The sequence below is a fragment of the Oncorhynchus clarkii genome, chromosome 16 (genome assembly GCF_045791955.1).
Source record: "Oncorhynchus clarkii lewisi isolate Uvic-CL-2024 chromosome 16, UVic_Ocla_1.0, whole genome shotgun sequence".
Lineage (NCBI taxonomy): Eukaryota > Metazoa > Chordata > Actinopteri > Salmoniformes > Salmonidae > Oncorhynchus > Oncorhynchus clarkii.
In genome coordinates, this window is record NC_092162.1 from 2,527,088 (window position 1) to 2,658,107 (window position 131,020).

General features: G+C 48.9%; 3 protein-coding genes and 1 non-coding gene across 5 annotated transcripts; 3 read left to right on the forward strand and 1 right to left on the reverse strand.

Moving 5' to 3' along the window:
* Positions 1-57,693: 57,693 nt before the first annotated feature.
* On the reverse strand, positions 57,694-86,047 carry LOC139367870 (spastin-like). Its single transcript, XM_071106218.1, has 16 exons — positions 85,518-86,047; positions 85,211-85,294; positions 85,017-85,100; positions 83,939-84,099; positions 83,270-83,406; positions 82,259-82,352; positions 75,844-75,918; positions 75,523-75,594; positions 74,094-74,169; positions 73,294-73,385; positions 72,648-72,727; positions 71,211-71,253; positions 70,981-71,060; positions 70,803-70,873; positions 60,703-60,743; positions 57,694-60,494 (listed from the first exon to the last, which is right to left on the reverse strand). Exons 1-16 carry the CDS (start codon positions 85,633-85,635, stop codon positions 60,369-60,371), a joined length of 1,434 nt encoding a protein of 477 aa, XP_070962319.1. The 5' UTR covers positions 85,636-86,047; the 3' UTR covers positions 57,694-60,368.
* A 488-nt stretch (positions 86,048-86,535) lies between these two features.
* LOC139367406 (protein dpy-30 homolog) lies at positions 86,536-90,211 on the forward strand. 2 transcript variants are annotated; one of them, XM_071105608.1, is made up of 4 exons: positions 86,536-86,675; positions 88,058-88,089; positions 88,927-89,066; positions 89,889-90,211. In XM_071105608.1, exons 1-4 carry the CDS (start codon positions 86,666-86,668, stop codon positions 89,959-89,961), a joined length of 255 nt encoding a protein of 84 aa, XP_070961709.1. In that variant the 5' UTR covers positions 86,536-86,665; the 3' UTR covers positions 89,962-90,211. The 2 variants fall into 2 exon arrangements, with proteins under 2 accessions (XP_070961709.1, XP_070961708.1); XM_071105607.1 differs by having other exon boundaries at positions 86,540-86,675; positions 88,924-89,066.
* A 3,907-nt stretch (positions 90,212-94,118) lies between these two features.
* Positions 94,119-94,190, forward strand: trnah-gug (transfer RNA histidin (anticodon GUG)). The gene has a single exon. It is a non-coding gene; the product is annotated as a tRNA-His (tRNA).
* Positions 94,191-94,552: 362 nt separating this feature from the next.
* LOC139367407 (mediator of cell motility 1) lies at positions 94,553-120,473 on the forward strand. Its single transcript, XM_071105610.1, has 9 exons — positions 94,553-95,028; positions 107,554-107,635; positions 107,876-107,944; positions 108,395-108,507; positions 111,000-111,111; positions 115,949-116,091; positions 117,392-117,468; positions 119,259-119,363; positions 119,893-120,473. Exons 1-9 carry the CDS (start codon positions 94,968-94,970, stop codon positions 120,022-120,024), a joined length of 894 nt encoding a protein of 297 aa, XP_070961711.1. The 5' UTR covers positions 94,553-94,967; the 3' UTR covers positions 120,025-120,473.
* Positions 120,474-131,020: the final 10,547 nt, after the last annotated feature.

A 131,020-nucleotide genomic window follows, 5' to 3' on the forward strand; every position in this document is an offset into this window, starting at 1 on the left:
CATTCCAAACCCCTCTAGTTGGAAGACAGGCCATTCCAACCCCCTCCAGTTGGAAGACAGGTCATTCCAACCCCCTCCATTTGGAAGACAGGCCATTCCAACCCCCTCCAGTTGGAAGACAGGCCATTCCAACCCCCTCCAGTTGGAAGACAGGCCATTCCAACCCCCTCCAGTTGGAAGACAGGCCATTCCAACCCCCTCCAGTTGGAAGACAGGCCATTCCAACCCCCTCCAGTTGGAAGACAGGCCATTCCAACCCCCTCCAGTTGGAAGACAGGCCATTCCAACCCCCTCCAGTTGGAAGACAAGCCATTCCAACCCCCTCCAGTTGGAAGACAAGCCATTCCAACCCCCTCCAGTTTGAAGACAAGCCATTCCAACCCCCTCCAGTTTGAAGACAAGCCATTCCAACCCCCTCCAGTTGGAAGACAGGCCATTCCAACCCCCTCCAGTTGGAAGACAGGCCATTCCAACCGCCTCTAGTTGGAAGACAGGCCATTCCAACCCCCTCTAGTTGGAAGACAGGCCATTCCAACCCCCTCTAGTTGGAAGACAGGCCATTCCAACCCCCTCTAGTTGGAAGACAGGCCTTTCCAACCCCCTCTAGTTGGAAGACAGGCCATTCCAACCCCCCCTAGTTGGAAGACAGGCCATTCCAACCCCCTCCAGTTGGAAGACAGGCCATTCCAACCCCCTCCAGTTGGAAGACAGGCCATTCCAACCCCCTCCAGTTGGAAGACAGGCTATTCCAACCCCCTCCAGTTGGAAGACAGGCCATTCCAACCCCCTCCAGTTGGAAGACAGGCCATTCCAACCCCCTCCAGTTGGAAGACAGGCCATTCCAACCCCCTCCAGTTGGAAGACAGGCCATTCCAACCCCCTCCAGTTGGAAGACAGGCCATTCCAACCCCCTCCAGTTGGAAGACAGGCCATTCCAACCCCCTCCAGTTGGAAGACAAGCCATTCCAACCCCCTCCAGTTGGAAGACAGGCCATTCCAACCCCCTCCAGTTGGAAGACAGGCCATTCCAACCCCCTCCAGTTGGAAGACAGGCCATTCCAACCCCCTCCAGTTGGAAGACAAGCCATTCCAACCCCCTCCAGTTGGAAGACAAGCCATTCCAACCCCCTCCAGTTGGAAGACAAGCCAATCCAACCCCCTCCAGTTGGAAGACAAGCCATTCCAACCCCCTCCAGTTGGAAGACAAGCCATTCCAACCCCCTCCAGTTGGAAGACAGGCCATTCCAACCCCCTGTAGTTGGAAGACAGGCCATTCCAACCGCCTCTAGTTGGAAGACAGGCCATTCCAACCCCCTCTAGTTGGAAGACAGGCCATTCCAACCCCCTCTAGTTGGAAGACAGGCCATTCCAACCCCCTCTAGTTGGAAGACAGGCCTTTCCAACCCCCTCTAGTTGGAAGACAGGCCATTCCAACCCCCCCTAGTTGGAAGACAGGCCATTCCAACCCCCTCTAGTTGGAAGACAGGCCATTCCAACCCCCTCCGGATGGAAGACAAGCCATTCCAACCCCCTCCAGTTGGAAGACAAGCCATTCCAACCCCCTCCAGTTGGAAGACAGGCCATTCCAACCCCCTCCAGTTGGAAGACAAGCCATTCCAACCCCCTCCAGTTGGAAGACAAGCCATTCCAACCCCCTCCAGTTTGAAGACAAGCCATTCCAACCCCCTCCAGTTTGAAGACAAGCCATTCCAACCCCCTCCAGTTGGAAGACAGGCCATTCCAACCCCCTCCAGTTGGAAGACAGGCCATTCCAACCGCCTCTAGTTGGAAGACAGGCCATTCCAACCCCCTCTAGTTGGAAGACAGGCCATTCCAACCCCCTCTAGTTGGAAGACAGGCCATTCCAACCCCCTCTAGTTGGAAGACAGGCCTTTCCAACCCCCTCTAGTTGGAAGACAGGCCATTCCAACCCCCCCTAGTTGGAAGACAGGCCATTCCAACCCCCTCCAGTTGGAAGACAGGCCATTCCAACCCCCTCCAGTTGGAAGACAGGCCATTCCAACCCCCTCCAGTTGGAAGACAGGCCATTCCAACCCCCTCCAGTTGGAAGACAGGCCATTCCAACCCCCTCCAGTTGGAAGACAGGCCATTCCAACCCCCTCCAGTTGGAAGACAGGCCATTCCAACCCCCTCCAGTTGGAAGACAAGCCATTCCAACCCCCTCCAGTTGGAAGACAAGCCATTCCAACCCCCTCCAGTTGGAAGATAAGCCAATCCAACCCCCTCCAGTTGGAAGACAAGCCATTCCAACCCCCTCCAGTTGGAAGACAAGCCATTCCAACCCCCTCCAGTTGGAAGACAGGCCATTCCAACCCCCTGTAGTTGGAAGACAGGCCATTCCAACCGCCTCTAGTTGGAAGACAGGCCATTCCAACCCCCTCTAGTTGGAAGACAGGCCATTCCAACCCCCTCTAGTTGGAAGACAGGCCATTCCAACCCCCTCTAGTTGGAAGACAGGCCTTTCCAACCCCCTCTAGTTGGAAGACAGGCCATTCCAACCCCCCCTAGTTGGAAGACAGGCCATTCCAACCCCCTCTAGTTGGAAGACAAGCCATTCCAACCCCCTCCGGATGGAAGACAAGCCATTCCAACCCCCTCCAGTTGGAAGACAAGCCATTCCAACCCCCTCCAGTTGGAAGACAGGCCATTCCAACCCCCTCCAGTTGGAAGACAGGCCATTCCAACCCCCTCCAGTTGGAAGACAGGCCATTCCAACCCCCTCTAGTTGGAAGACAGGCCATTCCAACCCCCTCTAGTTGGAAGACAGGCCATTCCAACCCCCTCCGGTTGGAAGACAGGCCATTCCAACCCCCTGTAGTTGGAAGACAGGCCATTCCAACCCCCTCCAGTTGGAAGACAGGCCATTCCAACGCCCTCCAGTTGGAAGACAGGCCATTCCAACCCCCTCCAGTTGGAAGACAGGCCATTCCAAATCCCTCTAGTTGGAAGACAGGCCATTCCAACCCCCTCTAGTTGGAAGACAGGCCATTCCAACCCCCTCCAGTTGGAAGTTGGAAGACAGGCCATTCCAACCCCCTCTAGTTGGTGGACAGGCCATTCCAACCCCCTCCAGTTGGAAGTTGGAAGACAGGCCATTCCAACCCCCTTTAGTTGGAAGACAGACCATTCCAACCCCCTCTAGTTGGAAGACAGGCCATTCCAACCCCCTCCAGTTGGAAGACAGGCCATTCCAAACCCCTCTAGTTGGAAGACAGGCCATTCCAACCCCCTCCAGTTGGAAGACAGGTCATTCCAACCCCCTCCATTTGGAAGACAGGCCATTCCAACCCCCTCCAGTTGGAAGACAGGCCATTCCAACCCCCTCCAGTTGGAAGACAGGCCATTCCAACCCCCTCCAGTTGGAAGACAGGCCATTCCAACCCCCTCCAGTTGGAAGACAGGCCATTCCAACCCCCTCCAGTTGGAAGACAGGCCATTCCAACCCCCTCCAGTTGGAAGACAGGCCATTTCAACCCCCTCTAGTTGGAAGACAGGCCATTCCAACCCCCTCTAGTTGGAAGACAGGCCATTCCAACCCCCTCTGGTTGGAAGACAAGCCATTCCAACCCCCTCCGGTTGGAAGACAGGCCATTCCAACCCCCTGTAGTTGGAAGACAGGCCATTCCAACCCCCTCCAGTTGGAAGACAGGCCATTCCAACCCCCTCCAGTTGGAAGACAGGCCATTCCAACGCCCTCCAGTTGGAAGACAGGCCATTCCAACCCCCTCCAGTTGGAAGACAGGCCATTCCAAACCCCTCTAGTTGGAAGACAGGCCATTCCAACCCCCTCTAGTTGGAAGACAGGCCATTCCAACCCCCTCCAGTTGGAAGTTGGAAGACAGGCCATTCCAACCCCCTCTAGTTGGAAGACAGACCATTCCAACCCCCTCTTGTTGGAAGACAGACCATTCCAACCCCCTCTAGTTGGAAGACAGGCCATTCCAACCCCCTCCAGTTGGAAGACAGGCCATTCCAAACCCCTCTAGTTGGAAGACAGGCCATTCCAACCCCCTCCAGTTGGAAGACAGGTCATTCCAACCCCCTCCATTTGGAAGACAGGCCATTCCAACCCCCTCCAGTTGGAAGACAGGCCATTCCAACCCCCTCCAGTTGGAAGACAGGCCATTCCAACCCCCTCCAGTTGGAAGACAGGCCATTCCAACCCCCTCCAGTTGGAAGACAGGCCATTCCAACCCCCTCCAGTTGGAAGACAGGCCATTCCAACCCCCTCCAGTTGGAAGACAGGCCATTCCAACCCCCTCCAGTTGGAAGACAAGCCATTCCAACCCCCTCCAGTTGGAAGACAAGCCATTCCAACCCCCTCCAGTTTGAAGACAAGCCATTCCAACCCCCTCCAGTTTGAAGACAAGCCATTCCAACCCCCTCCAGTTGGAAGACAGGCCATTCCAACCCCCTCCAGTTGGAAGACAGGCCATTCCAACCGCCTCTAGTTGGAAGACAGGCCATTCCAACCCCCTCTAGTTGGAAGACAGGCCATTCCAACCCCCTCTAGTTGGAAGACAGGCCATTCCAACCCCCTCTAGTTGGAAGACAGGCCTTTCCAACCCCCTCTAGTTGGAAGACAGGCCATTCCAACCCCCCCTAGTTGGAAGACAGGCCATTCCAACCCCCTCCAGTTGGAAGACAGGCCATTCCAACCCCCTCCAGTTGGAAGACAGGCCATTCCAACCCCCTCCAGTTGGAAGACAGGCCATTCCAACCCCCTCCAGTTGGAAGACAGGCCATTCCAACCCCCTCCAGTTGGAAGACAGGCCATTCCAACCCCCTCCAGTTGGAAGACAGGCCATTCCAACCCCCTCCAGTTGGAAGACAGGCCATTCCAACCCCCTCCAGTTGGAAGACAGGCCATTCCAACCCCCTCCAGTTGGAAGACAGGCCATTCCAACCCCCTCCAGTTGGAAGACAAGCCATTCCAACCCCCTCCAGTTGGAAGACAAGCCATTCCAACCCCCTCCAGTTGGAAGACAAGCCAATCCAACCCCCTCCAGTTGGAAGACAAGCCATTCCAACCCCCTCCAGTTGGAAGACAAGCCATTCCAACCCCCTCCAGTTGGAAGACAGGCCATTCCAACCCCCTGTAGTTGGAAGACAGGCCATTCCAACCGCCTCTAGTTGGAAGACAGGCCATTCCAACCCCCTCTAGTTGGAAGACAGGCCATTCCAACCCCCTCTAGTTGGAAGACAGGCCATTCCAACCCCCTCTAGTTGGAAGACAGGCCTTTCCAACCCCCTCTAGTTGGAAGACAGGCCATTCCAACCCCCCCTAGTTGGAAGACAGGCCATTCCAACCCCCTCTAGTTGGAAGACAGGCCATTCCAACCCCCTCCGGATGGAAGACAAGCCATTCCAACCCCCTCCAGTTGGAAGACAAGCCATTCCAACCCCCTCCAGTTGGAAGACAAGCCATTCCAACCCCCTCCAGTTGGAAGACAAGCCATTCCAACCCCCTCCAGTTGGAAGACAAGCCATTCCAACCCCCTCCAGTTGGAAGACAGGCCATTCCAACCCCCTCCAGTTGGAAGACAGGCCATTCCAACCCCCTCCAGTTGGAAGACAGGCCATTCCAACCCCCTCTAGTTGGAAGACAGGCCATTCCAACCCCCTCTAGTTGGAAGACAGGCCATTCCAACCCCCTCTGGTTGGAAGACAAGCCATTCCAACCCCCTCCGGTTGGAAGACAGGCCATTCCAACCCCCTGTAGTTGGAAGACAGGCCATTCCAACCCCCTCCAGTTGGAAGACAGGCCATTCCAACCCCCTCCAGTTGGAAGACAGGCCATTCCAACCCCCTCCAGTTGGAAGACAGGCCATTCCAAACAACTCTAGTTGGAAGACAGGCCATTCCAACCCCCTCTAGTTGGAAGACAGGCCATTCCAACCCCCTCCAGTTGGAAGACAGGCCATTCCAACCCCCTCCAGTTGGAAGACAGGCCATTCCAACCCCCTCTAGTTGGAAGACAGGCCATTCCAAACCCCTCTAGTTGGAAGACAGGCCATTCTAACCCCCTCCAGTTGGAAGACAGGCCATTCCAAACCCCTCTAGTTGGAAGACAGGCCATTCCAACCCCCTCCAGTTGGAAGACAGGCCATTCCAACCCCCTCCAGTTGGAAGACAGGCCATTCCAACCCCCTCCAGTTGGAAGACAGGCCATTCCAACCCCCTCCAGTTGGAAGACAAGCCATTCCAACCCCCTCCAGTTGGAAGACAGGCCATTCCAACCCCCTCCAGTTGGAAGACAAGCCATTCCAACCCCTGTAGTTGGAAGACAGGCCATTCCAACCCCCTCTAGTTGGAAGACAGGCCATTCCAACCCCCTCTAGTTGGAAGACAGGCCATTCCAACCCCCTCCAGTTGGAAGACAAGCCATTCCAACCCCCTCCAGTTGGAAGACAGGCCATTCCAACCCCCTCCAGTTGGAAGTTGGAAGACAGGCCATTCCAACCCCCTCCAGTTGGAAGACAGGCCATTCCAAACCCCTCTAGTTGGAAGACAGGCCATTCCAACCCCCTCCAGTTGGAAGACAGGCCATTCCAACCCCCTCTAGTTGGAAGACAGGCCATTCCAACCCCCTCCAGTTGGAAGACAGGCCATTCCAACCCCCTCCAGTTGGAAGACAGGCCATTCCAACCCCCTCCAGTTGGAAGACAGGCCATTCCAACCCCCTCCAGTTGGAAGACAAGCCATTCCAACCCCCTCCAGTTGGAAGACAGGCCATTCCAACCCCCTCCAGTTGGAAGACAGGCCATTCCAACCCCATCCAGTTGGAAGACAGGCCATTCCAACCCCCTCCAGTTGGAAGACAAGCCATTCCAACCCCCTCCAGTTGGAAGACAAGCCATTCCAACCCCCTCCAGTTGGAAGACAAGCCATTCCAACCCCCTCCAGTTGGAAGACAGGCCATTCCAACCCCCTCCAGTTGGAAGACAGGCCATTCCAACCACCTCCAGTTGGAAGACAGGCCATTCCAACCACCTCCAGTTGGAAGACAGGCCATTCCAACCCCGTCTAGTTGGAAGACAGGCCATTCCAACCCCCTCTAGTTGGAAGACAGGCCATTCCAACCCCCTCTGGTTGGAAGACAAGCCATTCCAACCCCCTCCGGTTGGAAGACAGGCCATTCCAACCCCCTGTAGTTGGAAGACAGGCCATTCCAACCCCCTCCAGTTGGAAGACAGGCCATTCCAACCCCCTCCAGTTGGAAGACAGGCCATTCCAACCCCCTCCAGTTGGAAGACAGGCCATTCCAAACCCCTCTAGTTGGAAGACAGGCCATTCCAACCCCCTCCAGTTGGAAGACAGGCCATTCCAACCCCCTCTAGTTGGAAGACAGGCCATTCCAACCCCCTCCAGTTGGAAGTTGGAAGACAGGCCATTCCAACCCCCTCTAGTTGGAAGACAGACCATTCCAACCCCCTCTAGTTGGAAGACAGGCCATTCCAACCCCCTCCAGTTGGAAGACAGGCCATTCCAAACCCCTCCAGTTGGAAGACAGGCCATTCCAACCCCCTCCAGTTGGAAGACAAGCCATTCCAACCCCCTCCGGTTGGAAGACAGGCCATTCCAACCCCCTGTAGTTGGAAGACAGGCCATTCCAACCCCCTCCAGTTGGAAGACAGGCCATTCCAACCCCCTCCAGTTGGAAGACAGGCCATTCCAACCCCCTCCAGTTGGAAGACAGGCCATTCCAAACCCCTCTAGTTGGAAGACAGGCCATTCCAACCCCCTCCAGTTGGAAGATAGGCCATTCCAACCCCCTCTAGTTGGAAGACAGGCCATTCCAACCCCCTCCAGTTGGAAGTTGGAAGACAGGCCATTCCAACCCCCTCTAGTTGGAAGACAGACCATTCCAACCCCCTCTAGTTGGAAGACAGGCCATTCCAACCCCCTCCAGTTGGAAGACAGGCCATTCCAAACCCCTCCAGTTGGAAGACAGGCCATTCCAACCCCCTCCAGTTGGAAGACAGGCCATTCCAACCCCCTCCAGTTGGAAGACAGGCTTTTCCAACCCCCTCCAGTTGGAAGACAGGCCATTCCAACCCCCTCCAGTTGGAAGACAGGCCATTCCAACCCCCTCCAGTTGGAAGACAGGCCATTCCAACCCCCTCCAGTTGGAAGACAGGCCATTCCAACCCCCTCCAGTTGGAAGACAGGCCATTCCAACCCCCTCCAGTTGGAAGACAGGCCATTCCAACCCCCTCCAGTTGGAAGACAAGCCATTCCAACCTCCTCCAGTTGGAAGACAAGCCATTCCAACCCCCTCCAGTTGGAAGACAAGCCATTCCAACCCCCTCCAGTTGGAAGACAGGCCATTCCAACCCCCTCCAGTTGGAAGACAAGCCATTCCAACCCCCTCCAGTTGGAAGACAAGCCATTCCAACCCCCTCCAGTTGGAAGACAAGCCATTCCAACCCCCTCCAGTTGGAAGACAGGCCATTCCAACCCCCTCCAGTTGGAAGACAGGCCATTCCAACCCCCTCCAGTTGGAAGACAGGCCATTTCAACCCCCTCTAGTTGGAAGACAGGCCATTCCAACCCCCTCTAGTTGGAAGACAGGCCATTCCAACCCCCTCTGGTTGGAAGACAAGCCATTCCAACCCCCTCCGGTTGGAAGACAGGCCATTCCAACCCCCTGTAGTTGGAAGACAGGCCATTCCAACCCCCTCCAGTTGGAAGACAGGCCATTCCAACCCCCTCCAGTTGGAAGACAGGCCATTCCAACGCCCTCCAGTTGGAAGACAGGCCATTCCAACCCCCTCCAGTTGGAAGACAGGCCATTCCAAACCCCTCTAGTTGGAAGACAGGCCATTCCAACCCCCTCTAGTTGGAAGACAGGCCATTCCAACCCCCTCCAGTTGGAAGTTGGAAGACAGGCCATTCCAACCCCCTCTAGTTGGAAGACAGACCATTCCAACCCCCTCTTGTTGGAAGACAGACCATTCCAACCCCCTCTAGTTGGAAGACAGGCCATTCCAACCCCCTCCAGTTGGAAGACAGGCCATTCCAAACCCCTCTAGTTGGAAGACAGGCCATTCCAACCCCCTCCAGTTGGAAGACAGGTCATTCCAACCCCCTCCATTTGGAAGACAGGCCATTCCAACCCCCTCCAGTTGGAAGACAGGCCATTCCAACCCCCTCCAGTTGGAAGACAGGCCATTCCAACCCCCTCCAGTTGGAAGACAGGCCATTCCAACCCCCTCCAGTTGGAAGACAGGCCATTCCAACCCCCTCCAGTTGGAAGACAGGCCATTCCAACCCCCTCCAGTTGGAAGACAGGCCATTCCAACCCCCTCCAGTTGGAAGACAAGCCATTCCAACCCCCTCCAGTTGGAAGACAAGCCATTCCAACCCCCTCCAGTTTGAAGACAAGCCATTCCAACCCCCTCCAGTTTGAAGACAAGCCATTCCAACCCCCTCCAGTTGGAAGACAGGCCATTCCAACCCCCTCCAGTTGGAAGACAGGCCATTCCAACCGCCTCTAGTTGGAAGACAGGCCATTCCAACCCCCTCTAGTTGGAAGACAGGCCATTCCAACCCCCTCTAGTTGGAAGACAGGCCATTCCAACCCCCTCTAGTTGGAAGACAGGCCTTTCCAACCCCCTCTAGTTGGAAGACAGGCCATTCCAACCCCCCCTAGTTGGAAGACAGGCCATTCCAACCCCCTCCAGTTGGAAGACAGGCCATTCCAACCCCCTCCAGTTGGAAGACAGGCCATTCCAACCCCCTCCAGTTGGAAGACAGGCTATTCCAACCCCCTCCAGTTGGAAGACAGGCCATTCCAACCCCCTCCAGTTGGAAGACAGGCCATTCCAACCCCCTCCAGTTGGAAGACAGGCCATTCCAACCCCCTCCAGTTGGAAGACAGGCCATTCCAACCCCCTCCAGTTGGAAGACAGGCCATTCCAACCCCCTCCAGTTGGAAGACAGGCCATTCCAACCCCCTCCAGTTGGAAGACAAGCCATTCCAACCCCCTCCAGTTGGAAGACAAGCCATTCCAACCCCCTCCAGTTGGAAGACAAGCCAATCCAACCCCCTCCAGTTGGAAGACAAGCCATTCCAACCCCCTCCAGTTGGAAGACAAGCCATTCCAACCCCCTCCAGTTGGAAGACAGGCCATTCCAACCCCCTGTAGTTGGAAGACAGGCCATTCCAACCGCCTCTAGTTGGAAGACAGGCCATTCCAACCCCCTCTAGTTGGAAGACAGGCCATTCCAACCCCCTCTAGTTGGAAGACAGGCCATTCCAACCCCCTCTAGTTGGAAGACAGGCCTTTCCAACCCCCTCTAGTTGGAAGACAGGCCATTCCAACCCCCCCTAGTTGGAAGACAGGCCATTCCAACCCCCTCTAGTTGGAAGACAGGCCATTCCAACCCCCTCCGGATGGAAGACAAGCCATTCCAACCCCCTCCAGTTGGAAGACAAGCCATTCCAACCCCCTCCAGTTGGAAGACAGGCCATTCCAACCCCCTCCAGTTGGAAGACAAGCCATTCCAACCCCCTCCAGTTGGAAGACAAGCCATTCCAACCCCCTCCAGTTTGAAGACAAGCCATTCCAACCCCCTCCAGTTTGAAGACAAGCCATTCCAACCCCCTCCAGTTGGAAGACAGGCCATTCCAACCCCCTCCAGTTGGAAGACAGGCCATTCCAACCGCCTCTAGTTGGAAGACAGGCCATTCCAACCCCCTCTAGTTGGAAGACAGGCCATTCCAACCCCCTCTAGTTGGAAGACAGGCCATTCCAACCCCCTCTAGTTGGAAGACAGGCCTTTCCAACCCCCTCTAGTTGGAAGACAGGCCATTCCAACCCCCCCTAGTTGGAAGACAGGCCATTCCAACCCCCTCCAGTTGGAAGACAGGCCATTCCAACCCCCTCCAGTTGGAAGACAGGCCATTCCAACCCCCTCCAGTTGGAAGACAGGCCATTCCAACCCCCTCCAGTTGGAAGACAGGCCATTCCAACCCCCTCCAGTTGGAAGACAGGCCATTCCAACCCCCTCCAGTTGGAAGACAGGCCATTCCAACCCCCTCCAGTTGGAAGACAAGCCATTCCAACCCCCTCCAGTTGGAAGACAAGCCATTCCAACCCCCTCCAGTTGGAAGATAAGCCAATCCAACCCCCTCCAGTTGGAAGACAAGCCATTCCAACCCCCTCCAGTTGGAAGACAAGCCATTCCAACCCCCTCCAGTTGGAAGACAGGCCATTCCAACCCCCTGTAGTTGGAAGACAGGCCATTCCAACCGCCTCTAGTTGGAAGACAGGCCATTCCAACCCCCTCTAGTTGGAAGACAGGCCATTCCAACCCCCTCTAGTTGGAAGACAGGCCATTCCAACCCCCTCTAGTTGGAAGACAGGCCTTTCCAACCCCCTCTAGTTGGAAGACAGGCCATTCCAACCCCCCCTAGTTGGAAGACAGGCCATTCCAACCCCCTCTAGTTGGAAGACAAGCCATTCCAACCCCCTCCGGATGGAAGACAAGCCATTCCAACCCCCTCCAGTTGGAAGACAAGCCATTCCAACCCCCTCCAGTTGGAAGACAGGCCATTCCAACCCCCTCCAGTTGGAAGACAGGCCATTCCAACCCCCTCCAGTTGGAAGACAGGCCATTCCAACCCCCTCTAGTTGGAAGACAGGCCATTCCAACCCCCTCTAGTTGGAAGACAGGCCATTCCAACCCCCTCCGGTTGGAAGACAGGCCATTCCAACCCCCTGTAGTTGGAAGACAGGCCATTCCAACCCCCTCCAGTTGGAAGACAGGCCATTCCAACGCCCTCCAGTTGGAAGACAGGCCATTCCAACCCCCTCCAGTTGGAAGACAGGCCATTCCAAATCCCTCTAGTTGGAAGACAGGCCATTCCAACCCCCTCTAGTTGGAAGACAGGCCATTCCAACCCCCTCCAGTTGGAAGTTGGAAGACAGGCCATTCCAACCCCCTCTAGTTGGTGGACAGGCCATTCCAACCCCCTCCAGTTGGAAGTTGGAAGACAGGCCATTCCAACCCCCTTTAGTTGGAAGACAGACCATTCCAACCCCCTCTAGTTGGAAGACAGGCCATTCCAACCCCCTCCAGTTGGAAGACAGGCCATTCCAAACCCCTCTAGTTGGAAGACAGGCCATTCCAACCCCCTCCAGTTGGAAGACAGGTCATTCCAACCCCCTCCATTTGGAAGACAGGCCATTCCAACCCCCTCCAGTTGGAAGACAGGCCATTCCAACCCCCTCCAGTTGGAAGACAGGCCATTCCAACCCCCTCCAGTTGGAAGACAGGCCATTCCAACCCCCTCCAGTTGGAAGACAGGCCATTCCAACCCCCTCCAGTTGGAAGACAGGCCATTCCAACCCCCTCCAGTTGGAAGACAGGCCATTTCAACCCCCTCTAGTTGGAAGACAGGCCATTCCAACCCCCTCTAGTTGGAAGACAGGCCATTCCAACCCCCTCTGGTTGGAAGACAAGCCATTCCAACCCCCTCCGGTTGGAAGACAGGCCATTCCAACCCCCTGTAGTTGGAAGACAGGCCATTCCAACCCCCTCCAGTTGGAAGACAGGCCATTCCAACCCCCTCCAGTTGGAAGACAGGCCATTCCAACGCCCTCCAGTTGGAAGACAGGCCATTCCAACCCCCTCCAGTTGGAAGACAGGCCATTCCAAACCCCTCTAGTTGGAAGACAGGCCATTCCAACCCCCTCTAGTTGGAAGACAGGCCATTCCAACCCCCTCCAGTTGGAAGTTGGAAGACAGGCCATTCCAACCCCCTCTAGTTGGAAGACAGACCATTCCAACCCCCTCTTGTTGGAAGACAGACCATTCCAACCCCCTCTAGTTGGAAGACAGGCCATTCCAACCCCCTCCAGTTGGAAGACAGGCCATTCCAAACCCCTCTAGTTGGAAGACAGGCCATTCCAACCCCCTCCAGTTGGAAGACAGGTCATTCCAACCCCCTCCATTTGGAAGACAGGCCATTCCAACCCCCTCCAGTTGGAAGACAGGCCATTCCAACCCCCTCCAGTTGGAAGACAGGCCATTCCAACCCCCTCCAGTTGGAAGACAGGCCATTCCAACCCCCTCCAGTTGGAAGACAGGCCATTCCAACCCCCTCCAGTTGGAAGACAGGCCATTCCAACCCCCTCCAGTTGGAAGACAGGCCATTCCAACCCCCTCCAGTTGGAAGACAAGCCATTCCAACCCCCTCCAGTTGGAAGACAAGCCATTCCAACCCCCTCCAGTTTGAAGACAAGCCATTCCAACCCCCTCCAGTTTGAAGACAAGCCATTCCAACCCCCTCCAGTTGGAAGACAGGCCATTCCAACCCCCTCCAGTTGGAAGACAGGCCATTCCAACCGCCTCTAGTTGGAAGACAGGCCATTCCAACCCCCTCTAGTTGGAAGACAGGCCATTCCAACCCCCTCTAGTTGGAAGACAGGCCATTCCAACCCCCTCTAGTTGGAAGACAGGCCTTTCCAACCCCCTCTAGTTGGAAGACAGGCCATTCCAACCCCCCCTAGTTGGAAGACAGGCCATTCCAACCCCCTCCAGTTGGAAGACAGGCCATTCCAACCCCCTCCAGTTGGAAGACAGGCCATTCCAACCCCCTCCAGTTGGAAGACAGGCCATTCCAACCCCCTCCAGTTGGAAGACAGGCCATTCCAACCCCCTCCAGTTGGAAGACAGGCCATTCCAACCCCCTCCAGTTGGAAGACAGGCCATTCCAACCCCCTCCAGTTGGAAGACAGGCCATTCCAACCCCCTCCAGTTGGAAGACAGGCCATTCCAACCCCCTCCAGTTGGAAGACAGGCCATTCCAACCCCCTCCAGTTGGAAGACAAGCCATTCCAACCCCCTCCAGTTGGAAGACAAGCCATTCCAACCCCCTCCAGTTGGAAGACAAGCCAATCCAACCCCCTCCAGTTGGAAGACAAGCCATTCCAACCCCCTCCAGTTGGAAGACAAGCCATTCCAACCCCCTCCAGTTGGAAGACAGGCCATTCCAACCCCCTGTAGTTGGAAGACAGGCCATTCCAACCGCCTCTAGTTGGAAGACAGGCCATTCCAACCCCCTCTAGTTGGAAGACAGGCCATTCCAACCCCCTCTAGTTGGAAGACAGGCCATTCCAACCCCCTCTAGTTGGAAGACAGGCCTTTCCAACCCCCTCTAGTTGGAAGACAGGCCATTCCAACCCCCCCTAGTTGGAAGACAGGCCATTCCAACCCCCTCTAGTTGGAAGACAGGCCATTCCAACCCCCTCCGGATGGAAGACAAGCCATTCCAACCCCCTCCAGTTGGAAGACAAGCCATTCCAACCCCCTCCAGTTGGAAGACAGGCCATTCCAACCCCCTCCAGTTGGAAGACAAGCCATTCCAACCCCCTCCAGTTGGAAGACAAGCCATTCCAACCCCCTCCAGTTTGAAGACAAGCCATTCCAACCCCCTCCAGTTTGAAGACAAGCCATTCCAACCCCCTCCAGTTGGAAGACAGGCCATTCCAACCCCCTCCAGTTGGAAGACAGGCCATTCCAACCGCCTCTAGTTGGAAGACAGGCCATTCCAACCCCCTCTAGTTGGAAGACAGGCCATTCCAACCCCCTCTAGTTGGAAGACAGGCCATTCCAACCCCCTCTAGTTGGAAGACAGGCCTTTCCAACCCCCTCTAGTTGGAAGACAGGCCATTCCAACCCCCCCTAGTTGGAAGACAGGCCATTCCAACCCCCTCCAGTTGGAAGACAGGCCATTCCAACCCCCTCCAGTTGGAAGACAGGCCATTCCAACCCCCTCCAGTTGGAAGACAGGCCATTCCAACCCCCTCCAGTTGGAAGACAGGCCATTCCAACCCCCTCCAGTTGGAAGACAGGCCATTCCAACCCCCTCCAGTTGGAAGACAGGCCATTCCAACCCCCTCCAGTTGGAAGACAAGCCATTCCAACCCCCTCCAGTTGGAAGACAAGCCATTCCAACCCCCTCCAGTTGGAAGATAAGCCAATCCAACCCCCTCCAGTTGGAAGACAAGCCATTCCAACCCCCTCCAGTTGGAAGACAAGCCATTCCAACCCCCTCCAGTTGGAAGACAGGCCATTCCAACCCCCTGTAGTTGGAAGACAGGCCATTCCAACCGCCTCTAGTTGGAAGACAGGCCATTCCAACCCCCTCTAGTTGGAAGACAGGCCATTCCAACCCCCTCTAGTTGGAAGACAGGCCATTCCAACCCCCTCTAGTTGGAAGACAGGCCTTTCCAACCCCCTCTAGTTGGAAGACAGGCCATTCCAACCCCCCCTAGTTGGAAGACAGGCCATTCCAACCCCCTCTAGTTGGAAGACAAGCCATTCCAACCCCCTCCGGATGGAAGACAAGCCATTCCAACCCCCTCCAGTTGGAAGACAAGCCATTCCAACCCCCTCCAGTTGGAAGACAGGCCATTCCAACCCCCTCCAGTTGGAAGACAGGCCATTCCAACCCCCTCCAGTTGGAAGACAGGCCATTCCAACCCCCTCTAGTTGGAAGACAGGCCATTCCAACCCCCTCTAGTTGGAAGACAGGCCATTCCAACCCCCTCCGGTTGGAAGACAGGCCATTCCAACCCCCTGTAGTTGGAAGACAGGCCATTCCAACCCCCTCCAGTTGGAAGACAGGCCATTCCAACGCCCTCCAGTTGGAAGACAGGCCATTCCAACCCCCTCCAGTTGGAAGACAGGCCATTCCAAATCCCTCTAGTTGGAAGACAGGCCATTCCAACCCCCTCTAGTTGGAAGACAGGCCATTCCAACCCCCTCCAGTTGGAAGTTGGAAGACAGGCCATTCCAACCCCCTCTAGTTGGTGGACAGGCCATTCCAACCCCCTCCAGTTGGAAGTTGGAAGACAGGCCATTCCAACCCCCTTTAGTTGGAAGACAGACCATTCCAACCCCCTCTAGTTGGAAGACAGGCCATTCCAACCCCCTCCAGTTGGAAGACAGGCCATTCCAAACCCCTCTAGTTGGAAGACAGGCCATTCCAACCCCCTCCAGTTGGAAGACAGGTCATTCCAACCCCCTCCATTTGGAAGACAGGCCATTCCAACCCCCTCCAGTTGGAAGACAGGCCATTCCAACCCCCTCCAGTTGGAAGACAGGCCATTCCAACCCCCTCCAGTTGGAAGACAGGCCATTCCAACCCCCTCCAGTTGGAAGACAGGCCATTCCAACCCCCTCCAGTTGGAAGACAGGCCATTCCAACCCCCTCCAGTTGGAAGACAGGCCATTCCAACCCCCTCCAGTTGGAAGACAAGCCATTCCAACCCCCTCCAGTTGGAAGACAAGCCATTCCAACCCCCTCCAGTTGGAAGACAAGCCATTCCAACCCCCTCCAGTTGGAAGACACGCCATTCCAACCCCCTCCAGTTGGAAGACAGGCCATTCCAACCCCCTCCAGTTGGAAGACAGGCCATTCCAACCGCCTCTAGTTGGAAGACAGGCCATTCCAACCCCCTCTAGTTGGAAGACAGGCCATTCCAACCCCCTCTAGTTGGAAGACAGGCCATTCCAACCCCCTCAAATTGGAAGACAGGCCTTTCCAACCCCCTCTAGTTGGAAGACAGGCCATTCCAACCCCCCCTAGTTGGAAGACAGGCCATTCCAACCCCCTCCAGTTGGAAGACAGGCCATTCCAAACCCCTCCAGTTGGAAGACAGGCCATTCCAACCCCCTCCAGTTGGAAGACAGGCCATTCCAACCCCCTCCAGTTGGAAGACAGGCCATTCCAACCCCCTCCAGTTGGAAGACAGGCCATTCCAACCCCCTCCAGTTGGAAGACAGGCCATTCCAACCCCCTCCAGTTGGAAGACAGGCCATTCCAACCCCCTCCAGTTGGAAGATAAGCCATTCCAACCCCCTCCAGTTGGAAGACAGGCCATTCCAACCCCCTCCAGTTGGAAGATAAGCCATTCCAACCCCCTCCAGTTGGAAGACAAGCCATTCCAACCCCCTCCAGTTGGAAGACAAGCCAATCCAACCCCCTCCAGTTGGAAGACAAGCCATTCCAACCCCCTCCAGTTGGAAGACAAGCCATTCCAACCCCCTCCAGTTGGAAGACAGGCCATTCCAACCCCCTGTAGTTGGAAGACAGGCCATTCCAACCGCCTCTAGTTGGAAGACAGGCCATTCCAACCCCCTCTAGTTGGAAGACAGGCCATTCCAACCCCCTCCAGTTGGAAGTTGGAAGACAGGCCATTCCAACCCCCTCTAGTTGGAAGACAGACCATTCCAACCCCCTCTTGTTGGAAGACAGACCATTCCAACCCCCTCTAGTTGGAAGACAGGCCATTCCAACCCCCTCCAGTTGGAAGACAGGCCATTCCAACCCCCTCCAGTTGGAAGACAGGTCATTCCAACCCCCTCCATTTGGAAGACAGGCCATTCCAACCCCCTCCAGTTGGAAGACAGGCCACTCCAACCCCCTCCAGTTGGAAGACAGGCCATTCCAACCCCCTCCAGTTGGAAGACAGGCCATTCCAACCCCCTCCAGTTGGAAGACAGGCCATTCCAACCCCCTCTAGTTGGAAGACAGGCCATTCCAACCCCCTCTAGTTGGAAGACAGGCCATTCCAACCCCCTCTAGTTGGAAGACAGGCCTTTCCAACCCCCTCTAGTTGGAAGACAGGCCATTCCAACCCCCCCTAGTTGGAAGACAGGCCATTCCAACCCCCTCTAGTTGGAAGACAGGCCTTTCCAACCCCCTCCAGTTGGAAGACAGGCCATTCCAACCCCCTCTAGTTGGAAGACAGGCCATTCCAACCCCCTCCGGTTGGAAGACAGGCCATTCCAACCCCCTGTAGTTGGAAGACAGGCCATTCCAACCCCCTCCAGTTGGAAGACAGGCCATTCCAACGCCCTCCAGTTGGAAGACAGGCCATTCCAACCCCCTCCAGTTGGAAGACAGGCCATTCCAAACCCCTCTAGTTGGAAGACAGGCCATTCCAACCCCCTCTAGTTGGAGGACAGGCCATTCCAACCCCCTCCAGTTGGAAGTTGGAAGACAGGCCATTCCAACCCCCTTTAGTTGGAAGACAGACCATTCCAACCCCCTCTAGTTGGAAGACAGGCCATTCCAACCCCCTCCAGTTGGAAGACAGGCCATTCCAAACCCCTCTAGTTGGAAGACAGGCCATTCCAACCCCCTCCATTTGGAAGACAGGCCATTCCAACCCCCTCCAGTTGGAAGACAGGCCATTCCAACCCCCTCCAGTTGGAAGACAGGCCATTCCAACCCCCTCCAGTTGGAAGACAGGCCATTCCAACCCCCTCCAGTTGGAAGACAGGCCATTCCAACCCCCTCCAGTTGGAAGACAGGCCATTCCAACCCCCTCCAGTTGGAAGACAGGCCATTCCAACCCCCTCCAGTTGGAAGACAAGCCATTCCAACCCCCTCCAGTTGGAAGACAAGCCATTCCAACCCCCTCCAGTTGGAAGACAAGCCATTCCAACCCCCTCCAGTTGGAAGACAAGCCATTCCAACCCCCTCCAGTTGGAAGACAGGCCATTCCAACCCCCTCCAGTTGGAAGACAGGCCATTCCAACCGCCTCTAGTTGGAAGACAGGCCATTCCAACCCCCTCTAGTTGGAAGACAGGCCATTCCAACCCCCTCTAGTTGGAAGACAGGCCATTCCAACCCCCTCAAATTGGAAGACAGGCCTTTCCAACCCCCTCTAGTTGGAAGACAGGCCATTCCAACCCCCCCTAGTTGGAAGACAGGCCATTCCAACCCCCTCCAGTTGGAAGACAGGCCATTCCAAACCCCTCCAGTTGGAAGACAGGCCATTCCAACCCCCTCCAGTTGGAAGACAGGCCATTCCAACCCCCTCCAGTTGGAAGACAGGCCATTCCAACCCCCTCCAGTTGGAAGACAGGCCATTCCAACCCCCTCCAGTTGGAAGACAGGCCATTCCAACCCCCTCCAGTTGGAAGATAAGCCATTCCAACCCCCTCCAGTTGGAAGACAGGCCATTCCAACCCCCTCCAGTTGGAAGATAAGCCATTCCAACCCCCTCCAGTTGGAAGACAAGCCATTCCAACCCCCTCCAGTTGGAAGACAAGCCAATCCAACCCCCTCCAGTTGGAAGACAAGCCATTCCAACCCCCTCCAGTTGGAAGACAAGCCATTCCAACCCCCTCCAGTTGGAAGACAGGCCATTCCAACCCCCTGTAGTTGGAAGACAGGCCATTCCAACCGCCTCTAGTTGGAAGACAGGCCATTCCAACCCCCTCTAGTTGGAAGACAGGCCATTCCAACCCCCTCCAGTTGGAAGTTGGAAGACAGGCCATTCCAACCCCCTCTAGTTGGAAGACAGACCATTCCAACCCCCTCTTGTTGGAAGACAGACCATTCCAACCCCCTCTAGTTGGAAGACAGGCCATTCCAACCCCCTCCAGTTGGAAGACAGGCCATTCCAACCCCCTCCAGTTGGAAGACAGGTCATTCCAACCCCCTCCATTTGGAAGACAGGCCATTCCAACCCCCTCCAGTTGGAAGACAGGCCACTCCAACCCCCTCCAGTTGGAAGACAGGCCATTCCAACCCCCTCCAGTTGGAAGACAGGCCATTCCAACCCCCTCCAGTTGGAAGACAGGCCATTCCAAAGTTGGAAGACAGGCCATTCCAACCCCCTCTAGTTGGAAGACAGGGCATTCCATTCCAACCCCCTCTAGTTGGAAGACAGGCCATTCCAACCCCCTCTAGTTGGAAGACAGGAAGTTGGAAGACAGGCCATTCCAACCCCCTCTAGTTGGAAGACAGGCCATTCCAACCCCCTCCAACCCCCTCCAGTTGGAAGACAGGCCTCTAGTTGGAAGACAGGCCTTTCCAACCCCCTCTAGTTGGAAGACAGGCCATTCCAACCCCCCCTAGTTGGAAGACAGGCCATTCCAACCCCCTCCAGTTGGAAGACAGGCCATTCCAACCCCCTCCAGTTGGAAGACAGGCCATTCCAACCCCCTCCAGTTGGAAGACAGGCCATTCCAACCCCCTCCAGTTGGAAGACAGGCCATTCCAACCCCCTCCAGTTGGAAGACAGGCCATTCCAACCCCCTCCAGTTGGAAGACAGGCCATTCCAACCCCCTCCAGTTGGAAGACAGGCCATTCCAACCCCCTCCAGTTGGAAGACAGGCCATTCCAACCCCCTCCAGTTGGAAGACAGGCCATTCCAACCCCCTCCAGTTGGAAGACAAGCCATTCCAACCCCCTCCAGTTGGAAGACAAGCCATTCCAACCCCCTCCAGTTGGAAGACAAGCCAATCCAACCCCCTCCAGTTGGAAGACAAGCCATTCCAACCCCCTCCAGTTGGAAGACAAGCCATTCCAACCCCCTCCAGTTGGAAGACAGGCCATTCCAACCCCCTGTAGTTGGAAGACAGGCCATTCCAACCGCCTCTAGTTGGAAGACAGGCCATTCCAACCCCCTCTAGCTGGAAGACAGGCCATTCCAACCCCCTCTAGTTGGAAGACAGGCCATTCCAACCCCCTCTAGTTGGAAGACAGGCCTTTCCAACCCCCTCTAGTTGGAAGACAGGCCATTCCAACCCCCCCCTAGTTGGAAGACAGGCCATTCCAACCCCTCTCTAGTTGGAAGACAGGCCATTCCAACCCCCTCCGGATGGAAGACAAGCCATTCCAACCCCCTCCAGTTGGAAGACAAGCCATTCCAACCCCCTCCAGTTGGAAGACAGGCCATTCCAACCCCCTCCAGTTGGAAGACAGGCCATTCCAACCCCCTCCAGTTGGAAGACAGGCCATTCCAACCCCCTCTAGTTGGAAGACAGGCCATTCCAACCCCCTCTAGTTGGAAGACAGGCCATTCCAACCCCCTCCGGTTGGAAGACAGGCCATTCCAACCCCCTGTAGTTGGAAGACAGGCCATTCCAACCCCCTCCAGTTGGAAGACAGGCCATTCCAACGCCCTCCAGTTGGAAGACAGGCCATTCCAACCCCCTCCAGTTGGAAGACAGGCCATTCCAAACCCCTCTAGTTGGAAGACAGGCCATTCCAACCCCCTCTAGTTGGAAGACAGGCCATTCCAACCCCCTCCAGTTGGAAGTTGGAAGACAGGCCATTCCAACCCCCTCCAGTTGGAAGACAGGCCATTCCAACCCCCTCTAGTTGGAGGACAGGCCATTCCAACCCCCTCCAGTTGGAAGTTGGAAGACAGGCCATTCCAACCCCCTTTAGTTGGAAGACAGACCATTCCAACCCCCTCTAGTTGGAAGACAGGCCATTCCAACCCCCTCCAGTTGGAAGACAGGCCATTCCAAACCCCTCTAGTTGGAAGACAGGCCATTCCAACCCCCTCCAGTTGGAAGACAGGTCATTCCAACCCCCTCCATTTGGAAGACAGGCCATTCCAACCCCCTCCAGTTGGAAGACAGGCCATTCCAACCCCCTCCAGTTGGAAGACAGGCCATTCCAACCCCCTCCAGTTGGAAGACAGGCCATTCCAACCCCCTCCAGTTGGAAGACAGGCCATTCCAACCCCCTCCAGTTGGAAGACAGGCCATTCCAACCCCCTCCAGTTGGAAGACAGGCCATTCCAACCCCCTCCAGTTGGAAGACAAGCCATTCCAACCCCCTCCAGTTGGAAGACAAGCCATTCCAACCCCCTCCAGTTGGAAGACAAGCCATTCCAACCCCCTCCAGTTGGAAGACAGGCCATTCCAACCCCCTCCAGTTGGAAGACAGGCCATTCCAACCCCCTCCAGTTGGAAGACAGGCCATTCCAACCGCCTCTAGTTGGAAGACAGGCCATTCCAACCCCCTCTAGTTGGAAGACAGGCCATTCCAACCGCCTCTAGTTGGAAGACAGGCCATTCCAACCCCCTCAAATTGGAAGACAGGCCTTTCCAACCCCCTCTAGTTGGAAGACAGGCCATTCCAACCCCCCCTAGTTGGAAGACAGGCCATTCCAACCCCCTCCAGTTGGAAGACAGGCCATTCCAACCCCCTCCAGTTGGAAGACAGGCCATTCCAACCCCCTCCAGTTGGAAGACAGGCCATTCCAACCCCCTCCAGTTGGAAGACAGGCCATTCCAACCCCCTCCAGTTGGAAGACAGGCCATTCCAACCCCCTCCAGTTGGAAGACAGGCCATTCCAACCCCCTCCAGTTGGAAGACAGGCCATTCCAACCCCCTCCAGTTGGAAGACAGGCCATTCCAACCCCCTCCAGTTGGAAGATAAGCCATTCCAACCCCCTCCAGTTGGAAGACAAGCCATTCCAACCCCCTCCAGTTGGAAGACAAGCCAATCCAACCCCCTCCAGTTGGAAGACAAGCCATTCCAACCCCCTCCAGTTGGAAGACAAGCCATTCCAACCCCCTCCAGTTGGAAGACAAGCCATTCCAACCCCCTCCAGTTGGAAGACAGGCCATTCCAACCCCCTGTAGTTGGAAGACAGGCCATTCCAACCGCCTCTAGTTGGAAGACAGGCCATTCCAACCCCCTCTAGTTGGAAGACAGGCCATTCCAACCCCCTCCAGTTGGAAGTTGGAAGACAGGCCATTCCAACCCCCTCTAGTTGGAAGACAGACCATTCCAACCCCCTCTTGTTGGAAGACAGACCATTCCAACCCCCTCTAGTTGGAAGACAGGCCATTCCAACCCCCTCCAGTTGGAAGACAGGCCATTCCAAACCCCTCTAGTTGGAAGACAGGCCATTCCAACCCCCTCCAGTTGGAAGACAGGTCATTCCAACCCCCTCCATTTGGAAGACAGGCCATTCCAACCCCCTCCAGTTGGAAGACAGGCCATTCCAACCCCCTCCAGTTGGAAGACAGGCCATTCCAACCCCCTCCAGTTGGAAGACAGGCCATTCCAACCCCCTCCAGTTGGAAGACAGGCCATTCCAACCCCCTCCAGTTGGAAGACAAGCCATTCCAACCCCCTCCAGTTGGAAGACAGGCCATTCCAACCCCCTCCAGTTGGAAGACAGGCCATTCCAACCGCCTCTAGTTGGAAGACAGGCCATTCCAACCCCCTCTAGTTGGAAGACAGGCCAATCCAACCCCCTCCAGTTGGAAGACAAGCCATTCCAACCCCCTCCAGTTGGAAGACAAGCCATTCCAACCCCCTCCAGTTGGAAGACAGGCCATTCCAACCCCCTGTAGTTGGAAGACAGGCCATTCCAACCGCCTCTAGTTGGAAGACAGGCCATTCCAACCCCCTCTAGTTGGAAGACAGGCCATTCCAACCCCCTCCAGTTGGAAGTTGGAAGACAGGCCATTCCAACCCCCTCTAGTTGGAAGACAGACCATTCCAACCCCCTCTTGTTGGAAGACAGACCATTCCAACCCCCTCTAGTTGGAAGACAGGCCATTCCAACCCCCTCCAGTTGGAAGACAGGCCATTCCAAACCCCTCTAGTTGGAAGACAGGCCATTCCAATCCCCTCCAGTTGGAAGACAGGTCATTCCAACCCCCTCCATTTGGAAGACAGGCCATTCCAACCCCCTCCAGTTGGAAGACAGGCCATTCCAACCCCCTCCAGTTGGAAGACAGGCCATTCCAACCCCCTCCAGTTGGAAGACAGGCCATTCCAACCCCCTCCAGTTGGAAGACAGGCCATTCCAACCCCCTCCAGTTGGAAGACAGGCCATTCCAACCCCCTCCAGTTGGAAGACAAGCCATTCCAACCCCCTCCAGTTGGAAGACAAGCCATTCCAACCCCCTCCAGTTTGAAGACAAGCCATTCCAACCCCCTCCAGTTTGAAGACAGGCCATTCCAACCCCCTCCAGTTGGAAGACAGGCCATTCCAACCGCCTCTAGTTGGAAGACAGGCCATTCCAACCCCCTCTAGTTGGAAGACAGGCCATTCCAACCCCCTCTAGTTGGAAGACAGGCCATTCCAACCCCCTCTAGTTGGAAGACAGGCCTTTCCAACCCCCTCTAGTTGGAAGACAGGCCATTCCAACCCCCCCTAGTTGGAAGACAGGCCATTCCAACCCCCTCCAGTTGGAAGACAGGCCATTCCGACCCCCTCCAGTTGGAAGACAGGCCATTCCGACCCCCTCCAGTTGGAAGACAGGCCATTCCAACCCCCTCCAGTTGGAAGACAGGCCATTCCAACCCCCTCCAGTTGGAAGACAGGCCATTCCAACCCCCTCCAGTTGGAAGACAGGCCATTCCAACCCCCTCCAGTTGGAAGACAGGCCATTCCAACCCCCTCCAGTTGGAAGACAGGCCATTCCAACCCCCTCCAGTTGGAAGACAAGCCATTCCAACCCCCTCCAGTTGGAAGACAAGCCAATCCAACCCCCTCCAGTTGGAAGACAAGCCATTCCAACCCCCTCCAGTTGGAAGACAAGCCATTCCAACCCCCTCCAGTTGGAAGACAGGCCATTCCAACCCCCTGTAGTTGGAAGACAGGCCATTCCAACCGCCTCTAGTTGGAAGACAGGCCATTCCAACCCCCTCTAGTTGGAAGACAGGCCATTCCAACCCCCTCTAGTTGGAAGACAGGCCATTCCAACCCCCTGTAGTTGGAAGACAGGCCATTCCAACCGCCTCTAGTTGGAAGACAGGCCATTCCAACCCCCTCTAGTTGGAAGACAGGCCATTCCAACCCCCCCTAGTTGGAAGACAGGCCATTCCAACCCCCTCTAGTTGGAAGACAGGCCATTCCAACCCCCCCCGGATGGAAGACAAGCCATTCCAACCCCCTCCAGTTGGAAGACAAGCCATTCCAACCCCCTCCAGTTGGAAGACAGGCCATTCCAACCCCCTCCAGTTGGAAGACAGGCCATTCCAACCCCCTCCAGTTGGAAGACAGGCCATTCCAACCCCCTCTAGTTGGAAGACAGGCCATTCCAACCCCCTCTAGTTGGAAGACAGGCCATTCCAACCCCCTCTGGTTGGAAGACAGGCCATTCCAACCCCCTCCGGTTGGAAGACAGGCCATTCCAACCCCCTGTAGTTGGAAGACAGGCCATTCCAACCCCCTCCAGTTGGAAGACAAGCCATTCCAACCCCCTCCAGTTGGAAGACAGGCCATTCCAACGCCCTCCAGTTGGAAGACAGGCCATTCCAACCCCCTCCAGTTGGAAGACAAGCCATTCCAACCCCCTCCAGTTGGAAGACAAGCCATTCCAACCCCCTCCAGTTGGAAGACAAGCCATTCCAACCCCCTCCAGTTTGAAGACAGGCCATTCCAACCCCCTCCAGTTGGAAGACAGGCCATTCCAACCGCCTCTAGTTGGAAGACAGGCCATTCCAACCCCCTCTAGTTGGAAGACAGGCCATTCCAACCCCCTCTAGTTGGAAGACAGGCCATTCCAACCCCCTCTAGTTGGAAGACAGGCCTTTCCAACCCCCTCTAGTTGGAAGACAGGCCATTCCAACCCCCCCTAGTTGGAAGACAGGCCATTCCAACCCCCTCCAGTTGGAAGACAGGCCATTCCAACCCCCTCCAGTTGGAAGACAGGCCATTCCAACCCCCTCCAGTTGGAAGACAGGCCATTCCAACCCCCTCCAGTTGGAAGACAGGCCATTCCAACCCCCTCCAGTTGGAAGACAGGCCATTCCAACCCCCTCCAGTTGGAAGACAAGCCATTCCAACCCCCTCCAGTTGGAAGACAAGCCAATCCAACCCCCACCAGTTGGAAGACAAGCCATTCCAACCCCCTCCAGTTGGAAGACAAGCCATTCCAACCCCCTCCAGTTGGAAGACAGGCCATTCCAACCCCCTGTAGTTGGAAGACAGGCCATTCCAACCGCCTCTAGTTGGAAGACAGGCCATTAAAACCCCCTCTAGTTGGAAGACAGGCCATTCCAACCCCCCCTAGTTGGAAGACAGGCCATTCCAACCCCCTCTAGTTGGAAGACAGGCCATTCCAACCCCCTCCGGATGGAAGACAAGCCATTCCAACCCCCTCCAGTTGGAAGACAAGCCATTCCAACCCCCTCCAGTTGGAAGACAGGCCATTCCAACCCCCTCCAGTTGGAAGACAGGCCATTCCAACCCCCTCCAGTTGGAAGACAGGCCATTCCAACCCCCTCTAGTTGGAAGACAGGCCATTCCAACCCCCTCTAGTTGGAAGACAGGCCATTCCAACCCCCTCCGGTTGGAAGACAGGCCATTCCAACCCCCTGTAGTTGGAAGACAGGCCATTCCAACCCCCTCCAGTTGGAAGACAAGCCATTCCAACCCCCTCCAGTTGGAAGACAGGCCATTCCAACGCCCTCCAGTTGGAAGACAAGCCATTCCAACCCCCTCCAGTTGGAAGACAAGCCATTCCAACCCCCTCCAGTTGGAAGACAGGCCATTCCAACCCCCTGTAGTTGGAAGACAGGCCATTCCAACCGCCTCTAGTTGGAAGACAGGCCATTCCAACCCCCTCTAGTTGGAAGACAGGCCATTCCAACCCCCTCTAGTTGGAAGACAGGCCATTCCAACCCCCTCTAGTTGGAAGACAGGCCTTTCCAACCCCCTCTAGTTGGAAGACAGGCCATTCCAACCCCCCCTAGTTGGAAGACAGGCCATTCCAACCCCCTCCAGTTGGAAGACAGGCCATTCCAACCCCCTCCGGATGGAAGACAAGCCATTCCAACCCCCTCCAGTTGGAAGACAAGCCATTCCAACCCCCTCCAGTTGGAAGACAGGCCATTCCAACCCCCTCCAGTTGGAAGACAGGCCATTCCAACCCCCTCCAGTTGGAAGACAGGCCATTCCAACCCCCTCTAGTTGGAAGACAGGCCATTCCAACCCCCTCTAGTTGGAAGACAGGCCATTCCAACCCCCTCTAGTTGGAAGACAGGCCATTCCAACCCCCTCTAGTTGGAAGACAGGCCATTCCAACCCCCTCCAGTTGGAAGACAAGCCATTCCAACCCCCTCCAGTTGGAAGACAAGCCATTCCAACCCCCTCTAGTTGGAAGACAGGCCATTCCAACCCCCTCTGGTTGGAAGACAGGCCATTCCAACCCCCTCCGGTTGGAAGACAGGCCATTCCAACCCCCTGTAGTTGGAAGACAGGCCATTCCAACCCCCTCCAGTTGGAAGACAAGCCATTCCAACCCCCTCCAGTTGGAAGACAGGCCATTCCAACGCCCTCCAGTTGGAAGACAGGCCATTCCAACCCCCTCCAGTTGGAAGACAAGCCATTCCAACCCCCTCCAGTTGGAAGACAAGCCATTCCAACCCCCTCCAGTTTGAAGACAAGCCATTCCAACCCCCTCCAGTTTGAAGACAGGCCATTCCAACCCCCTCCAGTTGGAAGACAGGCCATTCCAACCGCCTCTAGTTGGAAGACAGGCCATTCCAACCCCCTCTAGTTGGAAGACAGGCCATTCCAACCCCCTCTAGTTGGAAGACAGGCCATTCCAACCCCCTCTAGTTGGAAGACAGGCCTTTCCAACCCCCTCTAGTTGGAAGACAGGCCATTCCAACCCCCCCTAGTTGGAAGACAGGCCATTCCAACCCCCTCCAGTTGGAAGACAGGCCATTCCAACCCCCTCCAGTTGGAAGACAGGCCATTCCAACCCCCTCCAGTTGGAAGACAGGCCATTCCAACCCCCTCCAGTTGGAAGACAGGCCATTCCAACCCCCTCCAGTTGGAAGACAGGCCATTCCAACCCCCTCCAGTTGGAAGACAGGCCATTCCAACCCCCTCCAGTTGGAAGACAGGCCATTCCAACCCCCTCCAGTTGGAAGACAAGCCATTCCAACCCCCTCCAGTTGGAAGACAAGCCAATCCAACCCCCTCCAGTTGGAAGACAAGCCATTCCAACCCCCTCCAGTTGGAAGACAAGCCATTCCAACCCCCTCCAGTTGGAAGACAGGCCATTCCAACCCCCTGTAGTTGGAAGACAGGCCATTCCAACCGCCTCTAGTTGGAAGACAGGCCATTCCAACCCCCTCTAGTTGGAAGACAGGCCATTCCAACCCCCCCTAGTTGGAAGACAGGCCATTCCAACCCCCTCTAGTTGGAAGACAGGCCATTCCAACCCCCTCCGGATGGAAGACAAGCCATTCCAACCCCCTCCAGTTGGAAGACAGGCCATTCCAACCCCCTCCAGTTGGAAGACAGGCCATTCCAACCCCCTCCAGTTGGAAGACAGGCCATTCCAACCCCCTCCAGTTGGAAGACAGGCCATTCCAACCCCCTCCAGTTGGAAGACAGGCCATTCCAACCCCCTCCAGTTGGAAGACAGGCCATTCCAACCCCCTCCAGTTGGAAGACAGGCCATTCCAACCCCCTCCAGTTGGAAGACAAGCCATTCCAACCCCCTCCAGTTGGAAGACAAGCCAATCCAACCCCCTCCAGTTGGAAGACAAGCCATTCCAACCCCCTCCAGTTGGAAGACAAGCCATTCCAACCCCCTCCAGTTGGAAGACAGGCCATTCCAACCCCCTGTAGTTGGAAGACAGGCCATTCCAACCGCCTCTAGTTGGAAGACAGGCCATTCCAACCCCCTCTAGTTGGAAGACAGGCCATTCCAACCCCCCCTAGTTGGAAGACAGGCCATTCCAACCCCCTCTAGTTGGAAGACAGGCCATTCCAACCCCCTCCGGATGGAAGACAAGCCATTCCAACCCCCTCCAGTTGGAAGACAAGCCATTCCAACCCCCTCCAGTTGGAAGACAGGCCATTCCAACCCCCTCCAGTTGGAAGACAGGCCATTCCAACCCCCTCCAGTTGGAAGACAGGCCATTCCAACCCCCTCTAGTTGGAAGACAGGCCATTCCAACCCCCTCTAGTTGGAAGACAGGCCATTCCAACCCCCTCCGGTTGGAAGACAGGCCATTCCAACCCCCTGTAGTTGGAAGACAGGCCATTCCAACCCCCTCCAGTTGGAAGACAAGCCATTCCAACCCCCTCCAGTTGGAAGACAGGCCATTCCAACGCCCTCCAGTTGGAAGACAAGCCATTCCAACCCCCTCCAGTTGGAAGACAAGCCATTCCAACCCCCTCCAGTTGGAAGACAGGCCATTCCAACCCCCTGTAGTTGGAAGACAGGCCATTCCAACCGCCTCTAGTTGGAAGACAGGCCATTCCAACCCCCTCTAGTTGGAAGACAGGCCATTCCAACCCCCTCTAGTTGGAAGACAGGCCATTCCAACCCCCTCTAGTTGGAAGACAGGCCTTTCCAACCCCCTCTAGTTGGAAGACAGGCCATTCCAACCCCCCCTAGTTGGAAGACAGGCCATTCCAACCCCCTCTAGTTGGAAGACAGGCCATTCCAACCCCCTCCGGATGGAAGACAAGCCATTCCAACCCCCTCCAGTTGGAAGACAAGCCATTCCAACCCCCTCCAGTTGGAAGACAGGCCATTCCAACCCCCTCCAGTTGGAAGACAGGCCATTCCAACCCCCTCCAGTTGGAAGACAGGCCATTCCAACCCCCTCTAGTTGGAAGACAGGCCATTCCAACCCCCTCTAGTTGGAAGACAGGCCATTCCAACCCCCTCCGGTTGGAAGACAGGCCATTCCAACCCCCTGTAGTTGGAAGACAGGCCATTCCAACCCCCTCCAGTTGGAAGACAGGCCATTCCAACGCCCTCCAGTTGGAAGACAGGCCATTCCAACCCCCTCCAGTTGGAAGACAGGCCATTCCAAACCCCTCTAGTTGGAAGACAGGCCATTCCAGCCCCCTCTAGTTGGAAGACAGGCCATTCCAACCCCCTCCAGTTGGAAGTTGGAAGACAGGCCATTCCAACCCCCTCCAGTTGGAAGACAGGCCATTCCAACCCCCTGTAGTTGGAGGACAGGCCATTCCAACCCCCTCCAGTTGGAAGTTGGAAGACAGGCCATTCCAACCCCCTTTAGTTGGAAGACAGACCATTCCAACCCCCTCTAGTTGGAAGACAGGCCATTCCAACCCCCTCCAGTTGGAAGACAGGCCATTCCAAACCCCTCTAGTTGGAAGACAGGCCATTCCAACCCCCTCCAGTTGGAAGACAGGTCATTCCAACCCCCTCTAGTTGGAAGACAGGCCATTCCAACCCCCTCCAGTTGGAAGACAGGCCATTCCAACCCCCTCCAGTTGGAAGACAGGCCATTCCAACCCCCTCCAGTTGGAAGACAGGCCATTCCAACCCCCTCCAGTTGGAAGACAGGCCATTCCAACCCCCTCCAGTTGGAAGACAGGCCATTCCAACCCCCTCCAGTTGGAAGACAGGCCATTCCAACCCCCTCCAGTTGGAAGACAAGCCATTCCAACCCCCTCCAGTTGGAAGACAAGCCATTCCAACCCCCTCCAGTTGGAAGACAAGCCATTCCAACCCCCTCCAGTTGGAAGACAAGCCATTCCAACCCCCTCCAGTTGGAAGACAGGCCATTCCAACCCCCTCCAGTTGGAAGACAGGCCATTCCAACCGCCTCTAGTTGGAAGACAGGCCATTCCAACCCCCTCTAGTTGGAAGACAGGCCATTCCAACCCCCTCTAGTAGGAAGACAGGCCATTCCAACCCCCTCAAATTGGAAGACAGGCCTTTCCAACCCCCTCTAGTTGGAAGACAGGCCATTCCAACCCCCCCTAGTTGGAAGACAGGCCATTCCAACCCCCTCCAGTTGGAAGACAGGCCATTCCAACCCCCTCCAGTTGGAAGACAGGCCATTCCAACCCCCTCCAGTTGGAAGACAGGCCATTCCAACCCCCTCCAGTTGGAAGACAGGCCATTCCAACCCCCTCCAGTTGGAAGACAGGCCATTCCAACCCCCTCCAGTTGGAAGACAGGCCATTCCAACCCCCTCCAGTTGGAAGACAGGCCATTCCAACCCCCTCTAGTTGGAAGACAGGCCATTCCAACCCCCTCTAGTTGGAAGACAGGCCATTCCAACCCCCTCTAGTTGGAAGACAGGCCTTTCCAACCCTCTCTAGTTGGAAGACAGGCCATTCCAACCCCCCCTAGTTGGAAGACAGGCCATTCCAACCCCCTCTAGTTGGAAGACAGGCCATTCCAACCCCCTCCGGATGGAAGACAAGCCATTCCAACCCCCTCCAGTTGGAAGACAAGCCATTCCAACCCCCTCCAGTTGGAAGACAGGCCATTCCAACCCCCTCCAGTTGGAAGACAGGCCATTCCAACCCCCTCCAGTTGGAAGACAGGCCATTCCAACCCCCTCCAGTTGGAAGACAGGCCATTCCAACCCCCTCTAGTTGGAAGACAGGCCATTCCAACCCCCTCTAGTTGGAAGACAGGCCATTCCAACCCCCTCTAGTTGGAAGACAGGCCATTCCAACCCCCTCTGGTTGGAAGACAAGCCATTCCAACCCCCTCCGGTTGGAAGACAGGCCATTCCAACCCCCTGTAGTTGGAAGACAGGCCATTCCAACCCCCTCCAGTTGGAAGACAGGCCATTCCAACGCCCTCCAGTTGGAAGACAGGCCATTCCAACCCCCTCCAGTTGGAAGACAGGCCATTCCAACCCCCTCCAGTTGGAAGACAGGCCATTCCAACCCCCTCCAGTTGGAAGACAAGCCATTCCAACCCCCTCCAGTTGGAAGACAAGCCATTCCAACCCCCTCCAGTTGGAAGACAAGCCATTCCAACCCCCTCCAGTTGGAAGACAAGCCATTCCAACCCCCTCCAGTTGGAAGACAGGCCATTCCAACCCCCTCCAGTTGGAAGACAGGCCATTCCAACCGCCTCTAGTTGGAAGACAGGCCATTCCAACCCCCTCTAGTTGGAAGACAGGCCATTCCAACCCCCTCTAGTTGGAAGACAGGCCATTCCAACCCCCTCAAATTGGAAGACAGGCCTTTCCAACCCCCTCTAGTTGGAAGACAGGCCATTCCAACCCCCCCTAGTTGGAAGACAGGCCATTCCAACCCCCTCTAGTTGGAAGACAGGCCATTCCAACCCCCTCCGGATGGAAGACACGCCATTCCAACCCCCTCCAGTTGGAAGACAGGCCATTCCAACCCCCTCCAGTTGGAAGACAGGCCATTCCAACCCCCTCCAGTTGGAAGACAGGCCATTCCAACCCCCTCTAGTTGGAAGACAGGCCATTCCAACCCCCTCTAGTTGGAAGACAGGCCATTCCAACCCCCTCTAGTTGGAAGACAGGCCATTCCAACCCCCTCTGGTTGGAAGACAGGCCATTCCAACCCCCTCCGGTTGGAAGACAGGCCATTCCAACCCCCTGTAGTTGGAAGACAGGCCATTCCAACCCCCTCCAGTTGGAAGACAGGCCATTCCAACGCCCTCCAGTTGGAAGACAGGCCATTCCAACCCCCTCCAGTTGGAAGACAGGCCATTCCAAACCCCTCTAGTTGGAAGACAGGCCATTCCAACCCCCTCTAGTTGGAAGACAGGCCATTCCAACCCCCTCCAGTTGGAAGTTGGAAGACAGGCCATTCCAACCCCCTCTAGTTGGAGGACAGGCCATTCCAACCCCCTCCAGTTGGAAGTTGGAAGACAGGCCATTCCAACCCCCTCTAGTTGGAAGACAGACCATTCCAACCCCCTCTAGTTGGAAGACAGGCCATTCCAACCCCCTCCAGTTGGAAGACAGGCCATTCCAAACCCCTCTAGTTGGAAGACAGGCCATTCCAACCCCCTCCATTTGGAAGACAGGCCATTCCAACCCCCTCCAGTTGGAAGACAGGCCATTCCAACCCCCTCCAGTTGGAAGACAGGCCATTCCAACCCCCTCCAGTTGGAAGACAGGCCATTCCAACCCCCTCCAGTTGGAAGACAGGCCATTCCAACCCCCTCCAGTTGGAAGACAAGCCATTCCAACCCCCTCCAGTTGGAAGACAAGCCATTCCAACCCCCTCCAGTTGGAAGACAAGCCAATCCAACCCCCTCCAGTTGGAAGACAAGCCATTCCAACCCCCTCCAGTTGGAAGACAAGCCATTCCAACCCCCTCCAGTTGGAAGACAGGCCATTCCAACCCCCTGTAGTTGGAAGACAGGCCATTCCAACCGCCTCTAGTTGGAAGACAGGCCATTCCAACCCCCTCTAGTTGGAAGACAGGCCATTCCAACCCCCTCCGGATGGAAGACAAGCCATTCCAACCCCCTCCAGTTGGAAGACAAGCCATTCCAACCCCCTCCAGTTGGAAGACAGGCCATTCCAACCCCCTCCAGTTGGAAGACAGGCCATTCCAACCCCCTCCAGTTGGAAGACAGGCCATTCCAACCCCCTCCAGTTGGAAGAAAGGCCATTCCAACCCCCTCTAGTTGGAAGACAGGCCATTCCAACCCCCTCTAGTTGGAAGACAGGCCATTCCAACCCCCTCTAGTTGGAAGACAGGCCATTCCAACCCCCTCTGGTTGGAAGACAAGCCATTCCAACCCCCTCCGGTTGGAAGACAGGCCATTCCAACCCCCTGTAGTTGGAAGACAGGCCATTCCAACCCCCTCCAGTTGGAAGACAGGCCATTCCAACGCCCTCCAGTTGGAAGACAGGCCATTCCAACCCCCTCCAGTTGGAAGACAGGCCATTCCAACCCCCTCCAGTTGGAAGACAGGCCATTCCAACCCCCTCCAGTTGGAAGACAAGCCATTCCAACCCCCTCCAGTTGGAAGACAAGCCATTCCAACCCCCTCCAGTTGGAAGACAAGCCATTCCAACCCCCTCCAGTTGGAAGACAAGCCATTCCAACCCCCTCCAGTTGGAAGACAGGCCATTCCAACCCCCTCCAGTTGGAAGACAGGCCATTCCAACCGCCTCTAGTTGGAAGACAGGCCATTCCAACCCCCTCTAGTTGGAAGACAGGCCATTCCAACCCCCTCTAGTTGGAAGACAGGCCATTCCAACCCCCTCAAATTGGAAGACAGGCCTTTCCAACCCCCTCTAGTTGGAAGACAGGCCATTCCAACCCCCCCAAGTTGGAAGACAGGCCATTCCAACCCCCTCTAGTTGGAAGACAGGCCATTCCAACCCCCTCCCGATGGAAGACAAGCCATTCCAACCCCCTCCAGTTGGAAGACAGGCCATTCCAACCCCCTCCAGTTGGAAGACAGGCCATTCCAACCCCCTCCAGTTGGAAGACAGGCCATTCCAACCCCCTCTAGTTGGAAGACAGGCCATTCCAACCCCCTCCAGTTGGAAGACAGGCCATTCCAACCGCCTCTAGTTGGAAGACAGGCCATTCCAACCCCCTCTAGTTGGAAGACAGGCCATTCCAACCCCCTCTAGTTGGAAGACAGGCCATTCCAACCCCCTCAAATTGGAAGACAGGCCTTTCCAACCCCCTCTAGTTGGAAGACAGGCCATTCCAACCCCCCCTAGTTGGAAGACAGGCCATTCCAACCCCCTCTAGTTGGAAGACAGGCCATTCCAACCCCCTCCGGATGGAAGACAAGCCATTCCAACCCCCTCCAGTTGGAAGACAGGCCATTCCAACCCCCTCCAGTTGGAAGACAGGCCATTCCAACCCCCTCCAGTTGGAAGACAGGCCATTCCAACCCCCTCTAGTTGGAAGACAGGCCATTCCAACCCCCTCTAGTTGGAAGACAGGCCATTCCAACCCCCTCTAGTTGGAAGACAGGCCATTCCAACCCCCTCTGGTTGGAAGACAGGCCATTCCAACCCCCTCCGGTTGGAAGACAGGCCATTCCAACCCCCTGTAGTTGGAAGACAGGCCATTCCAACCCCCTCCAGTTGGAAGACAGGCCATTCCAACGCCCTCCAGTTGGAAGACAGGCCATTCCAACCCCCTCCAGTTGGAAGACAGGCCATTCCAAACCCCTCTAGTTGGAAGACAGGCCATTCCAACCCCCTCTAGTTGGAAGACAGGCCATTCCAACCCCCTCCAGTTGGAAGTTGGAAGACAGGCCATTCCAACCCCCTCTAGTTGGAGGACAGGCCATTCCAACCCCCTCCAGTTGGAAGTTGGAAGACAGGCCATTCCAACCCCCTCTAGTTGGAAGACAGACCATTCCAACCCCCTCTAGTTGGAAGACAGGCCATTCCAACCCCCTCCAGTTGGAAGACAGGCCATTCCAAACCCCTCTAGTTGGAAGACAGGCCATTCCAACCCCCTCCATTTGGAAGACAGGCCATTCCAACCCCCTCCAGTTGGAAGACAGGCCATTCCAACCCCCTCCAGTTGGAAGACAGGCCATTCCAACCCCCTCCAGTTGGAAGACAGGCCATTCCAACCCCCTCCAGTTGGAAGACAGGCCATTCCAACCCCCTCTAGTTGGAAGACAGGCCATTCCAACCCCCTCTAGTTGGAAGACAGGCCATTCCAACCCCCTCTAGTTGGAAGACAGGCCATTCCAACCCCCTCTAGTTGGAAGACAGGCCATTCCAACCCCCTCCGGATGGAAGACAAGCCATTCCAACCCCCTCCAGTTGGAAGACAGGCCATTCCAACCCCCTCCAGTTGGAAGACAGGCCATTCCAACCCCCTCCAGTTGGAAGACAGGCCATTCCAACCCCCTCTAGTTGGAAGACAGGCCATTCCAACCCCCTCTAGTTGGAAGACAGGCCATTCCAACCCCCTCTAGTTGGAAGACAGGCCATTCCAACCCCCTCTGGTTGGAAGACAGGCCATTCCAACCCCCTCCGGTTGGAAGACAGGCCATTCCAACCCCCTGTAGTTGGAAGACAGGCCATTCCAACCCCCTCCAGTTGGAAGTTGGAAGACAGGCCATTCCAACCCCCTCTAGTTGGAGGACAGGCCATTCCAACCCCCTCCAGTTGGAAGTTGGAAGACAGGCCATTCCAACCCCCTCTAGTTGGAAGACAGACCATTCCAACCCCCTCTAGTTGGAAGACAGGCCATTCCAACCCCCTCCAGTTGGAAGACAGGCCATTCCAAACCCCTCTAGTTGGAAGACAGGCCATTCCAACCCCCTCCATTTGGAAGACAGGCCATTCCAACCCCCTCCAGTTGGAAGACAGGCCATTCCAACCCCCTCCAGTTGGAAGACAGGCCATTCCAACCCCCTCCAGTTGGAAGACAGGCCATTCCAACCCCCTCCAGTTGGAAGACAGGCCATTCCAACCCCCTCCAGTTGGAAGACAAGCCATTCCAACCCCCTCCAGTTGGAAGACAAGCCATTCCAACCCCCTCCAGTTGGAAGACAAGCCAATCCAACCCCCTCCAGTTGGAAGACAAGCCATTCCAACCCCCTCCAGTTGGAAGACAAGCCATTCCAACCCCCTCCAGTTGGAAGACAGGCCATTCCAACCCCCTGTAGTTGGAAGACAGGCCATTCCAACCGCCTCTAGTTGGAAGACAGGCCATTCCAACCCCCTCTAGTTGGAAGACAGGCCATTCCAACCCCCTCCGGATGGAAGACAAGCCATTCCAACCCCCTCCAGTTGGAAGACAAGCCATTCCAACCCCCTCCAGTTGGAAGACAGGCCATTCCAACCCCCTCCAGTTGGAAGACAGGCCATTCCAACCCCCTCCAGTTGGAAGACAGGCCATTCCAACCCCCTCCAGTTGGAAGACAGGCCATTCCAACCCCCTCTAGTTGGAAGACAGGCCATTCCAACCCCCTCTAGTTGGAAGACAGGCCATTCCAACCCCCTCTAGTTGGAAGACAGGCCATTCCAACCCCCTCTGGTTGGAAGACAAGCCATTCCAACCCCCTCCGGTTGGAAGACAGGCCATTCCAACCCCCTGTAGTTGGAAGACAGGCCATTCCAACCCCCTCCAGTTGGAAGACAGGCCATTCCAACGCCCTCCAGTTGGAAGACAGGCCATTCCAACCCCCTCCAGTTGGAAGACAGGCCATTCCAACCCCCTCCAGTTGGAAGACAGGCCATTCCAACCCCCTCCAGTTGGAAGACAAGCCATTCCAACCCCCTCCAGTTGGAAGACAAGCCATTCCAACCCCCTCCAGTTGGAAGACAAGCCATTCCAACCCCCTCCAGTTGGAAGACAAGCCATTCCAACCCCCTCCAGTTGGAAGACAGGCCATTCCAACCCCCTCCAGTTGGAAGACAGGCCATTCCAACCGCCTCTAGTTGGAAGACAGGCCATTCCAACCCCCTCTAGTTGGAAGACAGGCCATTCCAACCCCCTCTAGTTGGAAGACAGGCCATTCCAACCCCCTCAAATTGGAAGACAGGCCTTTCCAACCCCCTCTAGTTGGAAGACAGGCCATTCCAACCCCCCCTAGTTGGAAGACAGGCCATTCCAACCCCCTCTAGTTGGAAGACAGGCCATTCCAACCCCCTCCGGATGGAAGACAAGCCATTCCAACCCCCTCCAGTTGGAAGACAGGCCATTCCAACCCCCTCCAGTTGGAAGACAGGCCATTCCAACCCCCTCCAGTTGGAAGACAGGCCATTCCAACCCCCTCTAGTTGGAAGACAGGCCATTCCAACCCCCTCCAGTTGGAAGACAGGCCATTCCAACCGCCTCTAGATGGAAGACAGGCCATTCCAACCCCCTCTAGTTGGAAGACAGGCCATTCCAACCCCCTCTAGTTGGAAGACAGGCCATTCCAACCCCCTCAAATTGGAAGACAGGCCTTTCCAACCCCCTCTAGTTGGAAGACAGGCCATTCCAACCCCCCCTAGTTGGAAGACAGGCCATTCCAACCCCCTCTAGTTGGAAGACAGGCCATTCCAACCCCCTCCGGATGGAAGACAAGCCATTCCAACCCCCTCCAGTTGGAAGACAGGCCATTCCAACCCCCTCCAGTTGGAAGACAGGCCATTCCAACCCCCTCCAGTTGGAAGACAGGCCATTCCAACCCCCTCTAGTTGGAAGACAGGCCATTCCAACCCCCTCTAGTTGGAAGACAGGCCATTCCAACCCCCTCTAGTTGGAAGACAGGCCATTCCAACCCCCTCTGGTTGGAAGACAGGCCATTCCAACCGCCTCCGGTTGGAAGACAGGCCATTCCAACCCCCTGTAGTTGGAAGACAGGCCATTCCAACCCCCTCCAGTTGGAAGACAGGCCATTCCAACGCCCTCCAGTTGGAAGACAGGCCATTCCAACCCCCTCCAGTTGGAAGACAGGCCATTCCAAACCCCTCTAGTTGGAAGACAGGCCATTCCAACCCCCTCTAGTTGGAAGACAGGCCATTCCAACCCCCTCCAGTTGGAAGTTGGAAGACAGGCCATTCCAACCCCCTCTAGTTGGAGGACAGGCCATTCCAACCCCCTCCAGTTGGAAGTTGGAAGACAGGCCATTCCAACCCCCTCTAGTTGGAAGACAGACCATTCCAACCCCCTCTAGTTGGAAGACAGGCCATTCCAACCCCCTCCAGTTGGAAGACAGGCCATTCCAAACCCCTCTAGTTGGAAGACAGGCCATTCCAACCCCCTCCATTTGGAAGACAGGCCATTCCAACCCCCTCCAGTTGGAAGACAGGCCATTCCAACCCCCTCCAGTTGGAAGACAGGCCATTCCAACCCCCTCCAGTTGGAAGACAGGCCATTCCAACCCCCTCCAGTTGGAAGACAGGCCATTCCAACCCCCTCTAGTTGGAAGACAGGCCATTCCAACCCCCTCTAGTTGGAAGACAGGCCATTCCAACCCCCTCTAGTTGGAAGACAGGCCATTCCAACCCCCTCTGGTTGGAAGACAGGCCATTCCAACCCCCTCCGGTTGGAAGACAGGCCATTCCAACCCCCTGTAGTTGGAAGACAGGCCATTCCAACCCCCTGTAGTTGGAAGACAGGCCATTCCAACCCCCTCCAGTTGGAAGACAGGCCATTCCAACGCCCTCCAGTTGGAAGACAGGCCATTCCAACCCCCTCCAGTTGGAAGACAGGCCATTCCAAACCCCTCTAGTTGGAAGACAGGCCATTCCAACCCCCTCTAGTTGGAAGACAGGCCATTCCAACCCCCTCCAGTTGGAAGTTGGAAGACAGGCCATTCCAACCCCCTCTAGTTGGAGGACAGGCCATTCCAACCCCCTCCAGTTGGAAGTTGGAAGACAGGCCATTCCAACCCCCTCTAGTTGGAAGACAGACCATTCCAACCCCCTCTAGTTGGAAGACAGGCCATTCCAACCCCCTCCAGTTGGAAGACAGGCCATTCCAAACCCCTCTAGTTGGAAGACAGGCCATTCCAACCCCCTCCATTTGGAAGACAGGCCATTCCAACCCCCTCCAGTTGGAAGACAGGCCATTCCAACCCCCTCCAGTTGGAAGACAGGCCATTCCAACCCCCTCCAGTTGGAAGACAGGCCATTCCAACCCCCTCCAGTTGGAAGACAGGCCATTCCAACCCCCTCCAGTTGAAAGACAGGCCATTCCAACCCCCTCCAGTTGGAAGACAGGCCATTCCAACCCCCTCCAGTTGGAAGACAGGCCATTCCAACCCCCTCCAGTTGGAAGACAGGCCATTCCAACCCCCTCCAGTTGGAAGACAAGCCATTCCAACCCCCTCCAGTTGGAAGACAAGCCATTCCAACCCCCTCCAGTTGGAAGACAAGCCATTCCAACCACCTCCAGTTGGAAGACAAGCCATTCCAACCCCCTCCAGTTGGAAGACAAGCCATTCCAACCCCCTCCAGTTGGAAGACAGGCAATTCCAACCCCCTCCAGTTGGAAGACAGGCCATTCCAACCGCCTCTAGTTGGAAGACAGGCCATTCCAACCCCCTCTAGTTGGAAGACAGGCCATTCCAACCCCCTCTAGTTGGAAGACAGGCCTTTCCAACCCCCTCTAGTTGGAAGACAGGCCATTCCAACCCCCCCTTGTTGGAAGACAGGCCATTCCAACCCCCTCCAGTTGGAAGACAGGCCATTCCAACCCCCTCCAGTTGGAAGACAGGCCATTCCAACCCCCTCCAGTTGGAAGACAGGCCATTCCAACCCCCTCCAGTTGGAAGACAGGCCATTCCAACCCCCTCCAGTTGGAAGACAGGCCATTCCAACCCCCTCCAGTTGGAAGACAAGCCATTCCAACCCCCTCCAGTTGGAAGACAAGCCATTCCAACCCCCTCCAGTTGGAAGACAAGCCAATCCAACCCCCTCCAGTTGGAAGACAAGCCATTCCAACCCCCTCCAGTTGGAAGACAAGCCATTCCAACCCCCTCCAGTTGGAAGACAGGCCATTCCAACCCCCTGTAGTTGGAAGACAGGCCATTCCAACCGCCTCTAGTTGGAAGACAGGCCATTCCAACCCCCTCTAGTTGGAAGACAGGCCATTCCAACCCCCTCTAGTTGGAAGACAGGCCATTCCAACCCCCTCTAGTTGGAAGACAGGCCTTTCCAACCCCCTCTAGTTGGAAGACAGGCCATTCCAACCCCCCCTAGTTGGAAGACAGGCCATTCCAACCCCCTCCGGATGGAAGACAAGCCATTCCAACCCCCTCCGGTTGGAAGAAAGGCCATTCCAACCCCCTCCAGTTGGAAGACAGGCCATTCCAACCCCCTCTAGTTGGAAGACAGGCCTTTCCAACCCCCTCTAGTTGGAAGACAGGCCATTCCAACCCCCCCTAGTTGGAAGACAGGCCATTCCAACCCCCTCCGGATGGAAGACAAGCCATTCCAACCCCCTCCGGTTGGAAGAAAGGCCATTCCAACCCCCTCCAGTTGGAAGACAGGCCATTCCAACCCCCTCCAGTTGGAAGACAAGCCAATCCAACCCCCTCCAGTTGGAAGACAAGCCATTCCAACCCCCTCCAGTTGGAAGACAGGCCATTCCAACCCCCTGTAGTTGGAAGACAGGCCATTCCAACCGCCTCTAGTTGGAAGACAGGCCATTCCAACCCCCTCTAGTTGGAAGACAGGCCATTCCAACCCCCTCTAGTTGGAAGACAGGCCTTTCCAACCCCCTCTAGTTGGAAGACAGGCCTTTCCAACCCCCTCTAGTTGGAAGACAGGCCATTCCAACCCCCCCTAGTTGGAAGACAGGCCATTCCAACCCCCTCCGGATGGAAGACAAGCCATTCCAACCCCCTCCGGTTGGAAGAAAGGCCATTCCAACCCCCTCCAGTTGGAAGACAGGCCATTCCAACCCCCTCCAGTTGGAAGACAGGCCATTCCAACCCCCTCCAGTTGGAAGACAGGCCATTCCAACCCCCTCCAGTTGGAAGACAGGCCATTCCAACCCCCTCCAGTTGGAAGACAGGCCATTCCAACCCCCTCCAGTTGGAAGACAAGCCATTCCAACCCCCTCCAGTTGGAAGACAAGCCATTCCAACCCCCTCCAGTTGGAAGACAAGCCATTCCAACCACCTCCAGTTGGAAGACAAGCCATTCCAACCCCCTCCAGTTGGAAGACAAGCCATTCCAACCCCCTCCAGTTGGAAGACAGGCAATTCCAACCCCCTCCAGTTGGAAGACAGGCCATTCCAACCGCCTCTAGTTGGAAGACAGGCCATTCCAACCCCCTCTAGTTGGAAGACAGGCCATTCCAACCCCCTCTAGTTGGAAGACAGGCCATTCCAACCCCCTCCGGTTGGAAGACAGGCCATTCCAACCCCCTGTAGTTGGAAGACAGGCCATTCCAACCCCCTCCAGTTGGAAGACAGGCCATTCCAACGCCCTCCAGTTGGAAGACAGGCCATTCCAACCCCCTCCAGTTGGAAGACAGGCCATTCCAAACCCCTCTAGTTGGAAGACAGGCCATTCCAACCCCCCCTAGTTGGAAGACAGGCCATTCCAACCCCCTCCGGATGGAAGACAAGCCATTCCAACCCCCTCCGGTTGGAAGAAAGGCCATTCCAACCCCCTCCAGTTGGAAGACAGGCCATTCCAACCCCCTCCAGGTTGAAGACAGGCCATTCCAACCCCCTCCAGTTGGAAGACAGGCCATTCCAACCCCCTCCAGTTGGAAGACAGGCCATTCCAAACCCCTCCAGTTGGAAGACAGGCCATTCCAACCCCCTCCAGTTGGAAGACAAGCCATTCCAACCCCCTCCAGTTGGAAGACAAGCCATTCCAACCCCCTCCAGTTGGAAGACAAGCCATTCCAACCACCTCCAGTTGGAAGACAAGCCATTCCAACCCCCTCCAGTTGGAAGACAAGCCATTCCAACCCCCTCCAGTTGGAAGACAGGCAATTCCAACCCCCTCCAGTTGGAAGACAGGCCATTCCAATCGCCTCTAGTTGGAAGACAGGCCATTCCAACCCCCTCTAGTTGGAAGACAGGCCATTCCAACCCCCTCTAGTTGGAAGACAGGCCATTCCAACCCCCTCCGGTTGGAAGACAGGCCATTCCAACCCCCTGTAGTTGGAAGACAGGCCATTCCAACCCCCTCCAGTTGGAAGACAGGCCATTCCAACGCCCTCCAGTTGGAAGACAGGCCATTCCAACCCCCTCCAGTTGGAAGACAGGCCATTCCAAACCCCTCTAGTTGGAAGACAGGCCATTCCAACCCCCTCTAGTTGGAAGACAGGCCATTCCAACCCCCTCCAGTTGGAAGTTGGAAGACAGGCCATTCCAACCCCCTCCAGTTGGAAGACAGGCCATTCCAACCCCCTCTAGTTGGAGGACAGGCCATTCCAACCCCCTCCAGTTGGAAGTTGGAAGACAGGCCATTCCAACCCCCTTTAGTTGGAAGACAGACCATTCCAACCCCCTCTAGTTGGAAGACAGGCCATTCCAACCCCCTCCAGTTGGAAGACAGGCCATTCCAAACCCCTCTAGTTGGAAGACAGGCCATTCCAACCCCCTCCAGTTGGAAGACAGGTCATTCCAACCCCCTCCATTTGGAAGACAGGCCATTCCAACCCCCTCCAGTTGGAAGACAGGCCATTCCAACCCCCTCCAGTTGGAAGACAGGCCATTCCAACCCCCTCCAGTTGGAAGACAGGCCATTCCAACCCCCTCCAGTTGGAAGACAGGCCATTCCAACCCCCTCCAGTTGGAAGACAGGCCATTCCAACCCCCTCCAGTTGGAAGACAGGCCATTCCAACCCCCTCCAGTTGGAAGACAAGCCATTCCAACCCCCTCCAGTTGGAAGACAAGCCATTCCAACCCCCTCCAGTTGGAAGACAAGCCATTCCAACCCCCTCCAGTTGGAAGACAAGCCATTCCAACCCCCTCCAGTTGGAAGACAGGCCATTCCAACCCCCTCCAGTTGGAAGACAGGCCATTCCAACCGCCTCTAGTTGGAAGACAGGCCATTCCAACCCCCTCTAGTTGGAAGACAGGCCATTCCAACCCCCTCTAGTTGGAAGACAGGCCATTCCAACCCCCTCAAATTGGAAGACAGGCCATTCCAACCCCCTCTAGTTGGAAGACAGGCCATTCCAACCCCCCCTAGTTGGAAGACAGGCCATTCCAACCCCCTCCAGTTGGAAGACAGGCCATTCCAACCCCCTCCAGTTGGAAGACAGGCCATTCCAACCCCCTCCAGTTGGAAGACAGGCCATTCCAACCCCCTCCAGTTGGAAGACAGGCCATTCCAACCCCCTCCAGTTGGAAGACAGGCCATTCCAACCCCCTCCAGTTGGAAGACAGGCCATTCCAACCCCCTCCAGTTGGAAGACAGGCCATTCCAACCCCCTCCAGTTGGAAGACAGGCCATTCCAACCCCCTCTAGTTGGAAGACAGGCCATTCCAACCCCCTCTAGTTGGAAGACAGGCCATTCCAACCCCCTCTAGTTGGAAGACAGGCCTTTCCAACCCTCTCTAGTTGGAAGACAGGCCATTCCAACCCCCCCTAGTTGGAAGACAGGCCATTCCAACCCCCTCTAGTTGGAAGACAGGCCATTCCAACCCCCTCCGGATGGAAGACAAGCCATTCCAACCCCCTCCAGTTGGAAGACAAGCCATTCCAACCCCCTCCAGTTGGAAGACAGGCCATTCCATCCCCCTCCAGTTGGAAGACAGGCCATTCCAACCCCCTCCAGTTGGAAGACAGGCCATTCCAACCCCCTCCAGTTGGAAGACAGGCCATTCCAACCCCCTCTAGTTGGAAGACAGGCCATTCCAACCCCCTCTAGTTGGAAGACAGGCCATTCCAACCCCCTCTAGTTGGAAGACAGGCCATTCCAACCCCCTCTGGTTGGAAGACAAGCCATTCCAACCCCCTCCGGTTGGAAGACAGGCCATTCCAACCCCCTGTAGTTGGAAGACAGGCCATTCCAACCCCCTCCAGTTGGAAGACAGGCCATTCCAACGCCCTCCAGTTGGAAGACAGGCCATTCCAACCCCCTCCAGTTGGAAGACAGGCCATTCCAACCCCCTCCAGTTGGAAGACAGGCCATTCCAACCCCCTCCAGTTGGAAGACAAGCCATTCCAACCCCCTCCAGTTGGAAGACAAGCCATTCCAACCCCCTCCAGTTGGAAGACAAGCCATTCCAACCCCCTCCAGTTGGAAGACAAGCCATTCCAACCCCCTCCAGTTGGAAGACAGGCCATTCCAACCCCCTCCAGTTGGAAGACAGGCCATTCCAACCGCCTCTAGTTGGAAGACAGGCCATTCCAACCCCCTCTAGTTGGAAGACAGGCCATTCCAACCCCCTCTAGTTGGAAGACAGGCCTTTCCAACCCCCTCAAATTGGAAGACAGGCCTTTCCAACCCCCTCTAGTTGGAAGACAGGCCATTCCAACCCCCCCTAGTTGGAAGACAGGCCATTCCAACCCCCTCTAGTTGGAAGACAGGCCATTCCAACCCCCTCCGGATGGAAGACAAGCCATTCCAACCCCCTCCAGTTGGAAGACAGGCCATTCCAACCCCCTCCAGTTGGAAGACAGGCCATTCCAACCCCCTCCAGTTGGAAGACAGGCCATTCCAACCCCCTCCAGTTGGAAGACAGGCCATTCCAACCCCCTCTAGTTGGAAGACAGGCCATTCCAACCCCCTCTAGTTGGAAGACAGGCCATTCCAACCCCCTCTAGTTGGAAGACAGGCCATTCCAACCCCCTCTGGTTGGAAGACAAGCCATTCCAACCCCCTCCGGTTGGAAGACAGGCCATTCCAACCCCCTGTAGTTGGAAGACAGGCCATTCCAACCCCCTCCAGTTGGAAGACAGGCCATTCCAACGCCCTCCAGTTGGAAGACAGGCCATTCCAACCCCCTCCAGTTGGAAGACAGGCCATTCCAAACCCCTCTAGTTGGAAGACAGGCCATTCCAACCCCCTCTAGTTGGAAGACAGGCCATTCCAACCCCCTCCAGTTGGAAGTTGGAAGACAGGCCATTCCAACCCCCTCTAGTTGGAGGACAGGCCATTCCAACCCCCTCCAGTTGGAAGTTGGAAGACAGGCCATTCCAACCCCCTCTAGTTGGAAGACAGACCATTCCAACCCCCTCTAGTTGGAAGACAGGCCATTCCAACCCCCTCCAGTTGGAAGTTGGAAGACAGGCCATTCCAACCCCCTCTAGTTGGAAGACAGACCATTCCAACCCCCTCCAGTTGGAAGACAGGCCATTCCAAACCCCTCTAGTTGGAAGACAGGCCATTCCAACCCCCTCCATTTGGAAGACAGGCCATTCCAACCCCCTCCAGTTGGAAGACAGGCCATTCCAACCCCCTCCAGTTGGAAGACAGGCCATTCCAACCCCCTCCAGTTGGAAGACAGGCCATTCCAACCCCCTCCAGTTGGAAGACAGGCCATTCCAACCCCCTCCAGTTGGAAGACAGGCCATTCCAACCCCCTCCAGTTGGAAGACAGGCCATTCCAACCCCCTCCAGTTGGAAGACAGGCCATTCCAACCCCCTCCAGTTGGAAGACAGGCCATTCCAACCCCCTCCAGTTGGAAGACAGGCCATTCCAACCACCTCCAGTTGGAAGACAGGCCATTCCAACACCCTCCAGTTGGAAGACAAGCCATTCCAACCCCCTCCAGTTGGAAGACAAGCCATTCCAACCCCCTCCAGTTGGAAGACAAGCCATTCCAACCACCTCCAGTTGGAAGACAAGCCATTCCAACCCCCTCCAGTTGGAAGACAAGCCATTCCAACCCCCTCCAGTTGGAAGACAGGCAATTCCAACCCCCTCCAGTTGGAAGACAGGCCATTCCAACCGCCTCTAGTTGGAAGACAGGCCATTCCAACCCCCTCTAGTTGGAAGACAGGCCATTCCAACCCCCTCTAGTTGGAAGACAGGCCTTTCCAACCCCCTCTAGTTGGAAGACAGGCCATTCCAACCCCCCCTTGTTGGAAGACAGGCCATTCCAACCCCCTCCAGTTGGAAGACAGGCCATTCCAACCCCCTCCAGTTGGAAGACAGGCCATTCCAACCCCCTCCAGTTGGAAGACAGGCCATTCCAACCCCCTCCAGTTGGAAGACAGGCCATTCCAACCCCCTCCAGTTGGAAGACAGGCCATTCCAACCCCCTCCAGTTGGAAGACAGGCCATTCCAACCCCCTCCAGTTGGAAGACAAGCCATTCCAACCCCCTCCAGTTGGAAGACAAGCCATTCCAACCCCCTCCAGTTGGAAGACAAGCCAATCCAACCCCCTCCAGTTGGAAGACAAGCCATTCCAACCCCCTCCAGTTGGAAGACAAGCCATTCCAACCCCCTCCAGTTGGAAGACAGGCCATTCCAACCCCCTGTAGTTGGAAGACAGGCCATTCCAACCGCCTCTAGTTGGAAGACAGGCCATTCCAACCCCCTCTAGTTGGAAGACAGGCCATTCCAACCCCCTCTAGTTGGAAGACAGGCCATTCCAACCCCCTCTAGTTGGAAGACAGGCCTTTCCAACCCCCTCTAGTTGGAAGACAGGCCATTCCAACCCCCCCTAGTTGGAAGACAGGCCATTCCAACCCCCTCCGGATGGAAGACAAGCCATTCCAACCCCCTCCGGTTGGAAGAAAGGCCATTCCAACCCCCTCCAGTTGGAAGACAGGCCATTCCAACCCCCTCCAGTTGGAAGACAAGCCAATCCAACCCCCTCCAGTTGGAAGACAAGCCATTCCAACCCCCTCCAGTTGGAAGACAAGCCATTCCAACCCCCTCCAGTTGGAAGACAGGCCATTCCAACCCCCTGTAGTTGGAAGACAGGCCATTCCAACCGCCTCTAGTTGGAAGACAGGCCATTCCAACCCCCTCTAGTTGGAAGACAGGCCATTCCAACCCCCTCTAGTTGGAAGACAGGCCATTCCAACCCCCTCTAGTTGGAAGACAGGCCTTTCCAACCCCCTCTAGTTGGAAGACAGGCCATTCCAACCCCCCCTAGTTGGAAGACAGGCCATTCCAACCCCCTCCGGATGGAAGACAAGCCATTCCAACCCCCTCCGGTTGGAAGAAAGGCCATTCCAACCCCCTCCAGTTGGAAGACAGGCCATTCCAACCCCCTCCAGTTGGAAGACAGGCCATTCCAACCCCCTCCAGTTGGAAGACAGGCCATTCCAACCCCCTCCAGTTGGAAGACAGGCCATTCCAACCCCCTCCAGTTGGAAGACAGGCCATTCCAACCCCCTCCAGTTGGAAGACAAGCCATTCCAACCCCCTCCAGTTGGAAGACAAGCCATTCCAACCCCCTCCAGTTGGAAGACAAGCCATTCCAACCACCTCCAGTTGGAAGACAAGCCATTCCAACCCCCTCCAGTTGGAAGACAAGCCATTCCAACCCCCTCCAGTTGGAAGACAGGCAATTCCAACCCCCTCCAGTTGGAAGACAGGCCATTCCAACCGCCTCTAGTTGGAAGACAGGCCATTCCAACCCCCTCTAGTTGGAAGACAGGCCATTCCAACCCCCTCTAGTTGGAAGACAGGCCTTTCCAACCCCCTCTAGTTGGAAGACAGGCCATTCCAACCCCCCCTTGTTGGAAGACAGGCCATTCCAACCCCCTCCAGTTGGAAGACAGGCCATTCCAACCCCCTCCAGTTGGAAGACAGGCCATTCCAACCCCCTCCAGTTGGAAGACAGGCCATTCCAACCCCCTCCAGTTGGAAGACAGGCCATTCCAACCCCCTCCTCCAGTTGGAAGACAGGCCATTCCAACCCCCTCCAGTTGGAAGACAGGCCATTCCAAACCCCTCTAGTTGGAAGACAGGCCATTCCAACCCCCTCCATTTGGAAGACAGGCCATTCCAACCCCCTCCAGTTGGAAGACAGGCCATTCCAACCCCCTCCAGTTGGAAGACAGGCCATTCCAACCCCCTCCAGTTGGAAGACAGGCCATTCCAACCCCCTCCAGTTGGAAGACAGGCCATTCCAACCCCCTCCAGTTGGAAGACAGGCCATTCCAACCCCCTCCAGTTGGAAGACAGGCCATTCCAACCCCCTCCAGTTGGAAGACAGGCCATTCCAACCCCCTCCAGTTGGAAGACAGGCCATTCCAACCCCCTCCAGTTGGAAGACAGGCCATTCCAACCCCCTCCAGTTGGAAGACAGGCCATTCCAACCCCCTCCAGTTGGAAGACAGGCCATTCCAACCCCCTCCAGTTGGAAGACAGGCCATTCCAACCCCCTCCAGTTGGAAGACAAGCCATTCCAACCCCCTCCAGTTGGAAGACAAGCCATTCCAACCCCCTCCAGTTGGAAGACAAGCCATTCCAACCACCTCCAGTTGGAAGACAAGCCATTCCAACCCCCTCCAGTTGGAAGACAAGCCATTCCAACCCCCTCCAGTTGGAAGACAGGCAATTCCAACCCCCTCCAGTTGGAAGACAGGCCATTCCAACCGCCTCTAGTTGGAAGACAGGCCATTCCAACCCCCTCTAGTTGGAAGACAGGCCATTCCAACCCCCTCTAGTTGGAAGACAGGCCTTTCCAACCCCCTCTAGTTGGAAGACAGGCCATTCCAACCCCCCCTTGTTGGAAGACAGGCCATTCCAACCCCCTCCAGTTGGAAGACAGGCCATTCCAACCCCCTCCAGTTGGAAGACAGGCCATTCCAACCCCCTCCAGTTGGAAGACAGGCCATTCCAACCCCCTCCAGTTGGAAGACAGGCCATTCCAACCCCCTCCAGTTGGAAGACAGGCCATTCCAACCCCCTCCAGTTGGAAGACAAGCCATTCCAACCCCCTCCAGTTGGAAGACAAGCCATTCCAACCCCCTCCAGTTGGAAGACAAGCCAATCCAACCCCCTCCAGTTGGAAGACAAGCCATTCCAACCCCCTCCAGTTGGAAGACAAGCCATTCCAACCCCCTCCAGTTGGAAGACAGGCCATTCCAACCCCCTGTAGTTGGAAGACAGGCCATTCCAACCGCCTCTAGTTGGAAGACAGGCCATTCCAACCCCCTCTAGTTGGAAGACAGGCCATTCCAACCCCCTCTAGTTGGAAGACAGGCCATTCCAACCCCCTCTAGTTGGAAGACAGGCCTTTCCAACCCCCTCTAGTTGGAAGACAGGCCATTCCAACCCCCCCTAGTTGGAAGACAGGCCATTCCAACCCCCTCCGGATGGAAGACAAGCCATTCCAACCCCCTCCGGTTGGAAGAAAGGCCATTCCAACCCCCTCCAGTTGGAAGACAGGCCATTCCAACCCCCTCCAGTTGGAAGACAAGCCAATCCAACCCCCTCCAGTTGGAAGACAAGCCATTCCAACCCCCTCCAGTTGGAAGACACGCCATTCCAACCCCCTCCAGTTGGAAGACAGGCCATTCCAACCCCCTGTAGTTGGAAGACAGGCCATTCCAACCGCCTCTAGTTGGAAGACAGGCCATTCCAACCCCCTCTAGTTGGAAGACAGGCCATTCCAACCCCCTCTAGTTGGAAGACAGGCCATTCCAACCCCCTCTAGTTGGAAGACAGGCCTTTCCAACCCCCTCTAGTTGGAAGACAGGCCATTCCAACCCCCCCTAGTTGGAAGACAGGCCATTCCAACCCCCTCCGGATGGAAGACAAGCCATTCCAACCCCCTCCGGTTGGAAGAAAGGCCATTCCAACCCCCTCCGGTTGGAAGACAGGCCATTCCAACCCCCTCCGGTTGGAAGACAGGCCATTCCAACCCCCTCCGGTTGGAAGACAGGCCATTCCAACCCCCTCCGGTTGGAAGACAGGCCATTCCAAACATCTCCGGTTGGAAGACAGGCCATTCCAACCCTCTCTAGTTGGAAGACAGGCCATTCCAACCCCCTCCGGATGGAAGACAAGCCATTCCAACCCCCTCCGGTTGGAAGAAAGGCCATTCCAACCCCCTCCAGTTGGAAGACAGGCCATTCCATCCCCCTCCAGTTGGAAGACAAGCCAATCCAACCCCCTCCAGTTGGAAGACAAGCCATTCCAACCCCCTCCAGTTGGAAGACAAGCCATTCCAACCCCCTCCAGTTGGAAGACAGGCCATTCCAACCCCCTGTAGTTGGAAGACAGGCCATTCCAACCGCCTCTAGTTGGAAGACAGGCCATTCCAACCCCCTCTAGTTGGAAGACAGGCCATTCCAACCCCCTCTAGTTGGAAGACAGGCCATTCCAACCCCCTCTAGTTGGAAGACAGGCCTTTCCAACCCCCTCTAGTTGGAAGACAGGCCATTCCAACCCCCCCTAGTTGGAAGACAGGCCATTCCAACCCCCTCCGGATGGAAGACAAGCCATTCCAACCCCCTCCGGTTGGAAGAAAGGCCATTCCAACCCCCTCCGGTTGGAAGACAGGCCATTCCAACCCCCTCCGGTTGGAAGACAGGCCATTCCAAACATCTCCGGTTGGAAGACAGGCCATTCCAACCCTCTCTAGTTGGAAGACAAGCCATTCCAACCCCCTCTAGTTGGAAGACAAGCCACTCCAACCCCCTCTAGTTGGAAGACAAGCCACTCCAACCCCCTCCAGTTGGAAGACAAGCCACTCCAACCCCCTGTAGTTGGAAGACAAGCCACTCCAACCCCCTCTAGTTGTAAGACAAGCCACTCCAACCCCCTCTAGTTGGAAGACAAGCCACTCCAACCGCCTCTAGTTGGAAGACAGGCCATTCCAACCCCCTCTAGTTGGAAGACAGGCCATTCCAACCCCCTCTAGTTGGAAGACAGGCCATTCCAACCCCCTCTAGTTGGAAGACAGGCCATTCCAACCCCCTCTAGTTGGAAGACAGGCCTTTCCAACCCCCTCTAGTTGGAAGACAGGCCATTCCAACCACCTCCAGTTGGAAGACAGGCCATTCCAACCCCCTCCGGTTGGAAGACAGGCCATTCCAACCCCCTCCGGTTGGAAGACAGGCCATTCCAAACCCCTCCGGTTGGAAGACAGGCCATTCCAACCCCCTCCGGTTGGAAGACAGGCCATTCCAACCCCCTCCGGTTGGAAGACAGGCCATTCCAAACATCTCCGGTTGGAAGACAGGCCATTCCAACCCTCTCTAGTTGGAAGACAAGCCATTCCAACCCCCTCTAGTTGGAAGACAAGCCACTCCAACCCCCTCTAGTTGGAAGACAAGCCACTCCAACCCCCTCCAGTTGGAAGACAAGCCACTCCAACCCCCTCCAGTTGGAAGACAAGCCACTCCAACCCCCTCTAGTTGTAAGACAAGCCACTCCAACCCCCTCTAGTTGGAAGACAAGCCACTCCAACCCCCTGTAGTTGGAAGACAAGCCATTCCAACCCCCTCTAGTTGGAAGACAGGCCATTCCAAACCCCTCTAGTTGGAAGACAAGCCATTCCAGACCCCTCTAGTTGGAAGACAGGCCATTCCAACCCCCTCTAGTTGGAAGACAAGCCATTCCAACCCCCTCTAGTTGGAAGACAGGCCATTCCAAACCCCTCTAGTTGGAAGACAAGCCATTCCAGACCCCTCTAGTTGGAAGACAGGCCATTCCAACCCCCTCTAGTTGGAAGACAAGCCATTCCAACCCCCTCTAGTTGGAAGACAGGCCATTCCAAACCCCTCTAGTTGGAAGACAAGCCATTCCAGACCCCTCTAGTTGGAAGACAGGCCATTCCAACCCCCTCTAGATGGAAGACAGGCCATTCCAACCCCCTCTAGTTGGAAGACAAGCCATTCCAACCCCCTCTAGTTGGAAGACAGGCCATTCCAAACCCCTCTAGTTGGAAGACAAGCCATTCCAAACCCCTCTAGATGGAAGACAAGCCATTCCAACCCCCTCTGGATGGAAGACAAGCCATTCCAACCCCCTCTAGTTGGAAGACAAGCCATTCCAAACCCCTCTAGATGGAAGACAGGCCATTCCAACCCCCTCTAGTTGGAAGACAGGCCATTCCAAACCCCTCTAGATGGAAGACAGGCCATTCCAACCCCCTCTAGTTGGAAGACAAGCCATTCCAAACCCCTCTAGTTGGAAGACAGGCCATTCCAACCCCCTCTAGTTGGAAGACAAGCCATTCCAAACCCCTCTAGATGGAAGACAAGCCATTCCAACCCCCTCCGGTTGGAAGAAAGGCCATTCCAACCCCCTCCGGTTGGAAGACAGGCCATTCCAACCCCCTCCGGTTGGAAGACAGGCCATTCCAAACCCCTCCGGTTGGAAGACAGGCCATTCCAACCCCCTCCGGTTGGAAGACAGGCCATTCCAACCCCCTCCGGTTGGAAGACAGGCCATTCCAAACATCTCCGGTTGGAAGACAGGCCATTCCAACCCTCTCTAGTTGGAAGACAAGCCATTCCAACCCCCTCTAGTTGGAAGACAAGCCACTCCAACCCCCTCTAGTTGGAAGACAAGCCACTCCAACCCCCTCCAGTTGGAAGACAAGCCACTCCAACCCCCTCCAGTTGGAAGACAAGCCACTCCAACCCCCTCTAGTTGTAAGACAAGCCACTCCAACCCCCTCTAGTTGGAAGACAAGCCACTCCAACCCCCTGTAGTTGGAAGACAAGCCATTCCAACCCCCTCTAGTTGGAAGACAGGCCATTCCAAACCCCTCTAGTTGGAAGACAAGCCATTCCAGACCCCTCTAGTTGGAAGACAGGCCATTCCAACCCCCTCTAGTTGGAAGACAAGCCATTCCAACCCCCTCTAGTTGGAAGACAGGCCATTCCAAACCCCTCTAGTTGGAAGACAAGCCATTCCAGACCCCTCTAGTTGGAAGACAGGCCATTCCAACCCCCTCTAGATGGAAGACAGGCCATTCCAACCCCCTCTAGTTGGAAGACAAGCCATTCCAACCCCCTCTAGTTGGAAGACAGGCCATTCCAAACCCCTCTAGTTGGAAGACAAGCCATTCCAAACCCCTCTAGATGGAAGACAAGCCATTCCAACCCCCTCTGGATGGAAGACAAGCCATTCCAACCCCCTCTAGTTGGAAGACAAGCCATTCCAAACCCCTCTAGATGGAAGACAGGCCATTCCAACCCCCTCTAGTTGGAAGACAGGCCATTCCAAACCCCTCTAGATGGAAGACAGGCCATTCCAACCCCCTCTAGTTGGAAGACAAGCCATTCCAAACCCCTCTAGTTGGAAGACAGGCCATTCCAACCCCCTCTAGTTGGAAGACAAGCCATTCCAAACCCCTCTAGATGGAAGACAAGCCATTCCAGACCCCTCTAGTTGGAAGACAGGCCATTCCAACCCCCTCTAGTTGGAGGACAGGCCATTCCAACCCCCTGCAGTTGGAAGTTGGAAGACAGGCCATTCCAACCCCCTCTAGTTGGAAGACAGACCATTCCAACCCCCTCTAGTTGGAAGACAGGCCATTCCAACCCCCTCCAGTTGGAAGACAGGCCATTCCAAACCCCTCTAGTTGGAAGACAGGCCATTCCAACCCCCTCCATTTGGAAGACAGGCCATTCCAACCCCCTCCATTTGGAAGACAGGCCATTCCAACCCCCTCCAGTTGGAAGACAGGCCATTCCAACCCCCTCCAGTTGGAAGACAGGCCATTCCAACCCCCTCCAGTTGGAAGACAGGCCATTCCAACCCCCTCCAGTTGGAAGACAGGCCATTCCAACCCCCTCCAGTTGGAAGACAGGCCATTCCAACCCCCTCCAGTTGGAAGACAGGCCATTCCAACCCCCTCCAGTTGGAAGACAAGCCATTCCAACCCCCTCCAGTTGGAAGACAAGCCATTCCAACCCCCTCCAGTTGGAAGACAAGCCATTCCAACCCCCTCCAGTTGGAAGACAAGCCATTCCAACCCCCTCCAGTTGGAAGACAAGCCATTCCAACCCCCTCCAGTTGGAAGACAGGCAATTCCAACCCCCTCCAGTTGGAAGACAGGCCATTCCAACCGCCTCTAGTTGGAAGACAGGCCATTCCAACCCCCTCTAGTTGGAAGACAGGCCTTTCCAACCCCCTCTAGTTGGAAGACAGGCCATTCCAACCCCCTCTAGTTGGAAGACAGGCCATTCCAACCCCCTCCAGTTGGAAGACAGGCCATTCCAACCCCCTCCAGTTGGAAGACAGGCCATTCCAACCCCCTCCAGTTGGAAGACAGGCCATTCCAACCCCCTCCAGTTGGAAGACAGGCCATTCCAACCCCCTCCAGTTGGAAGACAGGCCATTCCAACCCCCTCCAGTTGGAAGACAAGCCATTCCAACCCCCTCCAGTTGGAAGACAAGCCATTCCAACCCCCTCCAGTTGGAAGACAAGCCAATCCAACCCCCTCCAGTTGGAAGACAAGCCATTCCAACCCCCTCCAGTTGGAAGACAGGCCATTCCAACCCCCTGTAGTTGGAAGACAGGCCATTCCAACCGCCTCTAGTTGGAAGACAGGCCATTCCAACCCCCTCTAGTTGGAAGACAGGCCATTCCAACCCCCTCTAGTTGGAAGACAGGCCATTCCAACCCCCTCCGGATGGAAGACAAGCCATTCCAACCCCCTCCGGTTGGAAGAAAGGCCATTCCAACCCCCTCCGGTTGGAAGACAGGCCATTCCAACCCCCTCCAGTTGGAAGACAGGCCATTCCAACCCCCTCCGGTTGGAAGACAGGCCATTCCAACCCCCTCCGGTTGGAAGACAGGCCATTCCAACCCCCTCCGGTTGGAAGACAGGCCATTCCAAACATCTCCGGTTGGAAGACAGGCCATTCCAACCCTCTCTAGTTGAAAGACAAGCCATTCCAACCCCCTCTAGTTGGAAGACAAGCCACTCCAACCCCCTCCAGTTGGAAGACAAGCCACTCCAACCCCCTGTAGTTGGAAGACAAGCCACTCCAACCCCCTCTAGTTGTAAGACAAGCCACTCCAACCCCCTCTAGTTGGAAGACAAGCCACTCCAACCCCCTGTAGTTGGAAGACAAGCCATTCCAACCCCCTCTAGTTGGAAGACAGGCCATTCCAAACCCCTCTAGTTGGAAGACAAGCCATTCCAGACCCCTCTAGTTGGAAGACAGGCCATTCCAACCCCCTCTAGTTGGAAGACAAGCCATTCCAACCCCCTCTAGTTGGAAGACAGGCCATTCCAAACCCCTCTAGTTGGAAGACAAGCCATTCCAGACCCCTCTAGTTGGAAGACAGGCCATTCCAACCCCCTCTAGATGGAAGACAGGCCATTCCAACCCCCTCTAGTTGGAAGACAAGCCATTCCAACCCCCTCTAGTTGGAAGACAGGCCATTCCAAACCCCTCTAGTTGGAAGACAAGCCATTCCAAACCCCTCTAGATGGAAGACAAGCCATTCCAACCCCCTCTGGATGGAAGACAAGCCATTCCAACCCCCTCTAGTTGGAAGACAAGCCATTCCAAACCCCTCTAGTTGGAAGACAGGCCATTCCAACCCCCTCTAGTTGGAAGACAGGCCATTCCAAACCCCTCTAGATGGAAGACAGGCCATTCCAGACCCCTCTAGTTGGAAGACAGGCCATTCCAAACCCCTCTAGATGGAAGACAGGCCATTCCAACCCCCTCTAGTTGGAAGACAGGCCATTCCAACCTCCTCTAGATGGAAGACAGGCCATTCCAACCCCCTCTAGTTGGAAGACAAGCCATTCCAAACCCCTCTAGATGGAAGACAAACCATTCCAACCTCCTCCAGTTGCAGTTACAGCAGCTGAGTGACCGGCCAATATAATCATTCTTAGTGAAATCATCCTTTAGTCGACAGGTGTGAAGCCCATCATTCCACGGAGGGCAGCGTGACTCCTCCCTTGTACTTGATTGATCAATTTACAAAATGTTACTTATGAGTTATAAAACACCCAATACACAACATTTTGGGATGATCAGATAGAAATATGTAGACATATTGTTGGAAGACAAGCCATTCACTGAATTTCTATCTGCAACGATAGACAACGTTTCGGGGGAACTGAAGGTTTTTATTTTATTTTTAATTTTACCCCCTTTTCTCCCCAATTTCGTGGTATCCAATTGTTAGTAGTTACTGTCTTGTCTCATAGCTGCAACTCCCGTACGGGCTCGGGAGAGACGAAGGTCAAGAGTCATGCGTCCTCCGAAACACAACCCAACCAAGCCGCACTCCTTAACACAGCGAGCATCCAACCCGGAAGCCAGCCACACCAATGTGTCGGAGGAAACACCGTACACTTGGCAACCAAGTGGCGGGCCGGGCGCGCACTGCGCCCGGCCCGCCACAGGAGTCGTTGGTCCGCGATGAGACAAGGATATCCCTACCGGCCAAACCCTCCCTAACCCGGACGACGCTAGGCCAATTGTGCGTCGCCCCATGGACCTCCCGGTCGCGGGCACGAACCCAGAGTCTCTGGTGGCACAGCTAGCACTGCCTTAGACCACTGCGCCACCCGGAAGGTGTTCAGATTTGAATTGAACTGAAAGGAAACAACTAAAACCAGCAGCCTCTCAGCCCTCCATGGAATGAGTTGGGACACCCCCCAGCCCTCCATGGAATGAGTTGGGACACCCCCCCCAGCCCTCCAAGCCCTCCATGGAATGAGTTGGGACACCCCCCCCCCAGCCCTCCAAGGAATGAGTTGGGACACCACCCCCCCCCCCAGCCCTGCATGGAATGAGTTGGGACACCCCCACAGCCCTCAATGGAATGAGTTGGGACATCCCCCCCCAGCCCTCCATGGAATGAGTTGGGACCCCCCCCCCCCAGCCCTCCATGGAATGAGTTGAGACACCCCCCCAGCCCTCCATGGAATGAGTTGGGACCCCCCCACAGCCCTCCATGGAATGGGTTGGGACACCCCCATCGAATGAGTTGGGACACCCCCCCCCCCCCAGCCCTCCATGGAATGAGTTGGGACACCCCCCCCAGCCCTCCATGGAATGAGTTGGGACACCCCCCCCCCAGCCCTCCATGGAATGAGTTGGGACACCCCAGCCCCCAGCCCTCCATGGAATGAGTTGGGACACCCCAGCCCCCAGCCCTCCATGGAATGAGTTGGGACCCCCCCAGCCCTCCATGGAATGAGTTGAGACACCCCCCCCAGCCCACCATGGAATGAGTTGGGACCCCCCCACAGCCCTCCATGGAATGAGTTGGGACACCCCCCCCAGCCCTCCATGGAATGAGTTGGGACCCCCCCCCAGCCCTCCATGGAATGAGTTGGGACACCCCACAGCCCTCCATGGAATGAGTTGGGACACCCCCCCCCAGCCCTCCATGGAATGAGTTGGGATACCCCCCCCCCCAGCCCTCCATGGAATGAGTTGGGACCCCCCCCCCCCAGCCCTCCATGGAATGAGTTGGGACACCCCACAGCCCTCCATGGAATGAGTTGGGACACCCCCCCCCAGCCCTCCATGGAATGAGTTGGGATACCCCCCCCCCCAGCCCTCCATGGAATGAGTTGGGACCCCCCCCCCCAGCCCTCCATGGAATGAGTTGGGACCCCCCCCCCCCCCCCCAGCCCTCCATGGAATGAGTTGGGACCCCCCCAGCCCTCCATGGAATGAGTTGGGACACCCCCCCCCCAGCCCTCCATGGAATGAGTTGGGACCCCCCCCCCAGCCCTCCATGGAATGAGTTGGGACCCCCCCCCCGGATGAAGTTTGTAAGATGTAGACAGCGAATCAGAGGATGATGGGAATAAAACTAAAACAGATCATCAGTTACTTTACAAAATAAGTTAATCAATCAATCAATCATATCGATCAGAAATCTGGAGCTGTAGGATGCAACTTTATAACACATATGTTTTATTGGGATCCCCGTTAATAGCGACAGCTCGTCTTCCTGGGGTTCGACAAATAACGAAAAATACATGAAAAATGGTAAAGTGTTTTAGTCTGTAAACACATGAACATAGACAGACTTACATGAATACATGAACTCTATGAACTCATGAACTAGATTCCTAGGTCACATAGGGATAGGCCCGTGGTTGAATCTAGTTGATGAGCCTTGGTTTAAAAAGGTGATAGCTCAACAGCCAGATTCAGCGGAGGTGTCGAACTTGCGAAGAATGATTTGTACCAAATACAATACTCTTAGTTTTAGAGATGTTTAGGATTAGTTTATTTTTTTTATTTTATTTTATTTTACCTTTATTTAACTAGGCAAGTCAGTTAAGAACACATTCTTATTTTCAATGACGGCCTAGGAACAGTGGGTTAACTGCCTTGTTCAGGGGCAAAACGACAAATTTGAACCTTGTCAGCTCGGGGGTTTGAACTTGCAACCTTCCGGTTACTAGTCCAACGCTCTAACCACTAGGCTACCCTGCCGACCATCCATTCTAAAACTCTTTGTTTAGAGAGTTGCCGTGGTTTCACTAGCTGTGGTTGCTGACATGTACACTGAATGGACAAAACATTAGGAACGACTGCTCTTTCCATAACAGGGTGATCCCATATTGATGTCACTTGCTAAATCCACTTCAAATCAGATTTTTTTGTTTTTAAATATGTTTTTTAAGCCTTGAGACATGGATTGGGTGTGTGTGCCATTCAGAGGGTGAATGGGCAAGACAGAAGGTTTAATTGTCTTTGAACAGGGTATGGTAGTAGGCCCCAGGTGCACCGGTTTGTGACAACTGCAACGCTGCTGGGTTTTTCACACTCAAAGGTGTTTCCCGTGTGTATCAAGAATGGTCCACCACCCATCCAGCCAACTGGACACAACTGTAGGAAGCATTGGAGTCAACATGGACCAGCTTCTCTGTGGAACGCTTTTGAGACCTTGAGGAGGCAATATGGGAGTAAGGGGTGGGGGGTAATATCCTGTCTTTAAGCAGTAGCTATATACACAGTAGTAGAATTTCAACTCTCAAAGCAGTCAATACAACAATATCAACAAATCAGAACGTAATTCTTGTCTCTATGCAATTTTCTACATTTTTTATCAATCAAATTCTACAGTGGTCTATTCTATTATGCATCTCCATTTCCCTCCCACAAAACTGAAGCAAAACGTTGAAACTGGGAGAGACTGTTTGCTATGGTGGTGTGCACTAATGAACACACCCCTGGTTCCATCACGTCTCAGATGGAACTAACCCAGCTAGCAGATTTGGTTCGTTGGAAGTTAAGGGAACATACGGTTTAGGTTTCACATTGGTTGTGGGAACGAAGCCATATGCTTCCCGAGCATTTTTTTTTTTTTAAACGTTCTGGGAATAGAAGTGAAAACGTTGACTGTTCTGTGTTTAATTTTTAGGTTGCAGGGAGGTTCTGAGAACGTTTTCCTCTGGTTCCTTGATAAAACATTTTTTTTAAAGATTTTTTAAAATGTTATTTTATTTTCACTATTTTTTTTTTTCTTTCTTCTATTTGTTAGTTGTATAACTTTTAAACTGCATTGTTGGGAAAGGACTCGTAAAGAAGCATTCAATGGTAAAGTCTATACTTCCCGGGGGTTTTTTTAATTAGTGCAGTGAAAATGGAAATTATAGGTTATTTTGGAGGTTTCTGAAAAACTTCCTTAAAACGTTCACTGAATATTTCAATAAGACTTTTAATAACACCGCAAGCTTAGGTTAATTGTTTGGAACTCCCAGCACAGATAGGACACATGGAAATGAATTTGCTTAGGTATTATAATCATCCATAACAAGGTTTTTTATTTTTTATTGTGACACAGTGAGATTCAAACTTATAACCTTCTGTTCTTTATCCTCTATCCCATCCACATGAAATGAGTCCACTGCACCACCAGGATGCAGCTGGAATGCCGTGGGTTTTTTAAACTCATACGAAGCTGTTCATTTTTTAGTCTATTTTAAAAACAGACCACTATTTCAAAAGGAAACAAGCACTCATTAAGATCAGCTGTGGCCAATTAGTGGGTTACGGCCAACACACCTGAACACACTTAATTAACAAGATTAGAGGATAGAGAGAACGTTTTGTTGACGCTGAAAACGGTATGTTTTCAAATAAGATTCTTAGAATGTTCTATGAACGTTAAAAGTTGTCTTGTGGTTTTTATGGAACGTTTTAAATGCTCTCAGATTATTATTTGTATTCTTTAAATAGAACCATGAGGCAATCTGAAGGGAACGTTATGTTAAAGTACTGAAAATTCCCACAGAAGAACATTGTTTCTTAACATTCTCTGAACAATTTGAGAACATTCCCAACGTCAAACCAGCTGGAGAACGTTCCCAGAACGTAACCATGTTTGAACGTTTAGGAAACATTTTGGTTAAAGCAATGAAATACCGCAAAAAAAAATGTTTTGTCAAGTTCCTTAAATGTGCTGAGAATGTTCCAAAGCCAAGCGAATCCCTGTACCATTCCCAGAAAGTTGTGAAAAGGTTTTATGGCAAAATAAACATAGAACAACAACCACGCTCCATATGGTTCTCAGAACGTTATGTGCTAGCTGGGAAATGAGTTAGTTCCATGGTTCTAGAAGGCTGTAGTGTCTCCGTAGTCAGTGTTCCATCGTACATATAGGTCCAGGGTTGTGGGACTGACACTGGGCTTAATACGCTTCAGAGAATCCTCAAAGTCCTTGCAGCGGATGTTACGCATCTGTAACAGCATACACAGAAATATATCCTCTATTTCATACACATAAATATATTCTCTATTTCATACACAGAAATATATTCTCTATTTCATACACAGAAATGTATTCTCTATTTCATACACAGAAATGTATTCTCTATTTCAATACACAGAAATGTATTCTTTATTCATGTCAGACAGTCTATTATAGCTTTGAGCTGTTATAACTTACATCACTAGCAGCCATGTTTTTCACTTGCTCTGGTCCCAGTTCTGTGTGAACAGACAAAACAAACATGATCAGGGGCCAGGCATAAAGACACTTAGCGACCTCGTCAAGGCATAAAGACACTTAGCGACCTCGTCAAGGCATAAAGACACTTAGCGACCTCGTCAAGGCATAAAGACACTTAGCGACCTCGTCAAGGCATAAAGACACTTAGCGACCTCGTCAAGGCATAAAGACACTTAGCGACCTCGTCAAGGCATAAAGACACTTAGCGACCTCGTCAAGGCATAAAGACACTTAGCGACCCCGTCAAGGCATAAAGACACTTAGCGACCCCGTCAAGGCATAAAGACACTTAGCGACCCCGTCAAGGCATAAAGACACTTAGCGACCTCGTCAAGGCATAAAGACACTGTAGCGACCTTAACCCAACACTTAGCGACCTCGTCAAGGCATAAAGACATTGTAGTGACCTTAACCCAACACTTAGCGACCTCGTCAAGGCATAAAGACACTTAGCGACCTCGTCAAGGCATAAAGACACTTAGTGTAAGGAAGTGCTATTTCTTATGCAGGTGACCAGCCTACTGCTATTACATTGCTATAACTGAGACAACGTATTTTCACAGTAAAACATGTTAGGTCCCATACAGGATAGCTCCCACACCCACACACACAGCACACACACATTACACACACTAACTGCCGAGGACACACAGATAAGACATACACCCACACATTGGGAGGAAGAGACAGCCTTGACTTGCAGAAACCAGCGCACACACCTAATCTCCTTTCTAGCCGAACATTGTGTGACTGAGGACAGCGCACACACCTAATCTCCTTTTTAGCTGAACATTGTGTGACAAAGAACAAGACTCAGAGGGATGACGGACGGCCCAACAGGGCCAATCCAAGAAGACTACACCTCAGCCTGAACCAACCCGAAGACCCGATCTTCTAGAATCAACCTACTTTCTGTTCTGTATATGAGACATGTGCACTCTGTTATCTGCGCTTCTTTTCTGCTGGTTCCTTAAGAACCGAATGAAATGGCCCGTATACGTTGTACCAGATATCTTTACTCATAATTAAACTGTCACTTGTCATACAATAGACCACCTTGTCTGAATCGATCCTTGACCGGCTCACCCTCCTACATATCCCATTATTAACAGAAACTTGGTAGCAGAGGGATGGTTTACTAACGACCCAGTCCAGAGTGGTTGATGTGGGTGTGAGGGGGCGAGTTGGTGAAAGGACGGTTCCCGGAGGACAGGTGAAAACCATTCGGGGGTGGACAACAATTCTGCTCAACTCGGGAAACTGATCTCTGGTCGACCACAAAATAAGGTAAGCAAAACCTGTTTTATCAAACTTTGCATATTGTCGAATAGTCATACCAAATTACGATCAGTAGTACCGAGTGTGGGTAAGAATTTTTGTGTAAATTTTACATAAATAATGGACTTGAAATTGACAGTGAAGTAAACATATGTGGTAATTAGAATATCCCGATAGTCCGGCATGAGAACGGTCCGGTGGCAGACACCGGTAAGGGATGAGTAGTAGTTAGAATATTCTGATAGTCCGGCATGAGAACGGTCCGGTGGCAGACACCGGTAAGGGATATTTAGTAGTAGACCTAATATTAATAGAATATTCTGATAGTCCGGCTGTGAACGGTCTGGTGGCAGACACCAGTAAGGAATAAATAATATAGTCTAGGATAGATTTTCACCGATAGTCCGGCTAGTGACCGGTCCAGCTGTGTCTGGTAAGGTGGTCTATTATTGAGTATTGATGTGACCAGGATTATATTCTATGTATAAGTGATATTCGTTCGGGCGTCTGAAAAAGGGCGTGATCAGTTTTATCATTAACATCTGAGTATGATTCGATCATTCATCTGCAAAAGATAAATCCAATTAGTGTTTTAGATAGAACCAATAGCCGGTAGTGTCCGGTGAGGTTAAAATCCAATAGCTGGTAGTGTCCGGTGAGGTGTCTACAATAGATTAATGTATGATTAAGATATGTTGGACTGAAAAGTCCGCTTTGTGTTGTGGCCAGAATGAATGTGATAAATGTACTAATGTGTGATGTCATAGAATAAGATGTTCTAATTGAACAATTGTGTTTAAAACTATGTCCATGTAATAATATTTGTGTGTTGACTATAGACTAAATGTAAACGGCGTTTCACAAGTCCCTGATATTATTACCATTATTTAAAATTATTGTGAGCAAAGTATTTCCTAAATTCAAAAAAAAAAAAAAAAAAAATCTATTATCCAAATTGTTAAAACATAGTTTATGTTGATAATCATTTCCTGAATTGGTGGCTCGTGTTTAATCATTAAAACATTATTGTTTAAAATTCTGGATATATGACGGAGAGGCTCTGAGTTAAGACAGAGTACGAGTAATAGTGTCTCCTAAGAATACATCACTGGCACGAGCCAGTGACGGGCTAAGTATATCCAAAGAGTGTACAAAATATTTCTAAAAAAAAACACGTCAAATCAGCACCTAAGACAGGTGGAGGAGAGGTTTGGCATTACACACAAGTTTGGCTCTGTGTATAGGCCGCAATCGCAGGGCCTTGTGGAACGCTGTAATCAAAATCTGAAAGCTAAGATAGCTAAAGTATGTGCAGGAACCAAATTGACCTGGGTGGAAGCCCTGCCCCTGGCACTGATGGCCATGAGGTCCTCACCAGGTGCAGGGACACATCTTTCACCCCATGAAATAATGACAGGTAGAGTAATGCCAGGGCCACCAAGAGAGGGAGGTCATATGCCCCCTCTTGATGTGCACCAGATAGGGATGTCTGACTATGTGAAGAAATTGACGGAATTGTCTGCAGCTCTCTCCAAACAGATACACCGTGTCGCAGAGAGGGAGCTGACTGACGTCCCGGAACAACCAAGGGTAAAAGTTGGGGACTGGGTAAGGATCAAGGTCCACAAGAGAAAGTGGGCTGATCCCAGGTGGACTGGACCGTACGAAGTGAAGGAGGTTACTTCACACTCAGTCCAGGTCAAAGGTAAATTAGGCGCACCTTGGCACCACCTGACACATTGTACACCAGCCCCAACCCCTGCCAGAACTCTGGCTGAAGTAAGAAGTGATTTACTCACATCCAATTCGAATTCAAATTCTGACATCCCTCCCGTCTGATCATGTGGAGGAGACTCCCATCCTCAGATGATAGGGACACTAGAGTAGCACCATGGGCTAGAAGGGCTAGGAGACCATGGGAAAGACCCCATTGTTTGTCCTAATTATAGTCAATGTTGTTTTGACATTGGGAGTAATGATATGGGCAGCCCAGCGTATAATCACTGACCAGGAACAGACTACCCAGCTAAACATCACCAATGCTTCAATATTCTCGGATACGCATGTTCTGTCTAAACGTCAAGTTCAGAATAATGACTTTGAGTGTACTGCAGAATTGATTAGGTCAGCTACTCTGTGTATCCCGCCTAACGCTACTACCACTGTTATACTTACCTGGGGTGTTATTGGAAGCCCAGGTGGCGGTTATGGTACTCATGCAATCAGTTGGTCTAGATCAGTGTGGTACATGACAGAAGGGGGGTATAATAAATGGACGTGGAAGAATTTAGTGGCAGAGACTGGTCCTGACTGGTCTAGCTGGACAGTGCATCAGATGGCACTCCTGTGGCGGAGCAGGTTGACGTTAACTAAAGTTACAACTGGTTTGAAATTGGTAATCAAACACAGGGAAGGTGGTATGACTTATGACCTCCATTGTAACTTTCCTTTGTGGTCTGATCAGCCTCATTGGAAAGCCATTTGGATGGAGAATCTAGGGTAATTTGTAATACTGATATTAAGGTAATTTAATACAAAAATGCAGTGAAATTTACATTATAGTGTCATTATATTTTCTCTGATGAACGTGGTGTGAAAATTTAGCTAGGATAAGTTTTATTTATGGTAGACTCATGTTAAGTATTTGGGACATATTTTGAGCAAACAGGGCAGGGAAGAAATTGAGATATTTGTGTTTGGTTTTAACACCTGTATATAGGGGGTGCCATTTGAATATTTAATTTGTGGTCATGGGTAATACGGTTTGTTTTTATTTTTATTTTTAAGGTAAATTAATTATAGTGGGGTTTAATTAACCTATATAAGGACTTTAGAAAGTGCCACCATAGACATGTTTTTCTAAAAAAAAAAATCCATGAGTTTAGATAAAGCCAAACAGTGAGACATTTAGTTCAAATTTGGAAACATGAGAAAACGAGCTACAGACAGATAAGGGGAAAAGGCAGACAGAAGAGCCCTCCCCTGCACTGCAGAGACCTTGAAGGTTGGAGAGCAGAGAGGATAAGTTTTAAAAGGGAGCCAGGACGAGCAAAGATAACAGAATGTGTAGATAACAGTTACTGAGTGGAGACAAAAGGGAGAATTGGACATGTGGAAAATGAAAGGGGCGCTCCTACATGATAATGTCAGAACAGAAGGATAATATACTAATCTTACCTAAGTCATTATTTAGAGTAGGTAAGGTTGTTACCTGGGCAGAGCCAGGTATCAAAAGGGGGATGGGTAAATTGTGGTCTAGGATAGGATGGGGCCTATTGGATAAGAAACTAAATATATAATCAGATAAAACATATGAGAAACTGTTTGTTAACCAAGCCTGTATGTCCAGGATTTTATGCATTACAGGTGAACTACAGGTGAAGTCACTCAATCCAGTCCCAGAGGCTTGTTGGGGGGACCATACAAGGACTCCTGGTGACAGCTAGCTGAAAGAGCTACCCGGATTCATATCGCACGGGGGAGGGTAGGACACATGACACTGTCGAACAAAAAACAGTGTTCGAGAGGAGAACTGGAATTAACAGAATTCCGGGGGCCATCTCTCGAATGAAGTAACCCTCCCTGTCCTGTCACCCCTGTTTTTGTTCATAGAAGTGAAGATGTGTCTGTCTCTTGCTAGTGATGTGTTCTCTGGGAGAGGGTGGGGCTTTACAGGAGTGTCAGTGTACCTGTGTAATGGGGGAGGGTGTCCATATGGGGATTACATGATAACCAACTTGGGACAATTCTAGGATTGGAGAAGAGGGTATTCTTATAGCATAGGGGATCCCACAAAGGTGGATAGGTTTTCCATCATATGGGGAAAACCTGGGAGCACTGTTGAACTTTGTAAAGGTGATGAAATCCTACTAACCATCAAAACTATTAAGCTCTCTGATGCAGGCACTTACACCCTCGGACTACAAAGGACCGGGACAGACACGATGGATGTGTTTTCTATTAGGGAGCTGCCAAAACCAGAGGTCCCAGACGAACCAGGGCCAGACACACTCCTCTACCACCCCTGGACCGAACCTGCCACCTACCACCACTGTGTTAAAAAATCCTATTCAGGTAATTAATGTTAGAGACTACACAGCTATTGATCAATTAGGCACTGAGACTGGTTTTGATGGTAGGGACAATTTGTGGCTGTCTTATATGAGGTACACAGCTAAAACCATGAGAAGAAAGGACTGCACTATTTGTAGTCATGCTAGACTTGTTCTGGCTACACACCCATTTGCTATAGGAGAAGGAGAAGGGTGGTTGTGTATTCTGAGAGGTTTTTACCAGGTTCAGCCCAATTCAACCCTCTGTTCCTCTTTGAGCCTTGTGTTTCCTACAGTACCTCCTCATCGGGCCCCTTGGGGTGTTAAGGCATATGGGGGCAATTACAGTTGCATCACGGGTACAGGTAGTGGCATGGACTATGGGAGATTGCCTGAAGCTGATTGCAGCAGTAACATAACCATTTATGCCACTTGGCCAGTTACAGGCCTAAACCAAACTAGTGGTCTGGCTGATGTGTGGTGAATATGTGGACCCAAAAGAGTACTGAGACCCATTCTTAGAGGAGACTGGCAAGGTACGTGTGCTCTGACCAGTTTGATAATTCCACTGACCATTGTTGATGTTACTTCTGAACAGCTGTTGGGTTCTGTATCCAGGGGACCTGAAAACATTCCATCCCATGGGAGACATATATGTAGTGCTCCATGGACAGAGGATGTAGTTGACATACACACTAACCTGTTGAGAGTGCCAATGGGGGTTCCTCATGAGTTTCAGGCCTTGGGTAGGAATGATGGACTCTGGCACTTACTACCTATTATAGGTCCAGCCATAGTGGATGCTAGACAGACTGCATGGATCAGTTATATCTACTATAATCAACAGCGTTTTGTGAATTACCCCCGTGATGCACTCACTGGTCTGTCTGAACAGCTTGAGGCCACATCTAGGGTTGCCAGACAGTCTGCAAGATGTTCGGTGAACAATGTTGCACGTATATTCCTAATAACACCACTCCAGATGGTGGTATAGCTAAGGCCTTTAATGGGCTTGGTGCACTATCTGCTGAGATGAGGACCATGGCGGGGGTGGAGGAGTCTGGACTGTTCTTTTGGTTGGGAGCCTGGTTTGGTAAGTACACTGGTATGGTGGTTACTGGATTTCTGACCCTAATTCTTGTATTTTTATTATTGATGTGTTGTGCTGCTTGCATCATACCGTGTTTTAAGAAGTCAGATGTTACAGATGTGACTCTAACATGTTTAATCCCATTAATGACTACGGATAACCCCAGTTGTAATTGCTCTGCCTGGGATGCTGTCTATCCCATGACTAAATCTACTGCTAGGAAACCATTGTTTTCCAACAAGGTTGCCAGGGCACATTTCACCTGTGTCAAAATGACGGGAGGCGGTACTAATGTGGGACAGGTTCCTGGGAATTGGTGTCTGGATACAATCAACATTGTTGGGAGTTTCAGTCCAATATCCAGAGCAGATGTGAGGTGGTGGTGTGGCAACACTGTCCTGTTTGATAAATTACCCTCCAATACTACTGGAAGCTGTGCACTTGTTACTCTCCTTTTGCCTGTTTCTATCTACCCTACAGAGGCTGGAGACCTCATCCTTAGGGTCCAGAGGGTGAACCCTGAATATTGGAGGGGACGTTCCAGGCGTGCCACCACCCCATCTAGTGGTGATCCGACGTACATAGACGCCATTGGAGTCCCAAGGGGAGTTCCTGACGAGTACAAGTTGGTGGATCAGGTGGCAGCTGGGTTTGAGTCCTCCATTTGTTGGTGGTGCACTGTTAATAAAAATGTGGATAGAATACATTCCAGAATCGCATTGCAGTGGATATGCTACCGGCAGAGAAAGGTCGAGCTTGCACTATGTTTGGTGAACAGTGTTGTACTTTCATCCCTAATAACACAGCCTCCGATGGTAGCTTGACCGTAGCCCTAGAAGGTTTGAGGACTCTTAATGGTAAAATGAAATCTCATTCTGGGATTGATACCTCAATGTGGGACTCCTGGATGAGTGCCTTTGGTAAATATAAAACCCTGGTCTCCTCCATTTTGGTCTCCATTTCGGTGTTCGCGGCCATTTTGGTTCTCTGTGGATGCTGTTGCATTCCATGTATCCGTTCCCTTACCACTAGGGTTATCTCTAGAGCTATTGACCCTTCACCCTTTCCCAGATGTTTCCTCTGCTTGCTAATGACCTGCCCGAATTTGAGGATGAGGTTGAGAGTGCCTACTAGGTTTTGTTTTTCTTTTCATGAAATGCTATGACTGCTGAAATAAGGGATAATGAGTGACACCCTAGTGGGTGTCAAAAAGGGGGGCTTAAATTTCACATCATTTTCTTTTGTTCTGTTTTTCAATGAGCTGTTGTTCTCTTTTGACATGAGGGTTGTAAGTTCCTAGGTGGCTGGTAGCCAATCTAGTACATAGTGGGATCGAATGGAGAACATGAAGGTATTTTAAACTTTGTAATTGTTAGCCTAGTTTATGTCACATCTCTTAGGAGATGTGAAGAGAGGGAATCACAAAACTTTTCCTTCTGGGAAAAGTTTTCTTTTTGTGTCTGGATCTAGTTAGGTTGTGTCACGTCTCTGGGGAGACGTGAAGAGAGGGATTTGTAAGGAAGTGCTATTTCTTATGCAGGTGACCAGCCTACTGCTATTACATTGCTATAACTGAGACAACGTATTTTCACAGTAAAACATGTTAGGTCCCATACAGGATAGCTCCCACACCCACACACACAGCACACACACATTACACACACTAACTGCCGAGGACACACAGATAAGACATACACCCACACATTGGGAGGAAGAGACAGCCTTGACTTGCAGAAACCAGCGCACACACCTAATCTCCTTTCTAGCCGAACATTGTGTGACTGAGGACAGCGCACACACCTAATCTCCTTTTTAGCTGAACATTGTGTGACAAAGAACAAGACTCAGAGGGATGACGGACGGCCCAACAGGGCCAATCCAAGAAGACTACACCTCAGCCTGAACCAACCCGAAGACCCGATCTTCTAGAATCAACCTACTTTCTGTTCTGTATATGAGACATGTGCACTCTGTTATCTGCGCTTCTTTTCTGCTGGTTCCTTAAGAACCGAATGAAATGGCCCGTATACGTTGTACCAGATATCTTTACTCATAATTAAACTGTCACTTGTCATACAATAGACCACCTTGTCTGAATCGATCCTTGACCGGCTCACCCTCCTACATATCCCATTATTAACATTAGCGACCTCGTCAAGGCATAAAGACACTTAGCGACCTCGTCAAGGCATAAAGACACTTAGCGACCTCGTCAAGGCATAAAGACACTTAGCGACCTCGTCAAGGCATAAAGACACTTAGCGACCTCGTCAAGGCATAGACACTTAGCGACCTCGTCAAGGCATAAAGACACTTAGCGACCCCGTCAAGGCATAAAGACACTTAGCGACCCCGTCAAGGCATAAAGACACTTAGCGACCTCGTCAAGGCATAAAGACACTGTAGCGACCTTAACCCAACACTTAGCGACCTCGTCAAGGCATAAAGACATTGTAGTGACCTTAACCCAACACTTAGCGACCTCGTCAAGGCATAAAGACACTGTAGCGACCTTAACCCAACACTTAGCGATCCCGTCAAGGCATAAAGACACTGTAGAGACCTTAACCCAACACTTAGCGATCCCGTCAAGGCATAAAGACACTGTAGAGATCTTAACCCAACACTTAGCGACATCGTCAAAGCATAAAGACAGTGTAGCGACCTTAACCCCCCCTCAAGTTTGCTGCAATATTATAATATACACCGACCAGACAGTTTATTAGGTACACCCAACTAGTACAGGGGACGGACTCCGCTTTGCCTCCAGAACGGCCTGATTATTCAAGAGAATTCTACAAAGGTGTCGGAAACGTTCCACAAGGATGTCGGTCCATGCTGACGCGATGGCATCATGCAGTTGCTGCAGATTGGACGGCAGTATATTCATGCTGCTAACGGCTCGTTCCATCTCATCCCATTATACTCTATTAGGTCGAGGTGTGGGACTGACCAGGCCACTCAAATACACTGAACTGACCGTCACGTTCCAGGAAATGGTTTTCCACTCTTCAATTGTCCAGTGATGGTGATGGCGTTGTCCACTGGAGCTGCTTCCTCTTGTTTTTAGCTGATAGGAGTGGAACCCAGTGTGGTCGGCAGCTGCAATAGCCCATCCCTGACAAGGATCCCCGAGTTGCCTTTCTGCACATCACTGTTGCACTGCGCCGTTATTTGCCTGTATGTGGCGCGCCTGTTAGCTTGCACCATTCTTGCCTTTCTCCTTTTCACCTCTTTCATCAACATTTTCCCCCACAGGACTGCCGCTGACTGGATGTTTATGGGTTTTTTTTGTCGACACCATTCTCAGGAAACCCTAGACGCTGTCCTGCGTGAAAAGCCCAGGAGGGCGTCTGTTTCAGTGATTATGGATCCGGTCTGCTTGGCACCGACGATCACACCACGCTCAACGTCACTAGTTTAGCCCATTCGAACATTCAGTGGAACAGTAACTGAATGCCTCGATGCCCGTCTGCCTGTTTTATATAGTAGGAGCAATCCGAGGTGTACCTAATAAACTGTCCGGATAGTGTATAATAGGTACATTGTCTATTACTATTGCACATAGCCATAACTTCTGGGCATTGGGACAGGCTGAAATATAGGCCTTTACTCACCCCTGATTGGTCCAAGAGCAGCATCCTTAGCCAACGATGTAAGATCACTTCCTGAATAGCCCCCCGTCATTCTGAGAAGGTTTATATTTCGGTTAGAGCATGTTTAGGTTGTATAGTTTTATCTCTACGGTTTATGCTGGGGGGGGGTGGCCTAGTGTAACGTAGTGTGAGAACTTACTTTGCTAGATGGGCTAATTCCTTCTGATTGAGTGGGTGTCCATGTTTTCCCAATAGATTCTTCAGCAACTTGAAACGCGTCTGTGATGATAGCAAACACATAACATTGGTTGAAGAATTATTATTTTTTTTTTATTATATATAAAAAAAAAATCTACCCAGTAAACCACTCAAGCCATAACAAAGTTCAGTGTTGGTCCTACCAAGAGGAAACATGCAACAAGGGTTTACCTCCTCTGTTGGTAAGGCCACATGCACCCTTTTGGCAAATCGCCTGTAAAGGGAAAAACAAAATAACAAATTAAATATTGTCACCAGGGGTTTGAACCGGTTCAGGGAACAGAACCGAAAACAGAAGAAAAACAAATGACATGAACAGAATCACAACAGGGAATGAAAGTGATCTATACTGGTTTTGGAACAGAACTGTTATTTCCCCCAGCCGTTTTAGGCTACCTGCCTCTCCCCATCTGAAGCATAGGCTACAGTAGCCTACCGACGTTACAAGACTGATTCAGAAATTATTTATTAGAAAATAATAGATACAACGTTTTCAATGCTAATTAAGTATACTATATTTATCACTTTTCGCGTTGGATTTATTAACTACAAAAAAAAAGATAAGACGAGTTTTGATTTTACTTCCGGTGACACTCCGCACACACAAGCTTATTAGCTAGCTAACTCTAGCTTAACATTGGACCAAAACCAGGAAGTTCAAAGACATTCAAAGGTTCCTTCCTTCATAGAAGCTGCTATGTCACATGTCTAATTCTGTGGGCCTAATTTCAGATAATGCTTTATCATAACAACATGCCCAGTGCTACAAGCCAAACCCTCCTCCTTCACCTTCTCTCCCCACCTGCCAAATGTTTTGTCACATCTCGCGCCCTACACTGGTCTGTCCCCAATGCACATACTGTACATAGTTAATCCGCTCCATGGCAAGCCGCTCTATCCGCACTGAGTGGTCATTTAAACGTCGAGCTAAATGTAAACAACAACCAAAAACAACGATTTCAGAGGTTTGAAAAAACAACAGAAAGGAACGATATAAAATGTTAGTTATTTTTAGTTTGAACCGGTTCAGAACTTTATTTTGTGTGCATAGCGTTATTAACCGGTTCCCATGTTTCCTGTGTGTCAGTGCATCATATCCAGTACCTGAGCACAGCTTCCTGTGTGTGTTGTGTCCAGTACCTGAGCACAGCTTCCTGTGTGTCAGTGCATCATATCCAGTACTTGAGCACAGCTTCCTGTGTGTGAGTGCATCATATCCAGTACCTGAGCACAGCTTCCTGTGTGTCAGTGCATCATATCCAGTACCTGAGCACAGCTTCCTGTGTGGGAGTGCATCATATCCAGTACCTGAGCACAGCTTCCTGTGTGTGAGTGCATCATATCCAGTACCTGAGCACAGCTTCCTGTGTGTCAGTGCATCATATCCAGTACCTGAGCACAGCTTCCTGTGTGTGTTGTGTCCAGTACCTGAGCACAGCTTCCTGTGTGTGTTGTGTCCAGTACCTGAGCACAGCTTCCTGTGTGTGTTGTGTCCAGTACCTGAGCACAGCTTCCTGTGTGTGTTGTGTCCAGTACCTGAGCACAGCTTCCTGTGTGTGTTGTGTCCAGTACCTGAGCACAGCTTCCTGTGTGTGTTGTGTCCAGTACCTGAGCACAGCTTCGTCCAGCTCCTGTGGTCTGTTTGTAGCTCCCATCACCAGAACCCTCTCTGCCCCTTCCGACTGCACCTGCAACCATCCAGGAGACTGTTGAAGGATACCATATATACAACCATCCAGGAGACTGTTGAAGGATACCATATATACAACCATCCAGGAGACTGTTGAAGGATACCATTTATACAACCATCAGAGGACGGCCTCACTAATGAGCCTATGGCTGAATGGAAGCAAGTCCCCACAGCAATGTTCCTACATCTAGTGGAAAGCCTTCCCAGAAGAGTGGACGCTGTTATAGCAGCAATGTTCCTACATCTAGTGGAAAGCCTTCCCAGAAGAGTGGAGGCTGTTATAGCAGCAAAGGGGGGACCAATTCCACACTAATGCCCATGATTTTAGAATGAGATGTTCGATGAGCAGGTGTCCACATACTTTTGGTCATGTAGTGTGCATAAGGTCTTTTATAGCTCATTAATAACCCATACAGGAAACACTCATAAGGTATTTTATAGCTCATTAATAACCCATACAGGAAACACTCATAAGGTATCTTATAGCTCATTAATAACCCATACAGGAAACACTCATAAGGTATTTTATAGCTCATTAATAACCCATACAGGAAACAGTCTTACCCCGTCAAACTGTATGAGAAACTCTGTTTTTAAACGCCGACTGGCATCGTGTTCTCCTTCCCGTCTCTCACAGAGCAGGCTGTCGATCTCATCTGGGAGGACGGCAAACAGACAGCGAACGTCACCACAACGTCAATGAACAGCTACTGTCTGTTCAGTCTCTCAGAAACAAACAACTAGGGTAAAAACATTTTTTATTAAAAGCTGTAAAATGTCACTTTTTTTGGGACGACCTGACCAAATTCACATAGAAATGTGAGTTATAGATCTGTCACTCTCATTGACAGCCTGTCTAAGAAGCTGTACATCTGATCTATGTGCGCTAGTTCTATGCTTCTCGTTCTTATGTTTAGTTTTTTGCGTCTTTTACTTTCGGTTTTGTACACCAGCTACGAACAGCTGAAAATACAATATTTATGGTTATAGAAAAGCGCTTTCTATGGTACAATGATTCTATACACTATACCTGCTTGTTTTGCCACATAAACTGAAATTAGGCAAAACTATTGGAATATTAGCTACCAGGAAATGGCAGAGTGATTTCTGCATCTTTAACTAGTCCAATTCACCCCTTACTATGTAAAGCGCTTCGAGTAACTCATTATGTAGAAAGTCGCTATAAAAATCCAATCCACTATTAAAACGAATGTAGTGAACGGTCGGTTTCTTTGGACAGACTAAAAGCCTAGTCCTAGACTAACAACAAAACACAATGGAAAATGTCAAGTTCAAATATTAATGTTGGACGTCAGATCACTGTTGGATGCTACTGAGTATACAGTAAAATCACTCAAACCAACCAATGAAGATGATGGCAGGCTGTAGTTCTCTGGCCACAGCAAACAGAGCTCTGACCAGCTTCTCTCCCTCTCCCACCTGGGAAGGAGAGATACAGGTCAGAGGTCACTCAAGTACTCAACTACGGGTACGAACACTTTACACTGGAACGTAAAAGGTCAACTTTATACAGTGGTTTTAAAAGAGTTCATAAGCAGTTTAAAGACTTATAACCATCTGTTTATTGATAGTTTAACTGATCAGCTAGTTAGCTAAGCCACTAGTTGGGACATATTTATACCTGGGCACTGGTCTACAGTAGTCCACTCCCCTATAGACCCTGGTCTACAGTAGTCCACTCCCCTATAGACCCTGGTCAACAGTAGTCCACTACCCTGGTCTACAGTAGTCCACTACCCTGGTCTACAGTAGTCCACTACCCTGGTCAACAGTAGTCCACTACCCTGGTCTACAGTAGTCCACTACTCTGGTCAACAGTAGTCCACTACTCTATAGACCCTGGTCAACAGTAGTCCACTACCCTGGTCTACAGTAGTCCACTACTCTGGTCAACAGTAGTCCACTACCCTATAGACCCTGGTCAACAGTAGTCCACTACCCTGGTCTACAGTAGTCCACTACCCTGGTCTACAGTAGTCCACTACCCTGGTCTACAGTAGTCCACTACCCTGGTCTACAGTAGTCCACTACCCTGGTCTACAGTAGTCCACTACCCTGGTCTACAGTAGTCCACTACCCTGGTCTACAGTAGTCCACTACCCTGGTCTACAGTAGTCCACTACCCTGGTCTACAGTAGTCCACTACCCTGGTCTACAGTAGTCCACTACCCTGGTCTACAGTAGTCCACTACCCTGGTCTACAGTAGTCCACTACCCTGGTCTACAGTAGTCCACTACCCAGGTCTACAGTAGTCCACTACCCTGGTCTACAGTAGTCCACTACCCTGGTCTACAGTAGTCCACTACCCTGGTCAACAGTAGTCCACTACCCTGGTCAACAGTAGTCTACTACCCTGGTCAACAGTAGTCTACTACTCTGGTCAACAGTAGTCCACTACCCTATAGACCCTGGTCAACAGTAGCCCACTACCCTGGTCTACAGTAGCCCACTATCCTGGTCTACAGTAGTCCACTACCCTGGTCAACAGTAGCCCACTACCCTGGTCTACAGTAGCCCACTTCCCTGGTCTACAGTAGCCCACTTCCCTGGTCTACAGTAGCACACTACCCTGGTCTACAGTAGCCTACTACCCTATAGACCCTGGTCAACAGCAGTCCACTACCCTGGTCAACAGTAGTCCACAGTAGTCCACTACCCTGGTCAACAGTAGTCCACAGTAGTCCACTACCCTGGTCAACAGTAGTCCACTGCCCAGAGAATAGGGTGCCATTTTGGACACAGTAAATGACCACAGTCTTAAGACTCCTCACCCATTTAGAGGTCAGACTGGAAGCACTGATGTTAAAAAAGGTGGCATGGGACTCCATGGCTACTGCTTTGGCCTGGGTAGAGGGACAAAACAGATCAATTATCATGAGAAAGAGGACTCCATTTCTACTGCTTTGGCCTGGGTAGAGGGACAGAAGAGATCAATCATTATCATGAGAAAGATGACTCCATTTCTACTGCTTTGGCCTGGGTAGAGGGACACAATAGATACATTTATTATCATGAGGTAGAGAGACATAATGTCTTCAACATGCAGTCAACACCATGTGATGTCATTTGATGGTCACAAACATTTGACTCACCAGCATGGTCTTTCCGTTGCCTGGGGGACCGAAGAGGAGCAGACCTCGTGCCGGGGATCTGAGACCAGTGAACAGCTAGAGGGGGACCAACACAACACCATAGACTGGAGTAGAGACAACACCACCATAGACTGGACTAGAGACAACACTATAGACTGGACTAGAGACAACACCACTATAGACTGGACTAGAGACAACACCACCATAGACTGGACTAGAGATAACACCACCATAGACTGGACTAGAGACACCACTATAGACTGGACTAGAGACAACACTATAGACTGGACTAGAGACAACACCACCATAGACTGGAGTAGAGACAACACTATAGACTGGACTAGAGACAACACCACCATAGACTGGAGTAGAGACAACACTATAGACTGGAGTAGAGACAACACTATAGACTGGACTAGAGACAACACCACTATAGACTGGACTAGAGACAACACCACTATAGACTGGAGTAGAGACAACACTATAGACTGGACTAGAGACATCACCATAGACTGGACTAGAGACATCACCATAGACTGGACTAGAGACAACATCACCATAGACTGGAGTAGAGACAACGCTATAGACTGGACTAGAGACAACACCACTATAGACTGGACTAGAGACAACACCAATATAGACTGGAGTAGAGATAACACCACTATAGACTGGAGTAGAGACAACACCACTATAGACTGGAGTAGAGGAGTACTTCCGGCGCCGACAGAGATGGCCGCCTCGCTTCGCGTTCCTAGGAAACTATGCAGTTTTTTGTTTTTTTACGTGTTATTTCTTACATTAGTACCCCAGGTCATCTTAGGTTTCATTACATACAGTCGAGAAGAACTACTGAATATAAGATCAGCATCAACTCACCATCAGTACGACCAAGAATATGTTTTTCGCGACGCGGATCCTGTGTTCTGCCTTACAAACAGGACAACGGAGTGGATCCTATGCAGCGACCCAAAAAAACGACTCCGAAAGAGAGGGAAACGAGGCGGTCTTCTGGTCAGACTCCGGAGACGGGCACAGCGCGCACCACTCCCTAGCATTCTTCTTGCCAATGCCCAGTCTCTTGACAACAAGGTTGATGAAATCCGAGCAAGGGTAGCATTCCAGAGGGACATCAGAGACTGTAACGTTCTTTGCTTCACGGAAACGTGGCTTACTGGAGAGACGCAATCCGAAGCGGTGCAGCCAACAGGTTTCTCCACGCATCGCGCAGACAGGAAAAAACATCTTTCTGGTAAAAAGAGGGGCGGGGGCGTATGCCTTATGACTAACGTGACATGGTGCGATGAAAGAAACATACAGGAACTCAAATCCTTCTGTTCACCTGATTTAGAATTCCTCACAATCAAATGTAGACCGCATTATCTACCAAGAGAATTCTCTTCGATTATAATCACAGCCGTATATATCCCCCCCCAAGCAGACACATCGATGGCTCTGAACGAACTTTATTTAACTCTCTGCAAACTGGAAACAATTTATCCGGAGGCTGCATTCATTGTAGCTGGGGATTTTAACAAGGCTAATCTGAAAACAAGACTCCCCAAATTTTATCAGCATATCGATTGCGCAACCAGGGGAGGAAAGACCTTGGACCATTGTTACTCTAACTTCCGCGACGCATATAAGGCCCTGCCCCGCCCCCCTTTCGGAAAAGCTGACCACGACTCCATTTTGTTGATCCCTGCCTACAGACAGAAACTAAAACAAGAGGCTCCCACGCTGAGGTCTGTCCAACGCTGGTCCGACCAAGCTGACTCCACACTCCAAGACTGCTTCCATCACGTGGACTGGGAGATGTTTCGTATTGCGTCAGATAACAACATTGACGAATACGCTGATTCGGTGTGCGAGTTCATTAGAACGTGCGTTGAAGATGTCGTTCCCATAGCAACGATTAAAACATTCCCTAACCAGAAACCGTGGATTGATGGCAGCATTCGTGTGAAACTGAAAGCGCGAACCACTGCTTTTAATCAGGGCAAGGTGTCTGGTAACATGACCGAATACAAACAGTGCAGCTATTCCCTCCGCAAGGCTATCAAACAAGCTAAGCGCCAGTACAGAGACAAAGTAGAATCTCAATTCAACGGCTCAGACACAAGAGGCATGTGGCAGGGTCTACAGTCAATCACGGACTACAGGAAGAAACCCAGCCCAGTCACGGACCAGGATGTCTTGCTCCCAGGCAGACTAAATAACTTTTTTGCCCGCTTTGAGGACAATACAGTGCCACTGACACGGCCTGCAACGAAAACATGCGGTCTCTCCTTCACTGCAGCCGAGGTGAGTAAGACATTTAAACGTGTTAACCCTCGCAAGGCTGCAGGCCCAGATGGCATCCCCAGCCGCGCCCTCAGAGCATGCGCAGACCAGCTGGCCGGTGTGTTTACGGACATATTCAATCAATCCCTATACCAGTCTGCTGTTCCCACATGCTTCAAGAGGGCCACCATTGTTCCTGTTCCCAAGAAAGCTAAGGTAACTGAGCTAAATGACTACCGCCCCGTAGCACTCACATCCATCATCATGAAGTGCTTTGAGAGACTAGTCAAGGACCATATCACCTCCACCCTACCTGACACCCTAGACCCACTCCAATTTGCTTACCGCCCAAATAGGTCCACAGACGATGCAATCTCAACCACACTGCACACTGCCCTAACCCATCTGGACAAGAGGAATACCTATGTGAGAATGCTGTTCATCGACTACAGCTCGGCATTCAACACCATAGTACCCTCCAAGCTCGTCATCAAGCTCGAGACCCTGGGTCTCGACCCCGCCCTGTGCAACTGGGTACTGGACTTCCTGACGGGCCGCCCCCAGGTGGTGAGGGTAGGCAACAACATCTCCTCCCCGCTGATCCTCAACACTGGGGCCCCACAAGGTTGCGTTCTGAGCCCTCTCCTGTACTCCCTGTTCACCCACGACTGCGTGGCCACGCACGCCTCCAACTCAATCATCAAGTTTGCGGACGACACAACAGTGGTAGGCTTGATTACCAACAACGATGAGACGGCCTACAGGGAGGAGGTGAGGGCCCTCGGAGTGTGGTGTCAGGAAAACAACCTCACACTCAACGTCAACAAAATTAAGGAGATGATTGTGGACTTCAGGAAACAGCAGAGGGAACACCCCCCTATCCACATCGATGGAACAGTAGTGGAGAGGGTAGCAAGTTTTAAGTTCCTCGGCATACACATCACAGACAAACTGAATTGGTCCACTCACACAGACAGCATCGTGAAGAAGGCGCAGCAGCGCCTCTTCAACCTCAGGAGGCTGAAGAAATTCGGCTTGTCACCAAAAGCACTCACAAACTTCTACAGATGCACAATCGAGAGCATCCTGGCGGGCTGTATCACCGCCTGGTATGGCAACTGCACCGCCCTCAACCGTAAGGCTCTCCAGAGGGTAGTGAGGTCTGCACAACGCATCACCGGGGGCAAACTACCTGCCCTCCAGGACACCTACACCACCCGATGTCACAGGAAGGCCATAAAGATCATCAAGGACATCAACCACCCGAGCCACTGCCTGTTCACCCCGCTATCATCCAGAAGGCGAGGTCAGTACAGGTGCATCAAAGCTGGGACCGAGAGACTGAAAAACAGCTTCTATCTCAAGGCCATCAGACTGTTAAACAGCCACCACTAACACTGAGTGGCTGCTGCCAACACACTGACACTGACTCAACTCCAGCCACTTTAATAATGGGAATTGATGGGAAATGATGTAAATATATCACTAGCCACTTTAAACAATGCTACCTTATATAAATGTTACTTACCCTACATTATTCATCTCATACGCATACGTATATACTGTACTCTATATCATCGACGGTATCCTTATGTAATACATGTATCACTAGCCACTTTATACTATACTATGCCACTTTGTTTACATACTCATCTCATTTGTACATACTGTACCCGATACCATCTACTGTATCTTGCCTATGCTGCTCTGTACCATCACTCATTCATATATCCTTATGTACATATTCTTTATCCCCTTACACTGTGTACAAGACAGTAGTTTTGGAATTGTTAGTTAGATTACTTGTTATTACTGCATTGTCGGAACTAGAAGCACAAGCATTTCGCTACACTCGCATTAACATCTGCTAACCATGTGTATGTGACAAATAAAATTTGATTTGATTTGATTTGATTTAGAGACAACACCACTATAGACTGGAGTAGAGACAACACCACTATAGACTGGACTAGAGACAACACCACTATAGACTGGACTAGAGACAACACCACTATAGACTGGACTAGAGACAACACCACTATAGACAACACTATAGACTGGAGTAGAGACAACACTATAGACTGGACTAGAGACAACATCACCATAGACTGGACTAGAGACAACACCACTATAGACTGGACTAGAGACAACACCACCATAGACTGGAGTAGGGACAACACTATAGACTGGACTAGAGACAACATCACCATAGACTGGAGTAGAGACAACACCACTATAGACTGGAGTAGAGACAACACCACTATAGACTGGAGTAGAGACAACACCACTATAGACTGGACTAGAGACAACACCACTATAGACTGGACTAGAGACAACACCACTATAGACTGGACTAGAGACAACACCACTATAGACTGGACTAGAGACAACACCACTATAGACAACACTATAGACTGGAGTAGAGACAACACTATAGACTGGACTAGAGACAACATCACCATAGACTGGACTAGAGACAACATCACCATAGACTGGAGTAGAGACAACATCACCATAGACTGGAGTAGGGACAACACCACTATAGACTGGAGTAGAGACAACACTATAGACTGGAGTAGAGACAACACCACCATAGACTGGACTAGAGACAACGCCACCATAGACTGGACTAGAGACAACACTACTATAGACAACACCACTATAGACTGGAGTAGAGACAACACCACCATAGACTGGACTAGAGACAACGCCACTATAGACTGGAGTAGAGACAACACCACCATAGACTGGACTAGAGACAACACCACTATAGACTGGACTAGAGACAACACCACTATAGACTGGAGTAGAGACAACACTATAGACTGGAGTAGAGACAACACTATAGACTGGACTAGAGACAACACCACCATAGACTGGACTAGAGACAACACCACTATAGACTGGACTAGAGACAACACCACCATAGACTGGACTAGAGACAACACCACTATAGACTGGACTAGAGACAACACCACTATAGACTGGAGTAGAGACAACACTATAGACTTGACTAGAGACAACACTATAGACTGGACTAGAGACAACACTATAGACAAACTCTCCCTCAACGTAACCAAGACAAAGGAGATGATTGTGGACTACTGGAAAAGGAGGCCTAACCGGTGTCTGTATATAGCCTCTCTACTGTATATAGCCTCTCTACTGTATATAGCCTCTCTATTGTATATAGCCCCTAATGTATAGAGCCCCCCTAATGTATAGAGCCCCCCTAATGTATAGAGCCCCTCTACTGTATAGAGCCCCCCTACTGTATAGAGCCCCCCTACTGTATAGAGCCCCCCTACTGTATAGAGCCCCCCTACTGTATAGAGCCCCCCTACTGTATAGAGCCCCTCTACTGTATAGAGCCCCTCTACTGTATAGAGCCCCTCTACTGTATAGAGCCCCCCTACTGTATAGAGCCCCTCTACTGTATAGAGCCCCCCTACTGTATAGAGCCCCCCTACTGTATAGAGCCCCCCTACTGTATAGAGCCCCCCTACTGTATAGAGCCCCTCTACTGTATAGAGCCCCTCTACTGTATAGAGCCCCCCTACTGTATAGAGCCCCTCTACTGTATAGAGCCCCCCTACTGTATAGAGCCCCCCTACTGTATAGAGCCCCCCTACTGTATAGAGCCCCCCTACTGTATAGAGCCCCCCTACTGTATAGAGCCCCTCTACTGTATAGAGCCCCTCTACTGTATAGAGCCCCTCTACTGTAATTATTCACTGTTATTTATTATTACCTTACTTATCTATTGTTCACCTAATACCTTAAAAATTGCACTGTTGGTTAGGGGCTGTAAGTAAGCATTTCACTGTAAGGTCTATACCAATGTCAGGTCTACTACACCTGTTGTATTTCACTGTAAGGTCTACACCAATGTCAGGTCTACTACACCTGTTGTATTCGCCGCACGTGACAAATAAACTTTGATTTGATTTGGCTAGAGACAGACTGGACAAGAGACAACAAGACAACTGTGAAGCCTGATTTCCACAATAGGGGATGTGTAAACAGACCCGACCGAAGCAGCTCAGCTTGGGTCGGGTTTGACCCTCGAATGAGAATCAGGCATAACTGACAGACAGCAGCTCATAAACACAGAGTAGAAAGCAAACATGTTCACCTCAGGTCTGAGTGCAGGCAGGATAACTATCTCCTGAAGAGCTTGTTTAGCCAGCTCCTGACCCGCTATGTCTTCAAAGCTCACTGATGACCCACTGAAATACACACACAATGTTTAAATGACTCCAGAACCACAGCAGTCTCAATTACAGTCATGGGTTGTAAATAAAGGAGAGCTAGAAACCCGCCTTAACAAAAGTATCAGTGTGTGCCGCCTCAAAAGTCTAAGATTTTGACGTCAGGGCGTCCCCAAGAATCAACGTGTAATTTGATCCTGACTGCAGTCCACAGCGCTATCCACTATCATTGACTCTAGAATCCCTCCATTGAATGTGCTGAGGGTCTTCTCCGTCATAGCCTGGTCACACGTCTGTTAGTTCTGTATAGCCAACTCCCCCGACAATGACCAAAAGACTACGCGGATCGCTCCGGGGACCGGGCTACGCGGATCGCTCCGGGGACCGGGCTACGCGGATCGCTCCGGGGACCGGGCTACGCGGATCGCTCCGGGGACCGGGCTACGCGGATCGCTCCGGGGACCGGGCTACGCGGATCGCTCCGGGGACCGGGCTACGCGGATCGCTCCGGGGACCGGGCTACGCGGATCGCTCCGGGGACATGGCTACGCGGATCGCTCCGGGGACCGGGCTACGCGGATCGCTCCGGGGACCGGGCTACGCGGATCGCTCCGGGGACCGGGCTACGCGGATCGCTCCGGGGACATGGCTAAGCGGAAAACTCCATGGACCGGGCTACACAGATAGCTCCGGGGACCGGGCTACACAGATCGCTCCGGGGACCGGGCTACACAGATCGCTCCGGGGACCGGGCTACACAGATCGCTCCGGGGACCGGGCTACACAGATCGCTCCGGGGACCGGGCTACACAGATCGCTCCGGGGACCGGGCTACACAGATCGCTCCGGGGACCGGGCTACACAGATCGCTCCGGGGACCGGGCTACACAGATAGCTCCGGGGACCGGGCTACACAGATTGCTCATCTATCCTACCCGTCTACGATTTCATTCAGTATGAAGCTGGCCAACTTGCTGTCCACATTCTTGAAGTTCTTCATATCCCTCTTCTGTGGTTCCATCAATGCTGCTGGTCTACCATTCTGTCCTCTCCCTGCAGCCCGAGGGACAACCTTAGAGAGATCACTCCGTAAGTGCACAATATCATAGGACCATAAAAATACACATAAAACAAACAGGATACACTATGAGCAACAACGTCCCATTTGAAACAGTATTTAAGACAAATTACGACTCAGAAACGTTTTCCATAAACTGTTAGCGGGGAGGTTATAAAACTAGGACTACATCATTTATGGGACTAGAGGATAGGGGACGGGGATAGAACAAGGCCTGTATTTTAATGGGACCAGGGACAGAGACAGGACAAGGCCTGTATTTTAATGGGACCAGGGACAGGACAAGGCTTGTACTTTAATAGGACCAGGGACAGGGACAGGACAAGGCCTGTATTTTAATGGGACCAGGGACAGGACAAGGCTTGTACTTTAATAGGACCAGGGACAGGGACAGGACAAGGCCTGTACTTTAATGGGACCAGGGACAGAGACAGGACAAGGCCTGTACTTTAATGGGACCAGGGACAGAGACAGGACAAGGCCTGTACTTTAGTGGGACCAGGGACAGGACCTGTACCAGGGATACCTTGATATTGTTGGTCCTGCTTGAGCCAGTGCTTGCTGGCTTACTGTGACCTGGTCCTGGGCCTGGCTTGTTCTTTGGACCAGTAGGCCTCACTGGAGGGGTAGGGAGATGGCCTGGTGGACTCTGAGGGCTGTGGCTCGTTTTAGACGCTGATGTACCTTCTGTGGCGAGAGAGAGAGGATGGAGAGAGAGACAGAGGGTGAAAGAGAGAGGATGGAGAGAGAGAGAGAGGGTGAGAGAGAGAGGGTGGAGAGAGAGAGTTTGAGAGAGAAAGGACGGAGAGAGAGAGAGGGTGAGAGAGAAAGGACAGAGAGAGAGAGAGGGTGAGGGAGAGAGGATGGAGAGAGACAGGTTGAGAGAGAGTAAGCGAGAATGGAGAGAGAGACTCTACAAGGTTAAATTTTAAATTAAAAAAACATTAGTAATATAACTATTTGCAAATTGCTAAAACACATAGCTGCTAATATAACAATTGAAATGTCAATCTCTTTTAAACCTTTTTGAGTGAGTGAGTGAGAAGTACTGATCTTAGTCAGGGATTTATTTACAACACAAATCTGTATAGCTCAAAATCTAAGTGTGGAATCACTTCAAAGTGTTATGAGAGAAGACTGCAGCATGCCTCATATATTACCAGAATGGGAAGACATCATGAAGACTGCAGCATGCCTCATATATTACCAGAATGGGAAGACATCATGAAGACTGCAGCATGCCTCATATATTACCAGAATGGGAAGTCATCATGAAGACTGCAGCATGCCTCATATATTACCAGAATGGGAAGTCATCATGAAGACTGCAGCATGCCTCATATATTACCAGAATGGGAAGACATCATGAAGACTGCAGCATGCCTCATATATTACCAGAATGGGAAGTCATCATGAAGACTGCAGCATGCCTCATATATTACCAGAATGGGAAGACATCATGAAGACTGCCGCATGCCTCATATATTACCAGAATGGGAAGTCATCATGAAGACTGCAGCATGCCTCATATATTACCAGAATGGGAAGTCATCATGACGTGATACAATCTAAAACAACATTCTCAACATCGTCAGAGAGCTGACCTAGAAGAGCGAGTCGGTCCTTTGCCATGGTGAGATTGTTGATCATCTTAGTTTGAAGCCTCTTCGAACGATCACAATGTTCTCCTAAAGTGCAAGTGAAAGAAAGTGAAAGACAACGAAACGTGGTCACTGGCCAACGGCCACAACACAAACTCATATTAACTTGAAAGATAATGAGCTTGGAATTAGCTTACCTTGTCCTGTGACTTCAATAGCAATACCCCTTTGAAGCTCTGCAATGCCTTTCTGATACCACTGTACTGCCTCCTCCTTGACACCTGCCATAACAAACCCACAGGCTCAGTCACAGAGAGATAGAGAGTAGACAGACAGACAGACACTCCCAGTGAGCAATTGCATAGTCACACAACATGTACGATTGGCTTCGATGCAACCAAGAGTTTTGACATTGTAAAACTCTCTTGGTTTCATCGAAGCTACTAATGTGTGATGAACATATAAAATATATATATTTTTTAAAGATAAGGAGATGCATTCAACCTTTGTCATCTTCATCGATCTTTAGTGCCACGGATATGTATTCAAATGCTCGTTTATGGTAGTTTCTAATGATTTCTCCGTTGTCGTTGCTGTCCCCCGCCCTAACTTTGGCCGACATGGTAGTGAAATAATTTACAACTAGTTACAGTCGCTAGCTACATCAGAATCTCAAATGCAGGAGTAAACAGAGAGGGCCAAACACCAGAAAATGGCGTCAGCGAACTCAGCAATGTATTATTGTATCTCTAACCATTTTCATATCCGACCGATGATCGTGTCTATTTTTACAATAATATCAAAACCAATGCAAAGACCCAGTCCACACAGTTCCAAGACATCGGTGTTTTGTTGAAACAGGAAGTTGGCGTTACGCATGCGTGGAACTAGCGCACTTGTCGAACATTTAAACAAGATCCTAAATACGGTAATAAGTGTCGCGCAAATATAATGTAATACGGTCACGTAAATCGATACGCACTGACAGTAGATAAATAGGGTGGAAGTTTACCGTGGCATACCAAAAGTAATGTAATATTCGTTTATTTTATTTTAGAAATAACAGGGGAAGATGCGAAGCGAGAGGGATAACTGGACAGAAAATCTGTCATCTCCAGGTTCACTTTTTTCCCCGCTCAACCAGCGGCGAGTTTTGTATGCAGGTCAATGAGTGTCGCGTTTGGTTAATTAAACACAATTGAATGGTTTATTTGTTACTTGTGTTTTATTTAATCGAATAAACGTGTCGTAATGTTTAGGTTCTTACGAGTGTACTGATATATAAGTAGGACAAGTGACATCCCGCCAACTTTGAGGGGAAAAAAACACTTTATATATCGGAGTTATTCAAGCGCATATCTGCCCTCTCATTGGCTTGAATGGTCCCACCTGATCTTGCGTGCTCCCGACTGCCTTCCATTTCTGAAGACATTTATTTTCATTGTTTGAACGGTCACTTGAGCATCTGGTCATACATCATAGATCATCTGTGGCTCTGCGTTCAGAAATGTCAGTACTATCCCTTTAAAAGTCGCATTTCCGGGTTTTGGATAGCCAATCAGAGCGCCTTATTTTCTGACGCCTGCTCAGTTATCTCTCCACGGCTGTAGTTGTTTCGGCGGCGACATCAATTTTGGAAACCAACATAAACCATGGCAGAAGGTAACCAAAAATACGATTATACGAACATCTAACGCCTAAGATCACGTAGAAAATATTTATTTTGCAGCCAGTTTCAGATTTATAAGCGTTTTTGGAAACCGTAGATTAGAGACCACGTCGAGTAGCTAGCGAGCTAACATTAGCTAGCTCGTAGTTGGTGACTTGTCCATTGTTGGGGAGTAATTAACAATTTAATGTTACATGTATATAGAAAGAAAATATAAACTCAATAATTTCAAAGATTTTACTGTGTTACAGTTCATATCAGGAAAATCGGTCAATGTAAATAAATTAGGCATTAATATATGGCTTTCATCATGAAAGGGAATACAGATTCCTAATATCTGTTGGTCAGATACCTTAGAAGAAAAAAAATAAGGACAAAAAAAAGTAGGGTCTTGGATCAGAACCAGTCAGTATCTGGTGTGACCACCATTTCCCCCATGCAGCGCAACACATCGCCTCGTTTGTATAGAGTTGATGAATCTGTTGATTGTGGCCTGTGGAATGTTGTCCCACTCGTCTTCAATGGCTGTGTAAAGTTGCTGGAATTTTGACTTTCATATTAGGAATGTGATGAAAATAGCTTTTTACCACCTGAGGAACATTGCCAAGGTGCAGCCGTTTCTCTCTCAGGCTGATACAGAGAGACTCATCGCTTTAATTACAAGCAGGCTTGACTTCTGTAATGCTCTCCTGTCTGGTCTACTCATGAAAGCCATTGCTGACCAAGACCAGATGGAGAGGACACATTACACCGGTGTTAAGGTCTCTGCACTGGCTGCCTGAGAGTGTTAGAATTCATTTTAGGATTCCACTATTGGTTTTTAAATCAATCCACCACTGTGCAGCTCAATACATATCAGACCTGCTTTATGTTATGTACCCAGTAGGTCCCTCAGATCCTCTGGCCTTTTAACTACCCTGAATACATATCAGACCTGCTTTATGTTATGTACCCAGTAGGTCCCTCAGATCCTCTGGCCTTTTAACTACCCTGAATACATATCAGACCTGCTTTATGTTATGTACCCAGTAGGTCCCTCAGATCCTCTGGCCTTTTAACTACCCTGAATACATATCAGACCTGCTTTATGTTATGTACCCAGTAGGTCCCTCAGATCCTCTGGCCTTTTAACTATCCCAAAACCTAGGACCATGAGGCATAGAGAGACAGCCTTTTAACTATCCCAAAACCTAGGACCATGAGGCATTTGCTGCAGATGGTTGTTTGCTTTGACATCCTAGATCAGAACGGAGACCAATGCTATCATAGAAATAGAATAGCTGTGTCACTTTGTTTCAAGCCCTGACTTTGATACCTGATCAACACCTTTGCCTTTTTACTCACATTTTGTTTTGTTGACATTCAGATCACACAGGCATGGACCAGAGCATGGAGAGCCATACAGCTGTAAGTCACTGTACTGTGTGTTGAATCAGAGTCTGGGCTTACAGGAGACATGGAACATGGCGATTCTCCTTTAAACCCAGGAATCAGCCATTCAACTTGCCATTCACCAGATTTTCAAGCTTAATAAATGTCAAAATACATGTTGGTACTTACCAAAGAATGGAGTTTCGCTGAACAACTAACGTCATTGCTGCCGTTACGGCCGGTGTGTACTTCCACAAAAGGTGTAAATAAAAAGTTACATGCGCCCGGGAAAAATACCTTGTCTGGAAAAATTCAAAGTATTATTTTTGACCAAGTGTGCATGTGTCCAAATCCACCTCTTCTGCACCTCCAATAAAATGACTCATTACTGCCACCTACAGGTCGGCTGATCCAGCAGCAGGAAAGGTCATTGAGTTTTATCACCTACAACAACAGTGTATTTACGTCACAACAATCTGTTTCAGCCAAGCTAAATGTAATAATATTTAATGTAAGTAGATTTAGTTGACACATTTTACATAGGATTTATTCAGTAAACACTAGGATACATGTTTACAGTGATTGTATATTTCTAGATGGGATAGAAGGTAGAAGGCGAATCGCCATATTTAACGTCTCCTGTAAGCCCAGATGCTGGTGTGTGTGTGAGACTGTTTTAGGGAAATATTAGCCTCTGCTACAGTGTTTCACCTCAGTGAATGAAGCCTTGAGCTGAGGTTAGGAAAATATTAGCCCATGGTATAGACATCAATGTTACTGTTTAATAATAACTACTGTCTACATGATGGTGAACTTGTGAAGCTAGGGAAATACAGGCTGACATGCTTCTACGTTACTCCTCCCCTCCAGAAGATGGAGGATACCGAGAGGTCCAACACAGAGAAGTCGTCCAAACAGAAAGTGGATCTTCAGTCTCTCCCAACACGGGCATATCTGGACCAGACTGTTGTGCCAGTCCTTCTACAGGGTCTCTCTGTGTTAGCCAAAGAACGGTGGGCTTAAATAAATCACATTTTTATAAAGTCCTTTTTTTTTCAAACGTCAAAGTGCTTAACAGATACCCAGCCTAAAACCTGAAAGAGCCAGCAATGCGGAGGCAGAAGCACAATGGCTAGGGGGAAAAGTCCCTAGAAGGCAGGAACCTAGGAAGAAAAATAGATGAACCAGGCACCAATACATTTTATTTATTTATTTCACCTTTATTTAACCAGGTAGGCTAGTTGAGAACAAGTTCTCATTTACAACTGAGACCTGGCCAAGAATAAAGCAAAGCAGTTTGACACGTACAACAACACAGTGTTTACAACACATTGTTTACACATGGAATAAACAAACATACAATCAATAATACAGTAGAAAAATCTATATACAGTGAGTGCAAATGAGGTAGGATAAGAGAGGTAAGGCAATAAATAGGCCATGGTGGCGAAGTAATTACAATATAGCAATTAAACACCGGAATGGTAGGATGTACAGAAGATAAATGTGCAAGTAGAGATACTGGGGTGCAAAGGAGCAAGATAGATAAATAAATACAGTATGGGGATGAGGTAGATGGGCTACATGTCCTTTCCCTGTCTTTTATGCTGTATAACCCCAGTCTCACAACATCAGCCTGTGTTGTGTGGTCAGGCTGGGCACTGAAATAAAGAATAGATGAATAACGCCCTCCTTGTTTTTATTGAACACTGTGCCAAATAAAACAACACATTTCACTTTCTGTATAATGGACCAATAAAGATTTTGTATCGTGTTATTTACGTTTTATTTAATGACTGATTTTTGTATTAATCCTAGCTCTTCTCCTCTTCTAGGCCTCATAATCCCATTGAATTTCTAGCTGCACATCTCCACCAGAACAAGTTTCAATATGAGGACCGCATCTAACACCTCTGAAGAAACTACACTGGTCGACTTATCATCAGAGACAAGCTGTGTGTTTTCATTTAGCATCTGAATTGTAAAGTGTTTTTTTTTTTCTATACTGTATGTACCGGCTGGAGTATACTGATTTCTTATTATTTTCTATCATACATGTTTGTTGAACAAACACTTTTTTTTTGTTTTCTGTAATTGACTGTACGTGTTAGAGTGTGTTACTTCCCCACATATTCCCATTAAACACCCATGACTGATATCAAATGTCTGATATTCTGAGAGATATTCTGATTCAGAGCATTCTGCATTCATAAGAGAACCAAATATCACAGTCATGGTAAGAAACTTAAATCGAGTAAAGTAACGATCAGCTAAATCATTGCTCGTAAGCAGTGCTTGACTTGGGATGAAATAAGTTCAGGAGCTGTCATTTCCCAAATCGGTTCACTGAAATTCACAAATGACATTAAGCTATATAGAGACCTCTGATTATTCACTGTTAAGGGTTCATACACATTTTCCCATTACTTCTCAAATTACTTTTAACCACATTTTCATTATAGCCTGGAACAGTAAGCATTATTCACATGTGAAGGCTGCTGTGTCTGATTCCCATGTAGGCCTACCATCTCCTGCCGTTGTGCCCTTGTCAACATGTGGTCAACCCTCCATCTGGAGAGCTCCTGTTTTTGTGAAGGCTTGGCTTTTGATCCAACCCCCGAAACACCCAAGTCTGCCCAAGGTCCTGTTGAGCAGCTGATGTTTAGGCTACAATGTGGTTAGAGCAGGGCTTGAACAAAAGCCTGCACACCCAGTAGCTATCCTGGAGGATGGTTGCCACCCTTGATATAAAATATTACAACCATATTATTCCCTCATTCAATGAATCAGGGGATCAAATGGATAAGGTCAGCTACTTCAGAGCCAGGAACTGTATCTAAATGGATAAGGTCAGCTACTTCAGAGCCAGGAACTGTATCTAAATGGATAAGGTCAGCTACCTCAGAGCCAGGAACTGTATCTAAATGGATAAGGTCAGCTACTTCAGAGCCAGGAACTGTATCTAACTGGATAAGGTCAGCTACTTCAGAGCCAGGAACTGTATCTAACTGGATAAGGTCAGCTACTTCAGAGCCAGGAACTGTATCTAACTGGATAAGGTCAGCTACTTCAGAGCCAGGAACTGTATCTAAATGGATAAGGTCAGCTACCTCAGAGCCAGGAACTGTATCTAAATGGATAAGGTCAGCTACCTCAGAGCCAGGAACTGTATCTAAATGGATAAGGTCAGCTACTTCAGAGCCAGGAACTGTATCTAACTGGATAAGGTCAGCTACTTCAGAGCCAGGAACTGTATCTAAATGGATAAGGTCAGCTACTTCAGAGCCAGGAACTGTATCTAAATGGATAAGGTCAGCTACTTCAGAGCCAGGAACTGTATCTAAATGGATAAGGTCAGCTACCTCAGAGCCAGGAACTGTATCTAAATGGATAAGGTCAGCTACCTCAGAGCCAGGAACTGTATCTAACTGGATAAGGTCAGCTACTTCAGAGCCAGGAACTGTATCTAAATGGATAAGGTCAGCTACTTCAGAGCCAGGAACTGTATCTAAATGAATAAGGTCAGCTACTTCAGAGCCAGGAACTGTATCTAACTGGATAAGGTCAGCTACTTCAGAGCCAGGAACTGTATCTAAATGGATAAGGTCAGCTACTTCAGAGCCAGGAACTGTATCTAAATGGATAAGGTCAGCTACTTCAGAGCCAGGAACTGTATCTAAATGGATAAGGTCAGCTACTTCAGAGCCAGGAACTGTATCTAAATGGATAAGGTCAGCTACCTCAGAGCCAGGAACTGTATCTAAATGGATAAGGTCAGCTACTTCAGAGCCAGGAACTGTATCTAAATGGATAAGGTCAGCTACTTCAGAGCCAGGAACTGTATCTAACTAGACATGTTCACATACAGTATATACTGTGCTCTAATATACATGTTTCAGGGTAGATCTATGCACAGCAAATTATTTGTCAATTAGGCTATTCTTATAATATGTTTTAACTTTATCGAATATACATGGCTACTGTTTAATTGAGGGGAAGCCCAGCTTTCCAACGGTACATATTTATTTAGGCTATCTACTGTGCCGGCGGAAAGGTGTCAACATGAATGCTTAGTTAGCTATAGTTACCTAGCGAGAACTGCTATAAGTTAAGTTTTTAATTGGTTATCTAGTTAGTCGTTATTATATACCTGCTGCTGAAATATCGCTTGCTCTAAACGATTCATAATATTTAAAAGTGTGAATTACTTTAACTTGGAATCATGTGCGTTCAGGCTGGCGCATTTTCAATTTTCCGCAATGCACAGATTGACAGACTAGCGGGTCAATAAACATGAACAATTCAGATTCAGGACATGAATCCCCACTCTGCATGACTATTCAATGCAGATCCCGCCTTTTTTGCCTTGGTGTGTGTAACAGTATAGCTTTATAACGCCAATACCCGGGCGTGAACCAGGGACACTGCATCAACAATAGTCACCCACGAAGCATTGCTCCACAAAAGCCAAGGCCTCAGAGCGAGTGACGTCACCGATTGAAACGCTATGAAGCGCGCACCACCGCTAACTGCTAGCCGTTTCACATCCGTTACATGTGAATCTGGGCCGGCGATAGGCTACTTTGTTTTATAGAAGAGACGTATGCAAGTACTACAGAAGCCCACAGAGGACATAGAGATACAAAAATAATTCCCTCAGGTCTAGATCACTATTTATCTCAGGATCACGACATAACAAAAGTTGTTTTGTCAAGGTCACGAGATAATTTTCTCATGATCATGACATTACAAAAAACATTTTTTTTCGAGATTAACTCTATAAATAGGAATTTAATAATTTATGAAAGGTTGACAGTATGGTTGAACCGGCAGAGCCCACTGTGGATCAGGACGTGTTTTAATTGATTGCTACACTAGACATGTCATGCTAACATTATGCTTTCATTATCAGTTTATAAATTAGAGTGTTACCAGGCTTAATGTTCCTTACCGTGAGCTAAGAGATTGGGGAATCTGAGCCCTAAACAATGCCCGACAGGCAGCTAAGCCTCCCAGGCTGTATGCCACCCCCAAGACCAAAGCCAATCGCATGCAAGCAGCTAACTGGCTAGTCTTGTGAGCGAGCTAGCTAGCCAGGTAGTCATGTTAGTTAGCGAACTAGTTATATATGCTAGTTGTTAGCATGCATAACTGATATGTGTATAATTGTAAGGGACACTTCATGTTTTATGGATAATATTTATATGTATAGTGGGTGAGCTCCATTCCTGACAGTCTGATCAAATTCAATAGCAGTCTCAGTGGCTGATAAATCAGGATTCTACCTTGTAGGATATTTCATAGGTAAAGCTCCTGGCAGGCAGATTAGCAGTCAGTGCATTATGTATATGATCAAGACTGGGTGGGCTCTATTCCTGGCAGGCTTATCAGATTCAACAGCAGCCTCAGAGACTGATAAATCAGGACGCTGCCTAGTAGGCAGTCTGCAGGGAGCCTTATATATGAAACAGTCTACAAGGCAACATCCTGATTTATTGATTATTTATTCCTATTGATTCAAAACCCACTGCGAAATCGGCTTAAAGCAAAGTGACTTAAAGGACATGTGGAGTAATGAGTAGCCCTCTTTGTTTTCACAAGTAAAAGTGATTGCTTTTGGGCTTTATCTGCCTTTCCGAATGAAGACGAGTTAGACAATGAAAACATTTATTTTATGTTTCTGGCCTTGTTGACCAAATTACGGAGTGGCACAGATTCCCGATGATGAAACGAGCAGATGTCCGGTGCCCTCCGCTCAGCAAAATCGAATCCGCCTATTTATATACAACAATGGGCGAGTTCGTTTTGCATGGCCCAGTGGTGGACAGAGTTTGTACATTTTAGATCAATCCGTTGGTCCTTAACTGAAATCTCCACTCAACCGGGGAACCGGGCCATGGTGTCCCAAAGAAGTCCCGAAAATGCACATTGAGAAAAATCAGTTTTGTACCATGATTTGAATTAAATGAGAATTACAGGATAAGCAACACCTCCAACGAAATGCGGTGAATGCGCGTTCTATGGGAGGGGGATATATCCCATATACATGGGATAGCTGGTAGCTCGCCGTGATCGTATAGTGGTTAGTACTCTGCGTTGTGGCCGCAGCAACCCCGGTTCGAATCCGGGTCACGGCATTGCGGTAGACAATATCACGGCAAAAGGGCTCTTTTTGAATAGCTTCAAAACGTAATAACTATTCTTTGTTACGATCTATTTAAGTATTTCATGGGAAGAAATTAAGAAATATATCATATTTCTTATGCCGGTGAACCGACTCTTTCTACAGCTGGTTCATAGCCACGCCTAACACTTTTTTTTTTAACGAATCGTTTCACATGCTCCTCGAGCAGCCAATCCACGAAGCCTTACGTCATTTTTAGTAAACGTTTAACACCGCCTTATTACCTGCCATCAAGAAGCAACCAATCCGTGTAAAGTAAAATATGGTGCCGGCCAATGGCTGGTTGTTATTTACTTGGAATCGGATCTAACGAAAGCAGCAGGCATAAAAAGAATCTGATGCACAGTGAGCTACTAGCTATCCCGATTTATGTCATACCGGTTTTAGTCAAGTCAAATGGTGTTATTTATGACAACCAACTGACAACACTGCATTGAGATTTTGTTCATCCGTAATTATCGTTTAAAGGTATTGCATTTTAAAGTAGTCTGCTGGCTAACTATCAAATAGAATCACTTTTCTCAGCATTTTTTTTTATCTAACGTTAGCTGGCTGGCTAACTTCCTATTTTTTTTTTTTGCATTCCTTCTTTGTCTTAGTCGACGTTTTGTTTTTGTTGGTGGTTTCTATCTGGCCAGTTGTTTTCCTCTTTCCCCCCCACTCCCGGAGTTTTTACTTTTTCTACCTGACAAGGTTCCAGTTTACCAAGATTGGCAGCTCCGGAGTTAAGATGTCCAACCGAACAGTGTGCAGAGAAGCAAGTCACGCTGGCAGTTGGTACGCCGCCTCAGGTATAGAATTGGACCGGGGGAATGGGCCAGAGACCAGGGAAGTTGCTAGCAGGGTTAGCTAACCAAGCTAGCGAGCAGACTGGTCTAGGTAATGTTTGGGTTGGTGTCCAGGGAAGTTACTAGCTGGGTTAGCTAACCTAGCTAACTAGCAGACTGGTCTTGGTAATGTTTGGGTTGTTGTCCAGGGAAGTTACTAGCTGGGTTAGCTAACCTAGCTAACTAGCAGACTGGTCTAGGTAATGTTTGGGTTGTTGTCCAGGGAAGTTGCTAGCTGGGTTAGCTAACCTAGCTAGCTAGCAGACTGGTCTAGGTAATGTTTGGGTTGGTGTCCAGGGAAGTTGCTAGCTGGGTTAGCTAACCAAGCTAGGTAGCAGACTGGTCTCGGTAATGTTTGGGTTGTTCTCCAGGGAAGTTCCTAGCTGGGTTAGCTAACCAAGCTAGCTAGCTGACCTGTCTTTCAGGGGCTGTTGTTGTGAGGGGTAGTACCTAGTTAGCAGGGTTACTATAGCAAGCCTACCTAGCTGCAGACTAGTTTCTCTGGGCTGGTGTCCTGGAAATTATTTTACATAGTTACACTTCATATAAGGAAATCAGTCAATTGAAATAAATTCATTATGTCCTAATCTATGGATTTCACATGACTGGTAAGAAGCACAGAAATACTACTCAGTTTCATCAGCTGGCCGGGTGGCTGGTCTCAAACGCTGGCTGGCGTGGTTACATGTGGTCTGCGGTTGTGAGGCAGGTTGGACGTACAGCCAAATTCTCTAAAATCACGGAAGCGGCTTATGGTAGAGAAATGAACATTACATTCTCCTGCAACAGCTCTGGTGGACAATCCTGCAGTCAGCATGTCAATTACACACTCCCTCAACTGGAGACATCTGTGGCACTGACATAACTGCACAAGGTGCACCTGTGTAATGATCATATTATTTAATCAACTTCTTGATATGCCACACCTGTCAGGTGGATTGATTATCTTGGCAAATGAGAAATGCTCACTAACAGGGATGTAAACAAACATGTGCACAATTTGAGCTAAGTAAGCTTTTTGTGCATATGGAACATTTGAGATCCTTTATTTCAGCTCATGAAACCAACACTTTATATGTTGCGTTTATATTTTTGTTCAGTATAGATGGGTTGCTAGCTAGTTGACAAATTGAGGAGGATAGCAGAAGGAGGAAGGAAAGAACAGACCGTGCTCTCTCTCTCTGTTGGTTGAGAGCAACAAAACCTGCAAATGTTTTTTTTTCTTTTCTGTCCTGGCGAGATGAAATGGCCTGGTCATATAAACCTTAGATTTCTGATATTACGTATTGGCCAGTGAGAGGCTTTGAAGCCACCAGTCGGCCATATTGGCACCCCCCAGTAGGAGCAGTCTTCCATAGGAATGGACGGAATTCTATAGTATTTCAATTAAGTGTTTCAAGGACAATCTCATATTTAAGTATTTTTGTTGTAGTAGGGACAGTAGCATTAATAATCTAAAATTATACTTTAGGAAAATGTTTTTATATGTTTTCACATGTAAGTTACAAACATGCAATAATGTGTAATATAATGTAATATAATGTAATAATGTAATATAATATATAAAACGAATGTAGACATTAATGAATTCATTTCTATAGCTTCCAAAAATATTTTTTACAGTAGGAGGTGTACCAAGATGGAGGCACTGTGGCTTCAACACAATGGTGAGGGAGTTCCAAGATGGAGGCACAGTGGCTTCAACACAATGGTGAGGGGGTTCCAAGATGGAGGCACTGTGACTTCAACACAATGATGAGGGAGTACAAAGATGGAGGCACAGTGGCTTCAACACAATGGTGAGGGGGTTCCAAGATGGAGGCACTGTGACTTCAACACAATGGTGAGGGAGTACAAAGATGGGAGTACAAAGATGGAGGCAATGTGGCTTCAACACAATGGTGAGGGTGTTCCAAGATGGAGGCACTGTGGCTTCAACACAGAGCCCCCTACAGAGCAATTTCAGTGCCAAAAGAAACTGCATTTGAATTCAATATTTTTGAATTTGAATGTAATATTTTGGAAATTTTCTAATTTAAATCATAAATTTAACTTGTATTTCATGGTTTGAAACTGAATTGAATTAATATTGCATTCAGTTTTTAAATGTCTAATTACATTTTGAAATTCAATAATTATTCAGTTTCAATACGGTAAATATTACATGCATTGTTTGTATCGAGTTTCCAAACTACAATTTCAAGTTTCTCAAAGTGTCATTTATTTTCTTCCAATGAAATTGGCTCTAGCGTTTGAACCGTTTGCCTATACGCTGTTATGATCCCATTTCTGAAAGCTAAGACTCTCTTAGCCTTTTGTTCCCCTCTAAAAAATCAAATCAAATTTTATTTGTCACATACACATGGTTAGCAGATGTTAATGCGAGTGTTGTGAAATGCTTGTGCTTCTAGTTCCGACAATGCAGTAATAATCAACAAGTAATCTAGCTAACAATTCCAAAACTACTACCTTATTCACACAAGTGTAAAGGGATAAAGAATATGTACACAAAGATATATGAATGAGTGATGGTACAGAGCGGCATAGGCAAGATACAGTAGATGGTATTGAGTGCAGTATATACATATGAGATGAGTATGTAAACAAAGTGGCATAGTTAAAGTGGCTAGTGATACATGTATTACATAAAGAGGCAGTAGATGATATAGGGTACAGTATATACATATACATATGAGATGAATAATGTAGGGTATGTAAACATTATATTAGGTAGCATTGTTTAAAGTGGCTAGTGATATATTTTACATCATTTCCCATCAATTCCCATTATTAAAGTGGCTGGAGTTGAGTCAGTGTGTTGGCAGCAGCCACTTAATTATTTGTGGTGGCTGTTTAACAGTCTGATGGCCTTGAGATAGAAGCTGTTTTTCAGTCTCTCGGTCCCAGCTTTGATGCACCTGTACTGACCTCGCCTTCTGGATGATAGCGGGGTGAACAGGCAATGGCTCGGGTGGTTGTTGTCCTTGATGATCTTTATGGCCTTTCTGTGACATCGGGTGGTGTAGGTGTCCTGGAGGGCAGGTAGTTTGCCTCCGGTGATGCGTTGTGCAGACCTCACTACCCTCTGGAGAGCCTTACGGTTGTGGGCGGAGCAGTTGCCATACCAGGCGGTGATACAGCCCGACAGGATGCTCTCGATTGTGCATCTGTAGAAGTTTGTGAGTGCTTTTGGTGACAAGCCGAATTTCTTCTGCCTCCTGAGGTTGAAGAGGCGCTGCTGCGCCTTCTTCACGATGCTGTCTGTGTGGGTGGACCAATTCAGTTTGTCTGATGTGTACGCCGTGGAACTTAAAACTTACTACCCTCTCCACTACTGTTCCATCGATGTGGAAAGGGGGGTGTTCCCTCTGCTGTTTCCTGAAGTCCACGATCATCTCCTTAGTTTTGTTGACGTTGAGTGTGAGGTATAGACACGTTATAATGTAGTGTGAATAGCCCTGTCATAGCCCAATAACACTCCCTAATTAATCTTGAGCTTGTGACTGACTGAGTGTGAACCAGGTACCCTTTGACCTCAAGAGACAGAATCAATGCCTAGGCTTTAGCTCAGTAGGCTAACCGTCTTAACCCAGTCAGTCACATTACCCCTTTTATAATGAGTACTCTTGCTAGAGACTTGTCTAGCTTCAGGTCTCCGCCAAGTATCTCATCACACAAGCGTGGGTCACCAAACCGCACTATTTTCTATTTTGATGACTAACCTTGCTAGATCTTGAAGGGATTAGTGTAGCAAATGAAATCTGTTACTCGCTAAGTAAGCAGCATGTCATCCTTTAACTTCCAGATCTCATCCCTACCGGTTATGGTCAATAACATCGAAGGCTGCACTGAAATCTAACACTATAGCTCCCACAATTCTATTATCGATGTATTTCAACCAATCATCGGTCGTTTGTTGTCAGCGCATTCTGTAAGTCTGTCAATTTGTTTACAGAGAAATGACATTGCATCTGGTTGAACACCATTTTTTTGTTTTATTTTTTCTCCAGAAGTGTGATAAGAGTTTGCAGCAAGCTGATTGGTCGATACTGATACTGATTAGAACCAGTACTTCACCGTTCTTGGGTAGGGGAATTCTCTTCTCCCAGTAAACCAGTGCGCTGTTGCATACAGACTAAAGCTGTGCCCTATAGAGCAAGAGTGTGGAAACACGCACTCCTCGGTCCTATAGCTCAGTAACATCATGCCGGTACACATCAAATCACCGTTTGTTATACTGACCCGTGTGGTGTAGAGCTCCTCACATAAGTGATCACGGTCTCTATTCCATGGTCTTTATTCCAACAGTCAGTGGGTCTTTATTCCAACAGTCTTTATTCCGTGGTCAGTAGGTCTTTATTCCATGGTCATTGGGTCTTTATTCCAACGGTCTTTATTCCATGGTCAGGTGGGTCTTTATTCCGTGGTCAGTGGGTCTTTATTCCAACGGTCTTTATTCCGTGGTCAGGTGGGTCTTTATTCCGTGGTCAGTTGTAACTTTTGATTGCGTTCGGGAAAGGTCTACTGGTGTGCATTAATTTGTTCAGCGCGTCCACACACCTCATTGTTAATCTGATCATTGCATATTTATTATCTCCAGCCTCGAGGTCACCAAGCTGCTCGTTATGGCGCACACGTGTATCAGCGCATAAATAATGACACTCACCTGGACTCCATCATCACCTGATTACCTGTCACTCCCTTTGGTTCCTTCCCTATATATGTCTCTCCCTTTGGTTCCTTCCCTATATATGTCTCTCCCTTTGGTTCCTTCCCTATATATGTCTCTCCCTTTGGTTCCTTCCCTATATATGTCTCTCCCTTTGGTTCCTTCCCTATATATGTCACTCCCTTTGGTTCCTTCCCTATATATGTCACTCCCTTTGGTTCCTTCCCTATATATGTCACTCCCTTTGGTTCCTTCCCTATATATGTCACTCCCTTTGGTTCCTTCCCTATATATGTCACTCCCTTTGGTTCCTTCCCTATATATGTCACTCCCTTTGGTTCCTTCCCTATATATGTCACTCCCTTTGGTTCCTTCCCTATATATGTCTCTCCCTTTGGTTCCTTCCCTATATATGTCTCTCCCTTTGGTTCCTTCCCTATATATGTCTCTCCCTTTGGTTCCTTCCCTATATATGTCTCTCCCTTTGGTTCCTTCCCTATATATGTCTCTCCCTTTGGTTCCTTCCCTATATATGTCTCTCCCTTTGGTTCCTTCCCTATATATGTCTCTCCCTTTGGTTCCTTCCCTATATATGTCTCTCCCTTTGGTTCCTTCCCTATATATGTCTCTCCCTTTGGTTCCTTCCCTAAATATGTCACTCCCTTTGGTTCCTTCCCTATATATGTCACTCCCTTTGGTTCCTTCCCTATATATGTCACTCCCTTTGGTTCCTTCCCTATATATGTCCCTCCCTTTGGTTCCTTCCCTATATACGTCACTCCCTTTGGTTTCTTCCCTATATATGTCTCTCCCTTTGGTTCCTTCCCTATATATATGTCTCTCCCTTTGGTTCCTTCCCAATATACGTCACTCCCTTTGGTTCCTTCCCTATATACGTCACTCCCTTTGGTTCCTTCCCTATATACGTCACTCCCTTTGGTTCCTTCCCCAGGCATCATTGTTTTCAAGTCTGTGCGTTGTTGTTGTTGTTGTTGTTGTTGTTTCTTGTTTTGTATTATGATTCCTATTTATTTATTTAACGTTTCACTTCCTGAACTTGCTTCCTGACTGCTAGCGTGCGTACATGCCAGTATTCCCTTAGGAACTGTAGTCTTTATTATAGGTGTTAGTAGTATATTTTTCTTCTACTGTGTGTGTATGTATATATATATACATACATACATACATACATACATACATACATACATACATACATACATACATACATACATACATACATACATACATACATACATACATACATACATACATACATACATACATACATATGTGTATATACATACATATGTGTATATACATACATACATACATATGTGTATATACATACATACATACATATGTGTATATACATACATATGTGTATATACATACATACATACATATGTGTATATACATACATACATACATATGTGTATATACATACATACATATGTGTATATACATACATACATACATATGTGTATATACACACATACATACGTACGTACATACATACATACATACATACATACATATGTGTATATACATACATACATATGTGTATATACATACATACATATGTGTATATACATACATACATATGTGTATATACATACATACATATGTGTATATACATATACATATATATATATATACATATACATACATATACATATACATACATACATATATATATATGTATGTATGTATGTATATGTATGTATGTGTGTGTGTATATGTGTGTCATAATTGTTCCTGCATACTGCTGTGTAAACTCACCTTGGTCTCCAGAGTAAATAAACTCTGTCTTGAATACAAAACCATGTCCACTTATTTGCTTTATAGACAGACTAATCTACTGGTTTATTGAACCATGTCCACTTATTTGCTTTATAGACAGACTAATCTACTGGTTTATTGAAACATGTTTACTTGCCAAGAAATACAAGATGGCGTATCATTTCAACTCCCTGCATGGTTTTGATTTAGCAGTAAGATTGTAGGATCCGGGTGGGTGGGTGGGGAGCCAGTCACTGGGACGACAACCCAATATGGGATTTGGGGGGGAGGGGGGGGTTTAGCGGGTGGATCAGTGGAGAACAATTGGAGGTTTACTTAATAGCAGTGCAAATATATTGGTGCAGCAAAATGGACACTCATATGATGATAAATATAATTGAAACTTTGGTATCTCGATATGGTGAAATAAGTATAGCCAGTTATAATTGTAATGGCTTAGCAGAAAATACTATCAGTATTTATCTGGCTAAAAGAGAAGGTCTGTTAAGATTTAAGTTGTGGATAAAGGACTGGGGTGGTGAAAATATATTTCTCCCAAACTATTCTGTCTAGGTATAGCAGATCCCCCTTATTGTATGGGACCCTTTTTTTAAAAATGTGCTTTTAGAGGCCATGCAATTCCGCGCTCGTCTTTAAAAACAAAAGCATTTTTTAGGTCGACTTTATATTAACGAAGGAAATAGGGGGACTAACAGTTTGACAGCAATAAAAACTGAACCGTAGAGGCAGAGAATAAGTTAAGAGGAGAAACAACAAGGAATGGAGGAACTTATTCAAGAAAGATCATGTGTATTATATTATTTTAAATAAAGTGAACTGGATAGAATGAGTCACCTATGATTCACCGAACAATTTTTTGAAAGAGGAAGCACTTGTAGTACTTGTAAGCATGTGTTTTCGTTTCAGTCTCCAGCTCCACTAACCAAAGTTAATTGTAAGGATTTGTGTTCTATTTAATAATCTAAAATTAACATCTGTACAGAAAGACTCATGTGAAGGACGAATTCCAGAGGAGAAACTTCTTCATGTAATTAAAGCCTTTAAGTCTGGGGAAAAAACCAGGCCTGGATGGCACACCAGTGGTAGTATACTAAAAACCAGGCCTGGATGGCACACCAGTGGTAGTATACTAAACTCCAGGCCTGGGTGGCACACCAGTGGTAGTATACTAAACTCCAGGCCTGGGTGGCACACCAGTGGTAGTATACTAAACTCCAGGCCTGGATGGCACACCAGTGGTAGTATACTAAACTCCAGGCCTGGATGGCACACCAGTGGTAGTATACTAAACTCCAGGCCTGGATGGCACACCAGTGGAAGTATACTAAACTCCAGGCCTGGATGGCACACCAGTGGTAGTATACTAATCTCCAGGCCTGGATGGCACACCAGTGGTAGTATACTAAACTCCAGGCCTGGATGGCACACCAGTGGTAGTATACTAAACTCCAGGCCTGGATGGCACACCAGTGGTAGTATACTAAACTCCAGGCCTGGATTGCAGACAAAACTATATTTTTTTATACTCAGAGGGCCGTTATTAACATGTTAACCACTCCTATGTGAATGGTAGATTATCAGATACTCAGCAAGAAGGCCTGGTTTTAATTATTACTGAAACAGGATCCAAGAAGTAAATATAAAGATCCAGTCCATTTACACAATTGGAGGCCCTTTACACTGCAGTGTTGTGATGCAAAAATTCTAGCAACATGCTTAGCGCATATAATTTAAAAAGGTTTTGTCCGATATTATTCATTCTGATCAGACATTTTTTTTTGTAACATTTTTTACGTGGACTAGACATTTTAGATAATATAAGACAAGTACTGGACACAATAGAACACTATGAAAAATCAGGAGTGCCAAGCTTGTAGAGTCAAACCAAAGAAGAGTCTGCTGCCATAGGTGCTTCAACAAAGTACTGAGTAAAGGGTCTGAATACTTATGTAAATCTGATATTTTAAAAACATTTTTTTTAATTATCATAGTATCAACGTTTTTGCTTTGTTCAGATTGATGAGGGGGGGGGGGGTCTATTTAATCCATTTGTTGTTTTGTGTTCAGATTGATGAGGGGGGGGTCTATTTAATCCATTTGTTGTTTTGTGTTCAGATTGATGAGGGGGGGGGGTCTATTTAATCCATTTTAGAATAAGGCTGTAACGTAACGCATGCGAAGGGGTCTGAATACTTCCCGAATGCCCTGTACACAACCGCTAGTAATATTTATAGCAAAATACAGTGGTGAGTATACTAGGCGTCCTATAGTCGACCTTGCAGACCTTGCAGATCTGTTTGTCCTGGAAAGAACACGAAGACTGATCGTGAGGATGTGTAACCATACAATAAACCATGTGCTACTAAAGCTGGTGTCATCAGCAGCAGGGTTAGTCTGTACACAGTAGCCAACATTTGACTACTTTGTCCCTATCAATACACACTCAAACAAGGCACTATATCCACCCCCCTCGTGTCAATATATCATGCGTACTGACTGACCTTCACACACAATACTCACATCCAACAGACACCAGTCAGTCACCCACGCCATCCCCTCTTACGAATACCCCCTTTTCTCCAATTGGAGCCTTACATGAACCAATCAGCTAAGCGATTCCATGCTCAGAAATAATACAGAAACGACCACAGCAGAAGTTGAATTGTAGACACACCCAACAGAACACTGACTATGCGTAGTTCCAGTGTATTTATTTGCTCGCCAGGTGAGGTGATCGAGAGGTGACTTGCATTAGTTCCTGGTGCTGAGCTTGACGTTGATGCCGCTGCGGATATTGATGAGAGCGGACTCTAAATAGAGTCGTTAGTTAGCTAGCTAACGGTTACAGTGCCTTCAGACTTCTTGACTTCCTGTAAATGTTTTTACAGCCTCAATTTAAAAAAGGAAGACATTTTTTTTTTCTCCCCTCAACCGTCTACAAACAATACCCCATAATGATAGTGAAAACTTTTAGGACTTTTTATTGCCAATGAAATATCTCATAAGTATTCACACCCCTGGGTCAATACTTTGTAAAATAACTTTTGGTAAAGATGACAACTTTGAGTCTTTCCGGGTAAGTCTGTAAGAGCTTTCCGTACCTGAATTGTGCAACATTTGCCCGTCAAATGCTCAAAAGCTCTGTCAAATTGGTTGTTGATCATTGCTGGACAGTCATTTTCAAGTCGATTTTAAGTCAACTGTAACTCGGCCACTCGGGAACATTCACTGTCTTCATGCTAAGCAACTCCAGTGTAGATTTGGCCTTGTGTTTTAGGTTATTATCCTGCTGAAAGGTGAATTCATCTCCCAGTGTCTGGTGGAAAGCAGACTGAACCAGCTTTTCCTCTAGGATTTTGCCTGTGCTTAGCTTCATTCCATTTCTTTTAATCCTGGAAAAACTCCCCAGTCCTTTACGATTACAAGCATACCCATAACATGGTGCAGCCACCACAATGCTTGAAATAATGGAGTGTGGTACTCTGTAATGTATGTTTGGGGCAAATCAAATACAACACAACTTTTTTTTTTTTTTGCAGTATTACTTTAGTTCCTTGTTGTGGAATATTTGTATTGGATAAAGGCTTCCTTTTCACTCTGTAAATTAGGTTCGGTTTGTGGAGTAACTACAATGTTGTTGATCCATCCTCAGTTTTCTCCTATCACAACCCATTTAAATTCTATAACTTTAAAAGTCACCGTTTGCCTCATGGTGAAATCCCTGAGAAGTTTCCTTCCTCTCTGGCAACTCTGTTATCTTTATTAGTGACTGGGTGTATTGATACACCATCCAAAGTGTCATTTAAAAACTTCAGCTCAGCGGGGTGTTCAATGTCTGCTTTTTTTTTTCCTTTTCTTTTTTACCCAAATACCAATAGGTAGAGTTGGAGTTTATTTGTTAGGAATTGGAAAACTTCCCTGGTCTTTGTGGTTGTCTGTTTTTGAAATTCACTGCTCCACTGTGGGACCTTACATATAATTGGATGTGTGGGGTACAGAGATGACATGGTCATTCAAAAATCATATTAGACATGTAATTACAGTGGTATTATTACAGGCAGAGTTCCTCTGGCAAGTGTCTGTTCTTTTGTCCATCTTAATCTTTTATTTTTATTGGCCAGTCTGAGATATGGCCTTTTCTTTGCAACTCTGCCTAGAAGACCAGCATCCCGGAGTCGCCTCTTCACGGTTGACATTGAAACGGGTGTTTTGTGGGTACTATTTAATGAAGCTGTCAGTTGAGGACTTGTGAGGCGTCCGTTTCTCAAACTAGACACTCTAATGTACTTGTCCTCTTGCTCAGTTGTGCACGGGGGGCCTCCCACTCTTTCTATTCTGGTTAGAGCCAGTTTGCACTGTTCTGTAAAGGGAGTAGTACACAGCGTTGTACAAGATCTTCAGTTTCTTGGCAATTTCTCACGTGGAATCGCCTTTAATTTCTCAGAACAAGAATAGACTGACCAAGTTTCTGGCCATTTTTGAGTCTGTAATTGAACCCACAATTGCTGATGCTCTAGATACTCAACTAGTCTAAAGAAGGCCAGTTTTTTGCTTCTTTAATCAGGACTCCAATGATCAATTAGCCTTTTATAATTATAAGCTTGGATTAGGCCCCCGCAACTTTTCAGGTAAGTTAGGAACAAATATATACAGGCAGTTAGGAAAGCAAAGTGAAGGCTAGCTTTTTCAAACAGAAATGTGCATCCTGTAGCACAAACTCAAAAAAAGTTCTGCGACACTGTGAAGCCCATGGAGAATAAGAGCACCTCCTCCCAGCTGCCCACTGCACTGAGGCTAGGAAACACTGTCACCACCGATAAATCCACAATAATTTAGCATTTCAATAAGCATTTTTCTACAGCTGGCCATGCTTTCCACCTGGCTACCCCTACCCCGGTCAACAGCCCTGCACCCCCTTGTTGATGCATCCATCAGTCCCGCAGGTGTGATGTTCGGATGTACCGATCCTGTGCAGGTGTTGTTACACGTGGCCTGCCACTGCGAGAACGATCAGCTGTCCGTCCTGTCTCCCTGTAGCGCTGTCTTCGGCGTCTCACAGTACGGACATTGCAATTTATTGCCCTGGCCACATCTGCAGTCTTCATGCCTCCTTGCAACATGCCTAAGGCACGTTCACGCAGATGAGCAGGGACCCTGGGCATATTTCTTTTGGTGTTTATCAGTGTCAGTAGAATGGCCTCTTTAGTGTCCTAAGTTTTCATAACTGTGACCTTAATTGCCTACCGTCTGTAAGCTGTTAGTGTCTTAACGACCGTTCCACAGGTGCATGTTCATTAAATGTTTATGGTTCATTGAACAAGCATGGGAAACGGTGTTTAAACCCTTTACAATGAAAATCTGAAGTTATTTGGATTTTCACAAATTGTCTTTTGAAAAATAGGGTCCTGAAAAAGGGCTTTTTTTTTTTTTTTTTTGCTGAGTTTGTGTGTGTGTGTATATATGTGTATATATATGTGTATATATATATGTGTATATATGTGTATATATTTGTATATATATATATGTGTGTGTGTGTGTGTGTGTGTGTGTATATATATATATATATATATGTGTGTGTATATGTGTGTGTATATATATATGTGTGTGTATATATATGTATGTATGTATGTATGTGTATATGTGTATATGTGTATATGTGTATATGTGTATATGTGTATATGTGTATATGTGTATATGTGTATATGTGTATATGTATGTATGTGTATATGTGTATATATATATGTATGTATGTGTATATATATATATGTGTGTATATATGTATATATGTATATGAAACCATTAGACTTTGACATTATGGGGTATTGTGTGTAAGCCATCGACACAATCTCAATGTAATCCATTTTAAATTCAGACTGTAACACAACAAAATGTGGGAAAGGTCCAGGGGTGTGAATACTTTCTGAAGGCCCTGTGTGGTTGGCTACAGCAGACAACTCATTTTCTGTTTCGTATGAAGTGTAATCTTCTTTAACTTGTTTCCCCCTCTTCCCTTTCTGCAGGCTCCCAGCTAAATACACAACTAGAAGGTTGGTTGTCTCAAGCACAATCCACGATCAGCCCCGCTAGAGCCATCATAGCACCGTAAGCTCCACTGATGATTCTAATATCTCAGTCACGCGAAAAGGCCTCATCTTGGTCATCAAGAGTCACTCCTAAATATGATTTGATAACGGTGTATGAATGACTAAAATGTGTACGTGTTGATGGGGGGGGGAAAGTGGAGGTCGAACATCCTCAAAGGATGTCATGTTTTGTGTTGTTGTAATGGTGTCTGGCCTGCCATGATGTCATTTCCTACCTAACAGACATCTGTGTTTACAGGCACGCTGGATATTCCTACTGTGGTGCTTGTGCTGCACACGCCTACAAACAAATAGACCCTTCTGTCACGTAAGTCATTTACCGCGTCTCGTTTAGTTACGTTAAAAATGTCCAGGGAACTTTCTAAACGGAACACCTTTTGTCAGTAATGAATTTCCGTGTGAAGTATAATAATATTATATCGAAATTTTAGATGTTTTAAAATGTAAATGTATTGTTTTTTTTTTTTTCTTCGTTTCTACATTTTTCCCTCCTTATCAAACCTTAGATCTGCCTGCCCTGTTTCACCCTGAAGGAACTATCTGCCCCTTAGTTACCTCAGACAGAGAGTAGTTAGCAGTATTGGCCTAGCCTCTGTCACAGCCTTACCTTGGAACTACGTGAGCGACGTGAGCGAAGCCTGCTGGGCCGAGGCTACTAATGGCCCGATGACTGGGTCCACTGAGCTGCTATGCTAATGTGAGTCAGGGAGGTAAAGGTGACAGAGTGAGGTGACGGACTCCTCTCTTCCCCCTGTAGTCGCAGGGTGTTCATCTTGGGCCCGTCTCACCATGTTCCTCTGTCCCGCTGTGCCCTGTCCTCTGCTGAGGTTTATAAAACACCTCTCTACGATCTCAGGATTGACCAGAATGGTACGTACATACATACATGCATACATATATTCTGTGCGTTGTCCTCTGCTGAGGTTTAAAAACACCACTCGGCAATCTCCGGATTGACCAGAAGGGTAATTTTCAAATGTAACAAAATAACCCTGTTTTGATGTTTCTGTGTATTTTGTTTTAAACGGTGAAGCTTGACGTGTGGGGGGGGAGGGGGGAACGTATATGTCCTCAGTGGACCCAACCATCTGACTGACGCTGCCAAACAAGCTGCAGTGTGTCTAGTAGGCCCGGGTATGTATTGTGGTTTTGGGATCGCGGTCCGGGTATGTATTGGGATCGCGGTCCGGGTATGTATTGGGATCGCGGCCCGGGTATGTATTGCCGTTTTGGGATCGCGGCCCGGGTATGTTTTGGGATCGCGGCCCGGGTATGTTTTGGGATCGCGGCCCGGGTATGTTTTGGGATCGCGGCCCGGGTATGTTTTGGGATCGCGGCCCGGGTATGTTTTGCGATCGCGGCCCGGGTATGTTTTGGGATCGCGGCCCGGGTATGTATTGCCGTTTTGGGATCGCGGCCCGGGTATGTTTTGGGATCGCGGCCCGGGTATGTATTGCCGTTTTGGGATCGCGGCCCGGGTATGTATTGCCGTTTTGGGATCGCGGCCCGGGTATGTATTGGGATCGCGGCCCGGGTATGTATTGCAGTTTTGGGATCGCGGCCCGGGTATGTTTTGGGATCGCGGCCCGGGTATGTATTGCCGTTTTGGGATCGCGGCCCGGGTATGTATTGCCGTTTTGGGATCGCGGCCCGGGTATGTATTGCAGTTTTGGGATCGCGGCCCGTGTATGTTTTGGGATCGCGGCCCGGGTATGTTTTGGGATCGCGGCCCGGGTATGTATTGGGATCGCGGCCCGGGTATGTATTGTCGTTTTGGGATTGCGGCCCGGGTATGTTTTGGGATCGCGGCCCGGGTATGTATTGCCGTTTTGGGATCGCGGCCCGGGTATGTTTTGGGATCGCGGCCCTGGTATGTTTTGGGATCGCGGCCCTGGTATGTTTTGGGATCGCGGCCCGGGTATGTTTTGGGATCGTGGCCCGGGTATGTATTGCCGTTTTGGGATCGCGGTTCAGTTTCGGTACAGCGGGAAAATTAAATTCCAAAAGTTACTGTAGTTCATTTTAGTTTAAGAAAACACAAAGTGTTGGTATTCCTGATTGTGAAGACACGATTACTCATCAACAACACTGAAAAGTGCAATTATGCATGTGTATAGGTTGTAAAGTTCTCCTTACAAAGACAAAAAGATGTACACTTGTGACTCTCTCGTAAAGGGGTCTGTACCATTCTTCTCACATCCCACTCTCCAGGGTAATGCGAAGTACCTCTCTGTACCCCATTGAGGTCCATCCATCGATTGTAAGCCCAACACAGGGTGAATTGGCCCAATTCCATGACATCTTCTGCCTTAGCTTTCCTCTATAGAGCAGGTACTTCCTGTTTGCTGAAATGGACGGGAGAGGGAAGTTCGTAACGTGGCTCGAGCACTTTAACGAGATACCGAAACTCCTATTCTTCTCACCCACTGAGAATGGGCGCATATCTGCGGCTATAAACATAGCTATCGATCTTGTAATTTTCTAATGATCAATTAGCCTTTTTGAAATGATCAACTTGGATTAGCTAATGCAACGTGTCATTGGAACACAGGAGTGATCGTTGCTGATAATGGGCCTCTGTACGCCTATGTAGATAGAAAATCGTCCGTTTCCAGCTACAATAGTCATTTTCAACATGAACAATGTCTACACTGTATTTCTGATCAGTGTAGTCGTGGCGTACAAGGCAGCGTAGCCCTCAGGCCTAGTGTGTTTCTTTTTATGTATTCATTTGTGTTCACAGTGCGGACCGAACCCATGTCCACACTGGTTACACCCCTAGTGTCTAAACTAATGAATGACTCGTTGTCTCGTTGTAATATGCTAATTCAAACCTCACATGGCCAGTAATAATGAATATGTGTATATTGAATCCTCACCTCCCTCTAGTCTATGCTGACCTCCTGGATATTGAATCCTCATCTCCCTCTAGTATATGCTGACCTCCTGGATATTGAATCCTCACCTCCCTCTAGTCTATGCTGACCTCCTGTATATTGAATCCTCACCTCCCTCTAGTCTATGCTGACCTCCTGTATATTGAATCCTCACCTCCCTCTAGTCTATGCTGACCTCCTGTATATTGAATCCTCACCTCCCTCTAGTCTATGCTGACCTCCTGTATATTGAATCCTCACCTCCCTCTAGTCTATGCTGACCTCCTGTATATTGAATCCTCACCTCCCTCTAGTCTATGCTGATCTCCTGTATATTGAATCCTCACCTCTCTCTAGTCTATGCTGATCTCCTGTATATTGAATCCTCACCTCTCTCTAGTCTATGCTGACCTCCTGTATATTGAATCCTCACCTCCCTCTAGTCTATGCTGACCTCCTGTATATTGAATCCTCACCTCCCTCTAGTCTATGCTGACCTCTGGAAGACTGGGATGTTTGAGAGGATGAGTCTTCAGACAGACGAGGAGGAGCACAGCATTGAAATGCATCTGCCTTACACTGCTAAAGCCATGGAGAGGTAAGACAGACTAACACACTGCAGCTATAAAGAAAAAAGGACCTGTCAAACGTCTGCTTCAATAATCACTAAGCCATCCATCTGTAGAGAGTACAGTAACAGAGGACTGAGAGGCTCTACAGGTCTGCCTGGTAGGGGTGGTGGTGGGAGCCAGCAGGGATTCATGACTGGTTTGTCTTGACATTTTGTTAAGCGCTCTCTCACCCCCCCCCAGTTCCAGGATGGTTTGAGTCTTGACTATGGCGTATGATTGGTTGTTTACTAATGAAGTAAGGCCTGCATGCTCAATTAATAGACCCACTATATGAAAACACACACACCTTTTTATCAGGAATACACAACGTGGCCAAAAGTATGTGGACACGCCTTCAAATTAGTGGATTTTTCAGCCACAAATGTTGCTGACGGGTGTATAAAATCGGGGCACACAGCCATGCGATCACCATAGACAAACATTGACAGTAGACTGTCCCTTACTTACGCATAGAAATGGTCTGTCCTTCGTTGCAACACTCACTACCGAGTTCCAAACTGCCTCTGGAAGCAACGTCAGCACAAGAACTGTTCGTTGGGAGCTTATTGAAATGGGTTTCTATGGCCGAGCAGCCGCACACAAGGCTAAGATCACCACGAGCAATGCCAAGCGTCGGCTGGAGTGGTGTAAAGCTCACCGCCATTGGACTCTGGAGCAGTGGAAACGCGTTCTCTGGAGCGATGATTCGCACTTCACCATCTGGCAGTCTAATGGATAAATCTGGGTTTGGCAGATGCCAGGAGAGCGATACCTGCCCCAATGCATAGTGCCAACAATTTTGGTGGAGGATAAATAATGGTTCTGGCTATGCCCTTTAGTTTCAGTGAAGGGAAATCTTAACACTACAGCTTAAAATTACATTCTAGATGATTCTGTGCTTCTAACTTTGGCAGCATTTTGGGGAAGGCCATTTCCTGTTCCAGCATGAAAATGCCCAACGTGCACAAAGCGAGGTCCATGCAGAAATGGTTTGTCAGGATCGGTGTGGAAAAACTTGACTGTCCTGCACAGAGCTCTGACCTCAAACCCATCAAACACCTTTGGGGTGAATTGGAGCCTCCGACTGTGAGCCAGGCCTAATCGCCCAACATCAGACCTCACTAATGTTCTTGACTAACTCCATATTAATATCTCTCTCATCATCACTCAATGCCTAGGTTTACCTCCAATGTACTCACATCCTACCATACATTTTTGTCTGTACATTTATGCCTTGAATCTATTCTACCCCGCCCAGAAACCTGCTCCTTTTACTCTCTGTTCCGAACCTACTAGACGACCAGTTCTTATAGCCTTTATCCGTACCCTTATCCTACTCCTAATCCAGGCCCTGCAGTGCCTAGCTCCACTCCGAATCCCCAGCCGCTCTCATTTTTGTTGACTTCTGTAACTGTAAAAGCCCTGGTTTCATGCATGTTAACATCAGAAGCCTCCTCCCTAAGTTTTTGTTTTATTCACTGCTTTAGCACACTCTGCCAACCCTGATGTCTTAGCCGTGTCTGAATCCTGGCTTAGGAAGACCACCAAAAACCCTGAAATTTCCATCCCTAACTATAACATTTTCTGACAAGATAGAACTGCCAAAGGGGGTGGAGTTGCAATCTCCTGCAGAGATAGCCTGCAGAGTTCTGTCTACTATCCATGTCTGTACGCAAACAATTTGAGCTTCTACTTTTAAAAATCCACCTTTCCAGAAACAAGTCTCTCACCATTGCCGCTTGCTATAAACCACCCTCAGCCCCCAGCTGTGCCCTGGACACCATATGTGAATTGATTGCCCCCCATCTATCTTCAGAGCTCGTGCTGCTAGGTGACCTAAACTGGAACATGCTTAATAAACTGGCCATCCTACAATCTAAGCTTGATGCCCTCAATCTCACACAAATGATCAACAAACCTACCATGTACAACCCCAAATCCGTAAACACGGACACAAACCCATAGATATCATCCTAACCAACCTGCCCTCCAAATACACCTCTGCTGTTTTCAACCAAGATCTCAGCGATCACTGCCTCATTGCCTGCATCCGTAATGGGTCTGCGGTCGAACGACCTCCCCTCATCACTGTCAAACTTCAGCGAGCAGCCCTTTCTAATCGACCTGGCCCGGGTATCCTGAAAGGATATTGACCTCATCCCGTCAGTAGAGGATGCCTGGTTATTCTTTAAAAGTGCCTTCCTCACCATCTTAAATAAGCATGCTCCATTCCAAAAAATTAGAACTAGGAATAGATATAGTCCTTGGTTCACCCCAGACCTCACTGTCCTTAACCAGCACAAAAACATCCTGTGGCTTTCTGCATTAGCATCGAATAGCCCCCGTGATATGCAACTTTTCAGGGAAGTTGGGAACCAATATACACAGTCAGTTAGGAAAGCTAAGGCTATATTTTTCAAACAGAAATTTGCATCCTGTAGTACTAACTCAAAAAAGTTATTGGACACTAAAGTCCATGGAGAATAAGAGCACCTCCTCGCAGCTACCCACTGCACTGAAGATAGGAAACACTGTCACCACCGATAAATCCACAATAATTTAGCATTTCAATAAGCATTTTTCTACAGCTGGCCATGCTTTCCACCTGGCTACCCCTACCCCGGTCAACAGCCCTGCACCCCCACACAGCAACTTACCCAAACCTCCCCCACTTCTCCTTCACCCAAATCCAGATAGCTGATGTTCTGAAAGAGCTGCAAAATCTGGACCCCTACAAATCAGCCGGGCTAGACAATCTGGACCCTCTCTTTCTAAAATGATCTGCCGAAATTGTTGCAACCCCCTATTACTAGCCTGTTCAACCTCTTTCATATCGTCTGAGATCCCCAAAGATTGGAAAGCAGCTTCGACCATCCCCCTCTTCAAAGGGGAGACACTCTGGAATGAAATGTTCAATGAGCACGTGTCCACATACTTTTGATAATGTCGTGAAAATCTACAGAAATAAGACAGATCCTTCCTGTTTCCTGTTTGAGTGTTTTAATTAGGTGGGTTTAATTAGCACACACTGTTTAATTAGTTGGGTTTAATTAGCACACTATTTAATTAGGTGGGTTTAATTAGTTGGGTTTAATTAACACACCGTTTAATTAGGTGGGTTTAATTAACACACACGGTTTAATTAGGTGGGTTTAATTAGGTGGGTTTAATTAGGTGGGTTTAATTAGGTTGGGTTTAATTAGGTGGGTTTAATTAACAAACACTGATTAATTAGGTTGGGTTTAATTAGGTGGGTTTAATTAACACACACTGTTTAATTAGGTTGGGTTTAATTAGGTGGGTTTAATTAAAACACACACACTGTTTAATTAGGTTGGGTTTAATTAAAACACACACACTGCTTAATTAGGTTGGGTTTAATTAAAACACACACACTGTTTAATTAGGTTGGGTTTAATTAAACACACACACTGTTTAATTAGGTTGGGTTTAATTAAAACACACACACTGTTTAATTAGGTTGGGTTTAATTAAAACACACACACTGTTTAATTAGGTTGGGTTTAATTAAAACACACACACTGTTTAATTAGGTTGGGTTTAATTAAAACACACACACTGTTTAATTAGGTGGGTTTAATTAAAACACACACACTGTTTAATTAGGTTGGGTTTAATTAAAACACACACACTGTTTAATTAGGTGGGTTTAATTAAAACACACACACTGTTTAATTAGGTTGGGTTTAATTAAAACACACACTGTTTAACACACACTGTTCAATGAGCACGTGTCCACATACTTTTGATAATGTCGTGAAAATCTACAGAAATAAGACAGATCCTTCCTGTTTCCTGTTTGAGTGTTTTAATTAGGTGGGTTTAATTAGCACACACTGTTTAATTAGTTGGGTTTAATTAGCACACTATTTAATTAGGTGGGTTTAATTAGTTGGGTTTAATTAACACACCGTTTAATTAGGTGGGTTTAATTAACACACACGGTTTAATTAGGTGGGTTTAATTAGGTGGGTTTAATTAGGTGGGTTTAATTAGGTTGGGTTTAATTAGGTGGGTTTAATTAACAAACACTGTTTAATTAGGTTGGGTTTAATTAGGTGGGTTTAATTAACACACACTGTTTAATTAGGTTGGGTTTAATTAGGTGGGTTTAATTAAAACACACACACTGTTTAATTAGGTTGGGTTTAATTAAAACACACACACTGCTTAATTAGGTTGGGTTTAATTAAAACACACACACTGTTTAATTAGGTTGGGTTTAATTAAAACACACACACTGTTTAATTAGGTTGGGTTTAATTAAAACACACACTGTTTAATTAGGTTGGGTTTAATTAAAACACACACACTGTTTAATTAGGTTGGGTTTAATTAAAACACACACACTGTTTAATTAGGTGGGTTTAATTAAAACACACACACTGTTTAATTAGGTGGGTTTAATTAAAACACACACACTGTTTAATTAGGTGGGTTTAATTAAAACACACACACTGTTTAATTAGGTTGGGTTTAATTAAAACACACACTGTTTAATTAGGTTGGGTTTAATTAAAACACACACACTGTTTTAATTAGGTTGGGTTTAATTAAAACACACACTGTTTAATTAGGTTGGGTTTAATTAAAACACACACTGTTTAATTAGGTTGGGTTTAATTAGGTGGGTTTAATTAAAACACACACTGTTTAATTAGGTTGGGTTTAATACAGATACCTTCGGTTGGTTTACATGTGTTCAGTCCCTGTAACAGCTTTTACCATCTCGGTCAGGTAACTGCCCCCAGTGCACCATACCCATACAGACTTGTAATGTGTTGTCTCTGTTTCCTACTCCAGTCATAAAGATGAGCTCAGCATTGTCCCAGTGCTGGTTGGAGCCCTCAGTGAGTCTAAAGAACAGGATTATGGGAAACTGCTCAGCAGGTATCTGGCTGATCCATCCAACTTGTTCATCATCTCCTCTGACTTCTGCCACTGGGGTACGTACTGAACAGGACTGGTAGAGATCAATATATTATACCCTGTTCACACTACTGAGTTGCGCTAGTCTGGTTATACATCCATTCATCGTAGTTGCTGAAACCGTGCTGGAAAGACCATGTGAAAGAAAAGCCAGCACAGTTTGGTTCAGGACAAGTGATATGAAAAGCCAGCACAGTTTGGTTCAGGACAAGTGATATGAAAAGCCAGCACAGTTTGGTTCAGGACAAGTGATATGAAAAGCCAGCACAGTTTGGTTCAGGACAAGTGATATGAAAAGCCAGCACAGTTTGGTTCAGGACAAGTGATATGAAAAGCCAGCACAGTTTGGTTCAGGACAAGTGATATGAAAAGCCAGCACAGTTTGGTTCAGGACAAGTGATATGAAAAGCCAGCACAGTTTGGTTCAGGACAAGTGATATGAAAAGCCAGCACAGTTTGGTTCAGGACAAGTGATATGAAAAGCCAGCACAGTTTGGTTCAGGACAAGTCATATGAAAAGCCAGCACAGTTTGGTTCAGGACAAGTGATATGAAAAGCCAGCACATTTGGTTCAGGACAAGTGATATGAAAAGCCAGCACAGTTTTGTTCAGGACAAGTGATATGAAAAGCCAGCACAGTTTGGTTCAGGACAAGTGATATGAAAAGCCAGCACATTTGGTTCAGGACAAGTGATATGAAAAGCCAGCACAGTTTGGTTCAGGACAAGTGATATGAAAAGCCAGCACAGTTTGGTTCAGGACAAGTGATATGAAAAGCCAGCACAGTTTGGTTCAGGACAAGTGATATGAAAAGCCAGCACAGTTTGGTTCAGGACAAGTGATATGAAAAGCCAGCACAGTTTGGTTCAGGACAAGTGATATGAAAAGCCAGCACAGTTTGGTTCAGGACAAGTGAGAAGAAAAGCCAGCACAGTTTGGTTCAGGACAAGTGATATGAAAAGCCAGCACAGATTGGTTCAGGACAAGTGATATGAAAAGCCAGCACAGTTTGGTTCAGGACAAGTGATATGAAAAGCCAGCACAGTTTGGTTCAGGACAAGTGAGAAGAAAAGCCAGCACAGTTTGGTTCAGGACAAGTGAGAAGAAAAGCCAGCACAGTTTGTTTCAGGACAAGTGATATATGAAAAGCCAGCACAGTTTGGTTCAGGACAAGTGATATATGAAAAGCCAGCACAGTTTGGTTCGGGACAGTCTTGTAAAAGGGGTTCTAAATATAGAAACAATGGTTCTGTCTCCTTGACAAACCCCCTCCTTCACGGTTGGGCCTGACTTAATATATTGACCTCCTTCCCACAGGCCAACGGTTCCGCTACACGTACTATGACGAGGCTCAAGGAGAGATCCACAGATCCATTGAGCACCTTGATAAGATGGTAAACACATTTTGATATTCAGTTTCTACCAAGTTGTAAGATGAAACCCCCCAGCTCCTTCCATGTATATAATTGAGACATCACCACCTCTCTCTAGGGTTTTATAGTTAACCATATCAGACTGGGTTCTAAACCCCTCAGCTCCTTCCATGTATATAATTGAGACATCACCACCTCTCTCTCTAGGGTTTTATAGTTAACCATATCAGACTGGGTTTTAAACCCCTCAGCTCCTTCCATGTATATAATTGAGACATCACCACCTCTCTCTCTAGGGTTTTATAGTTAACCATATCAGGCTGGGTTCTAAACCCCTCATCTCCTTCCATGTATATAATTGAGACATCACCACCTCTCTCTCTAGGGTTTTATAGTTAACCATATCAGACTGGGTTCTAACCCCCTCAGCTCCTTCCATGTATATAATTGAGACATCACCACCTCTCTCTCTAGGGTTAGGGTTATATAGTTAACCATATCAGACTGGGTTCTAAACCCCTCAGCTCCTTCCATGTATATAATTGAGACATCACCACCTCTCTCTCTAGGGTTAGGGTTATATAGTTAACCATATCAGACTGGGTTCTAAACCCCTCTCTCTTGTCTCTCTAGGGTTAGGGTTATATAGTTTACCATATCAGACTGGGTTCTAAACCCCTCAGCTCCTTCCATGTATATAATTGAGACATCACCACCTCTCTATCTAGGGTTACAGTTATATAGTTAACCATATCAGACTGGGTTCTAAACCCCTCTCGTCTCTCCAGGGTTAGGGTTATATAGTTTACTGTATCAGACTGGGTTCTAAACCCCTCTCTCTTGTCTCTCCAGGGTTAGGGTTATATAGTTTACTGTATCAGACTGGGTTCTAAACCCCTCTCTCTTGTCTCTCTAGGGTTAGGGTTATATAGTTAACCATATCAGACTGGGTTCTAAACCCCTCTCTCTTGTCTCTCCAGGGTTAGGGTTATATAGTTAACTATATCAGACTGTGTTCTAAACCCCTCTCTCTAGTTTCTCCAGGGTTAGGGTTATATAGTTAACCATATCAGACTGGGTTCTAAACCTCTCTCTCTTGTATCTCTAGGTTTATATAGTTTACTGTATCAGACTGGGTTCTAAACCCCTCTCTAGTTTCTCCAGGGTTAGGGTTATATAGTTTACTGTATCAGACTGGGTTCTAAACTCCTCTCTCTAGTTTCTCCAGGGTTAGGGTTATATAGTTTACTGTATCAGACTGGGTTCTAAACCCCTCTATCTAGTTTCTCTAGGGTTAGGGTTATATAGTTTACTGTATCAGACTGGGTTCTAAACCCCTCTCTCTTGTCTCTCCAGGGTTAGGGTTATATAGTTTACTGTATCAGACTGGGTTCTAAACCCCTCTCTCTTGTCTCTCCAGGGTTAGGGTTATATAGTTAACTATATCAGACTGGGTTCTAAACCCCCCTCTATTGTCTCTCCAGGGTTAGGGTTGTATATCTAACTGTTAGGGGTTTCAGACTGGGTTCTAAACCCCTCTCTCTAGTTTCTCCAGGGTTAGGGTTATATAGTTAACCATATCAGACTGGGTTCTAAACCCCTCTCTCTTGTCTCTCCAGGGTTAGGGTTATATAGTTAACCATATCAGACTGGGTTCTAAACCCCTCTCTCTTGTCTCTCCAGGGTTAGGGTTATATAGTTTACTGTATCAGACTGGGTTCTAAACCCCTCTCTCTTGTCTCTCCAGGGTTAGGGTTATATAGTTAACCATATCAGACTGGGTTCTAAACCCCTCTCTCTTGTCTCTCCAGGGTATGGGCATTATAGAAACACTGGACCCCATGTCCTTCACCAACTACTTGAAGAAATACCACAACACCATCTGTGGACGTCATCCTATTGGAGTGCTGCTAAACGTGAGTCGTAACGGGTACAACAGCGAGCATATCAGTATAGCCTCAGTCAAACGATAATCTGACATCTACAGTACACCTTCTGTTAGTTAAACAGGTATTCTTGCACAAAGGTCTGTGTCGTGATGCCTGTCTGAATGCTCCCGTGTCACGTGATGCCTGTCTGACTGTTCCCATGATGCCTGTCTGACTGCTCCTGTGTCACGTGATGCCTGTCTGACTGCTCCTGTGTCACGTGATGCCTGTCTGACTGCTCCCGTGATGCCTGTCTGCATGCTCCCGTGTCACGTGATGCCTGTCTGCATGCTCCCGTGTCACGTGATGCCTGTCTGCATGCTCCCGTGTCACGTGATGCCTGTCTGCATGCTCCCGTGTCACGTGATGCCTGTCTGACTGCTCCCGTGTCACGTGATGCCTGTCTGACTGCTCCCGTGTCACGTGATGCTTGTCTGACTGCTCCCGTGATGCCTGTCTGACTGCTCCTGTGTAACGTGATGCCTGTCTTACTTACTTGATTGATTGTGTTTTCCAGGCCGTGTCTGAGCTGAGGAAGAGTGGAACAGAGATGAACTTCTCCTTCCTGAACTATGCCCAGTCGTCCCAGTGCAGGAACTGGCAGGACAGCTCTGTTAGCTACGCAGCCGGGGCCCTCATTGTACATTGATGTGGTCCCAAATGGCACCCTATTACCTATATAGTGCACTTCTTTTGACCAGGGCTCATGGTAGCCTTGTCCGAGCCGGAATGGCCCGTAGGTCAGGAGCCCATCTCCTGTTTCTGTAGCGGCGAGGCAGCTTGATATACTAGTACATAACCCTGGACAGGACGCTAGTCTATCGCAGGGTCCATAGGACTCTGGTCAAAAGTAGTGCACTATATAGGGAATAGGGTGCCACTGCAGCTCTAAACCACCCAAACTTCTATCGCCATAACGATGATCTGGACTAGCCAATGAGGAGAGATATTATATTCACAGCACCCCCTACCTGCCTCCCCCTCTCCGCAGTTGTGAGTCGGAGAGTTTTTCTTTGTCTTAAAACTTTTGCTTGGAGTGCAGTTGCAGTTTTTGAGATTGAAGGGAAGGAGTGTTATTTTGGCATGGAGCTGGAATGGTTGTGGGGGTAAGGGGGGGGGGGGGGTGTATTTGGGGCTCGTTAAGGGGGGTGTATTTGGGGCGCGTTAAGGGGGGTGTATTTGGGGCGCGTTTAGGGGAGTCTTGTAAGGGGTTAAGGGGGGGATTTGAGGGTCTTGTAGGGGATTAAGGGGGGGTGTTTGGGGGTCTTGTAGGGGGTTAAGGGGGGGGGGTTTTGGGGGTCTTGGAGGGGGGTTATTTGGGGGTCTTGTAGAGGGTGAAGGGGGGGTATTTGGGGGGTTAAGGAGGGGGGTATTTGGGGGTTAAGGAGGGGGGTATTTGGGGGTTAAGGAGGGGGGCATTTGGGGGTTAAGGAGGGTGTATTTGGGGCTGTTGTAGGGGGTTGAGGGGAGGGTGTATTTGGGGTCTTGTAGGGGGTTGAGGGGAGGGTGTATTTGGGGTCTTGTAGGGGGTTAAGGGGAGGTGTATTTAGGGGTCTTGTAGGGCACTCGACTTGTTCCATATGACCCTGTTTTCCCGAATGAGAAAAGTAAAATGAATATTACAATTTTAAATAATGTATAAGCATTAATGAATCTTTACATTTGCTCTCTTTTCAAACCTGTGCTCGTGTAATCTGATTTACAGACCTGTGCTCATGTAATCTGATTTACAGACCTGCGCTCATGTAATCTGATTTACAGACCTGCGCTCATGTAATCTGATTTACAGACCTGTGCTCATGTAATCTGATTTACAGACCTGTGCTCATGTAATCTGATTTACAGACCTGTGCTCATGTAATCTGATTTACAGACCTGCGCTCATGTAATCTGATTTACAGACCTGCGCTCATGTAATCTGATTTACAGACCTGCGCTCATGTAATCTGATTTACAGACCTGCGCTCATGTAATCTGATTTACAGACCTGCGCTCATGTAATCTGACTGTAAATGGAAATGGAAAAGTTATCCCTGATGATAAGGAAATAAATTGACTGACTGCTTAACAAGCTATTATGTCTTAGTAGTAATACCCTCCTTTGAGTCACAAATGGCACCCTATGCCCTATGTAGTGCACTACTTTTGACCAGTCTCCTTAGGGTGCAATTTGGGACATACTGAGAATAGCATCCTAGGTGGCTACTACCTTCCACCGTTGTTTAACATATTAAGGCCGCACACAATAAATGTGTCCCAAATCGCACCCGATAGCTTATCTAGTGCACTTCCCTATTGGAGTTCGGCCGTCCGGATCTCGTAAACATAAATAAATAAATAAATATATATATATATATATATACTGGTTATCTATATCTGAAGTGTGTGTATATATGGTTATATATATATATATATATATATATATATATATATATATATATATATATATATATATATATATATATACACACACACTTCTGAAGGAGTGAAGTGAAAGGAGAGGGTAGCGTTCAGGATGGGAGGATCAGGTTACTGCCCTATAGGGTCCTGGTCTGAAGTTGTGCCCTATAAAGGGATTAGGGTGCCATGTGGGATATAGATAACCAGTTCACTAACTAACCCTCTGCTGTAAAATACAAAACAAAAAAAAAGTGTTTTATTTTTTATTATATAGTATGTTTACCTCCTGACATGTAGGTCTGCTCTCACCTAGTGCCCAGAAATATATCTTCTAATATGCCCTATAGTCCACAGTAGAGCATATGATCTGTTCTGATTGCTTGTCTGAGATGCTATCGCCTGTTGTCCACCCTCTACCTTTTTCTGAGATGGTATCTCCTGTTGTCCCCCTCTACCTTTTTCTGAGATGGTATCGCCTGTTATCTCCTTACTTCAGCAGGGGAGAAGTTTATTCAATCAGTCAGTACCAATTCTCTCCCCACCCCTTCCCCTTGGCTAACACCTTGCAGATCTACCAACATTGAATGTATAGGGCCAAATGAAAATGCTAGGGAGTGAATTGGAACTAGCCCTCAACTTACTGTCCCTGTTCAGGAAGATCCTCAATTTACTGTCCCTGTTCGGGAGGATCCTCAATTTACTGTCCCTGTTCGGGAGGATCCTCAATTTACTGTCCCTGTTCGGGAGGATCCTCAATTTACTGTCCCTGTTCGGGAGGATCCTCAATTTACTGTCCCTGTTCGGGAGGATCCTCAATTTACTGTCCCTGTTCGGGAGGATCCTCAATTTACTGTCCCTGTTCGGGAGGATCCTCAATTTACTGTCCCTGTTCGGGAGGATCCTCAATTTACTGTCCCTGTTCGGGAGGATCCTCAATTTACTGTCCCTGTTCGGGAGGATCCTCAATTTACTGTCCCTGTTCGGGAGGATCCTCAATTTACTGTCCCTGTTCGGGAGGATCCTCAATTTACTGTCCCTGTTCGGGAGGATCCTCAATTTACTGTCCCTGTTCGGGAGGACCCTCAATTTACTGTCCCTGTTCGGGAGGACCCTCAATTTACTGTCCCTGTTCGGGAGGACCCTCAATTTACTGTCCCTGTTCGGGAGGACCCTCAATTTACTGTCCCTGTTCGGGAGGACCCTCAATTTACTGTCCCTGTTCGGGAGGACCCTCAATTTACTGTCCCTGTTCGGGAGGACCCTCAATTTACTGTCCCTGTTCGGGAGGACCCTCAATTTACTGTCCCTGTTCGGGAGGACCCTCAATTTACTGTCCCTGTTCGGGAGGACCCTCAATTTACTGTCCCTGTTCGGGAGGACCCTCAATTTACTGTCCCTGTTCGGGAGGACCCTCAATTTACTGTCCCTGTTTGGGAGGACCCTCAAATTGCTGTCCCTGTTCGGGAGGATTGATTTTTTTTTTTCCTCTAATGTTTAATTATTGTTTTTTTTCTTTTTGTGTTCTGTTGCGTAGAGAGAATGAACGTTACTTCACAGATTCACATTAAACCTCCATTAATAAATATATTGAAGTACATCTCCCCAGGAGTTATTTAATCTCAGGTTAAACTGATTTAAAGCATCTCTAAGACAATATGTAGGTAGGAATCATGTTACCAAAAAAAAAACAGTAAAATTGATTTGAAAATCAAAAAGTTTTGTCTGTTTTCTTAAAGCGTATATCATGCTTGTTCATTGTCAACTTTATCAAATGTTTTCTCTAAATTAGAGTAATTCAACAATACTGAAGCCAGGATTCAAGCCCATCGGGCTGTCAGCTATTCGCCTTTTAAAGGCGATGTTTCAGCGTCGGGCACGAGACCGCATTCACGGTAAACATGGCATATGTCAGCCGTGGTATATCAGACTGTATACTACTGTATGATATTTTATTTTTACTGCTCTAACTACATTGGTAACCAGTTTATTTTTATATATATATATATATATATATATATATAGTATTTACAATTAAGCTATAAGGCGTGGGTTGGTCCAAATACCACGGCTAAGCGCTGTGTCCAGGCACTCGGCGTTGTGTCGTGCTTAAGAACAGCCCTTAGCTGTGATATATTGGCCATATACCACACCAGAGTGGACTGTTATTGCTTAATTGTAAATACTAGGTGAGCTATATGTTGCCAGCTGAGAGAGTCTGGGGATGGAAGTTGGTCAATGGACAGGAGTCGATGTCATGACACAAAGTTCCCGGGACAGGATCACTTTTTGTGTGTTTTTAAAAAATGTATTTAACCTTTATTTAACCAGGTAGGCTAGTTGAGAACACCTTTATTTAACCAGGTAGGCTAGTTGAGAACACCTTTATTTAACCAGGTAGACTAGTTGAGAACACCTTTATTTAACCAGGTAGGCTAGTTGAGAACACCTTTATTTAACCAGGTAGGCTAGTTGAGAACAAGTTCTCATTTACAACTGAGACCTGGCCAAGATAAAGCAAAGCAGTTCGACACATACAACACAGTTACACATGGGATAAACAAACACAATCAATAATACTGTAGAAAAATCTATATACAGGGAGTGCAAATGAGATAGGATAAGGCAATAAATAGGCCATGGTGGCAAAGTAATTACAATATAGCAATTAAACACTGCAATGGTAGATGTACAGAAGATGAATGTGCAAGTAGAGATTCTGGGGTCAAGATAAATAAATAAATAAATACAGTATGGGGATGAGGTAGATTGGATGGGCTAATTACAGATGAGCTATGTATGAACAGGTGCAGTGATCTGTGAGCTGATCTGACAGCTGGTGCTTAAAGCTAGTGAGGGAGGGAGGTAAGAGTCTCCAGCTTCAGAGATTTTTGCAGTTCGTTCCAGTCATGGGCAGCAGAGAACTGGAAGGAAAGGCGACCAAAGGAGGAATTGGCTTTGGGGATGACCAATGAGATATACCTGCTGGAGCGTGTGCTACGGGTGGGTGCTGCTATGGTGACCAGTGAGCTGAGATAAGGGTGGACTTTACCTAGCAGAGACTTGTAGATGACCTGGAACCAGTGGGTTTGGCGACGAGTATGAAGCGAGGGCCAGCCAACGAGAGCATAGAGGTCGCAGTAGTGCTTAGTGTATGGGGCTTTGGTGACAACAGATGGCACTGTGACAGACTACATCCAATTTGTTGAGTAGAGTGTTGGAGGCTATTTTATAGATGACATCACTGAAGTCGAGGATCGGTAGGATGGTCAGTTTTACAAGGGTATGTTTGGCAGCATGAGTGAAGGTGTGTGTAGTAGATTAGATCAGAAAATAGGAAGGTACATTTTCTAATGTTGGTTTATATTTGTGAAACATTCAGATTGATGATACAGTTTGTTTTACTTATTTTACCTTTAGTTAACGAGGCAAGTCAGTTAAGAACAAATTCTTATTTTCAATGACGGCCTAGGAACAGTGGGTTAACTGCCTGTTCAGGAGCAGAACGACAAATTTGTACCTTGTCAGCTCGGGGATTTGAACTTGCAACCTTCCGGTTACTAGTCCAACGCTCTAACCACTAGGTGATGAAGGCCTGGAAAGTTGGCTACAAATAAGGAAGCCTAGCTAGCATGTATCCCAACTTGTTCTGAAATAATGAAGTGAAACTGAACTATACTGAGAGAAAAACAATATAAACGTAAGTTTTACTGAGTTACAGTTCATCAGTCGATGAAACTGTAAATCAGTCGATTTTAAATTATTAGGCCCGAAACTATGTATTTCACATGACTAGGCAGGGGTGCGGGCATAGGCCCACCCACTGGGAAGCCAGGACCAGACCATCAGAATTTGTTTCCCCCCCACAAAATAGCTCTATTACGGACAGAAATACTCCTCAGTTTCAACAACTGTCCAGGTGGCTGGTGTGGTTATACATGGTTTTGAGGCTGGTTGGATTTACCGCCAATTTCTCTAAATTGACGTTGGAGGCGCCTTTATGGTAGAGAAATTAACATTACATTCTCTGGCAACCGCTCTGGTGAACATTCCTGCATGCCAATTGCACGCTTCCTCAAAACTTGAGACATCTGTAGCATTGTGTTGTGTGACAAAACTGCACATTTTAGAATGGCCTTTAATTGCCCCCAGCACAATCAGCTTCTTGATATGCCACAACTGTCAAGTGGATGGATTATCTTTATCAATTATCAATTTGCGCACAAAATTTGAGAGAAATAAGGGTTTTTGTGGGTTTGGAACATTTCCTGGGATCTTTTATTTCAGCTCATGAAACATGGAACCAACACTTTACATGTTACCATTATGTTCTTGTTCGGTATAATTGGGTCCAGGCTAGAGGAAGCTTGTTTTGGCCCGGGTTACTGTAGCTAGGAGGGATCTGATGGTCAGATCTGGGAAACTGGATCACGTTGTGTGGAACAACAGAACGTTGGTTGAATTAAATCCAAAAACATATTTTCACCATGGGAGACCAGCTTTCTCCCTCCTAGTGTTTTTAATCCTTCTGTTTGGCCAACCTTTACCCCTTTTATTGTTTACAAAGGGTATGTCAATCAGACTAACAGAATCGGCAGGATTACATTGTAATTTTACACAGCTGCAAAAAATAGGAAAGTCCATGCTATGTTGACGCAGGTGTTATATACGTTAACAGTCTGTCATGACAGACCAAGACAGCTTCATTCTTTAACAGTCTGTCATGACAGACCAAGAGAGCTTCATTCTTTAACAGTCTGTCATGACAGACCAAGAGAGCTTCATTCTTTAAGTCTGTCATGACAGACCAAGACCAAAAGATGGGGAGTTAAAATTAATCTAGTAGGTGCCAGAACAGTATTCTATGAAGCAAGCCTGATCTAGTCAGGCTTTTTCTAAAGTTAGCCAGCTTCAGTTAGCTTAACATTCCATCTGTATGGTGGATATTGCTCTTCCGCCTGCCGCTAACGCTAGCAGGCTTGTAACTGCAAGTGCATATCGAACGCGGCTAGTCGAATGCCAAACTTTATTGAGACAATATGCTGAAACATCAATACATGGGCGAGTCAATCCTACAATGTTTCAACATGAAAGAAAAGTATGCTGTATGCAGATGACACAGTTATTTATTCTAGCACGTCTAATATTGACAAGGCTTTTCAGGACCTACTGTTGGCCTTATTCAAAGGCAGCTTTTCCAATTGAAACTTGTTCTTCATGAAAGGAAAACTAAGTTCATGGTTTTCTCTTCCCTGAATGTAAACAGATGTACTCACTCGTAAATTTTAACTAGAACAGGCCAGCAAATTGATAGGGTCACCTCTGATAAGTATCCTGGGATTTGGTTAGATGGAAAGTTGAATTTTTAAACAGCACAGTTGATAACTTGACCAAGAAAACTGAAGTTGAAATTGGGTTTCTATTTCAGGAACAAATCTTGCTTTTCGATGTTAGTCAGAACGAATCTTGTTCAAAGCACTTTTTAATCAGTCCAGGATTATGGTGATATTATCTATATGCAGGCCTCAGCAAGTACCTTAACTCTGGAGTGTATCATGGTGCTTTAAGATGTATTACCAAAGCTCGATCACTGACCCACAGCCCCCATTCTCATCAACTGGGCTGCAGTGGAGCAGGTTGAGAGCTTCAAGTTCCTTGGTGTCCACATCAACAACAATCTAACATGGTCCAAGCACACCGAGACAGTGGTGAAGAGGACACGACAAAACCTATTCCCCCTCAGGAGACTGAAAAGATTTGGCATGGGTCTTCAGCTCCTCAAAAGGTTCTACAGCTGCAACATCGAGAGCATCCTGACGTGTTGCATCACTGACTGGTATGACAACTGCTCGGCCTCCGACCGCAAGGCACGACAGAGGGTAGTGCGTACAGCCCAGTACATCACCGGGGCCAAGCTTCCTGCCATCCAGGACCTCTATACCAGGCGGCGTGAGAGGAAGGCCCTAAAAATTGTCAAGGACTCCAGCCAACCTAGTCATAGAATGTTCTCTCTGCTACCGCATGGCAAGCGTACCGGAGCGCCAAGTCTAGGTCCAAGAGGCTTCTAACAGCTTCTACCCCCCAAGCCATAAGACTCCTGATCACCTAATCAAATGGCTACCCAGACTATTTGCATTGCCCCCCCCCCCCCCCCTCTTTTACACCTCTGCTACTCTCTGTTGTTGTCATCTAATCATAGTCACTTTAATAACTCTACCTACATGTACATATTACCTCAACTACCCAGTGCCCCCGCACATTGACTCTGTACCGGTACCCCCCTGTAAATAGTCTCACTATTGTTATTTTACTGTTGCTCTTTAATTACTTGTTACTTTTTTATTTCTTATTCATATTTTTTTTAACTGCAATTGTTGGTTAAGGGCTTGTAAGTAAACATTTCACTGTAAGGTCTATTACACCTGTTGTATTCAGCATTTCACTGTGAGGTCTACTACACCTGTTGTATTCAGGATTTCACTGTAAGGTCTACTACACCTGTTGTATTCAGCATTTCACTGTAAGGTCTACTACACCTGTTGTATTCAGCATTTCACTGTAAGGTCTACTACACCTGTTGTATTCAGCATTTCACTGTAAGGTCTACTACACCTGTTGTATTCAGCATTTCACTGTAAGGTCTACTACACCTGTTGTATTCAGCATTTCACTGGGAGGTCTACTACACCTGTTGTATTCAGCATTTCACTGTAAGGTCTACTACACCTGTTGTATTCAGCATTTCACTGTGAGGTCTACTACACCTGTTGTATTCAGCATTTCACTGTGAGGTCTACTACACCTGTTGTATTCAGCATTTCACTGTGAGGTCTACTACACCTGTTGTATTCAGCATTTCACTGTGAGGTCTACTACACCTGTTGTATTCAGCATTTCACTGTAAGGTCTACTACACCTGTTGTATTCGGCATTTCACTGTAAGGTCTACTACACCTGTTGTATTCGGCATTTCACTGTGAGGTCTACTACACCTGCTTTATTCGGCATTTCACTGTAAGGTCTACTACACCTGTTGTATTCGGCATTTCACTGTAAGGTCTACTACACCTGTTGTATTCAGCATTTCACTGTAAGGTCTACTACACCTGTTGTATTCGGCATTTCACTGTGAGGTCTACTACACCTGTTGTATTCGGTTTATGTGACTAGTAACATTTTATTTGATCACTGTGAGGGGCGGCAGGGTAGCCTAGTGGGGCGGCAGGGTAGCCTAGTGGGGCGGCAGGGTAGCCTAGTGGTTAGAGCGTTGGACTAGTAACCGGAAGGTTGCAAGCTGACAAGGTACAAATCTGTCATCCTGCCCCTGAACAGGCAGTTAACTCACTGTTCCTAGGCCTGTTAACCCACTGTTCCTAGACCAGTTAACCCACTGTTCCCAGGCCTGTTAACCCACTGTTCCTAGACCAGTTAACCCACTGTTCCTAGGCCTGTTAACCCACCGTTCCTAGGCCTGTTAACCCACCGTTCCTAGACCAGTTAACCCCACTGTTCCTAGACCAGTTAACCCACTGTTCCTAGACCAGTTAACCCACTGTTCCTAGGCTTGTTAACCCACTGTTCCTAGACCAGTTAACCCACCGTTCCTAGGCCTGTTAACCCACTGTTCCTAGGCCTGTTAACCCACTGTTCCTAGGCCTGTTAACCCACTGTTCCTAGACCTGTTAACCCACTGTTCCTAGACCAGTTAACCCACTGTTCCTAGACCAGTTAACCCACTGTTCCTAGACCAGTTAACCCACTGTTCCTAGACCAGTTAACCCACTGTTCCTAGACCAGTTAACCCACTGTTCCTAGACCAGTTAACCCACTGTTCCTAGACCAGTTAACCCACTGTTCCTAGACCAGTTAACCCACTGTTCCTAGGCCTGTTAACCCACTGTTCCTAGACCAGTTAACCCACTGTTCCTAGACCAGTTAACCCACTGTTCCTAGGCCAGTTAACCCACTGTTCCTAGGCCGTCATTGAAAATAAGAATGTGTTCTTAACTGACTTGCCTAGTTAAATAAAGGTTAAATAAAAACTAAATAAATTGTATGTTATGGTGTAATGGCCCTTTCTCTCCACCAGGAGGCTAAAGCACTGATACACTTTTATGTACAAAGCATTGATGGGACAACTCCCTTTGTATCTCTGTTCCTTACTGACCGGATCAGTCACTCAATACAGTCTTCGTTCACAGTCGCTGCTGTCCTTGTCTGTTCCGCAGGCTAGAACTGAGATGGGGGGGAAAGAATATTTTCCCCATAATGCCCCTTCATCCTGGAACATGCTTCAGAAGATATTGAAGTTAGGGGAGTTGGTGTCCTTGTCTGTTTTTAAGACACTGATCGACAACACTGTTTGTGACCAACTGCAGTTGTATCTGATCTTCAATTGACAACACCGTTTGTGACCAACTGCAGTTGTATCTGATCTTCAATTGACAACACCGTTTGTGACAACTGCAGTTGTATCTGATCTTCAATTTTATCTTTAACTTGTAACACTTTGTCTTTTGTGTGTATTCTGTATTTTTCTGTCATGTTTTATCGACACGCTGCTATTTCCCTGTTTTGACTTCTTGCCAGGTCGCCCTTGCAAAATAGGTTTTTAACCTCAATGGGTTTTACATGGTTAAATAAAAGTTAACTAAAAGTCAGCAGGCTGTGAAATAGGCGATTAGAAGTGGCGTTTTTATTTTATTACGTATCGTGAATGATGTCTTTGATCAATGCATGAACACCTTTTTCCCCCACCTATCAATAAAATCATTCTATAAAGTAATTCAAAAGTTTTACTGTGTGTGAACTTTCAAATGTATCCTGTTATTAACATTAACATATCATTGCGAGATGGAGGGAATCTGATTTCATTGGTCCTTAACTCGCAGCTCAGTCATTTCAGTCGGGGTAAGTGGAGTTAGCCCCGAGTTAGCCTGTCCCGGAGCAGGTTAGTTCTGAACGATTCGTTGCCATAGAAACGTACCTGGCTGAAAGGTGAGACACTTTCCTATGACCGGTTATCCTAATTTTTAACCTCGCTAACTCCTCAAACCTGCTCTGTAGTATAGGGCTCTGCACAGTATATCACTCAATATGTTGGCTACAAAGTACAACTGCCAGGCAGGTCTAATGTAGGGAGTGGCTGAAGATCAGTCTCCTGTAAAACTGCCAGGCAGGTCTAATGTAGGGAGTGGCTGAAGATCAGTCTCCTGTAAAACTGCCAGGCAGGTCTAATGTAGGGAGTG

Bases quoted from the DNA above. Each gene is read 5' to 3' on its own strand.
- LOC139367870 (XM_071106218.1), bottom strand. From the start codon at position 85,635: ATGTCGGCCAAAGTTAGGGCGGGGGACAGCAACGACAACGGAGAAATC. The intron at 85,101-85,210 runs GTAAGCTAATTC...CTTGCACTTTAG, and splicing joins TATTGAAGTCACAGGACAAG to GAGAACATTGTGATCGTTCG. The intron at 72,728-73,293 runs GTAAGACTGTTT...GGATGGTTGCAG, and splicing joins TTCTCATACAGTTTGACGGG to GTGCAGTCGGAAGGGGCAGA.
- LOC139367406 (XM_071105607.1), top strand. The intron at 88,090-88,923 runs GTAAGTCACTGT...CCTCCCCTCCAG, and splicing joins GCATGGAGAGCCATACAGCT to AAGATGGAGGATACCGAGAG. The intron at 89,067-89,888 runs GTGGGCTTAAAT...CTCCTCTTCTAG, and splicing joins TCTGTGTTAGCCAAAGAACG to GCCTCATAATCCCATTGAAT.
- LOC139367407 (XM_071105610.1), top strand. From the start codon at position 94,968: ATGTCCAACCGAACAGTGTGCAGAGAAGCAAGTCACGCTGGCAGTTGG. The intron at 107,945-108,394 runs GTAAGTCATTTA...TTCCCCCTGTAG, and splicing joins CAAATAGACCCTTCTGTCAC to TCGCAGGGTGTTCATCTTGG. The intron at 117,469-119,258 runs GTAAACACATTT...TTGTCTCTCCAG, and splicing joins TTGAGCACCTTGATAAGATG to GGTATGGGCATTATAGAAAC.